Raw genomic sequence first — 143,282 nt, forward strand, 5'->3', positions numbered from 1 at the left:
CAGAGAATCTTCCCTACCCAAGATATCAAACCCTCATCTCCCGTGACTCCTGCATTGGCAGATGAATTCTTTACCATTGTACCACCTCATCTCATGAGCCAATTCTTATAATAAATCTCAATAAATATTGGTGCCTTTTCTTTGGAGAACCCTGACTAATACATTCCCATGGCATCACTGTTGTTTATCCATCTGGCAGGGCTTCTCTACCTGCTTCTTACAACAGAGGAGATAAACAGGGTACTTAGTTTCCCAGCCTCCTTTGCATCGAGGCATGGCAATGTGATCTGCTCTGACCAATGGGATAAAAGGGAAGTTCACTAGGGACTTCTGGGAAAATTTTCATCCCCAATAAAAAGATAGAGAGGCAGAAGAGTGGTTTCCATGCCCACTCCCTTCTATCTTTGGAGCAGGTTGTGTGACAGCATAGTACCTGGAGCTGTGGCAGCCCTTTGTGACCTTAAGTTAACAAAGCAGAGAAAGAAAAGCCAACCCAGTGAGCAAGGCAGAGAAGGGAAATGGAGACAGCCTGAGTCTTTAGTGACTATGTTGAATTTCTGAGCCGATTCTAAAACCATTTACCTTTTTACCTGTTGATATTTGAGATCATGTAATAGTATGATCTTCACAGGTGGCTCAGTGGTAAAGAATCCTCCTGCCAATGCAAGAGATGGGGGTTTGATCCCTGGTCCAGGAAGATTTCCTGGAGAAAAGAATCACAACCCACTCTGGTATTCTCGCCTGTGAAATCCCATGGACAGAGGAGCCTGGTGGGCTACAGTTCAAGGGATTGCGAAGAGTCAGACACGACTGAGCATGCAGACATATACATACAATAGTATGATGTTTCAATTCATTTGTTCAGTTGTGTCTGAATCTTTGCGACTCCATGGACTGCAGCACGCCAGGCCTCCCTGTCCATCACCAACTCCCGGAGTTTACTCAAACTCATGTCCACTGAGTTGGTGATGCCATCCAACCATTTCATCCTCTGTCATCCGCTTCTCCTCCTGCCTTCAATCTTTCCCAGCATCAGGGTCTTTTCCAATGAGTCAGTTCTTCACATCAGGTGGCCAAAGTATTGGAGTTTTGGCTTCAGCATCAGTCTTTCCAATGAATATTCAGGACTGATTTCCTTTAGGATGCACTGCTTGGATCTCCTTGCAGTCCAAGGGACTCTCAAGAATCTTCTCCAACACCACAGTTCAAAAGCATCAATTCTCTGGGGCTCAGCTTTCTTTATAGTCTAACTCTCACATCCATACGTGACTACTGGAAAAACCACAGCTTTGACTAGATGGACCTTTGTTGGCAGAGTAATGTCTCTGCTTTTTATATGCTATCTAGGTTGGTCATAACTTTTCTTCCAAGGAGTAAGTGTCTTTTACTTTCATGGCTGCAGTCACCATTTGCAGTGATTTTGGAGCCCCCCAAAATAAAGTCTGTCACTGTTTCCACTGTTTCCCCATCTATTTGCCCTGAAGTGATGGGATTGGATGCCATGATATTAGTTTTCTGCATGTTGAGTTTTAAGCCAACTTTTTCACTTTCTTCTTTCACTTTCATCAAGAGGTTCTTTAGTTCCTCTTTGCTTTCTGCCATAAGGGTGGTGTCATCTGCATATCTGAGGTTATTAATATTTCTCCTGGCAATCTAGATTCCAGCTTGTGCTTCATCCAGCCCAGCGTTTCTCACCATGTACTCTGCATATAAGTTAAATAAGCAGGGTGACAATATATAGCCTTGACGTACTCCTTTCCCTATTTGGAACCAGTCTGTTGTTCCACATCCAGCTCTAACTGTTGCTTTCTGATCTGCATACAGATTTCTCAAGAGGCAGGTCAGGTGGTCTGGTATTCCCATCTCTTTCAGAATTTTCCAGTTTGTGGTGATCCACACAGTCAAAGGCTTTGGCATAGTCAATAAAACAGAAATAGATGTTTTTCTGGAACTGTTTCTTTTTCTATGATCCAGCGGATGTTGGCAATTTGATCTGTGGTTCCTCTGCCTTTTTTAAATCCAGTTTGAACATCTGGAAGTTCACTGTTCACATACTATTGAAGCCTGGCTTGGAGAATTTTGAGCATTACTTTACTAGCACGTGAAATGAGTGCAATTGTACAGTAGTTTGAGCATTCTTTGGCATTGCCTTTCTTTGGAATTGGAATGAAAACTGACCTTTTCCAGTCCCATGGCCACTGCTGAGTTTTCCAGCATATTGGAATTTGCTGGCATATTTGAGTGCAGCACTTTCATAGCATCATCTTTTAGGTTTGAAATAGCTGATAGTATTTGAGTATTTGAATAGTATGATGTTTAAGATCATATTATTTAAGACACCAGCCAGAGTTTCCCTGCAGCCAAACACATCCCAACTTACATCACCTTCTAGTCCAAACCCTAACCCTTCTTCTTCATTTTTGGCCACACGTGGACATGTGGGATCTTAGTTCCCTGACCAGAGATAGAACCTGAGCCCCCTGTAGTGGAAGCACGGAGTCTTAACCACTGGACCGCCAGGGAAGTCCCTATGCCGTACTTTTTGAAGTCTGGTAAGCATACGGTCCCCTATCGTGACCCCTACCCTGACCCAGGGGCAGTCAGGTGACCATTTCCTGGTCCACAAGGTGACCAAGACCTGGATATCCTCTCCTTGAAGTGGGATGCCACTCCCACCCCAACCCTACCCAGGATTACCAGCCAGCACTGGAGGCATCTGTGGCTGAGACCTCCTGCCATGCAAATGAAGCCTGTCTGTGGTAGGAAATAATGGACGTTTAGACAGATGCTGAAGCAGAAGAGAGAGAGAGAAACAAAGGCACAGAGAAGCAAGCACCATGAGACCCTGGCCCAGCACGTCCTGGATGGAGCTCCCTTTTAGCAGCACCACTTGGATTTGCACTCATAGCACTGGCCCCCGCCAGCCCCCTGACTTGCCGTCACAGCTCAGGGAAACCATGCACTCTAATTAAAGACTGAGGAGCCAGCAGTGAAGGACCAGCAGTGAAGAGGCCTGCTGATGCTTTCTGAACTCATCGTTTCTTAAACCTTCCTTACCAGACATTCCTTTTTCTGCAGGATCCATTGGGTCATTTTGATGATCTGAGAGAGAGAGGGGGCATTTCAAGTGATGAGACAGCAGAGGTGTGGAGGAAATATTTGCAACATAAAAATGCATCTAGGCGACACAGGGCTTTAAGGTAGTCTCTTGAAGCCAAAAGTCAAGAATTATCTAAATCCCCCCAAACCTTCCTATCTCTTATAGGGTTCACTTCCTGAGTGAGGAGCTCTGTGTCGACGTGGGACCATTTTTACAAGATGACTTCTCTGAGTCACATTCCGTTGTTTTATCTATAAAAATTCTGCCTCGGAGACAGACCAGCTTTTTAAACACAGGGTGGTTTTATCTGCTTGGCCTGTTTATTGCTTAATGCCAAGAAGGCTTTCTGAAGATGCAGATGCCTTGAACTAACCTCTAAGCAAGAGGGACTCAGTGTGCCTCAATTGATTTTCTATTTTCTCTTTCAAAAATGGAAATGAAAGAACCGAAAGTCTGTAAATTAAATTTTCTGGTTAGAATGATGCCTTTGAACGACTGTAAATCATCCTTTTGTTTCTCAGGTTCCCACCTCCCAGCCCCAGCAAATTCCCACAAGGTATTTGGGAATCAAAGAATATTACCCCCATAAAACCAAAAGCAGGGCCACAGTGCCAGAGATGTGGAGGGACATGGGAGCCCCAGATTATGGTGGGGGTGGGAGTGGCAGCTGGGGACATTGGTAGCTTCTAGCCTTCATTAGAGCCCTGGAGAAAAAATGTCAGATTCAATATCTAAACAGCAGCTGCAGGAAAAGGTCTGGCTCTGGGGTGACTGCAATCTTTGTAACCTCTTTGATGTCCGGGAACATCATGCTTCCTGGTTTTCCAGCTGCAGATAGTGTACTGGGAACACGGGCTGTACAGGCAGCTGGGGATGATTCTGGCTGATGAGGTTGGTAAGCTTCAGACCAGGAGAGATGAATGAGTACCCAGCAACACAGTGTCTGAACTCTGCTTGGGGACAGGGACCCAGGCTGATTCAGGCTGAGTTCTTTCAGCTCTAAGAACTAGGCACTTGCTTAATCCAACCCAAGGAATACGTGGGGATCTTAAAGACACTAGTGTCTGGGGATCTGGGCACAGGGAACCATCACACCCCAGGAAAATGTGGAGTTAGAAATGATTTCTGGAGTCAAGCCGCCAGGATGCTCTCGAGACTCACTTTGGGGCTTTTGCACTTGCTGTTTCCTCCACCGGGAGCACTTGGTCACACGCCTGGTTTGTTCTTAGACATCTCCTTTCCAGAGAGGCCTCCCCCTCCTGGTGCTCTGAGCTCTCTCTTGATTCTATTTTCCTCTTTGGAACTTGTCACTCACTCTTATTTCTTGTCTGTCTCCTCCAACTAGAATATAAGAAATTTTGAATGTTTTTCCACTGCTGCTACTGCAGGGCTTGTATAGAGACTGGCCAGTATATAACTGTGAACAAATCATGAATAAATAAAACCCCAGGGCTGCCAGAGACAGTTACTCAGGGTGTGCACTGCAGAAGACTGGAGGTCAGCACTCTCAGACAAGGATGGGGTTGGGAATCCAGGGGAATGCAGCGTATAACCTGTGCCTCTGGACACCGTGGCCTTGAGCTTTGTGATGCCGGCTTGCCCGCAGCCCATCATAGCTATGCTCTCTTCACTTTCTCTCTCCTGGCCTGGACTCACTACCGTTTTCTCATGATAAGCCTCATTTTTCAGGAATTTTCTACTTTGAATACGAAAGAGAGTGAATCTGATAAACCTTGCTCTCGTCTGATAAGTCTTGCTCTAAGCCATGCCATTGATCACTCTGGCCAGCCTGGAATGGTGGCCCTTTGGTGGCCACCTCTAGCATAATCATCTCTGATTGGAAAAGGGGCAGAGTTGCTTGTGGTGGGCACTGAGACCCATGCAGATACTGCACACAACATCCCAGCCGGGAAGAACTGTTATTACATTTGTTTTACAGATAAGAACATGGGCTCAGAGCCTGATATCAGGCTCTCTGATTTCATATTTGATTCCATTGCTTTCTGGGAAAATTGCTTACTCTCTCTGAACCTCAGTTTCCTCATGTGTAAAAAAGGCTGGTTTCGAAATACTGATTTCAAAAGAGCTTTGATGATTAGATGTAGTCATGCAGGTAATGTGCCTGGAAACCCAGACTATTTAGCTTATTGTTGATAAGAATGTATGTCAGTGTTTTCCTTCCATCTGACATGGAAGTGCTTTACATTGTTGTCTACAGTGTTCCTGGGGGCAGGCAGCCTGCACACACTCTGAATACTGGGTAAAAAAAAAGTTAAAAAAAAGGTTTTTTAATTAAAACATTTTAAAAAATGGGAAAAGTTGACTTTTAGGGTTTGTATTCCCAGGACTCAGTTGTCTGGGGGCATAAGTCCTTGGATGAGAAGGGGAAACCACACTTGAACACTTGAATACACGGCTTTTCTAATCTGCAGCCATCGTGGAGGTTGTTTGGTCAGCCACGATGCTGGCCTAAAAGGTGACATTAGGGATGTTGCCTTGGGGACAGGCTGCCAGCTCCTGATTCTGAGTCAGGCAGTGTCCAGACAGAAACCAAGACTTGCGCTCAGGGAATGGATTCATTTACTCAACAAGTATGCGTGAGCATCAACTGTACATGAGACACTCTTGTGGGCTCTAGTGAACAAATAGGCCCCAAGTCTGTGCAGGGTGGGAAACATTAAACATGTAACTGTATGATATTTCAGGGGGTAGTAAGTATTGTAGAGGGCTTCCCAGCTGGCACAATTGTAAAGATTCCACCTGCTAATGCAGGAGATGCAAAAGGTGCAGGTTTAATCCCTGTGTCAGGAAGATCCCCTGGAGAAGGCAATGGCAGCCCACTCCAGTATTCTTGCCTGGGAAACCCCATGGACAGAGGAGCCTGGTGGGCTACAATTCATGGGGTCACAAAGAGTCGGACACGACTGAGTACAAATGTATGCAAGTATTGTAGAGAAAAAAACATGGAGAGGAAGGTAGGAAGACAGGAATGTGGAGACAGTGTGATTTCTGGTAGGGTGGGTGAGGAAGGCTTCAGTGGTTAAATGACATTCGAGCAGAGGATTAAAGGAGGTGAAGGAGGGAGCCATGAGAATATTGGCAGATGAGCCTTCCAGGCAGATGGTGCAACAGGTGCAAAGGTCCTGAGGTACACTTTTTACCACAAGGCAGAACCTAGGACACAACTGATGCTTCTTGCTTTACTCAGAAGAGCCCCTTAGTGTAGAACTGCCAAATATAAAATACGGGATACTCAAACTGAATTTGAATTTCAGATACACAATGACTAAGTTTTAGGATATGTCCCACACCATTTGGGCCATAATATTTTAAAATTAATCATGTATATCTAAAATTCAAATCTAACTGGGTGACCTAAATTTTTATTTGCTAAATCTGGCAGCCTTACTCAGCAGTCAGTCATCGTGTAAGCTATGGAAGTAAAAGTTGTGAGCTGGATTTAATGCAGAGGTGTGGCTGGAGGGAATAAGGGAGTCAGAGTCCGGTTGCCCAGGATTTGAATACTGGCTTTGGCCTTCATTAGCCAACTGGTCTTGATCAAGTTTTTTGATGTCTGTGTCTCCATGTCTTCATCTGTGTCATGGGAGACACAGCACTTGATTTCAGGGTTATTAGAAGATTCAAGATAATCTGTAATAGGCCTTCCCTGGCGGTCCAGTGGTTAAGACCTGGCACTCACTGCAGGGGATACAGGTTCAATCCCACCATTCGGGGAACTAAGATCCCACATGCTGCATGACACAGTCAAAAAAAAAAAAGATAATCTGTAATGTGCTCAACACCAAGCAGCAGTGTCATTAATGTTAACTCTCATTAGTCTTCACATCATGCAAAAGACGAGCTCAGATCTGTTTATCTTTCCAACTTATCTTTTCACATGAGTCAGGGCTAACCTACTTAGAGTGAGGGTATGCCTGCAGGAGAGAGGACACATATGATGCTTGTTGTGTAAAGTTAAAACCCAAAGTAGAGGAAAGAATAATTTTTCTTAAAAAAAAAAAAAAGGTCAGAAACACAGGGAGGAAGGGAAGAGAAGGAAGAAGAAAGAGAGGTAGAGAGAAGCATGGTGCAGAGCTTTGAAGATCTCCTGGGACTCTGGGAGCCAGGAGCCTGAACTGGAATCCAAGCTCTGCCCTGACTCACTGTACAACATCGGGCTCCACAGTTTTCCTCTGGGTTGTAACTGGGTTTAAATCATCAAACATGTTTTTCCATAAACAAAGAAACTTTCAGCATAAATATGTCCCACGTAACACATGGGACATACTTATACTAAAAGCTGATGCTTTCAAGTTGTGATGCTGGAGAGAAGACTCTTGAGAGTCCCTTGGGCTGAAAGGAGATCAAATCAGTCAATCCTAAAGGAAATCAACTCTGAATGTTCATTGGATATTGAAGGATTGATGCTGAAGCTGAAGTTCTAATACTTTGACTGCCTGATTCGAAGAGTTGACTCATTGGAAAATACCCTGATGCTGGGAAAGATTTAGGGCAGGAGGAGAAGGGGGAAACAGAGGATGAGATAGTTGAATGGCATCCCTGACTCAATGGACATGAGTCTGAGCAAACTCCAGGAGATAGTGAAGGACAGGGAAACCTAGAGTGCTGCAGTCCATGGTGTCGCAAAGAGTCGGACACAACAACATACTAAAAATTATTCTTTGTTTATCTGGAATTCAAATGTAACTGGGCATCCTATGTTTTTATTTGCTAAGTGTAACAACCCTACCTGCTTTCTTGCTCTACTGAATCAGAGAAGCTGTGCTTCTATTTTCTGTGTTGGCCATCTGTGGAAAGCTTCTTGACCAAAATTTTCAGCTGCTGAAAAAAGAGAGGTCTGTAAACTTTAGATCACGTGATAGCCATGGCCCCTTTTAGCTCCCTGATGCTGTATCCTGCAGGGTTCACAGCTGTGGGCAACAGAAACCATCTGGGGATAACTGGTGCAGAAAAAGTGTCCATCAGAGGATCTTGGGAGGCTTGCAGAATTCCCAGGAAGGCCGGAGAACCTTGAGGGCTTGGGGGCTCTGCAGCTGGGAACATGGCCCCAAATTGCTCTGCAGAATAATAGCTTCTGGGGTGGATGCCTCTGATTGGCTGAGACTTGATCACATGCCAATGCTCTGGCTGCAAAGCAGGCTGGGACAGTGCATCTCGGGATGTTCAGCTCCTATTTGGGGGTGGGGGGAATGGAGGGCAGGGTCTGCTTCCCAAGATGGGAAATTTCCAAACCTAAGAAAGGGTTCAGATAGAGCTGGAAGGAGGGTGATGCTTAGAAGACCAATATCCTTGCTCCTAAAGAAAGAATTCTGGGTTTTGAAGTTTCTAGGTGATTTTTGACCCAGGGTGAGGGGGAGGGTGAATTTATCAGGAAAGCAGTTGGAGAGGGAGCTGAACTCTGCCTGGGAGTGAGGAAGTGGCAGGTCCTATCTTTTCTGCCTCTTCCTGGAACAGTGGATTAAAGGAATCTGCTTAGAAATGCCCTAGCCATGGTGCTCCTTTGGCTTGGGGTTAGGGGAAGGCTGCTTTAGTCCTCCCAAACAAGCAGAGCCTTTTATAAGGCCAGAGGCAAGCAGCCTTCCGAATTTGACTGGTAGAGGGGGTTTTCTTTGGTCTCACAATTCAAAAACAAATGCAAGTCTTTGCCAACAGATGCTCATCCAGAGTGGTCACATGCAAACCTGAATTCCCAGCTTATCTTTAAAATTAGAACTACCTGGTATAATTGGAATCAAATTCCCAGAAGGTATTAGCCATGGTTCACTCTGGTTCCCACCCCTCCCCTGTTGTATCTGGGTCTGGGGTTCCTTACTAGCTGTCATCATGTCTATGTTCATGGTCCCCTTTAGTGGAATTAAGGGGAAAGCTAGTTGTAACTTCAGACATTCGGGGTCCTTGAACCAGCAGCATCGCACCCCTCTGGGTACTGGGTCAAAGTGCAGAATCTCAGGCCCCAGTGAGACCAGCTGTGTGGGAATCTGCATTTTGACAGCTCCCCAGGGATGTGTGCACAGTGGCAATGGAGAAGTGTCACTTTAGAATCAAGCAGAGGAGAAAAGATCTCCTCCCAGACCATTAAACCACTAGAAGGTGAGGAGCCTGGGCTGTGTAGATGGATGTGGTTTTGAGTGAGCTGAGTGACTTTGGGCAAGGCACTCTCAGAGTCCCGGTCTCCTTCCTGTAGTCTGAGAAGTAGAATATAACCCCTCTGTGTCAGAGGGTGACATGGGCTAAGGCAGTGCAGGGCTTAGCAGGTGCCCAGTGGAATAGAAAGCTCTGGACTAGTCGGAGCTCTTAGTCATGTCTGGGAGGGAGAAAGGGCTCCCTCTAAAGCTGAACTGAGACTAGTTAGTTCTCAAAACCCATTCAGATCGCCTCCCAATCAAGGAAGAAATCACAGTCAAGCTAGTGATAAAACCACATCTTGCCATTAGTTGTTTGGGAGACGCTGGAAATCTCACCTTGGGCATCAGCTTTTTCTGGAGGGGTATGTGTGTGTGTGTCTTTCTGATGTTCATGTTTTCCATTTGGAGCGGTGGCTACTGCCACATGTATTTAACACTGATAGAAACTGTTTAGTATCTTACTTCTCTGTTTAAAAAATTGCGCAGAGAAAAGTCCCAGCGTGAGCAGGCATGTGTCTCCATCTCCAGCGCAATGAGAGCCGTGCATGGAAAGCAACATTGAATTACAGGTGTGCTAAAATCATTTCCTCTCTAACGTAGATCTCTTTGCACACAAGGATTTTAAAGCCCATGTATGAGGAGGCTTTGGCCCCCTATTCCCTACTGGGCTCTGAGGCCCAGGTTACCAGGCCTTGGCCAGGTGGGTGGACAGAGGGGGCGGCCCCAGGTTCCGTTGGCTGTTCTGGGGCCCCAGGGAGCCCCCAGGCCTGCTGTGCTTCCTCCAGGGCAGATGGTAGCAGAGTCCTGCCCTTGAGGATGAGGTCCCGACCTCCCACTGAATGTGTGTGTCAGCGGGATTCTTTTCTTCTTTTTATTGCTTTAGAGACATATGCTGACTTGGTCAAAATCACTTCTGCAAGATGTGACTGATGATGTATGAAATGAAAACTCCTTACCCAGAGCCGGGCGGCCGGTGAGCGAGTGTGTGGACACTCAGCCGGGGCTGGCCAGACACAATAACACCCCTCAGATTTCCAGGCCATCTTTCATCCCATGTGGAGCAGACCGGGGAGATCAGGTTACAGGCCCAGGAGCCCCGAGCTGGGTGCCCCGGCTTGGGGGAACCTCAACTGGGGGTGGGTGGCTGGGGGCTGTCTGCTGGGGAAATGAGATAGGCCCCAGGGAAGTTCCTGGGCCCTGGATGGCATGGGGGAAGCGGCTGGAGGACAATGAGAGGATTGGAATGCACGAATTACCCTTTCATCTCTGCTCCACTCTCCCCTTCTGCCCTGTTCTCTCGGCTCGTCCTCTCGGCTTGTCCTCACCCCTGCTCTGGATCCGCTCCTAGTCAGGATACATTTGCTTTCAGTGCTTCGCCAAAAAGCAGACCCTCCTGAAAAGTTGTGTTGTTATTTTTAAGCTTAGGAGGCTTTCCTGTTAACATAGTTTCCTTTTCATCCAGATGGTAACTAACATCTATCAAATGCTTTCTCTGTGCCCCAGCCACCTTGTGAAGTCAGCTACATGAATTGAATTAACTTCTGAATCCTCCCAGTAACCCTAGAAGACAGGCGGTCTTAGTTCTTCCCCCTTATATAGATGTGGGGACTAAGGCACAGAGATGGCAAATCCCTGGTATGGGGCTGCAAGTGGCAGGGTGGAGGTGTGAAACCAGACTGCCAGCTCCCCTACCCAAGACTTTCTCCAAACAATCCTGAAGCCTTTGCTGGTTGCCTCGGCTTTCAAACTGGCATCTCATGTACTCCTAGTCAGATATTCTTGTTTGCGTGGCGTGCATTCGTTCATTCATTGAGCAATCCAGCAGGCATTCACTGGGGGCCTGGTGCAGTCTTAAGGACTCCTTTAAGGGAGGAAGCAGGAAAGATAAAGAGCCACCTCCCACTACTCCCAGCATGGATCACTGGAAATAGATGGCTAAATAGGAGGTGGGGGGAATTCAGAGGAAATCTGGTCTTTTCTGGGTCTCAGGTATGAAAAGCATATTGTCTCTGTTTTGGATGAGAAGAGATGGCATCCAGAGCAAGGGCGGGGTGAGGGCTCTGTGAGATGTCACAGCCTGGTGCCTGCACACTCAGCCCTGGGTCCACCGTTACCCTTTAGGTAACGGTGATGCCTACTGCTGTTCATTCAACAGATACTTACTGAGCGCTTGCCGTGTGCCAGGCTCAGTGGGATTGTCGTTGTTGTTGTTCAGAAGCTAAGTCGTATGTGACTCTGTGACCCCATGGACTGCTGCACACCAGGATTCCCTGTCCTTCACTAACTCCTGGAGTTTGCTCAGATTGATGTCCATTGAATGGGTGACGCTACCTAACCATCTCTGCCTCCCTCTTCTCCTCCTGCCTTCAGTCTTTCCCAGCATCAGGGTCGTTTCCAATAAGTCGGCCCTTCGCATCAGGTGGCCAAGGAATCAGAGCTTTGGCTTCAGCATCAGTCCTTCCAATGAATATTCAGGACTGATTTCCTTTAGGATTGACTTGTTTGATCTCCTTGCAGTCCAAAAGACTCTCAGGAGTCTTCTCCAGTACCACAGTTCAAAAGCACCAATTCTTCGGTGCTCAGCCTTTTTTATGGTCAAACTCTCACATCCGTACATGACTACTGGAAAAACCATAGCTTTGACTAGATGGACTTTTGTCGACCCAGTGATGTCTCTGCTTTTTAATATGCTGTCTAGGTTTGTCATAGCTTTCAAGGGGCAAGCGTCTTTTAATTTAATGGTTGCAGTCACCATCTGCAGAGATTTTGGAGTCCAAGAAAGCAAAATCTGTCACTGCTTCCACTTTTCCCCCATCTATTTGCCTTGCTTCAGGGCCTCAGGGCCTTTCCTTGGGGGACAGGGTAGATGCTGCCCAATCAGTTGTTTTCAGATTTAGACTCTTGGCACCAATACCTGGGGTCCCCACCCCTAGCCTCACTTGCTTGTTAGAATCCCTCACCCCAAAAAGATTTGTCAGCAGATTTAAAGCAGAGAGAGCTGCTGCAAAGGACTAGTATTTCAGCTTTTAGAAGAAAACAACCTCCTTTATCTCAGCTGGTATTGGAGGTGGCACAGCCGCTGCAGTGTCTTTGTCCCTGGAAGGCCAGCTCCAGGTTAAGCAGGGGGGACAGGCAGCCCTGGGGAGACAGAGACTGCTGGCCGCTCCTCTCTCTGCAGGGTCTGTGCTGTGCTTCCTGCTCCTCCCGGGGAAAGCCCTCTCTTTCTCATCTTTCCAGGACTCAGGTCAAAGGCATCTCCCCTGGGAGATCCCCTTCCCACCTGCCTCCACCTCTCCCTACTTGTTCACTCCTGCCACTTATCACAGGCCACTGTGAGCTGGGCCGCACATGCTCCAAGTGGACACTGGACCAGCCAGTGTTGCTCCAACTGTATTGGCTGGTCCCTGTGTTGTTTCTCACCCTCCACTGTGCCCATCTAGGACACTCCCCCAGACCCTCCCACATGCCCTGTGGGAGCATGCTGTGTCCTGCCTGAGAGAATCCATGGCCGAGCACTGCTTCCTCTCCCACCCCCAAACCACATGTAAGGTTCCTGCTTTGTCTCCCCTGGCCTGGAAGGTGGTGGAGGCCACCGTGTGAGCTCGCTGTCTCCTGTCCCCACCAGCCCAGCACTGTGCTGGCACTGGGATGGGCCTCATAACTCACAGGGCCCAGCACGAAATGAAATCAGGGCCCCTTTGTTCATGTATCATGAAGAGCTGCAATATGGCAACGGGAGAGCTTTAAGCCAAGTGTGAGACCCTTCCTACCAGGTCACATGCCCATGAAGCCCACCCTGCCTGACTCCCAGGAAGTACTCAACAAACATTTGTTGAAAAAACAAGTCGATGGACAAAAGCAGGTGGAGGGGGTTTTCATAGCACCTTACTAACAGGACAGAGGCACAGCCCGGGGCCAGGGGGCCCAGGACCTATTCCATCTCGCAGCCTGGGGCCTGCGTAACAAGGCCAGGATGCCCCTTGAATGGCTAGGACCTGCAGCCTTGTGTTTCTCTTCTCCTTACCTGGACTCTGCCTTGCCTACCTCCACCCATGTGGCCCCTCACACTGCCATCTTGTCCAAAAGCCCCCAAAGGGGGCTGCATGGCAGAACCACCTCTCCTTCAGAAAACTCAGAAGATCAGGTTCCTTTTGATCAGCCCTGGAGCTTTCTGCCTCTCTGAAGTGAGGCTTAGCCAGACCCCTCCCCTCAAAGGAAACCATTGTCCCCAAACTTAGCCCTTTACCTTTCATCCCAGACTCCCTGTGGTCACCCTTCACCTAGCCCACCATCTGGGAACCACTGATTTGTGGGTTTGCCCTGGTCACTCAGATGGTAAAGAATCTAACTGCAATGCAGGAGACCCAGGTTTGATCCCTGGGTTGGGAAGATCCCCTGGAGAAGGGAATGGCTACCCACTCCAGTATTCTTGCCTGGAGAATCCCATGGACAGAGAAGCCTGGTGGGCTACAGTCCACGGGGTCACAAAGATTCCGACACAACTCAGAGACTGACACACTCTTTGGGGCAGGAAAGGAAGGAGGTGAGATTGAACTTGACCCATGGTGCTGCCATTCTGGGTCAAGTGTGATTTTGCTCCTGGTTTTACAGGTGAAGAAACTGAGGCTCCAAAGAGCAGTAGTTCACTCAAGGTCCCACCACAGTTCTGACTTGTGTGGGGTGCCAGTATGCCGTGCTCAGTGTGAGCTGGGCCCCAAGTGGGCAACTCAGTGTCATCTGTGGAATGAATGAATGAGGGGAGAGAAGAAAGAAGGCCAGGAGCGTGTAACAAGGTCTATGGCTCAGAGGTGAACTGCATGCAAGGCCAGTGGGCCAGGCTATCTAGTCTCAGAGGTGGGGAGGAATTCTCTAGCCCACAAAATTTCAGTCACTCAACAATCATGACTGTGTAGCAACAGTGGCTTCCAGGCCCTGGATTCAAGGGCATCTGAGAGAGCACGGGCCTGGGCCCCCAGGAAGCTCCCTGGCTAGAGGGGAGACAGGACAATAAAAACAGGACAAATAACTCGAACAGTCATTCCAGACAGGGGAGGGAGGAGGAGTTAAAGAAAACAGGTGTGTGGGGATGAGGAGGGGAAGGAACCTTATCTGCGCTGGTCTGGGAGGAAGTGGCACCTGAGTGGCACCTGGAGATGGAGGGCTGGCCAGATGGCTGGGGTGGGGACAGAGACAAGTAAGGAAGAGAGTTCAGGCAGAAAGACTGGCAAGTACAAAGGCAAACTGGCAACAAGTTCAGGGAGGGATGTGCGTGTCTGGAGTAAATGGAAGGGGCAAGTAGGGTGAAGGGCTCGAGTGCCACCTCCTCCAGGAAGCCTTCCTTATCCCCGAGCTTCCTCCGATCTCCTCCAGCTTGTTCCACCGCAGCGCGAATCCCACGGGTCCCGCTCAGGCCTCCTACCCTGTCCGGACAGCGAGTCCGGAGAAGGCAGGGCCGGCTCGTATTCCCCTCTCCGCATCCCCGCGGCGCCCAGCCGGGCGCTGGGCACCCAGCGCGCACTCAGTAAATATTTGTAGAGCGCACTAGAAGGAATGAATGAACCCATTGGGCGCCGCTGGGGGGAGGGCGGGGCCGAGGGCAGGTGGGAGGCCGCGGGCGCGGGAGGGGCCCTTGGAAGCCCGTCCTCCTCCCCCTCCTCCTCCTCCTCCCAGGCCCCAGCGCGTACCACTCTAAGGCTCCTGAGGCGGCCTCTCGTGCGATCAAGGGCGCGCGGGGCTGGGTGAGCGACCTGAGGCCCCTGCTCTGAGCGCCGGAGTTAGGAAGAGGGTGGGTCCCTGCCGCTCGAGAGCAAGAGCACGAGAGGAGCCAGAGGAAGGAGCGCCCGCTCGCCAGCCGCCTCGCCGCCTCCCCGGCACTCGCTCTCCCGGCTCCTGGGTTTGCTGGCTGCTCCTCCCACCCGCGCCCGCCTCCTCGCTCGCTCTCTCGCTCGCTCGAGCCGGCTTTCCAGCCCCGCGGTGCGCCCGGGCGAGTGCGGGGCGAGGGGCCCCGGGGCCAGCGCCGAGCCGGGGGCGGGGGTCCAGGCAGAGCGCAGCGGGTCGGGGAGGGGCCATGTCCGGCGCGGGCGCAGCGGGACCCATCTGCAGCAAGTGACCGAGCGGCGTGAACGGCCGCCTGCCCCCCTCTGCCACCTGGGGCGGCGCGGGGCCCCGGTGCCGGGTGCCCGGAGCCCGGGTCGCGCGTAGAGCCGGCGCGATGCACATGCGCTCGCTGCGCGCCGCGGCGCCGCACAGCTTCGTGGCGCTCTGGGCGCCGCTGTTCCTGCTGCGCTCCGCCCTGGCCGACTTCAGCCTGGACAACGAGGTGCACTCGAGCTTCATCCACCGGCGCCTCCGCAGTCAGGAGCGCCGAGAGATGCAGCGCGAGATCCTCTCCATCTTGGGCTTGCCCCATCGCCCGCGCCCCCACCTCCAGGGCAAGCACAACTCGGCGCCCATGTTCATGCTGGACCTGTACAATGCCATGGCGGTGGAGGAGGGCGGCGGGCCCGACGGCCAGGGCTTTTCCTACCCCTACAAGGCCGTCTTCAGTACCCAAGGCCCCCCTCTGGCCAGCCTGCAAGATAGCCACTTCCTCACCGACGCCGACATGGTCATGAGCTTCGTCAATCTCGGTGAGTGGAGGCGGGAGGGAGGGGGTGCGCCTCTGGGTCAGGAGTCGCTTTGGGACAGGGAGGGGGCCGCTTCTTAACATCCAGCCCGCCCATCTCTCCACTCTTGGTCGTTAGCAAAACTGCAGCGCTTGGCCAAGGGTCTCCCACCCCCTGCCTTAGTGGACCCCTAGCCGCGCGCCCCGCAGGTGGGGCGAGCCGGGCTCAACTGGCCTGTGGGAGTTTGGGGGGAGTGAGGACCGGTCTGAAGCCCTCTCCGGGTTAAATCGGTGGCCGCACCTCTGGGGCAGGAGGCGCCGGGCGGGCCGCGGCTCAGTTCAAAGCGCGGGGCTCGGTCATGTGAGCTGTGCCCGGCCGGCTCGGCCCGCGCTACCTGGATTTAAAGGGCCCTGCTCCGCGAAGCTGCCTTCCCGCCCTTTCTGAGCCCCTCTCTGCTCTGCCCGTCCCTGGCATCTCGGGCGTTGCCTCCCATCCCGGCCCTGGCTAGCCCTACCTGTCTCCTCCCGGTGCGCCCGCCATAGCGTGCAGCGCGCCCCGGGCGCCGCGGGGGCCCCGTTCCTGACCGCTGGGCGCCCCCCTCGCTCTCAGCTCTCCTGGCTGGAGCTGGGGAAGAAACATGGCCATTGCGAGCTTTCTATTTTAAATATTTAATGATAGGTCCCGGACCAGCAGAATCCGTTTTCAGCGTTTATCACGTGTGGCGCGCAAACCATGGCTTTCGGCTAATGGGTGGCAAGGGATCTCCCAGCAGACGCCACCGGGGTAGGCTAGGGGACCCGGCTTCTGACCAGAGCCCCGACGACCCCAGGGACCCCGAGGCTGGCGCTGCGGCGGGGGCGCGGTGCTCCCCTTCCATCTGTGCACGCACACTCACCAGGCTTGCTCAAACTAACCCCCGACTGTGCGCTGTCGGGCTGATGATCAAATATTTGGTTTCTGAGATAACACGCCCCGATAGCGCTGTTTCCTGAGCCGCTTTCATTCTACATGTGTAACTTGCTGCGAAAATACGTACGAAGTCAAGACAGCAAACTCACGCCCACCGGCGCTGTGTCAACAGGGAAATAATTGTCCTAAAGCCCCTCGCGGGGCACCCGGGGCGTGGATGGAGGGCGGCGGGAAGCGCGGATCAACCTTAGCGCTTCTTGCACCAGATAAGGTCCCTGGAGTTCCCCGGACGCCATTGTCTGTCCTTAATAATAGCCCCAAATCAAATAGTGAAACGAGTTTCAACGAGAGCAAGGGGTGGGAGGTTTAGATGCCAAAATGACTTCAAGAAAGTTTAAATTATACTAGGCAGCTTGTTAGAATGAGGCAACCCCATATGTCCTGATTTAGAACAATCTCCAAGATGTATGAGGTGGAAAAAAGAAAGGTGCAGATCAGTGAGGTTACATACATGTGGTATATCATCCTTTCCCACTGGGAAAGACACCATGGACTGGAAATAGATTTCACTGGGGTTTGGGGTGGGGGGGGGGTGCGGCAGGGCAGAACTGGGTTGGGGCCTTAGGGATTGGGAGTTAAGGCCAGATTTTTTCATTGTCTGCACTTCTGTCTGTGTGACTTTTCCCCCCCTCAACGTGTATTTGTGACCTATACCAGAAACTAAAGAAAAATCCCAAATATGTACATATAAATACATCAGTTAAAGCAGAGTTCTGCAGCCATCCTGAAGCCAGGGCTTAACCAGGGCCCTTTCTCAGGCTGGGGATTTGTGGTATCTTTTCTGTTCTGTTGGGTACCAGCGACTCTCAGTGAAGGCAGCAGGTCCCGGTGGTGGCCTTCAGAGCCTGGCTGAGGTCATTCGAAAGGTATTTGTAAGCCCTGGCTTCTGTGGAGGGCTCTGCAAACCCAGAGCTTTGGAAAGGACCCTACGATTTACGGACCAGCAGCCTGGCCAGACCCGGGCTCCCGGCATGCCAAAAAAGGACCAGGTTGCCAACTGGGCACCTCTGGGAAACTTGGGGCAGGGTTGTTTGCTCCCCCATGGCAGTGGGGAGCAAGCTGGAACTTGTTTGGGAAGGCCACAGCTGGGTGGTTTTCCTTCTCTGGCTGTACACACACCTTTCAACCCGTTAGCCACATTTCTTTCATCTTGAAAGGACAAAGACCGGCTTGTCTGAGCCTCTTAATCAGTCGGGCTGGCTTTGGGCTTTGTGGGACAGTCCTGACTTTCTCAGGTCTTGCTTTCTGGAACATCACTCCAAATTAGATGGCAGAGTGGCTTTTAACAGAGTGCCCTGACCTTGTTTTCTTTCTTTCTCGGCCCCTAAAACTCGAGGTAATTAGTTGGGTGAAGACCTGGACCGCATTTGGGCAAGACGCTTCCTGTAGATGTTTCTATGGTTGCCCTTTAATTTCTGCTCCGCAGCGTATGGGAACTAACCTCCGATCTCTTCTGTTCTGTAGGGGTTCCGAGATTTTGCTCAGGAGGGGCTGGGGGTAGCAGTGGGGTTGGAGGGAGGCATGTAGGAGACTTGCTTGGAGGCTGAGAGAAAACACACGGTTTTTCCTTGGATTGCAGTTCATATTGACTTGTAACATACAAAGTTTTCTAAAGGAGTGTGTTTAGTCTCACACTTTACCTAAAAGTGAGAAAATGTCATTTATTCATATGCAGCTACCTCTTGTTATCATGCAGGGGACCCAAGGGGTCCGTTGGGGATTGTCGACAGAGACCTTGAAGGCAGACTGACCTCCACCACCCGATCCTTGCCCCAAAGCCCCCTCCTCCTTCCACCACCCTCTTCTCCATCACTACATACCCCTGCTGTCCTGAAGTGCTTGGGGGACTTCAGCCTGAATTCTGAAGGCTTTTGCAGACCTGGTACATTTCTTCTTCCCTCTGTCTGCAGCCAGACTGGTTTTTGTTCCTGCAAGTCATTCTCCTCAGAATTCAAGCTTTTTGCCAGGCTGGAGTGGGATCTAAACTAGAGAGGGAACTAGAGGAGGATTTATGACAAAACCAGGTGCTGAGAATGAGGACCTCAGACCGCACCTTGTGACAAAGACCAGCCTGTACAATAAAGCCCATGTAACGCTAGCTAAACTGCCAGGCGGAGACTCGCATCTTCCCAGCCTGGGCCTCTTAAGTTCAATGGCGAGATTTGTAAACTGGTTTGGATTAACAAGCCCCCAACTCCTCTGTGTAGACTTAATTTTGGAATTCAAAACAGGCTACCCGCTCTTAAATTGTCCCCAGGCAATGTGAGTTCTGCAAACCGAATCTGGCTATAGCTGCCCCCCACCCTCTTTCTTTGGAGAAATTCAGCAGCTCTTTCTGGAATCTTCTAAAGAAACCCGTGGCACTGGGGGTGTGTGGTACATGTCTGTCTCTGGTCCAGGTTATGAAGGAACAAAATTTGTTTCATCTTTGAAGTTAAGGTTAAAAAAAAAAAAAAGGAAGTTGGAAACCTGTCCTTGTTGGGCTCAGGGTCTAGAAGTGGCTTTTGTTAATGTAGCCGAGGCACAGGGAGGAGGCACAGGGAGAAGGCCGTTCCGTTTTACTTTTATTTTATACCATCTGGTGATCCTTTTTGTTGACAAGTGTTTGGCATTAAGATCTCTCCTTTTGCCCCTTCAGAACAGGCCCTACCACTGTAGAGTATTAGAAAAAGATTCAGTTACAGTTTAAAAATTTCCTTCAGGGAGTGCTTGCCGAGGGAGCACGGGCTGCAGGCACTCGCAGCTGTAACCTGGCTTGTGTTAAAATTTGGAAAGGGCTGTCCCGCATTCCAGCGCTCAAGCGCCGGCCTTCACTGGTGAGCAGCCAGAGGTTAATATAGATGTCACCCAGCCTTCCCTCCTTCTCTCTTTCTTTCTCTCTTTTCTGCAGAGCGCCTTCGCTATAGGAGCGCACCAACAGCTGTGTTTTCAGTAACCCTTTCAACATCAGTTCTTTTAAACCTCATTTTCCTGCTTATATAAATCAAAGATCTTCTCCCCCACCCTCCTCCCAAGGATATATGTGACCCAGATTTGAACTTTTTGGATCGTCTTTGTAGTTCCCCTCTGGAATCAGAGCAGGTTAAGGCCAAGCCCTGGATGCCAGCTCGCATGGCTGTTTGTGGGTTTGATTCCAGAGTGGTTGATTCCAGAGTTGTCACTCGGTTGCAGGGTGGCCCTTGAAGGGGGTGAGAGAGGAGACCTGGAGAAGCAGAGAGGGGTTCTCTGCGTGCACAGAGAGAGGAAACAGCTTCTGAGATGCAGCTCCTGTGAGCTCTGGGTCGGGGCCTTCCATCGCGTCGCTGCCTGTCAAGCCTCTGCCGAGATAAACACAGCTGGCCCGCGATCCCTTGACCACCGGCGTGCCTGCGATGTGAGCGAATATCACATGTCTGCTGAACTTGGAGAGAGTGATGACTTCATTCCAGGGAGAGCCTCATCTAAATTGATTGATCACCCGTATCGCTTTAATATCATCCCCCCCCCATTGGGTAAGGTCATATTTGGCCCATTGCGAGAATCAGAGTGTCCTAACACTCTCCCCGTCTCCACCCTTCCCCAGCCTGCCCGCCCATTTAACCAGCTGCACATTTTGAATGGAGAGCCCTCTGGACCAGGCGGCTGACCCCGTTCATTTTTTGGTGACTACCTCTTCATACCTTGCTGGGGGCTGTCGGCATGGCTGGTTTGTGGCGGGGGATGCTGGAGTGCTTTGCTTTAATTCGCTCTGGCAGTGTCACCGGGGTTAGGGCACAGGCAGGGATGTGTGGGACCTGTCATGTTATTGTCAGAAGGAATGCGAGGATTAGCCTTTAAAACGTGGCGGTGGGAGAACACTGCAGCTGTGTACACTTATTATAGAAGATTTAAGTCCCACTGGTAAAATCAATATCTTGAATTGCTTGACCCTCTGCTTTTAATTAGTTTCAATCAAATGCGCCGGTGTCATTTTGCCTCCTCTCGCCTTCCTGGGGTGAGGAAATACCAATATTTACATAGAAACTGTTAATTTGTGGTGCAAAGGAGAATGCATTTAGCTTTGCACACCCAAATTGCTCCGACAATGTGAAGGATACCAGATCGGCATGGCGGTGAGCGGCGATGTCACCTGAGTGAGGCACCGCCACATTAGGGATGTTTGCTGCCTGGCTCCAGGATGTGCTCACAGGTGCCTGGACCCACAAGCGCAGTGTGTGAAGGTGCAAGTCTTTCAAGAAACTAGCCGAGGCTGACTCTGCAAGCCAGACCTGCCGCGATTCATCCCCGCCCCCGTCATCTAAAATCTTTTCTCTGCCTTCCTGGTTGTTTTGAGTCTGTTCTCCCAGCCTGCTGGGTCCTTTGTACCGGGCGGCTCAAGGCACAGTACTTTATTTATTCCAGAGCTTCAGAGGCTTTTCTTTCCAATTCCTGAAACAGTTTATAGAGGAAGGGGGGTGCTTTCGCTGCAAATGATCCCATGTACAACCACAGCTATTATGTGAACCATTCAGTATTAGTTGTGTGTTCAGCTGCAGTTGAGTTCTGGGTTTTGCAGCAAATGGCATTTGACAAATATTATTTGACAAAAAATGTGACTCGATATTTCTTAATGTGGAACAGATACTTCCCAGTTAACCTTCTGTGGGGAAAAGTTGCCCAAACCTGACGTGAAATGCAATGTGGATGAATACCAGGGCTGCCTCTGTGTTTTACGCCCCCCCCAAAGTGGAGTGTTTATGATTTGGGGGGATATTAGCAGTGCATGAAGCTTGACACTTACTTATGTGAAACTCAGAGTAGCATGTGCGATGCTGTCCTTTCAACATTTGTGTCGGGAGGCATTGCTGGGAGCCGAGAAAAGCCTTAGCTGATCCGAGTGGAGTGGATTGAATTAATGACAACTCTGAGAGCACCAGTTTTAGGGTAATTGCTTTATTGTTTTGGAGCCAGGGTGCTTATAATCTGGTTCCTGTACAAACATGTTTAACGTGTGTTAATGCATTTGCAAACCAGAGCCTCTCAGCACAACCCTGCTTTTCATTAATTGATGTCGGTAGCATGGTACAGTATTTCAAAGAGCTGGCCAAGTATAAACTGTGTTTCCAATTTCCTTCCTTTCCTGTGTTTGGAATGCCAATGTTAATTTGTTCCCATGCAGGAGCAGGGGCTGCCAACTGCGGCTTTCTATAAAGGGCTTCACGGTGAAGGCTTCCAGCCCTCACTGATGCTTGGGGCTGCCTGGCCAAGTTTCCTGACACTTTGCAGCTAATTCTGGGTGATATATGGAGTGGGGGGTTGGGGGGCTTCACTGCCGTGTAGCGGAAGTTCCTGGTGACAGCAGAGGGTGTGACTTGGCGGGAGAGAACGGCTCGGCATCCACACTGATTCTCTTTAGACACGGCTTAAACCCCTGTGTCTGTTTCCACTATGGTTGCATTTTAGCTGTGTGACCTTGAGCAAGTTACTTAATGTCTCTGCGTTTGTTTCTTCATTTTAGAAAGCTGGATAGGCATCTCCTCCTCCACAGACCCTCATAAAGACAAAATCAAATCTCGTGTGGGTAGAGTCTGGTACACAGTAGGTGCACAATAAATGGTGAACCTTGTTTCTGTTTTGGTGGCCAGATCACCATTCACGTTGGTATAATAGTCCAAATTTCAGTTTTTAAGTACTTGATCTTAAAATACCAAGATTAAACCACCCATGTTGTTTTAGGGATATGAAGAAAATGGCCCTAAAGATGTACATCTTTGTGTACACCCATATACCCCTCACACATTCATTTTCTTCTTTAGAGATCAGTGAAATTTGAGCACACCAAACTTATCTGAGGATAGGTGGAGTCTAATGCTGGGGCTTCCCAGGCGGCTCAGTGGTAAAGAATCCACCTGCCAATGCAGGAGACCCTGGTTTGATCCCTGGGTTGGAAAGATCCCTGGGAGAAGGAAATGGCAACTCACTCCAGTATTCTTGCCTGTGAAATCCCATGGACAGAGGAACCTGGCGGGCTACAGTCCATGAGGTTACAAAGAGCCGGACACGACTGAGTGACTGAGCACACACGCAGAGCCTAATGCTGACTTGCTCTCGATTTTAGCATCGATGGCTATTTAAAAATTTTCTTCCTCGGGCACCTGAAACTTGAATGAGGGCTGCACAGGAACTGTCTGTACTGTCCTCGCGACGTTCCTGTAAATCGAAAATTATTCCAAAATAAAAACTTTTTTATTTCAAAAACTCACATTACTGACATATTTCTTCCCATCCCTTCCTGGAAAGCGGTCAAAGTACAAATTGTCTTTTCCTTAGAGGGAGTGACAAGCCCAGAGCATTCATTAACAGACCGGTACAACTTCCCCACTTTTTATGGGAGCAGGTGCAAGGCTGCCCCCCACCCCCGCCCCGCTGCATTCCCCCAGCTAGGGTTGGGATAACAAATCCCTGAGTGGATTCAGTGTGTTTGGAAGCCTCTGGAGATCAGTGGACGGCAAGGGTCTCCAGGGCCTGAGATGCAGGGTGGGTTTTCTCACCCAAGTTTTCCCATAAATTCTCTTCAGCTCCTTTTACACCACTTGAAAACTCTTGACTTAGCGAGTATTAAGGTTCCCCACATCTTTGAGGTCACGTGTTATTCTTTCACTTCTTTACTTCCCCAGAGTAGCTTTCAAGTTTCAATCTTCTGTTGTCTGGCTTAATTAAATTTGGCTGTGAATAAAAACTTGCAGTGTTTCCAAAATTGCAGACTTGCACGTTTTTAAACATTGAAGTTAGGCCTGTACCATCTTGTAATGCCAGCCTCTCTCCTGCTTTCACGTAGTTTGGAGGAAAAAAAGAACCCAAGCACTTAGCATGGCCATCCACCTAGAATGGTCCCTGCGCTCGTCTGCCCAGTGGTTTAACCACGCACTCAAAGGCAGGCAGGTTATTCTGTAGTTTCGATGACTTGTGTTCTGGCCTTCAATAAAGGAGTCTCCTCTTGGCTGCTTTCTCAGGCATTCTTCTAGCCTACTCTTGCCCTGCCCTGCAGAATTCTTACGGCACAGAAAGCGTTCAGACATTGGCAGTTTGTGTGCATGAAAGACGTAGAGCTGTTCTAAGGCAGTGTCTTCTGAGTGTGTGTGTGTTTTTTCATATTTATTTATTTGGCTGTGCTGGGTCTTAGTGCAGCATGTGGGATCTAATTCTCTGACCAGGGATCAAATCCAGGCCTCCTGCATTGTGAGTGCAGAGTCTTACCCACTGGACCACCAGGGAAGTCCCCCTGAGTGTTTTTTTAATACTGAATCCCTACTAATAAATCTTTGAGTACTCACCCAAAGAAGAAATAGATCATATAATTACTCCTGTTTTAGGTTTGTACTTTATAAAACAAAGACTAAAAGAGAAATCTAAGTAGGAGGCACTAAAGATAAAAAAATACAAAATTCTGATGTTCACTAATACACATTTTAACTAATGCATCATTAGTAATTAGTGCAAAGATTCCAAGTTTAATTCATTAGCCAGACAAATGTAATTTTTGCTACCATTAAAATTTTCAACATGATGGAGTTTGGTCTTTCAAAACTTGCAGTTCAGCAGTTTGGAGGCAGCGAGCTAAAGGTCTGGTCCTAAATTTTGATTATTTTGATCCTTGGTCTAGTCAGCATCAAGAGTTCACAAAGAACCCCACAAATCTTGGTAGTTTGAAATCACAGGGCCTTGTTATTCTCTTGTTATGGGTACGTTGTGGGTTGGCAGGGTGCTCTGCACTTCGGCCAGGAGGGAGGGTGCTCAGGACTCCAGGTTGATAGAGCTGCCACCCTCTTGAATGCCACCCTCTTGAATGTCACCAGTTACAGTACCAAAGGGAAAGACAGCATGGCTTGTCCATGGGCTTTTCCTCATTCCAGCTGGAAGCAACATGGGTGCTTCTGCCCACTTTTCATTGGTCAGAGCCTGTCACATGGCCAGACCTGACCCAAAGTGGCAGGAGATGACAGTCTCACCCCAAGCTTGGAAAGAGACAACTGGGAAATGGCACTCATGATGAGCACACTGTTGTAAGCGAAGGTGCTCTCACCAGATGAAATTATGGGAACGGAGCAGGTGAACTGTTGGCCGCCTTACTGTAATAAGGTCTGTATTTTTCAATCTCATCCACTTAGTTATGCAGAGATATTTTGAATCCCCATCTTCCCTGACGTTCATCAGTTCTTGAAACTTAGTTGAGAGTATGCTGTTTCCCGCCCTGTGTCCCACTGCATCCCTCTTGCCTACCCTAAATCCTTGCACCCCATTTTGGAGAACAGTGTTTCTGGAAGTGTCCCAATCACTGAAGTATTCACGTGGTTGGACAAGAATAACCGCTTCTCTCCCTTCCCTTGTAAAATGACTCGCCTCTTTAGGACCTGTCTTTCAGCAAAAGCACGCTTCAGCTGCCCTCGGGTTCACTAGCCAGAGAATCAAGGAGCCTGACGCTCATCTTGGCTCAAGAGGTTCTTGCCCTCCTGGCTGGTGTTTGTCCCAGCTATGCAGGTGACTGCCTTATCATGAGGTCCAGCTTTTCCTTCAGAGGCACCTCCTTGTCCAGGCAGGGTCTCCAGGCAGGGTCTTGCAAAGCTGAATCTAGAAACTAAATGTCAGAGACTCCTTCATTATCTAAATGCATCGCTGAAATAAATCATAGTGATAACGTGGGAGGGTTGAGATCTTTCTGTAGCACTAATGGATTTATAACAGCCTCCCTTATCTGGTTCCACTCTCTCTGGTTCTGCATAACAAGTCGTATCATTCCCATTTTAAGGAGGAAGAGGCTAAAGGGCCCCGAATTTACAGAGCTAGGAAGTGGTGAGGTTGGCCTTTGAATCCAGCTCTTGCTGAATGTAAACCTATTCACGCTTTCCTCCGGGGGCCCAGTGGAGGTGTGTGAAGGGTGGAGATGGAGCACAAGGGCAGTGGTGATGAGACCACCAGAACAGCCTCTCAGCCCTTGACCTTGCCTTTGTGGCTCTGTGCTCTGAAGAGGAAGATAAAGATAAGCAACTCACACCTTCCCCTTCACTCTCCACCCTGCTGTGGAAACTCCCCTCTGTTCTGTCTCTGTGCATTAAGAATTATTGACAGGGTCCAGGGCCCTGAGTGCCTATGTACTGGGGTTCCTATGTACACCCCACACCCCACTGATGGGAAAATTCCAGAGGCAGCTAGGGACTGATATTTTAATAGCAATACCTCAAGACACTGTATGGAAAGGAGGAGTAGTTTTTACCACATGTATGGAAATAAATATTGCATACTGATTGTAATAACATCAAATCACCATCAGTCTAAATATCCATGAGTGGGGGACTGGAGAAATAAATTTGTGATAAATTTATTTATACGTGTGTAATGAAACAGAAGGGAAATGCAAGAACTTCTTTTTTTATGTATCAACTTAGACTCAAAACAGAGTGTCAAGAGAAAGAAGGCCAGTTGTATAGGAGGATGTTTAGGGTGTAAGCATTCCTCATGGTGTCACAATAGACACACACAAGATCACCAGATAATACCGTCTATCGTTGGGCGAACACATATTATGGAAACATGGCCACAGAACTCACACCAGCTGCCTTTAGGGAGGCAGGAAAGGGATGGGATTGGGGAGAAATTTCAAATAAACTTCAACTATTCTGGTTGTTTCCATTATTTTAATAATAAGACTGGACTCCCCCTGCCAAAAAAAAAAGAAAAGTAATATTGGACTTCCCTGGTGTCCAGTGGTTAAGAATCCACCTGCCAATGCAGGGGACATGGGTTCGATCCCAGGTCTGGGAAGATTCTACATGCTGCAGGGCAACTAAGCCCATGCTCCACAACTACTGAGCCAGCACTCCAGGGCCCGCGTGCCATAACTACTGAGCCCACAAGCCACAACCATGCCTTCACACTGTAGAGTCTGTGCTCTGCAGCAGGAGAAGCTGCCACCATGAGAAGCCCATACACCTCAGCTAGAGAGTAACCCCCGCTCCCCACAACTAGAGAAAGACTGTGCCCAGCCACAAAGACCCAATATGGCCAAAAATAAGTAAATGAATAATTTTTAGAAGCAAATTTTTTTTAATGTGTTTTAATAATAAGAAACCATTGGGAAGTGCAGTGTGGTATTCTGGGTTGGATCTTGGAACAGAACAAGGACAATAATGGAAAAACTGATGCAATCTGAAAAAAATTGGGAATCTAGTTAATAGTAATCCGTCCATGTTAAATTCTTAGGTTTGACAAGTGTCCCACAGTTATGGAAGATGTGAATCTTGAGGGAAGCTGATTGAGTATACACGAGAACTTTATACTGTCTTTGCAAGTTTTCTATAAATCTAAAGTTTTTCTAAAACAAGAACTTTACGGGGGGCGGGGGGGGGGGGGGGAAGGAAGCAACCGTGATATTGACTCCTGCTAATTCTTAGTTGTTTGAAGGCAGGAGGAGAAGGGGGCAACAGAGGATGAGATGGTTGGATGGCATCACAGACTCAGTGACATGAATTTGAGCAAACTCCGGGAGAAAGTGGAGTTTCGGGGAAGGACAGGGAAGCCTGGTGTGCTGCAGTCCATGGGGCTGCAAAGAGTTGGAGACAGCTTAGCGACTGAACAGCAAGTTTTTAGTTGTGGGTACCTAGATATTAGTTACGTTTTCCTCTGCATTCGGGGCTTCCTTGGTGGTTCAGACGGTAAAGAATCTGCCTGCAATACAGGAGACATGGGTTCGATCCATGGATCAGGAAAATCCCCTGGAGAAGGGGATACTGACAACCCACTCCAGTATTCTTGCCTGGATAATTCCATGGACAGAGGAGCTTGGCGGGCTACAGTCCATGGTTTCGCAGAGTCAGGCACAACTTAGTGACTAAACCACCACCACCCTCTGCATTCTTCTCTGTGATTACATTTCTCCAAGCCCCAGTGAACCAGAAAGCTCTCCCACTGGATACAGAAAAGTCCTCGCTGGCAGCTCAGCCCTGAGGTGGCTCTTGGCGGTGTGGACCTGGGGAGCTGTCTTAGAGTGTGCTCAGGATATCACGCCCAGAAGACCAACAACTCATCAATCCACAGAGCCATTAACTCAACGGGGCCTCAGCCAGCAAATGAAAGCCCCACGTGGCAGTGTCCTGAGACCTCTAAAACTCTCTCTGCCTCCCTTCAAGAGATGCCCTGTGTAAAGCAGTCCTCTGTTTATAAGCAAGAAAGGGAGCGGGTGGGTGGGTCGTATCAGGTCTTTCAATTTTCTTCTTGGTCCTGAACTTTGTGAAATGTGCCCCCCGCGCTCCCCCCGCATCTTCCCTTCTCAGGTTCCTTTTTCTGACTGACTTGACCTAACATTTGACGAGGGAGAAGCCCTTAAAAATGGCAGTGGGGGCCTCAGAACCTTCCAGGGCTAGTAAATGTTTATAGGGTGGAGGCACTGGTTGGTCATTTCCTTTAGGAGGAAACAATAAATGAAGCTACTTGCCTTATACCTACTTACCCCTGAGCTCTTAATTGTCCTAATATACTGGTTGGGGGATGGGGAAAGGGGATCCAGAAATCTCTGGGTCTCATGTGCCCCAAACACCCTAGGAACTTGGAAGCAGCCTTTTCAGGTAGCTTTAGAGCTGAGTTTCCAGCCTCGGCACTGCTGATGTTTTCAGCTCACTCTTCTCTGTTGTGGGGGAGAGCGTCCTGTGTGCTATAGTAGAATGTTGAGAAGCATCGCTGAGCCCTACACGCGAGCTGTCAGAAGTTGTGACAAACAGCATGTTTCCAGACATCTATCAGAGGTGCCCTGCAGGGAATGGCCTCCGATTGAGAACCACTGGTTTAGGCTTGATGTCGTTGTTTCAGTCGCTAAGTCGTGTCCGGCTCTTTTGCGACCCTCTGGACTATAGCCCACCAGGCTCCTCTGTCCTTGGGATTTCCCAGGCAAGTATACTGGAGTGGGTTGCCATTTCCTCCTCTAGGAGATCTTCCTGACCCAGGGATCGAACCTTTGTCTCCTGCATTGGCAGGCAGATTCTTTACCACTGAACCAACCAGGGAAGCCCTGGTTAAGGGTACCTTTCCTCAAACTTGGAAATTGACTTGAGAACTTTTGCTTCAAACCCATCTGCCCATGGTGATGAGTTGGGGCAAGACTGATGGATCATTTTCCAGTTGAAAGGAAGACAGATTGCAATCAAAATGTGAGCCCTGTCCTGGGATCCCAGCTCTGCCTGGATTTGAAACACCCTGGAGACGAAAAGGAGGTCAGATCTCTAAAGTCTCCTGGGAGCCAAAATATTTTTACAGCACCTTCTGCCCAGTGATACTAAAAAATGATTGAATACACACTTAGAACTGGTCTCTTTGTTTCCTTCCCCAAACTTTGCTCTGGAGGAAACAGGGAAAAACTCTCTTGAAGCTTCCCTGGTGGCTCAGATGGGTAAGGAATCTGCCTTACCAGATGGAACCAGAGACCTGGGTTCCATCCCTGGGTTGGGAAGATCCCCTGCAGGAGGGCATGGCAACCCACTTCAGTATTATTGCCTGGAGAATCCCATGGACAGAGGAGCCTGACAGACTACAGTCCCTGGGGTCGCAGAGAGTCAGACATGACTGAGTGACTTTCACTATTCACTACTCTCTCTTGTTTCCCTCCAGCAGGTAACTTGCCAGGAGCAAGGGGGTGCTGGAGCACAGAAGCAGCAGTTTCTATTTCTCAAGGCAGCTCAGAGCTGTAGTAAATAAAGCAGGGAAACCCGCTAATTTTTGTGCAGGCTGTGAGCAAAAATGACTTGCTCATTTTTTAAAAAAGAGTGGTAAAAGAAGAATATTCCATGATGTGGAAATGAGATGAAATTCAGGCTCCAGTATCTATAAAGCTTAATTGGGACTCTTTTTGTTTGTGTCTTGTCTGTGGCTGTTTTCATACTCCATCCACGGAGTTGACTGGTTGCTACAGAGATGGCATGGTCTCCAAAGCCTAGAATATTTTTTATCTGGCCCGTTATAGAAGTTTACTGACTCCTGCTTTAGAACATCAATAACCCTCTTCCTGGGGAAAGGTAAATAGTAAAAAAGGAAAAACCGAGTTTTATCTGCCTCCTTTGTTTTCTGTGGACATCCAGTGACGCACAGATACGCTTTCTCTTCCAGGATGTTGGAGGGGCTCCTCTGAGTTTGAACAAACTCTTAGTTAAACAGATTTGAGCACTTTCTGGCATCTCTCATGTGGGGTGTGCATGCATATATGCTTCAGTCGTGTCCGACTCTTTGCAACCCTATAGACTGTAGCTTGCCAGGCTCCTCTGTCCATGGGATTCTCCAGGCAATAATACTGGAGTGGGTTGCCATGCCCTCCCCCAGGGGAATCTTCCTGACCGAGGAATTGAACTCTTATCTCTTACATCTCCTGTGCTGGCAGGCAGGTTCTTTACCACTAGCGCCACCTGGGAAGCCCCTCGTGTGGGGCAGGCATCATGAATTCCCATCAAGGAGATCAAGTAGACTGCACAGCTTTTCCTAAATTTACTTTATCCCAGCAGCCCCCTCCCCATCCTCTTTTTTTTTTTTTTTTTAATCTCCTAAAACATCTCAGGTGGTAGCTAAGACTGGCTCTGGGGTCGGACATGAGTTAAATCCCACCTCTGCTACTTGTTAGCTCTGTGACCTTGGGCAGGTTACTAGACTCTAGGTCCCCATTTCCTCCTCTGAATTCGTGTTGGCGCCTGCCTCCTGGGCTGCTGGGAGGATCTGTCCCCTCCAAGGTTGGGGGGGCGGTGGCGGTGGACAGCTGAGCACAGTGCCCACAGGGCAGCAGGCGCCCCATATATAACATTAGCAGCTGGTAGTGATGCTGTTACTTGCCCGGCCAAAACTTGGACCGCTCTGGAGCTGGCCGGCCCATGCAGGTCCTCCTGCTCCTCTGCCTGGCATGTGGGGCGGTGGGATGCACCGCTGCCTCCTTCTGAGGGTGGGAGCTGTGTAGATACATATCCCACCTGCTGAGCGCTGTGGGACCCAGGGTCAGGTGGTCCTCCCCTTGGCTGGATGCCCTGTGGTGAAGTGCAAAGCTGGTCTCTGTTGACTGAGCACGAGGCAAACCAGGAATCTGCCCTTCTTATTACGGATCCTGTTACACTAGAAAGTTGCTTCTTGCTGATGGTAATCTGTTTATCGATGCGGAGTTTGAAGGAAACACCCGATGGTCAGGACTAGCTGGATGGTAAGCCCTCCAGCTTACAACACAAACATGACTATGGACTGGCCTATTTTTAAAAATGAATAATAAGGCTTTTATAGTAAAATTATACCTTTTTTTCTGAACTCTGTCCATGTCGGACTTAGTGGCATTTCCTGTGTGTGTGTGCTAAGTTGCTTTAGTCGTGTTTGACTCTTTGTAACCCCATGGATTGTAGCCCGCCAGGCTCCTTTGTCCGTGGAATTCTCCAGGCAGGAATACTGGAGTGGGTTCCCGTTTTCTCCTCCAGGGGATCTTCCCAACCCAGTGATCAAACCCACATCTCTTATGCGTCCTACATTGGCAGGCGAGTTCTTTACTACTGGCTCCACCTGGGAAGCCCAGCATTTCCTTGTCTCACCTCGTTTTTGGAGGTGATTGACATTTCTCCACCTGAAGTGAGGACCTACCCATATACCGGTCACTCATCAAATAGCACGATTTCCACATTTATTCTTATGTGTGAGGAAACCGGAGCTTGGGGGTGACAAGTCACTTGCTCAGCTTTGGGGACAGCAGGTCTGCCTGGCTTGGAGTCCCAGGGAAAGGTGTGTGACCTCATGCGATTGACTGAAGCACTCAGATGCTCCAGGCCCCAGCTTCTGTCTTAGTTGCCTTGGGCTCCCAGAACAGAACAGCGCTGCCTGGGGAGCTGAAGCATCACATTCTTATTTCTCACAGTTTTGGAGGTCCAAGATCAGGGTGCCTGCTTGTCTGGGTTCTCTTCTGTCTCTGGCTTATAGACGGCTGCCCTCTGGCTGTATCCTCCCAAGATGGAGAGAGAGCTCAGGCCTCTTCCTTTTTCTATAAGGGCTGTTGTGAGGATCTGGGAAGAGAGCTGAGCACGGTGCCCACATGGCAGTAGGTGCCCCACACATAACATTAGCGGCTGGTAGTGATGCCACTTGCCTGTCTTCCCAGCCCTTCATGACCTCGGCTAAACCTCATCATGTCCCAAAGACCCCACCTCCTAATACTCTTCTGTTGAAGGTTGGGGCTCCACATATGAATTTAGGGGGGCCCAGAGCTTCCTGTATGGTGCTAGTGGTAAAGAATCTTCCCGCCAATGCAGGAAATACAGGAGACCCAGGTTCAATCCCTGGGTTGGGAAGATCCTCTGGAGGAGGAAACAGCAACCCACTCCAGTATTCTTGCCTGGAAGATTCCATGGACAGAGGAGCCCTGGTGAGCTACATACAGTCCATGGGGTCACAAAGAGTTGGACACAACTGAACATGTATGCACGCAAGCCAATTTAGTTCATAGCAGTTTATCTCGTACATGGGTGGCTGAGGGCCCAGGGCAGCCAGGATTAAATGGGATGAAAGCAATGATCTCTCAGTAAATGGGGGCTGCTCCTGGGACTGCCTTTGGAGCCCAGACTGGCTGCAGAGTCTCTTCATGGTCCTTCTGTGATGGCCTGTTGTCCTGATTTGTCCTCATTGCGGATGCCTCTCAGTTCCTCTCCAGGTCCAACTTAGTCCTCACACTGAAGACTCTGCATTTTCCTAAGTGGGCTTCCCTGGTGGCTCTGTGATAAAGAATCCGCCTACCAGTGCAGGAGATGTGGGTTCAGTCCCTGGGTTGGGAAGATCCCCTGGAGGAGGAAATGGCAACCCACTCTAGTATTCTTGCTTGAAAACTCCCATGGACTTAGGAGCCTGGTGGGCTACAGTCCATGGATCCCAAAGAGTTGGACAGGACTGACCGACTGAGTACATTCACCTAAGTAGTTTTACACTTGAAAAACTATATTTATATTATTTATTCATCTCCCATTATAGATTTTGACGAGGCCTAGATGTTTTGGAAGTGTGATGCTGCATTTGCCCTTTTGTATGGGCTAGGCTAAAGGTAGTGGGTCAGACAGAAATTGGGCAGAGTGAAAATTACCCTTGGAATTCCTTAGGAAGATGCCACTTTGGAGACAGACACACTCTGTATGTTAAGTCCCTACTGCTGGATTTTCTTCCAGCATTGGGATAGATTGTGCTTCTTCCATGACACATGCGATGACACAAGTAGCTTTAGTGTAGTGCCGTATTGTACCAACACACTTATTTGTAAACACTAGCACCACTCGCACCACTTTCATGAATAGGAAGTACTGCAAGATATATGCCTCCCAAACGCTACTCCTTGCTTCTGTGGACAGGAATGATGTCTCTTTTAGGACTTGTTCTAAGTCACAATACACCTGCCTAACAGTGGCTTCGGCTCCAAAAGCATATTAGTATCTCCCATAACAGCAAGTCTTCAGTGACATGATTCCAAGTTTGGGGTAGCAGCTCAGTGATATCATCCAGGAATCCATAAACTTTCCTCCTTGCCTTCACCATCCTCAGATACCTTATGGCTAACCTCACAGTTACAAGATGGCTGCTGCAGCCCCAGACATCACATCTTCATATACTCCCACATTCAAGGCAAGAGAAAGGGGAAGGGCCCAAAGAGCTCTCCTTGCTTGCCTGTCTCCTGGCTTTCCCTAGAAGGTGTCTCTTTAAGTCCCCTGGCCCAAACTGGTTCACAAGGCCTGATCTTGCTGCAAGGAAGGATGGAAAGGTATGAAAGTGGCTTCTGGCCCACACAGTAAGAGGGAAAGTGTGGGGATGGAAAGTGTGTTGGAAGTGGTCATTGGGTAACCACATTCAAATATTAATAATCTAAGTTGTTTGTCTCTCCCTCTTTGTTTTTTCTATGTGATGTATAGTTAGATTTACACAGGTTATTTGCACATGATTTGACTCAACTCTGCACTATGCCCCAAAAAATTGGAACCCTAAACTGGTTGCTTCCCAAGTGGTGCAGTGGTCAGAAATCTGCCTGCCAATGCAGGAGACTCAAGAGATAGGGATTCAGTCCCTGGGTCAGGAAGATCCCCTGGAGAAAGAAATGGCAGCCACTCCAGTATTTTTGCCTCAAAAATTCCATGGACAGAGGAACCTGGCAGGCTACAGTCCAGAGGGTCGCAAAGAGTCAGACACGACTGAGCACATGCTCAATATATTGCTTCCATATTTAACAAATTAGTTGCAAAGTCTCCATATAATACTGTGCCACAGTGAATATATACAGAAAGTGGATTGCATGTTGGCATTAATTCAACCAGACCCTCTGTAGCCTCTGGAGAGACTTCAGTTTCTCTTTAAACTCAAACCTGTAAGTAGGTGCACATCTCACCCTGATTTTGAAGACTCCGTGGGATTCTGGCCAACAGTCAGTTGTTTGCTGAAAACTACTTTATCACCATCTCCTTAGACTTGTAGCAAAGATCTTAAAAGTGATCTGAGATGGTCAGCATCATGTCCCCTTGAAGGAAGCAGAGGCCAGGTAGGGTTTGGACTGAGTTCTGCTTGTGGGATAGGAGGCTCCTATCTCCCTCTGGGAAGAGGATGAGCAGATCAAGAGACTTAAGACACTTTAAGAATCTGTGTCATTGTTTATGAGCCGAGGGTAGAGAGCTGCTCGGACCCAAGGCCTGCCCATCCTGGTCGAAACCCTGTTTGTATCCTGAAAGCCTGTAAGAACTTTTTCCCATAAGTGGGTTCCGGGCACATGGGTTACTTCTGCTTGTTTCCAAGAGAGATGGACACGAGAGGCTTCTGGTTGGAAGAGATGATCAGGGGGAAAGGATGTAGAGGTATTTTCAGAAATTGTTTCTGGGCAGAGTGTGTGTTTGCTGTGAATAACATTATATGTAACAGAATTCTTTGGTTGCAGACAAAAAATGTATCTTCAAACTAGTTTAAGGAGAGTAAAAAGAAAATCAATGCATGCCTAAGACTTGGGATGACTAATGCTGAAGGTGAAGCACCAATACTTTGACAATCTGATGCAAAAAGCTGACTCACTAGAAAAGACCTTGATGCTGGAAAAGATTGAGGGCAGGACGAGAAGGGGGAGACAGAGGATGAGATGGTTGGATAACATCACTGAGGCAATGAACATGAGTTTGATCAAGCTCCAGGAGACAGTGAAGGACACGGCAACCCACTCCAGTCCCATGGGAAGCACACCAGGGAAGCCTGGTGTGCTGCAGTCCATGGGGCTGCAAAGAGTCAGACTTCATGGCTGAACAACAACAAGACTTTGGAAAGGACATAACAGCAACAGGTCCTTAGAGAGCCCAAGGGTTTATTCACTCTATGTCTATCATCTCTGCCTCACTATGTTCCTCTGGCACCCTGCCTATTGGGAGAAAGATGCCACCCACACCAACTTGTATTTATGGCTCTCTGGCTAGTCACATATTTGCCTTACCAGCTTCCCTAGTGGGTTGGAATGGCCATGAGATGCTGGTCTAACCAGTGAGATATAAGAGGAAATCTGCTGGGAGTAGAAGGGGTGGGAGGTGGTTTTGAAAAATATTTTGCTTCCTGGTGAGTGACAGATAAACAAAGAGAACACTCTATCCTTTTCTTACCTTGAATGTGGTCCTGTGAAGATGGGATGTTTGGAGCAGTGGCAGCCATCTTGTGACCCTTAGGCAACAAGCCTAAGGACTAAATGTCAACATGCAGACAATGGCAGGGCAAAAAGATAGAAGAAACTTGAGTTCCTGAGGACTCAATTGAGCTACTGCACCCAACTAAAGTTCCTGGTTAGGGACTCTTAGACAGCTTGAATTACATGTTCACTCATGAATCAGTCGGGTCTAGGAGGTAGACCATGCTACATAAATAAGGTTTCTGAGAGTTATCCTTTGTGGCTAGACTGGGGAGTTGGAGGCCTGTATACTATCCAATTATTGCTAAGTTAGTCATAATAATAGTAATAATCTTAGTAGGTAACATTTGTCAAGGGTGCTAAGCACCCGTTATCCTCTTGGCCTTTATTGCTTATTTAATTCCCATATGAGCCATTTCAGGTGGTCCCCCCTATGTTGGAGACTAGAAAACTGAGCACAGAGAAGCATCAGCTGGCCCAGAAAGTGTATTTGAATTTGGGAATCCAGTTACTTAATCTTGATCCCGAGCTGCACCTCAGGCTTCAAGGAGGGGTTTAGAACAAGTGAATAAAGCTTTGCTGTCATAGGGTCATAGGTCAGGGCAGTAGATGCCACACAAGCTTTTCCCAATTGTTTACTTTAGGTAAAATCTTCCATTTCTTTGATTATTGATGCTTCTGAAACCAAGAAGTCTTAAAACTGATAAAGGTGGGGGCTTCCATGGTGGTCCAGTGGCTGAGACTCCATGCTTCCAATGCAGGGTTAGGAACCTAGATTCAATCCCTGGTCAGGAAACTAGATTCCACATGCTGGAACGAAGAGTTCAAATGCCGTAACTAAAGATTCTAAGCTGCAACTGAGACCTGGCATAGCCAAATAAAAAAAAACAATAAAAATGTTAGTATCTTTTCCCCAAAGAGTTGGTATTAAATTAATCACACCTCCTAAAATAGGGGAACTATGGTGACAAATACTTCTTGAGTAGAACTGGAGATGGATATAGCCAGCTGATAGATATTATTAACAAAATTTTGTTGAAGTGTAACGTGTACAGAAGTGCACAAATCTAGAGGAGTTAGGAATTTTCACAAAGTGAGACACTTTCAGACACTCAGGTATCTGAGTACTAGTGCCCAGATGCAAGAAACAGAACGTGACTAGCTGCCAGGAGCCCTGTGGCACCCTCACTCACGGGCAGCTGGCTGTCCCATCCTCTAATGCCATAGACCAGTTTTGCCTGTTTTAAATCTTTATCCATTTGATTGCACAGTAGTCAATCAGTCTTGTCTGACTTTTTGTGATCCCATAGACTGTAGCCCGCCAGGCTCCCGTGTCCATGGGACTGGAGTGGGTTGCCATTCCCTTCTCCAGGGGGATCTTCCTGACCCAGGGATCGAACCCATATCTCCTGCATTGCAGGCAGATTCTTTACCCTCTGAGCCACCAGGGAAGCCCTTTCGTACTTCTTAAATCCTACTAATCATTTCCAATGAGTTGGAAAGATGACCCCTATTCAGACCTGATTCATGTAAACTGGACAGTCACATTGGAAATCTGTTTGCAGTTACAGTCACCAGAGGACTTACACTGTAATTTCAGAACCATTGTTTGGTTTGATCTCTGATTCTCCCTCCCTTACCAGAAATAGTTTCAAGGGACAGCAATGCAGTTTTCAGGATGTTTTGATAGTTCAGCTTGGGAAGGCAAGTTCAGTTTGTTAAAATGTGAGCATGAAATGAATGAGGGTCTTTTTTTTTTTTTTTTAAGATTTTTTAAAAATGTGAACCATTTTTAAAGTCGTTATTGAATTTGTTACAATATCATTTCTGTTTTTTATGTTTTGGTTTTCTGGCCATGAGGCATGTGGGAGCTTAGCTCCCTAACCAGGGATTGAACCCATAATCCTTACACGGGAAGGCGAAGTCTTAACCACTGGATCACCAGGGAAGTCCTCTGAATGAGGGTTTTGGTTTGCTGGTTTCTGCCAGACTCCACCTGCCGGGCCCTGGACTGGCTTCTGCGCGTCTCTTGATTATCCTATTTGCAGAAATGGAAGCTGATGCCTCTGTAATGAGAGTTTTGCTCCAAGTATGTGGGGTTTTAGAGAAGACTCTTATTTTGAAAGGGAGATGGGCGCTCAGCATGAAGGAAACGCGGAACAATCTCTTCCTTAGCTGCACCTGCGCTGCTCGGGCCTAATGAGTTTAGGTTGATGGAACCCAGACCTCAGGAAGGATTATAAATTCTCATTTGATTTGATTTGCCTCTAAAATACCTTAAACCAGCTGTGCCTGCCCAGCTGACCCAGGAGTCTCTGCCTGCTTTGGGGGAAGTCTGGGCAGGCACCCTCCTGTCCTGGGGGAGGGGGGGCGCGGGCTCCCGTGGTGCCTCTCCCGCCCCAGCCACTCCTGGGGCCTGCTCTAGTCTGGCATGTGTCCCTGCTATGTCCCATGATTGCTGGCCTCTGTCTCCTCGAATTCTCACTACGGCCCCATAACTGGGGGCCTCTTTGTGTCCCCATCTTATCGAAGGGGAAGCTAAGCCTCACGAAGATGGGTTCGCAGGTCCCAAGTCACTGCTGGCAGAACCCAAGTCAACCCAAGCTGTCAGGCCCCATCTCAGCCCAAACTCGGCTGCTTCTCCAGCTGAGCAAGGCCGCGAGGGGCTTTTCTACCCCACTAAGGGAGCCCAGCTTCCCTGATGGCTTAGTGGTAAAGAGTCTGCCTGGCAGTGCAGGAGACGCAGGAGACACGGGTTCGATCCCTGGGTCGGAAAGATACCCTGGAGAAGGAAACAGTAACCCACTCCACTATTCTTGTCTGGAAAATCGCATAGACAGAGGATTGGCAGCATGAGTGTCTCCTGAGAGCCTGTTAGAAATGCAGGTTCTTGGGCCCCACCCCAGATCTCCCATCTTAGAAAGACTGGGAGTCGGTCCAGTGGTCTGTGTTTTAACAAGCTCCCCGGCGATTCTGGAACACACTGAAGCTTGAGGATCCGTGGTCTGTTTTAATCCTATGCCAACCTAGTGAAGTCAGGGTTTGTCTCCTCATCCTCGCATTTGACAGACAAAGAGTAACTTGCCCAAGGGCCCCATGGGTGATGGAGCCTGAATTCAAACCCCATCCTGGCTCCATGTTCAAGCCTCATATGCCCTGTGCCCTCTCCCAGGTCTTACTCTAGAAATTAAAAGCTAGAAGACAGTTAACAAACAGGTCAACAGGCCAATCAATCACGAATGCAGAGCATGAATTCCTAGGAAGGAAATGAACAGGATGGGAGGGGAGGAGGTGTTCAGGGAGGGTAAATGGCCCACACAGTGGAGGGGAGGGGATCTTGGTGCCGTGCCCCTGCCCCCGCGCCCTGAACTTGGTGGGTCTGATGATTATCCAGCCTGAAGTCACTCACCAAGGGACAAGCTCCCAGGTGGCCCTGTGACTGGGGCAGGCGTCATCGTGCCAGTTTTTATAGACAGAACTGAGAGCCTGGGACCCATCTGTGTGCACTCCAGGCCTCTCCCACAGCTCTGGAATTAAGTTCCCCTGTGCTGCTACTGCTGCTAAGTCACTTTAGTCATGTCTGACTCTGTGCGACCTCATAGATGGCAGCCCACCAGGCTCCCCTGTCCCTGGGATTCTCCAGGCAAGAACACTGGAGTGGGTTGCCATTTCCTTCTCCAATGCATGAAAATGAAGAGTGTGTCTATGGGATTCTCCAGGCAAGAATACTGGAGTGGGTTGCCGTGCCCTTCTCCAGGGGATCTTCCTGACCCAGTAATGGAACCCTCATCTCTTGCATCTTCTGCATTGCAGGCAGATTCTTTACTGCTGAGCCACAGGGGAAGCCAAGCCCTCCCTCAGTTCAGTTCAGTTCAGTCGCTTAGTCCTGCCGACCCTTTGCGACCCCATCCATGCAATTTCTCACCCTGGGAACTTTCTGAGGAGCAACCTCTGGTGTATCTCTGAGAACATGTATTTGACCCTTATTAGCGATAAGCTCTATATCATCATGTCACCATCAGAAGCCAGCCCACTGATGCTGCAGAGCCATGCTGTCCAATTGAAAGTTCCACCATGGTTGAATTTTTCTGTAAGTTCCACCATCATTGAGCTTTTCTGTATCTGCTGTCCAGTATGGGTGCCCCTGGGCACATGGGGCTGTTTCAATTTAAACCAATTACTCTGAAAGAAATATAAACACTGCCACACCAGCCACATTGCAAGCGCCCAGTATATACATGTAGTTGGTGGCTACCATACTGGACAGTGAAGGTGTAAAATTAAAGTTTCGGTTGAACCACATATAGGTCAAAATCGATAGAAAGTTCCCAACTCTTTATGGTATAACCTAATAGAAGTGAAGATTTCCCTGGTGGCTCAGAGGGTAAAGACTGCCTGCAGTGGGGGAGACCTGGGTTCAGTCCCCTGGTTAGGAAGATCCCCCGGAGAAGGAAATGGCAACTCACTCCAGTATTCTTGCCTGGAGAATTCCATGGACAGAGGAGCCTGGCGGGCTACAGTCCATGGGGTTGCAAAGAGGTGGACATGACTGAGTGATTGACACATACATACACACAACAGAAGTGAAATGGGACTTCAGAACAATTAAATCCATTCCTTTGTTACAGAGGGAAGAACTGAGGCCCACTGAGCCTGAGGTTCCACCTAGACAGATGAGAGCCCAGTTGGGACTGAAACCAAGATTTCATGAGGCTTATGTGTCTGTTAGCTCCAGGATTCTCAACTCTATCTGGTTGACAGTCGGGGCTGGACCATCCCCTGTAGTTCAGAGGATGTTTAGCAATGTCCCTGGCCACTACCTGTCCCTGGCCACTACCTACCAGATGCCAGTAGCACACACTCCCTAAATTGTTACAGGGGATGAGTAGGGGGAAGAATGCAGGAAGAATGCCCAATAATGGGCAGGCATTCATTGCCCAATAGCCCTCAAGGAGGGTAAGGGCAGGACAAAATTGCCCCAGGCTGAGAATCTCTAGTTTAGTCGAAATAGTAACTAGTTTCCATTCTTTCCCTTCATTTTCATTAGCCAAGGATGGAGAGGGAGTGGGGACCTAGAGATCCCTGGGGGTGGGTTCCCCCCTGGGGAGATGGGGTACTCATGGGGGAAGGCTGTCTGCCTTAGTTTATGGTAGAAAAGTTGATAGAAGCTTATAGCCCTTTTTTTCTCTGCAGCTCTAGCAGCGTCTGGGGCTTTTTAGGCAAACAACTGGCTTCAGCCCTAGAGATAATTAAACCCATCTTTTCTCCTTCTCCCCACCCCATCCCCTAAACCCTTTGGTCCATTCAATTCACAATGATAACATTGTTCGAGCAACACTGCACACATGTTGACACCGGAGTGTTTAATCTTGCGGTACAGTAATTCCCTGCCCCACCCCCACCCCACATCTGTGCGGCTGCCACGCTTATGACAAAAAGCCTGGCCGCCAGTGGGCTCGCCTCCGCGCCCCCCGTCCTGGGATGCAGCCCCTGACATCTAACAAGGAGGCAGTGTCTCTGAAGACCCTCTCGGAGCGCCCGGCGCTGGGGCTCCAGGTGGTCCTATTGGCAGCCAAAGCATTTGGTGGAAAGTTCGAGAGTTGAAGAGGCGGTTCAGGGGAGACAATGCTGCTTGTGTGCCCTCTGCCAGGCGGGGCCCACCCCCTGATTTGGGGGGCTGGGGAAGGATGATGGGGAGACGAGGAAATGCTACCCTACCTTCAAGCTGTCAGCCTCCCTTGGGGTGACTCTGGCACGAGCGAAATTTACAAAGAGGGACCTGAGCAGGATGCAGTCTTCACTCTGAATTTAGCTTTTAAGGAGATCACTGTTGTGATCATGTCATGTGTGTTGAGAGCTTGAAGTATACTTTAGGGAGGTCTTTTTTCTTAATTTTAATTTTTTGGTCATACTGTGCAGCATGAAGGATCTCAGTTCCCCAACCAAAGATCGAACCTGCGCCCCCTGCAATGGAAGCATGGATTCTTAACCACTGGACTGCCAGGGGAGTCCTAGGGGTGTCTTTTTTTTTTATCGTCTCCCCGGCTAAGAGGTTGGCAGTGGTTCCTGGCATGAGGGAAGAGAGTGTGGCTGAGTGGCGAAGTATTCAGACCAGCTGTGTGGCTATAGACAAGCAACTTTACCACTCTGAGCCTCAGTGACCTCATCTGTAAAATGGACACAATGCATGTGCTTACTTCTGAGCAGGGGTTTTATAAGAATTTGAGGAAATGTGTATGTGTAACATGTGATGTTGCATTCAGGCCAATGGGAGGGCTTTGAGACTGGTGACCATCTACCTCCCATCATTAAGATGGCTACTATCAGAACAGATCATTAGAAAATAAGTGTTGGTGAGAGAACGTGGAAAAATTAGGACACTTGCGTGCTGTTGGTGCCTGCGAGAGTGCTCAATCACTGAGTCGTGTCCTACTCTGTGACGTGTAGACTGTAGCCCACTAGGCTGCTCCATCCATGGGATTCCTCAGGCAAGAATACTGGAGTGGGTTGCCATTTCCTCCTCTGGGGGGAATCTTCCTGACCCATGGATGGAACCGATGTCTCCTACATCTCCCGTGTTGCAGATGGATTCTTTACTGCTGAGCCACGGGGGAAGCCCTGCATTTTTACCACAATTAAAAATAAAAATTAAAAAATGATGGCTCTTACCTAGGTTGGGGTTTGAGTGGGTGTCAGAGTTACAATCCAAGTGAGCTTTTATCAGTTTCTCTCCTCTAGCTCTCTCCTCTAGTCTCTCTCCTCTCTCTCAACAGGGCTCTCTCCCTCATATTGGGCAGTCAAGAAGTTCTTGTAGAATGAGTACACTGGGGGGTAAGGAGACATTGAAATATTTTCGTGGCAGGGTTTATCATTTTAGACTTTTACACGATATTGCTTTTCACTGTGTTTAGGACCGTCTCCTCTCTTCTTCTGTAAGAGCAGCAGAGTGTATTAACGCTCATGTTATTAAGAGAGCATTTTCCTGTAATGTCGTTGCTATGCCTGTTCACTTCTCTAGAACTCCCGATTTATGGTATGCCTCTGGCAGCTTTTTCAAGCTCCTTAATCTTGCCATGTAAATCTTGGAATGAATGAAGAGCCATCATCGAATTTCACATCCTTGAAGCTGCAGGGCCGTAGATGACTAGGTGACAGCAGCCTTGGTAACATCAGCTCCAGTGAATTCTGGCGTGTGCCAGAATCTTCCGAATGGATCATATCCCCCTAGGACAGGAAGGAGATGGGGTTGAAAGCTCCAGAGTGAAATCGGCTTGGCGGGTGGGGATACTGGGCCAGGGGATCCTCAGCAGTCAGGGGTCTTTGAAAACTCAGCTCTAGTTTCTGGTTATATTGTGGACTTTGGTTGGTTCTGCTGGTTCTCAGAGCCTCTTGAAAGGGATTCAAGGGTCTGCCCCTGGCCCGTAACTGGAGCTGTGTGGTCCAGACTGAGCTCCTGAGCGAGGAACAGACTTCTGATGCTGGACTTACAGTTTTTACTTGGAAAGTGTTCCTTTGCTTGTACAGTTCTGGGTCCCCTCTCATAGATTAGCAGCATCTTAGGGAACAGTGAAAGGATCGCATAGTCTGGAAAGTTAACTAAGCTTTTTCTAAAAACCATAAAGTTTTTGGAAGGAGCAGCTGGGCCATTAACATGATTACTACTGTTTATCAAGTTTTCCTAGCCCTGGCCAGGAGAGCTGCTCGAGGAGGGAGTGGAGACAGCCTTGTATGGGCGGACCGTCCCCCCTCCCCGCTCCACGATGCAAATGTCTCTCGTGTGCAGCTGGCCACAGTCTTGCTCTTTTTGCCTTTTCTGCATGGCTGTCTTGACCATGACCATTGCCTGGTGTCTCTGAGCAGCTGATGACCAAATCCTGTGAATGGTCACCCTGCCCCTGTTATCTGAGTCTGGCCACAGGCTGGTTGTCTTATCTTGCCTGTCTCTAGTCTTGCTTCTTCCCCTGGATTGAGTTCTTCTCATAGCCGTGTTCTCCATCTCTCATGCCGTAGTGGTCCGAGGCCACTACATCTTTCTCTTGTGTGTGCCTTTCTCCCACAAAATGTGATCCATAAATGCAATTCAATAGTCCCCAGTTGAACTCTCAAAACTCCAGTCAACTTTCCCGCTTGGATTTCCTGCAGGTCACCTCGAGTTTAACCTGTCTGCCTCCACATGTGCTTTCTTCCTTCCTGCTTCATCTGTGGGGTTCTTCCTCCCGGTTACATCCACTGCTGGCATCACTGCACTCCAGGCAGTCCAGGCTAACACGCGGGGACCCTTCTCCATGCCCCTTTCTTCAAAATGCTTACCTTTGACCAATCTTTGATTTCTGTGCATTCCCAGCCCTGCTTCAAGGTGTTTACCCCATAGAACTGTGTTCACCAAAAAGCAAGAATGTCCATCATGGCCCCAGTTGTGATGGTCCCAAGGTGGAAACTACCCAGATGCCTATCGAAAAGTCAGCTGTGGCCTGTCCATTCAGTGACATCCAGTACAGCAGCTGAATGAGTGACTTGCTGCTCCACGTAGCCACAAAGAGGGTGGGGGGGCACACATGGTTGATCGAAGGACATGGACTCTGGTGGGGAAACCCCAAGTGGGAAAAGTGAGTCTGTGTTGTCGGGTGTTTGCATGGCGGTCACCTTTGGGGACAAGTGAGGGTCTGGTATTAGGGAGGGGCCCTGCAGGGGTGTCTTTGGCGCTAGTCATGAATGTGCTGTGTTGTGCTCTGGGGGCGTTTGCGTTGAGAAAATTCAAAGAACTTCATGAACACTTAGGGTCTGTGTGCTTTACTGCATGTATGCTATTTTAAAAAATTGTTGACTAAGACTAGCCGAGAATTACATGAAGATTAATATATTGAATCCAGTAGACTAATGGAGCCCTACTAGGCATCAGGCTGTGCGGGACAGTGGAGGTTCAGGATCGAGACAGTCACTGCCCCTGGCCCCAGAGCTGGTCAGGGGGTCAGCTTGTACTTGTACATTATCTGCGTCTGAAGAAAGCAGCTTTCACAGTGGATGGCCACCTGGACACCCCCACTGTTACCTGGACATGTTTCTTGCCCATCCATTTCCAGCTGTGTATATAATTGGTCAGGTTTTGCAGGCAAGGAGATCCAACCAGTCCATTCTGAAGGAGATCAGCCCTGGGATTTCTTTGGAAGGAATGATGCTAAAGCTGAAACTCCAGTACTTTGGCCACCTCGTGTGAAGAGTTGACTCATTGGAAAAGACTCTGATGCTGGGAGGGATTGGGGGCAGGAGGAGAAGGGGACGACAGAGGATGAGATGGCTGGATGGCATCACTGACTCGATGGACATGAGTCTGAGTGAACTTCGGGAGTTGGTGATGGACAGGGAGGCCTGGCGTGCTGCAATTCATGGGGTCGCAAAGAGTCGGACACAACTGAGCGACTGATCTGATCTGATCTGATCTGTGGGTGGCTCAGATGGTAAAGAATCTGCCTGCAATGCAGGAGACCCTGGTTAGATCCCTGGGTCAGGAAGATCCTCTGGAGGAGAAAATGGCAACCCACTCCAGTATTCTTGCCTGGAGAATCCCATGGACAGAGGAGTCTGGAGGCTATAGCCCATGCGGTCGCGAAGAGTCGGACATGACTGAGTGGCTAACACTATACTATATATAATTGGGCTCTGTTGTTTTGCTCAGAACTGCCTTGGTTGCAAAGGACAGCCACCTGACTCTAATTAATTTACCAGAGTCTTATTGGAAGGATCTCCATGGGACTCACAAATTAGAAGGACTGAAACCTTGAACTTCAGGAAGTGTGGGGACCACTAGGCCAGGGGATTGAACCTGGAAGGCATACCCCTCAATTCTGAGCTCTGTCCTCCCCATCCAGAATCTTCTTTCTCACAGATCAGCTTTCTCTGTGAGGCAGTGTCAATGAGTGTCTGCCCAGGACATTGCATCCTTAGGGTTCAAGGCAGAGAAAACAAACAGGACTCTTTCCCACCAGGTACCAGTAAATAAAAGAAATCCTGTGTTTGGCCCAGTGAAGGGCTCATTCTCTCCCATCCCCCAACTCTGGAGAAGGGGGTCATGGGACAAGATGGCGGCTCCCTTGGGACCATGTGGCTTGATTGGAAGAACCATGAAGAGGCTCTCCAAGAGAAAGAGATGGTATGGATGTGGCACCTTCCGGTGACATCACAGTGAGCTGTGTCCTGGCACGAAATGATCCTCTAGGGAGCAGGAGAAATACTGTATCTTCTATATTTTTTCTCATATGTATAAGGACGTCTACACATTCTATCCCTTCTTCAGCAGATCTTCCTGACCCAGGAATCAAACCAGGGTTTCCTGCATTGCAGGTGGATTCTTTACCTACTGAACTATGAGGGAAGCCCCATAAGGATGTATAGTATCTGTTTATCTTTGTGTATTATTATGTATTGATGATGCGTGGTGTGCTTGGTCGCTCAGTTGTGTCTGACTCTTTGTGACCCCAGGGACTGTAGCCTGCCAGGCTCCTCTGTCCATGGGATTCTTCAGGCAAGAGTACTGGAGCAGGTTGCCATTTTCTCCTCCAGGGGATCTTCCCGACCCAGGGATCAAACCCAGGTCTATTCTATTCTGAATACTTGCACTTAGGAACCCTGTAAATGTTGCTGCCCTCTGCAAGTCAGCAATGTGAACTGCATTTGTTTATCGTAATCCACGTGTGCAGAGGACACTAATTTAGCAAGGGGCACACTTGTATGTTTTGTGTGACTATAATGGGAGGATGCTGAGAGGAGGCACCCCAGATGCTGAGAGGTGGCACCCCAGGTACTAAGAGGAGGAACCCCAGGTGCTGAGAGGAGGCACCCCAGATGCTGAGAGGTGGCACCCCAGGTACTGAGAGGAGGCACCCCAGATGCTGAGAGGTGGCACCCCAGGTACTGAGAGGAGGAACCCCAGGTACTGAGAGGAGGAACCCCAGATGCTGAGAGGAGGAACCCCAGATGCTGAGAGGTGGCACCCCAGATACTGAGAGGAGGAACCCCAGATGCTGAGAGGAGGAACCCCAGATGCTGAGAGGTGACACCCCAGATGCTGAGAGGAGGCACCCCAGATGCTGAGAGGTGGCACCCCAGGTGCTGAGAGGAGGAACCCCAGACGTGGAGAGGAGGCAAGACACTCCTGACTGATGCTTGGGGATCAGGTTTGACCTGAATGTGGGGCAGAGGTCTTGGCTGACGTGGCAGAAGGTCAAGAGAGGAGACACCCAGCTGAGGGGCCTCCTGTTGTTCTACCCTTTATTGACACCCTCCAGCTCAGAATTTCCCCTCCCAGGGCCAATTTTGGGGTAATTATTTCAGGCTTTTATCAAAGAAGGACAGTAGAATTAATTGGCTTTGGGGACCGTCATGAGGCTGGTTACTGTCAGGATGGTTTTTCCATAATCCACTTTCTTTGGACTTATCTTTCTCAGGGATTTGGATCCTTTTAATCCTTTGAAGGTGAAAGTTTTATGTTCATGGGTGTGAGCTCTCTCAGTCAGTGGTGTTTTGGAATACAAGGGGCTGTGGGAGGGAAAAAACTGGATTCCTAGGTTCTGGGTCTCCTTAGGTAGCTTATCTTAATGAACTCAGGGACATATCAACTCTGGACATTTATTTTAACTCAAGTCTTGGGTCATCAACTACAGTGATTTAACAACAGAGTGTAAAGACACAATTTTCTCCCTAAAAGTTTCTCCCTCCCTAATAGTTTAGTGGTGACTGTTAAACTGTCTTGATCCCTGAGGTTGAAATTGTGTAGATTTCACACTGTGGAGTGGTTTCTATATAAAATGGAAAGCTTGAGAAGGTAAGATTTGGGATTTGGTTTGAACTTTGAATTAGTCACTGCTCTTCTTTTAAGAAATGACTATTCTGACTTTGATACATCACCAGATTCTCTGGGTTTCAGGAAGAACAGAATAATGTCATGGTTCATGCCTCTCATTGTCTTAAAATAATTAATGAAAGAAATTCACTTAGAAAGTCATTCCAAGGATCCTAAAGAAGTTTAGTTGGACAATTTATTCAAAAGAAGTCTTATAACCCTGATATCTTACCTGTCTTAGCAGTTAAAATACGTTTTATTTTGCACATAAAAAAAGTTGTATATACACCTGCTGCAGCAAACCGTATTTGTGATTATATGTCTAAGTTTTCTTTCTTCATTGCCTGTGATTTAAGTGATTGTACCTGTGTTAATATCATGCTTATTCAAACATTTCTTTTCCATTTGATCTATTGTAATTTTTTTCAAATAATGCTATCGTAGCTGAACTATGTAAATACTTGCATGCACAGTTTATTTCTCTTATGTGATTGTTTCTCTTGAGAGGCTCTGTAACTATGACAAATGCAGTTATTTTCCATTTGGCTGGCTCTGCCCTAAACGCCACCTCCTGTGATCTTCCCTATGAGAAAAGGCCAGTGTTAACCCTGGAGGAAGGGGCACACACACTGGTCAAGTAACTTGGCTAAGACCTCAACTGGCACAACTTACTTAGTCTCAGGCCGCCTGGCTCCTGGAAGTATAAAGGTTAAGAGTGTGGGTTTCAGAGTTCAGCCACTCACCTAACTTGTGATCTTGGGCAAGTTACCTGGCCTCCTTGAGCCTCAGTTTCCTCATCTGTAAAATGGGGCTAGATCCTGCCTCCATGTTCTATCACGTGATGGCCAAGAGTGCTCAGTGTGAGACCCATCACAGAGCACACAATGGGCAAACATACATTTTTGTACTTCTGGGTTCCTTAGCTGTCTTCATTTGTAAACTGGGGGTCCACACCCCCACTCTCGGCTTGGCCTGGCCCGGAACAGGCAGTCATCACCAGGGGTTGCCAGTTATGGGCAGGTCTCTAGCAAGCATAGGCATGATGCTTGGACTCTGAGCTGGAGAGTGAAACCCAGTCACTAATGAGCTCTTGGTACCCATGTGTGTTTCCTTCCCTTCCCAGTGGAACATGACAAAGAGTTCTTCCACCCGCGCTACCACCACCGGGAGTTCCGGTTTGATCTCTCCAAGATCCCAGAAGGGGAGGCCGTGACTGCAGCTGAGTTCCGCATTTACAAGGACTACATCCGGGAACACTTCCACAATGAGACATTCCGGATCAGTGTCTACCAGGTGTTGCAAGAGCACCTGGGCAGGTGGGTACCATCCTGGGGCCTGGGCGGGGTCCTGAGCTCCTCCTGAGAGGAGGCAGCGGCAGAGGATGAGGCACGGTCTGTCGTGGCTACTTCCCATGTTATTGTTATTCAGTCACTCAGTCGTGTCTGACTCTTTGCGACTCCATGGCCTGCAGCACGTCAGGCTTCTCTGTCCTTTACTATCTCTTGGAGATTGCTCAGACTCATATCCGTTGAGTCCATGATGCCATCCAACCATCTTGTCCTTTCTTGCCCCCTTCTCCTCCTGCCCTTGATCTTTCCCACCATCAAGGTCTTTTCTAATGCTTCAACTCTTCACATCAGGTGGCCAAAGTATTAGAGCTTCAGCATCAGTTCTTCCAAGGGATATTCAGGATTGATTTCCTTTTGGATTGACTGAGGGAGCACCAACCACATGCCAGGCTGTTTATCTTTTTTAGAGAAAGTGTATGGTGTAGGTTGGGCATCCCTGGTGGCTCAGTGGTAAAGAATCCATCTGCCAATGCAGGAGTAGTGGGTTCAGTCCCTGGGTCAGGAAGATCCCCTGGAGAAGGAAATGGCAACCCACTCCCGTGTTCTTACCTGGGAAATCCCATGGACAGGGGAGTCTGGTGGGCTAGAGTCCATGGGATTACAAAGAATCAGACACAACTTAGTGTCTAAACAACAACAATGGTGTATGTCACCATTTCTTAAAACTATCACCATCAGCAGGTTGGGTTAGGAATAGGGACAGCCAGGGGAGCCTGTGGTTGTGTGGCCCCCTATGGATATTTATGGGTCGTCTGTCTGGGTCAGTGTGTCTTTAGGGGGATGAAGAAGAGGAAGAAGCATTTTTGACAGTCTGCCTATCTCCCACGCATCACTGAAACCCAACACGTGATGTAAGGCCACCAATGAAAGTGGCTGTTTGTAATGAAATGTTTAGGGGATAAAAATCCACAAATGAAAAATAAACAGGCAGAGAACTCTTAGCCTTCCAAGAATCTTGAGGTCAGGAACCGGAAGCTTCTGTTGAAAGACTTTAATTTCTTGAGACCTTTTAGTTTTGTTTCAAAGTCCTCCAAGGGGTGAGAAGGTTAAGAGAATGAGCTGGAACATTTCCCTAACAGGGACATTCTGAAGTCCGGAGGTGGACGCGACCTAGGTCGTGCTACCCAGTGGCTGAGTGTTCGGACATCTTGGGATGTCAGACCTTCCCCTCCCTACCACTCATCGTAATTAATGGAAGGAAGACAGTGTGGGTGCCTCCTTTCTGCTGGACTGTCCTGGCCTCTTCAGTGGGAAAGGAAACCTGTTAGCACATTTGGCTTGGCAAGCCCTGTCACTTGGGGGGTCATCTTAAATACTAGAAAACCAAGTTTTTCTTGAGTGTTTCCAGTGTTTTGCCTTAGTTAACTGTCTCTGCCCGCAGTTTCTTGAGTTCTTTCAAATCAGCAAGTATATTTGTGCATTTAAATATTTTTACAAATGGTGTCTCATCATGCAGTGTCTCCTGCACCTACATCTGTTGCTAAACCTTGATGATCTTGACAGTGAAACTTGTCGATCCTTTCACATTGCTACCCAGGGGTATCCTTGTTCTTCTCATCACCATGCATCTCCCATCGTGCGGGCTGTGCTGGAGGGTATTTAGCCAATTGTCTGTGTGCACACGCTGAGCTCTCAATTTTTATGAATTATAAACAGCATGGGCTGTGTGGCCAACACTTGTCTATCAGTCAGATACAGTTCTAGAAACAGAATTGTGGGGTCAAGGGCCCACACGTCAGTAACTCTGATAGATTTGGCTGAACTGTTCTCTTTGGAGGTTCTGTCAGTTTATACTCCCACCAGCCACATAGAGGAAGCCTGTGGCCCTTATGGGCTCCCGAACATGGTCTTATCAAACCGTTCTGATCTTTGTTACTCTGTCTGATGGGTGACAAATGGCAGCTCAGTGTGGACTATATCTGCATTTTAGGGTCCCCACTTGTCTGCACTTTCCTATACCGTCCCCCTGCTGGAGAGGATGACAGACCCTTCCGGCGGGGAGAGACTGTGGGTATGGTTCTGGGCAGGCAGCGATAGCCTTGTCATTCACCTCGAAATCTTGCTGAAGGCCCTCAGAAGCCCCAGTTAACCCTGGAAGGCTGGACCCTGACTCCCAGACCCAATTACAACAAGAAGCATTGAGTTCTTTCCCCAAGGGTGACATATGTCTGCTCTATGCTCTCACAAAGCTCCTGGGGCTCTTGAACAAGAGCATATGTTTGACTGTTTTTTTTAGTGAAGGCTGATGTACTGGGGGCCAGGCAGGTACCCAGAGGCTATTGGTTAATGGCACTTGATCAGTCCACTTGTACAAACTTCGAGCCCAGCTCATGCTCTGGGCTTTCTGGCAGGCTCCCCAAACCTGCCTCAGAAACCTCCATCAAGAGGTTTAACCTCAGGAATGTGGCTGCCCCAACTGGGTTTGGCTGAGCAGGACAGAGATGGTTGATTGGTGTTGCCTGGGTGGCTCTTCCTCCAAGATCTCCAGGCAGGAATGTGCTCCCCCTCCCTGGCCGGGTCGTTGGGGTCAGCTGGGATGCTGCTGATGTGGGTGGAGCTCGTTTCAGGACTGGAGCGTCCTCAGGCACTGCCCCTGATGTGAGGAGCACCCCAACTAGCACCCCAAGCACCTGCGGGGCTTTCTCCCTCCCGTCCATGTGCTGGGAAGAGCAGCAGAGACTCAGTGATGGCAAGAGGGGGCTGGTGGGCACGAGCTTCCCCCACAGGACACAGAGGCCACTGCATTTGGAGAGATCCATGGGAGTCCAGCCATTCACTTATTCAACCACCTCTGTTAAACCACTGGGATAAACCAGCCCAGCTCATGGGGGCAGGGACCTTGTCTCAAAGCTGGGCAATTTTTTATTTTCAATTTTTTTTTTTGATGTGGGTGATTTTTTTTTTTAAGTCTTTATTGAACTTGTTACAATATTGCTTCTGTTTTATGCTTTGTTTTGTTTTGGCTATGAGTCATGTGGGATCTTAACTCCCAGAGCAGGGACTGAACTGTCACCCTCTGCGTTGTAAGGCGAAGTCTTAGCCACTGGACCACCAGGGAAGTTCCCATCGGGCATTTTTAAATGCCCTCCCAAAGCGCCACACATGGGGTGGCTGGGAACAATAGAAATGTGCTCTCTCACAGAGCTGGGGGCTGGAAGTCTGAAATCCGGGTGGCAGCAGGGCTGTGCTCCCTCTAACATCTGCAGGAACGGATCCTTCCTTTCTCTTCCAGCTTCTGGAAGAGACTGGCCCTTGACTGCATCCCTGGCTCTCAGCTGCACTGCTCTGGTCTCTGCCTCTGTTGTCACATGGCTGTGCGTGCTCTCTGCATGCCTCTCCTCCTCTGATAAAGAGACCAGTCATCTTGGCTTAGGGGCTGCCCTGCTCCAGCACGACTTCATTACTTACCTAATTACATTTGTAAAGACCCTAATTCCAAAGAAGGTCCCAATCAGAGGTCCCCGCGGTAGGACTGGAGTGTATGTTTGTAGGAGATGCAGTTCCATCCATAATAGGGTGAAGAAGATGGGCAATCAACAACTTAGCAAATAAGTAGATCCACTGGCCTGATAAGGCGATTGGTGTTCCTAGACGGCTTGTTGAGCTGGGGATGTTTGAATGACTAGAAGGATCTGAAATGGGGTGAGGAGACGGTGTCTCAGGGAACTGTAGGGGCCACTGTCTTGAGGTAGAGACAAGCAAGCGTGGGTTGTTGGAAGGACACAAGGGAGGCAGTGATGCCAGGGTGGGACGGGCCGCCAGGTCCTCGCTTAGATGAAACACCAGCCTCTGGCTTCCGCAGTGGTTGCCAGCAGCTCCTCGTCTTTCTGCCTGTGTCAGCCTGCGGTCTTCGTGGGCACCTGGTTCCGTCGTAGTTTGAAGTGGCCACCTCCTCACCCCTGCCTGAGATCCGTGGGGTGAATCCAGAGGCCCAGGAAAGAGAGAAGGCCTGAGTCACTGTGGTTGGAAGAGGAATGGGCAGGACAGCTGTCAGTGGCTCTGTGGCTAGCGTGGCAGGTTGTCTTGATGAGCAGCTTAGCCATAGGCCATCTCTGGGGGTGCTCAGCCCAGCTCTGCGTTCCTGCCTCAGGGGCCTTTGGGCTTTGCTGGGAAACCGAGTTCCCCATCAACAGGCGTTTGAGCACCTGCTGTGTGTTGGGTAGTGGTGGATGTGACCGGACCCCAGTCCCTGCCCCTCGAGGAGGTGACATTCAGACAGAGGAGGTGACATAGGATGATACGGCAGGTGCAAAGCATAATGTAGAGCAGGGAGTGGACAGAGGCAGCCAGTGGGCAGGAGAGGCTACTTGCCTTAGACTTCCAAACTTCTTATCCATAGTACTTGAAAGAAAGAAGCAAGGCCCTCATTCTCCAAAAGTTAAAAGGTTAAACAATTTTTTCAAAAAATTATTCTTTTTTTCTGGGTGGGTTTTGTTTTTGAATCCAGAATCAAAACGATCCTATGACATAAATTCCTCAGCTAGGACAGTCCAGCTCTTTAAAGTGTAGATTTGGGGACTTCCCTGGCAGTCCAGTGGTTAAGACTGTGCTTCCACACAGTCTGTGCTTCCACACCCACTGTGCAGCGTGGGTTCCAGCCCTGATTGGGGAACTAAGATCCTGCATGCTGCAAGGCATGGCCAAACAAAGAAAAAAAAACAACCAGAGTATAGATTCAAATCCCGACACTCTGTACCAGTGTGGCCTTGGGAAGTAGTAACCCCTCAGAGGCTCAGCCTCCTCCTCTGTACAGTGGGGATAATAACTGAACCTACCTCCCAGGCTTGTGGTGAGGATAAAGGGAGTTGACAAATTTACTTTGAATATAGTAAGTGCTCAGTGAAGGTTTGGCAGATATTAGAAGCATCACCATGACTCTCAGCATCGTCACCATCCTCACCACCATCACCATCCTCACCACCATCACCATCCTCACCACCATCACCACTACCATCCTCACCTTCATCGCTGGGAATGCAGAGACCTGCTTCGGAAAATGAAGGACTCTGGGTTTTGGGGGTGGGACTGCCTTTACCATCTATGCTAAATCCCTTAATTCTGCAGTATCTGATGGGGATATAGGCCTGAGCTTGCTTGGAAGTGGAGCCCTAGTTTGCATTTCCCCAACCTGGGTCATGCATCCTCTTCAAGCTGAAGGCCTTTGGCTGATCTGACCCTGAGAGAAGCCCTGTTCCCACCCCCGCCGCCTCGCCGTGTAGCTGTCTGCTCCCTCTGCTAAGGGAGTTGTGGCCTCCCCGACACCGACCGCCCAGCTGTGCGGAGCCTGGAGCTGGGACATCTGGCGAGGCTCTGCCTGAGCTCCAGGAAAGCCCTCGGGGTGCTGGGGATTAGCCGGCTTTGGGTTGGCCTCAGCGTCTCTCCCCCTGTGGCAGCCACTTTCCACAGAGTCCTCTTGATCTCTTGGAATCCAGATTAAATTCCGATAATGAGCCGAGCTGGAGGCCTTCCATGGCCCTCGGGCTCAGCTTGCAGCTGGAGAAGCGTGTTGGGGCCGCCCTTGGCCTGCTGTGGGGGAAGTGGGGGCTGAGAAGCAGGTCTGGGGAAGGTGGCCTTGGCTTCAGTGGCCTTGCTGGGGAAGAGGTGTGGCGGGAGGTGCTAAGGGATTAGAGTCTTGCCCTCCTTTTCTGAACGCTGGACCAGGGGCTGGGCAGTGGGGCTCGGCTTTCAGGAGCTGGTGCCACTTCTGTCTCTTTTGGCTCTAGCTTTGGTTCCAACCCAGGGTGAAGGTGTTGGTCCCGAAAGCTCATGGGTTTCATTTGTGGAACTTGGACATTTTCCAGCCTCCCCCTTCCCCTCCCCTCTCCTTGTGGGTCCACGCTTTGTCCCTGCAGATCTGCCCCACCTGTAGGAGATGCAGCTGGTCAGTGAGACACCCTGGCGGCAGCCGGCCAGCAGAACCCCCTCGTGGGGACTCCGTCACTGCCAAAGTCAAGATGAAGCTGGCAGCAGGATAAAAAATGTCCCTCTGTGTGTCTCAGGGACTTTGGCTGCCGGGAGGGTGACCTCAGAGGGACACGGTGAAAATGCAGGTTCCAAGTCAGATGGCTGGAGTGCAGCCTGAGCTTCTGTGTGTCTGACAAGCTCCCGGGGAAGCGATGCACAGAACTGGGAGGGGAACTGCTGGGGGAGAGGACGTCCCACTATGGGGAGCAGGGGGCAGGGGGTGTTGTGGGCACAGCACTGCAGTCTCCATGCCCTGGGGCAGCCCTAGGGCAGTGGGTCATCAGACCCTTCCCAAGTCTGTCGTGTCAGGACTTGGTAATGAGACTGCTCGTTATCTTCTTATCTGACTTCAGTCACTGTGAGCAGTGGACAGAGGGACATGGTCGCGTTGCAGGGCACTTCACGTTCATTGAGGACCTTGGAGATGACCCTGCAGAGACTTGATATCCCCATTTCCCAGGTGTAGCGACTGGCTTAGAGAGGGGAGGTTATTTACCTGAGACCCCACAGTTCCAACAGGGCAGAGCTGGGACTCAGCCTCAGGTCTCTTGGATTCCAGGGCTTGAGTTCTTGGTCACAGCAGCACCTTGGAGGAAAGAGGCTCAAACAGGGTGACTCCCAGTTCCCGGCTGTGGTCCTGACCCTTGGCTGTTCATTAGAATCACCTGCATAACCAGGCCTCCCAGGCGGCTCAATGGTAAAGAATCCGCCTGCCAATGCAGGAGACGCAGGTTCAATCCCTGGGTGAGGAAGATCCCCTGGAGGAGGAAATGGCAACTCAATCCAGTATTTTTGCCTGGAAAATTCCATGAACAGAGGAGCCCTGTCCAAGGGGTCGCAAAGTATGTACATACTTAGTACACGACTGAGGTTTGGGGTACGGCTGGGCATCAGGATTTTTTAAACTCCCAGGTGATTCACTGTGTAGCCCAAACTGAGAACAGTTGTCTGAGCTCTCTCTTCTCCCTCCTCTGTGGGCCATCACACATGCCCAGGAGAGCAAGGGGGAGAGATTTCCTCTAGCCCAGGCCCCTGGACTCCTCTTGGCTCGGTCTCTCAGAGAAGACTGTCTCCTTCCCAGAGGACTGAGCCCGAGTGTGGACCAGGCCCTGACTGACTGACTGCTCCGTGGCACAGGGGCAGGGGCAGGCTGAATGGAGAGGTCCTGCTGGGCGCTGCTTGTAGAGGTTTCCGGGAGCTCCTGAAGTATTCTTGCTCCCACAGAGGGCCTACGTGCCTGGTTCTGCGTCTCCTGGCTTTCACCTCGCACCACAGTACCTCCGCCCCAGGGTGTGAGCTCTGGTTTTGAGCTGTTTTCTTGGGAGTTGCTGGTTCAGCTTCCCAGAGGGCAAAGAGGGAGCACTGGCTGTCCAGGCATGGCTGAAATGTCCTAGAAAGTCAGGGGACAGCAGCCTGGTCCAGGGCACCCAGGCACTCCTGGCCACCTTCCTCCAGGGCCTCCTCCGAATCCCAGCTCAGAGCAGCTTCAGCAGGACTCAGGGGCCCTTGGGGTCTACTCACGTGCCCAGAGGGATTGCACTGGAAAAAAACCCTGCATCCAGCAGTTCCCCCACTGAGTGGAACAAGCTGTGTCGGGCTCAAGCTGTGCTGGTCAAGTCGCAGCTGGCCTGCCTTGCTCTGCAGCCCGGGACCACTTGTCTGTTGGCCCGCTGTCCTGTGGACCAGGGCCAGTGTGGGCCTTGGTGCCTTTTAAAGCCTTTGTGCCTTCCATTTCCTTTTGTAACTCATCCCCAAACTGGCTTCACAGGGCAAGACACAAGTCAGTGGTGGCAAATTCTCTGCATCGAGTGCTTCCAAGTTGCCCTCTCTAAGTCTTCACGACATCCTCAGGATGTCTTATTTTCCCATTTTGTGGATGGGGTCACTGGGGCACAGAGAGGTCAGATGACCTTCCCGAGGCCACACACTAAAGGTGGAATTCAAAACCAGGCATCAAGTAAAATTTCAAATGCTGGGTCCACCGCCGTCCCCCAACCCCCTCCACCCCCCTCAGAATTCTGATGTAACAAGTCTGAGTATGCCCAGAGTGGACTTGTTCCTTGTTCTTTCCTGCTTCTTTGAGGATCTGAGGGACCTTGTGGGAGTCCTATCATCCATTCAGTGCAGGTGGAGACTCCTGCCCTGCCTCCTCTCCCAGGACAATGCTTTACTGGTGTCGGATTCCCCAGAATGAGCAGGTGGCAGCTGAGACACCTTTCTGGGAGAGAAGATTCTAAATAGAGATGCTGAGGAGCCTTTATAAGGAGTTGCTTCTCTGCCCTGTTCCTGTCACTGCATGGATTGAATGCTTAATGAATGCAAAGGTCAAGGTGATCAAGTGTCCCATGAGGCAGCCCCTTGCAGACCCACCTCATAGAAAGGGCCACTTCTTTACATCTTGTTCGTTTGGCTGATGTCTTCCGAATTCGCGATGTAATCTGCACGCTCCGGTTTGGGTAACACCTCTGCGAACTGAGGGAAGAGGTGTCTGTCTTTGCCCGACGGTGACGATGACAAAGCTGACTGCTCAGGGCACGCAGTGTGCTGTCACTGTCCTTCCCAAGCCCCCGAGGGGGGTACCACCATTCACCCCATTTTGCAGGCAAGGGAACTGAGGCACAGTAGCAGGTTAGGGGTTAAGGAAAGGACGTTTGTATCTGTCCCCAATCATATCTGTTTTTCCTCCTTGGCTGGTGGATACACACATCCCCTTTCTCTTCATGGCAATCCTAGGAATTGGGTAATGGGAGGGAAACATTTTCTGCACAAGGGAACTGAGGTTGAGAAGACAGAAGAGCTGCCCTGCTTGTCTCAGAAATGCTGTGTGGACAGTCAGTAAAGACCAAGGGCTTGGGATCCACATGGACTCGAGTGGCTCGTGAGCCCCCATGAGCCTCATCAGCGAAGATCTGAGTGGGAGTGTGGAGACCATCATGGTGACCCAGAAGCAGAGCCAGGGACGAACTCTCCATGAGGACAGGCGTCTGGTGCGCTTTGCTCACTGTTCCATCTTGTGTGCCTGGAACCTGGCATACAGTAGGTGCTCAGCGAGACACATAAGCATGAATGGAGCTAGAGGGATCTAGCCTCCTAGCCGTGGGCTTCCTGAATGGACTGACGGTAGCAGCGTCTTTCACGAGGAGTCTTAGCACCAGACATAGCGGCTGGCACAAGGCTATGTGAAACAGGTACCTGCTGGTGCCCCTCTCTCACTTCCCGAGCATCCAGCCTTGGGCCCGTCCATCCTCGCAAACCTTCCAATGTGTTCTCTCTTCCAGAACTGAAACCCGAGAACACCTCTCTTGCAATCTTTCTTCAGCATCTGAGCCCAATTTCCAAAAAGTGAAAATTGCCCATAATTATAATACTTTTCGATCCCAGGGAAGTTTCCCTCTGATGATTATAATTATATTATTTTGAGTTTGTGTGCCAGTGGGTACCCAAGGGTGGGTTGGTTCTTGTTTGCAAGTAGGGGACATGTCAGCCTGTATGCCCTGGCCCCGGGTTCCCTATGCTGGAATGAATTTTGGAAGAATGGGCTTCAGTATTGGGGGCTGGCTGTATAACTTGATCCCGGTGCTTTAATTCCAAAAGCACTTCATACTTGGACCTCTGCTCGTCCATAGGAGTCTGTTTTTCCAAATGTATTAACATCTGTGTTTCATATCAGGGCCTGTAATTGCTTTAGCCTTTTTGGCAGGAGACAGAGAGAATTAATATTTTTCAATTTGGTCATGAGCAGTCATCTGTAGCTGGGAAGAAAAGTGCCTGTTCAGATGTGAACTCAGTAAGGATGGGAAATGCAGGCTCACCAGGAAGGGGATGTTTTAAAGGAGTCAACCATGACTAAGGAAGCCCTTGGTTATTTCAAGTTCAGGGTGGAAGTTGGCACTTGGGTAAATGCTCAGCATGCTTCCAAACATTGGCTCCTCCTTTGTCTTCCAATTGCCAGCCTGCAACAGCACCATTTTCTTCTTTTCCCTCGATAGTGCCCAGGTCTTTGGGCATTTGGGGGCAATTGGAGGAGTGGATCTTCCCTGGTGGTCCAGTGGTTAAGACTTTGCCCTCCACTGCAGGGGTATGGTTCGATCCCTGGTCAGGGAGCTAAGATCCCCCATATGTACGCATGTGTGCTAAGTTGCTTCAGTCATGTGTGACTCTTTGTGACCCGGGGGACTGTAGCCTGACAGGCTCCTTTGTCCTGAATTTCCCAGTCAAGAATACTGGAGTGGGTTGCCATGTCCTCCTTCAGGGGATCTTCCCCATCCAAGGACTGATCCTGTGTCTTCTTGTCTCTCCTGCACTGGCAGATGGATTCTTTACCATTGAGCCACCTGGGAAGCCCAATGACATTCATGAGTTTGGTGCATTTGCTATATTTAAGGAACCAATGTTGACGCATTATTATTATGAACTGAAGTCAATAATTGACCCAGGTTTTCTTGTTTTTTCCTCAGTGTCCTTCTTCCGCTCTACGACATCACATGACATTTGGTCGTCACGTCTCCTTGGGCACCTCTTGCCTGTGGGTTTCTTATACCTTGCTTTTTCCTGGTGACAATGACAATCAACCAGCTTTAGACAGAGCACTTAGTCATAATCCTCTGCTACTGTTGCTGATCTGTCTCAACCTGACCTCTTTCAAAATCCAACTCGACACCCACATCCTCCAAATCTGCACTCAGGTGGTCAAGATCGCCAGGTCCTCAGCCTGTGGCCTCTGGGGCCTTCGACCATTGCACCCCTGGTGCCTGACACACATCCTGTGGTTCCTCTTCTTGAGTGAAAACTAGATGGTGAGAGCCTTTAAGGGGGTAGGACTTTAAATTTTGGGGGCTCTTCCTCAGAGCCTAGTTAGGGACTTTTAAAGATGACACTTGGGTCCGAAAGCAGATGTTTCATTTCCCCTTAACGCTGTGGGTGAGGGATTTGGGCTCAACCTTTGGCTCCAGGGTTGGGTCCACAGGCCAGGGGAATAGGGGTGCGGGGTGGTTTGTGAGTCAGGTTTTCAGGTGGGACAAGCATTCGAAGGAGCAGCTCCCAGAGAAGCCAGTCCTTGTCGAAGGAAGAAGATTGGAGTGTCTCCTTGGAGAGCGTCTTCCAGCAGAGCCCCTGGAGAACGTCTCCCAGCATTACACATGCAGGGTGGGCTTCCCTCACAGCTCAGCTGGTAAAGAATCTACCTGCCATGCAGGAGACCCCGGTGCAATTCCTGGGTTGGGAAGATCTCCTGGAGAAGGGAAAGGCTACCCACTCCAGTATTCTTGGGCTTCCCCTTGTAGCTCAGCTGGTAAAGAATCTGTCTGCAATGTGGGAGACCTGGGTTCGATCCCTGGGTTGGGAAGATACCCTGGAGAAGGGAAAGGCTACCCACTGCAGTATTCTGGCCTGGAGAATTTCATAGACTGTACAGTCCATGGGGTCACAAAGAGTCGGACATGACTGAGTGACTTTCACATGTGCAGGGCTCGCGGCACATCCCTCCTTCTTCCTAGGAGAAGAATCCATGAGGTCTGTAGTCTTGATTCCTGTAAGAGGGACCACCCACCAGCTTCCCCTTCATCCCTGGGTCTTCTCTCCAAGGTCCCACGCCCACAGGCGCCCCCTATAGATCATCACGGGGATGGAGTCCCTGGCTGCCCAGGATGGGCACTCCTGCTGTGTTGACCTCGCCAGCTGTGACCTGGGACAAGGCCTCCTCCCTGTGATGGCTGGCTGGAGCCACAGTCTAGATGCTTCTGCTCGGCACCGCCCTCTCCTGCCCCGGGGCTTTCTCTGACCCCCGGATGCAGGCAACCCACTGCAGAGTCAAGCCCCCGGAGCATCCTTCCATCGCAGGTGGGCAACGGCAAGTGGATGTTGACTCCAGCCTCCTCATGCCCCAGGAAGTACCACGCAGAGCTGTGTTCAGACAGCGTCCGGGGGCGCCTGGCGGATGTGAGCCCCAGATGCCCACAGCTTCATGTTTTGACCTCTTTCCATCCCTGCCTTACTTCCCACCCCCTTCCTGGTGGTTCCTGGGGTCACTTCTCAGACAAACCACTTGCATTCAAGCCTTTGACTCAGGATCTTCTCCTGAAAGAAGAAAGTGAAGTCACTCAGTCGTGTCTGACTCTTTGTGACCCCACAGATTATAGCCTACCAGGCTCCTCTGTCCATGGGATTTTCCAGACAAGCATACTGGAGTGGGTTGCCATTTCCTTCTCCAGGGGATCTTCCTGACCCAGGGATCGAACCCGGATCTCCCCCATTGCAGGCAGACACTTTACCGTTTATCTTCTCCTAGGGGAGGGACAAAATATAACAGAGGACAATTGTGCCCACCTGGTAGGGCTGGCAGGGGTACAGTGGCATAAGGCACATGTGATGCTTGGCACAGGGGTGTGTCCTCAGCCTGCCCGCTCCCTGTCATCTCTCAGCACCCCTCCCTGCTCTGCATCGCGATCTGGTCTTTGTTTTTGAAAACCTGGACTGTGGTCCTCACAACACTTGCTCTGTCTGCAAACTCCATTGCTGAGTTCATTTCCTTTTTCCCAGCTTCACTTAATTTTTTTTGCGTCTGGGTTTGGAATCTTAAAACAGCCTGTGGTTCTTTTTTTGGGGGGGGAAAAATAGGTAGGAAAGATGACCCAACATGAGTGTGTTTGTTTATTCCTTGAGTGTGTGCGTGAAGGAGGCTGAATTTACCTTGTGCTATTTCGGGCTGGAGCTGGAGGCTGGAGGAAATGGAGCAACTGGGGAAAGTCTCGAAAGATGAGTCTCCCATGCTCGGCGTCTCGCCCACCCGCCCCCGGGATGCCAGACGCAGGCAGCTGCCTGGCGCGTGGGATTTCCCGTCTCAGAGCTCCACAACGTGCCCCACAAGGCCTGGTTGTTCTGGGAGCACCCAGGGGCCTTTATGTCTCACCTCTGAGCTCTGAAATACCCAGCATGGCTCACTTCTCAGTGTTTGGTTTCTGTAGGGACCATACCCAGGGTGAACAGAATTCCAGACCACCAGTTTTCTGGGAATTCTGTGGCCCAAACCCTGGAATCTTAAGTAAGCAGGAACAAGAGTTGGGTCCCAAAGTAAACTGGAGGTTGACTTTCTTCCTAGTCGAGGTCCCCTGCCCGTCTATGTCCTCTGGGTTTCTCCTGACAACATGCAGATCAAGGAGCTAATCTTGACCGAGGGCTGAGGACACAGAAGTGGAGGAGGTGAGGCCTAAGCGGCCAGGCAGCCTCCAACTGGGATGGGCTGGGGGTGATTTGGCCACCCTGTGACTACCCAGGCAGGCCCTGTGCAAGGTGGAGGACGTGGAGGTGCCTGGGCACGGACCAGCCTGTGTTACCAGGCAGCCTGGTGCCCCTGAGCTGGAAGAAGACTCCCAGTGGGTATGGAGTGGATGGTGGCCCGAGGCCCAGGGAGGTGGAGGTAAATCCGTCTCTGGAGGCACCTGTGTGGGTGTGTGCTCAGTTGCTCAGTCGTGTCTGACTCTTTGCGACCCCACGGACTGTAACCCACCAGGCTCCTCTGTCCATGGAATTTCCAACACAAGAATACTGGAGTGAGTTGCCATTTCCTCCTTCAGGGGATCTTCCCGACCCAGGAATCAAACCCATGTCTCCTTCACTGCAGGCAGATTCTTTACCGCTTTGCCACCAGAGAAGCCCAGAGGCACTTGAATCGTTAGAAAGAACACTCACTCTTCCTTTTTTTGAGTAACATAAAACTACAGAAAGTGACACCAGAAAACCTCCTTGCCTGAAACGAAACTCCAGTTAGCAGCACCTTCATTCAAAGGTCTTTGAAACCTACTGTGTGCTGTGTTGGTTGCTAGATCCTGGGACTCCAACAGAGGTAAGCAAAGCAGGACTGGTTCCTGCCGCTGAGGAGCTTACAGTGTGTTGGGGTGAGAGGAAAACCTGAGAACCATACAAGCACATTTCAGCTCCAACCTGAGTGCCGCAAAGGAGAGGCCGTGAGGCTGGAAGAGGGTGCGCCCATCAGGCAGGGGCTTCCCTGGGGGGTTGCAGGGTGTCCAGGTGTGACAGGGGAAAAAGGACAGGGAACAGTGTTCCAGGCAGTGGGAACAGCATGGACCATGGCCTGGAGTGGGCGGAATCTGGCCCAGATGAAAGCTTGAAAGGAGGCTGGGGTGGCTGGAGCCCTGGGGGGCAGACAGAAGAACAGTGGGGTGGCAAGAGGTGTTGGAGAGGGAGGGGGACCAGACCCCCCCAGAGCCTATAGGAAGGGTGATAAAATGCCCCCCTGTGCCCACCTGGAGTTAACAGTGCCTCCTTTTTCTCCCCAGTGTTTCCCAGTTTGGACCAGCAGTTACAGCCTCTCCTTTTTTTATGAAACACTGGGGAATTTGGCTTTCTTATTCTAAGAGCTAATAAAGGGCTTAGAGCAGGGCGGTGATCTGTTCAGAATGGAGGTTCTGAAGGCCCAGCAGGGCTGCTGGGGACGGAAGCAGGGAGGGGCCAGAAGGGTGGAAAGAAGATGCTGAGCTTCCTCTAGGTGGCTGCTCTCCCTCCACCCCAGGAGCTCTGTGAGCTGCCCTGAACCTCACTCTCCTTCCTGTGAAAGGGACAACAGGACTTGCCTCTTAGGTATCATGGGGTTCAATGGGCCATTTCCGTGCCAGGCCTGTTCTAAGACTGCTGCCTCTCAGAGGGGCAGAACGATGTGGTTGTGAGTGAGCCCTGCTGTATCCTGGAGCCTTGAGCCTTCAGCTCCATGCAGGCATCTCAACTGAACTCAGTTAATGCATCCTTAGAATAGTGCTCATTGCTATCTCCACTTTACAAACAGAAGAGCCTTCCCAAGATCACTCTGCTGTGATTTGATTTCAACTTTCCTAGGACCCAAAGTCTTACTTCACAATTCTACATCCCTGACCTCCTCAGAGTATGATCTACCCTGGGGAGAATCTTGAGCTCCACTTAGACCTCCTGGCTGTTTTCTCCAGCTGGTAGCTGCATCCCATTTTTAGTTCCAGTCCTCATCGCTCTCCACTGCCGGCCCCCATGATCTGCATGTGTACATAAGTTCAGAGCCTCTGTAATCACTCTTCATGGCCAGAGGAGACAGTGCTTTGCAGCAGGATCTCTCAGTTCAGTCACTCAGTCATGTCCAACTCTTTGCCACCCCATGGACTGTAGTGTGCCAGGCTTCCCTGTCCATCACCAAATCCCAGAGCTTTTTCAAACTCATGTTCATTGAGTTGATGATGCCATCCAACCATCTCATCCTCTGTCATCCCCTTCTCCTCCCACCTTCAATCTTTCCCAGCATCAGGGTCTTTTCCAATGACTCAGTTCTTCCCATCAGGTCGCCAAAGTATTGGAGTTTCAGCTTCAGCATCAGTCCTTCCAATGAATGTTCAGGACTGGTTTCCTTAAGGATGGACTGGTTTGATCTCCTTGCAGTCCAAGGGACTCTCAAGAGTCTCCTCCAACACCACAGTTCAAAACCATCAATTCTTCAGTGCTCAGTTTTCTTTATAGTCCAAAGAACTATATATAGTTTCTTTGTAGTCCAAAGAACTATATATAGTTTCTTTATAGTCCAGGATCTCTCAGAACCTCTCAAGAGCTGATGTGCATCGTGAAATCTCTTAGTGCCTTCTGGTGCTTGTTCTTGGTGCTTTCTGGTCTTATTTGAATACAGAACTTTGTGGTCTTCAACCTGTTCATTTTCCTCTCTTAATACTTTATTTGTGAGAGACTGTTTCTGAGAGTTTGGCAAACTGCAACCCTTCCTCTTGCACACGGGGCAACGGAGACCCAGACCTTAATGGCTGCTGATCTGTGTCCTGACTTTGATAACATAGGCCTCTTGGGCTCTGGGAAGGAGTGTCCTTGACCCTCCTGTGAATGCCCTGGTAGGTGGATGGGGAAGGGAAGAGAGGAGGGAGACAGAGACAGATAGACAGACAGTCCTGGGGGTGGCGAAGCTGTGGGCTGGTGACTCGTGCTCTGGCTGTGGGAGGATATTGTGCTTTAGTGTGTGTATTTTTCCACCTTTCTCCCCCAGATGACTTAATTTTAGGCTTCCTGGATAGGCGCAGCCTTAAGAAAAAAAAATGTTTAAAAAAAGCCTTAGACCTCCCTGACTTCATCTTCCCATCCTGGGGTCACCAGGGACTGTCTGGGTGACTTGGAAGAGAGATGGGGCATTCCCTGAAGCCCAGTGGGGTGCTGGGATCTGGGCTGGGTCCTCCCCTGCCCAGAGGGGCACTCCCAGGACCGAGAGCCTCAGGGCAGCCACGCCCCACTTCCTCTGTGGGCTCCTTTGATCTCCTTTCCGCGCTTCCCTGCAGGGCTGATGTTTGCCGGCAGACTCCAGGTGCATGGTGGCGGGGCTGCTGCCTTCCCAGCCTGACTCATCCTTAGCAGCGCCATCGCCTGCTCCCCCTCTGTGACATCGAATTAGTCTGGGAAAGCTCTGGCCTCTCCATCGCTTACTGCCTTCTGAGGAGTGTTCACGAGGCCCAGAAACCGTTTACAACATGTAGGGTTTTAAAAGTAAAATGTCCAGCCCTGCAGTTTCCCAAAGAGCCATAGGGTGAGGGTGAGGGTCAGAGCAGGGCTGAGGGAGAGTCTGTGTGCTGTGCTTAGTGCTCAGCCATGTCTGACTCTTTGTGAACCCTATGGACTGTAGCCTGCCAGGCTCCTCTGTCCTTGGGGTTCTCCAGACAAGAATACTGGAGTGGGGATCTTCCCAACCCAAGGATCAAAGCTGAGTTTCCTGCATCGGCAGGTGGATTCTTTACCACTGAGCCACCTGGGAAGCCCTATGGAGAGTCTACCCAAAGCCAATTATTTCCATTCCCTGCTTAAAACTTGCCAGCCGCCCAGCTCTCCCAGCATCGGAACCTTCCCGTGGCTGGAGGCTGCCCTGCAGGTTCGTGCCACCACCCGCCCCTGTGCTCACCGAGCTCCCACAGCCCCTCCACGGTTGCCTCTCTCATGAGATTTTGCACATTCTGTTCCCTCTGTTGGAACACGCTTCCTTCCCTGAGCTTCATCAGCCCTGCTCACCTTTCTGGCCTCCCTCAGGAGACACTTTTCAAGGAATGACCTCCCTGGACAGCCTCACCCCTCGAATCTGATGCTTTCCTTTGTCTTGCTCACCCTGAGGGTCCTTCCTCAGGGTTTACTTGTCCTCAGGTGAGATGCACTCACAGCCCCTGGACCATAGCTCTCGCTCCTCCCTGCAGAGCCCAGGGGCCAGAGGAATCCTCAGGCTTCCCATCCTGCCAGTTTCAGGCTTGTGTTCCCAGGAGCTAAGTGTGTGCAAAGTGTTAATGATTTCTCCGAGGCCCTGGGTGGAGTGGTTGGCATCTTGCATCCTGCGTGGGGCTCTACTGCTCCAGGAATGGGTTGTGGGCAAAGGCCCTCCTTGAGATCACAGTCTCTAAATAGTCTCTAAGGAACCACAGGGCAGGAAAAAAAAAAAAAGGCAGGGAAGGGGCGGAAAGAAAAGGACTTTCCACCTTCCCACGCTGGAGATTTTAAAATATCCACTTTTCTGTCATAGTAGGACTTTCCAGAGGGAGGTGGGTTGAGATGCTGGAAACTGGGTCAGGTGATGGCATGGGCTTCCTCCTGCTTCCCGCTGTGGGTTAGATTTCAGGTACTCTCCTGGGTGTCCCTGGGAGGGGGAGCCTGCAAGCCACAGCAGTACTCTGACCCCAGTGAAAAGTGAAAGTGTTAGGTACGCAGTTGTTTCAGACTCTTTACCACCCCAGGGACCATAGCCCACGAGGCTCCTCTGTCCATGGAATTCTCCAGGCAAGAATACTGGAGTGGATTGCCATTCTCTTCTCCAGGGGATCTTCCTGACCCGGGAATCGAACTCAGATCTCCTGTATGACAATCAGACTCTTTGCCATCTGAGCCATCAGGGAAGCCCACTCTGTCCCCAGGCCGGTGGTTAAATATTGACACCCCTCCCCGCCACAGAGTTGGGATCACTGGTGGTTTGTGTCTCACACAGAGCAAGGATTTGGGGGAGCCTGGGTTTCGGGAGGGGAGAAATCTGCTTTTGGGGTCTTCTGGTGTTTCTTTCATTGGAAGGTTAAATTAGTTCACCAGCCCGGCTGCCCCTATGAGCCTGGAGGAGTGGGCAGAACTGTCCCCACACCAAAGAGGAGGTGAAGCCAGGCCAGCCACCGTGCCGGGGTTTGCTCCACTGACCCAGTAAAACATGGAAATACGCAAACTCGTACTGTCTCACTTCTTTAAGAAACAGATGGTGCTTGGTGACTTGAGCCAACGTTGATGTGTGTGTAGCGGAGAGAAACACCCTTCAGAAGGAACTGTTGCTGCAGCTCCGGAGTATTTGTGTTTAGGTTCCCCACGTGTAGGTGTGCCAGCTTAGAAAAACTTGTTAGCATCATGACACTGTGCTCTATATTTTGAACTTAGGTTGGCTTTATTCACTTTTTAAAATATGGCTTCACTGAGATATAATTCACATACCATCATCCAGTCAACCTCGTAAAACGTATTATTCATTAGTTTTTAGTATATTCAGAGTTGTGCTGTTTAAGGGGCTTCCCTGGTGGTTCAGTAGTAAAGAATTCGCCTGCCAATGCAGGAGACACAGGTGATGCTAGTTCGATCCCTGGGTCAGGAAGATTCCCTGGAGTAGGAAATGGCAACCCACTCCAGTGTTCTTGCCTGGAGAATTCTTGGACAGAGGAACCTGGGGGGCTACAGCCCATGAGGTTGCAAAGAGCTGGACAGGACTTAGTGACTAAACAACAACAGCAGTGGCTAATGATGTTGACCCTCTGTCTGTGTGTTCCCTGGCCATTTGTGTATCTTTAAAGAAATGTCTATTCAAATTGGCCTTCTCCACCTTTGGAATCATGCTAGCTTTACAATATAGCTTCTCAATTTGCCTCTTGTGTTTTCTTGACCAGTTTTTATAAGAAGCAATTTTCTCTTAATAATTTGGTGAATTTGGTAAAAATACAGTATCAAAGCATCTGGGTGTGGATTGGGGAAGGTGTTTTACTCCTATCTCAATTCACTAGTACATATTTAGTAACTTGACTCAAATTTTCTATTTCTTTTTTCTTAACCAATGTTAGCATATTGTATTTTCCCAAAAATTTGCAAATTACACATCCTGTTTATGACACCTTCTTACTTAATACCATATATCCCCGTTGTCAACAAGTACATGCTTTGATGGAGCTGTGAAGCAGTGGGGTGTGCTCTCTGTTTTCACTCGTCTGTCCCTCTCAGTAGATTAAGGTTAGTTGTCCGTTTTTCTGTTCTGAACAGTGTGACTGTTGTTTGGGTTCTACCTCTGTGGTGAACAAGCCACCCACAACGCGGTGGCTAGAACAACAATGTTTAATTGCCCAGGAATTTGGGCAGGGCTCAGCCGGGCAGTTTTTCTACTATTGGTAGCGTCTGTTGTAGTCCCCAGTGAAGCTGGGAGCTCGGCTGGGGCCGGAACACCCTAGATGCACCTCCCATGAGGGCTGATTTGGTTTCTGTCTCTTTCTCCCCTCATAGACCCTCCTCCTCCACAGCTGCTGCCCTGTTCCCCTTCCGTGCCTTCTCTGCAGTAGAGGAGTCAGGGTTGCCAGTCCAGTGGGGAGCAGAGCAGATCCAAGAAGCCTGTTGCATTCTTGCCCTGGACATGGCAGGGCCTCCTTCCCACTGGTCCGCAGCGAGTCAGATGGTCACTGCAGATGTGAGAGGTGCGAGCAGACTTCCTGATTTATGAGAGCGCTGCTTGTGGGGAGGGGGAGGAGGAATTGTTGATGTCATGTTTGCAGACAATGCATGACTGTGAACATCCTGATACACTTTGATGAATGTTGGTGTCAAAGGTGATCGTTGTTTGAGTGGACATGTGGTCTATTGTTCTGGGGATCTTAGGAAATCACATAAGGACTGGGACCAGGATAAAGTCCCCATCCTAGAATTTCTTGCTGTCTAGCAGGGACTGTGCACCAACACTGGCATGACTTGGAGTAACTATAGAAATGCTCCAAGAGCCTTGGGAGTTTATCCTTAGAGTAGTCTTCCCTCAGCTCCCTCACCTGCTGCAGGAGAGGACATTCTGGCCATTTTACAGAGAAGGAAACTGAGGCTGTGCAATCAGCTGGCTTGCCCTACTTGCTTTCTTCCTTCCCTGCTGCCTGGACTTCATCCCACACCCCTTCTCTAATATTTTCTCTGCTCCCCACAATGTTGTGACAATAACATGCATCTTGCAGGACTGAACACGCTTCTGATCTCTTGCCCCTTGGTGAGAGGGTGCGTTAAGGAGGTGATGGGGCTCAAGTGCCCAAGTCCTCAGGTCACGCTTCCAGCACTGTGTCCTGGTTCTCTCACTTTCAAGGTTTATCAATGTGGACTTTTGTCCTCCCCTCTCTAAACCTCACTCTGCTGCTGCTGCTAAGTCGCTTCAGTCGTGTCTGACTCTGTGCGACCTCACAGACGGAAGCCCACCAGGCTTCCCTGTCCCTGGGATTCTCCAGGCAAGAACACTGGAGTGGGCTGCCATTTCCTGCTCCAATGCATGAAAGTGAAAAGTGAAAGGGAAGTTGCTCAGTCATGTCCGACTCTTAGCGACCCCATGGACTGCAGCCTACCAGACTCCTCTGTCCATGGGATTTTCCAGGCAAGAGTACTGGAGTGGGGTGCCGTTACCTTCTCCGAAACCTCACTCTACTTGTGTATAAAATGGGAACAGTAACCTGATTGTTGGAGATCAGGGAGCTGGTACACAGAAAGCACCTAGATTCTCAGCAGTGGCAAAGGGGAGAGAGGGCATTTAGGTTCCCTGAAGCCCAGGTGGCATTAGTGGCAAAGAATCTGCCAGTTGAGGAGCTGTGAAAGACATGGATTCAGCCCTTGTGTTGGGAAGATCTCTTGGAGAAGGGCATGGCAACCCACTCCAGTATTCTTGCTTGGAGAATTCCATGGACAGAGGAGCCTGATGGGCTACCATCTACAGGGTCGCAAAGTGTTGGACATGACTGAAGTGACTTGGCACACACGGGGTCCCCACCCTGACGTGTCCAGCTTCTGCTGTCACCTGGGCTGAGTCAGGAAGGTTGGTGTGTTCGTGGTGAATACACATATCATAAAGGGCTTGTTCGTTCCTCCTGGTGTAAGAACCATTGATTTCTAATGAGATGCTCCAGGTGGTGTCGAGAAATTCGCACTTTCCCAGCCGTCTGTCTGGACATGGCTGCTGAGTAATTTCCCGCCTGTCCCGTTCATGGGACCAACCTGGGGCTGAGCCCTACGTCTTAAAGCGGAGCCTGTGTGAGCATCCCACTCCCCCACCTCGACAGGGCTGTCCTGTCCCAATGCCTTCCATGAAGGCTTGGCTCTTCTCAGCAAGGCTGGAACACACTGCGAACCAGGACTCAGGGGAGGGAGACTGCACTCACATGCACGTTGATTCACAATGAGTCAATGCTCGCCTGTAACATCTGGCCCTCGGTGTCCCGGCTGTAATAAAAGAATGTTTAGTATCGTTTGGCAAAGCGTTCTCTCTCCAAAGGCCTGATTCTGTTCCCTGAGTTACTATTCATTGTTTTACTGTCCATCAGGGCCTATCCGGATATCTGGTCACATTTTCCTGCAAATAACAATTTTCTGGCAGAGTCGCCACCCAGGTTGATGACTTCTGTGCTGCAGTGTGGCGGTTTCCTGCTGGGGCCCTGGGAGCCTGAGCGAGTGAGGGGATTGTTTCGGAGTGTGTTTCTTCTCTCATCTGTTAATTGTTGAGAGCAGCAAACTGGTTCGTTGACAGTCTTGGTAACTCTCCATAGCTAGGAAAGCCATCAAGGCAAATTGGAGATGAAGAGAGTGGATATTCTCATTTGGGATCTGTGTGAACATCCTTCTCCAAGTCAGTTTTTTGAAGCTACATCTGAAAGGGCCCCGGGAAAAAAGAGAAGTAAATGGGTCACGGAAGATTGTCTCCTTATCTTAATTCAGTTTGGCCGTGAAAGTTGAACAGCATCCTCAAAATGTTCTGTGGCTCTAAAAGGTCTTGCTTGCTCCTCTGATCTCTCTGTATTACAGAGGCAGTGAGTGTCCTACAGTCACAAGAGACTGTGGTTTGGTTGGCTAAGAGACAAGGCACCGTCTTGTATTGTGGCTCCGCTTGTTGTCCGTAAGCTCAGAAGTCTTATCTCAATCACATGCATGGTGGTGGTGGTTCAGTTGCTCAGTCATGTCTGACTCTTTGCGACCCCGTGGATGGTAGCCTGCCAGGCTCCTGTGTCCATGGCATTTCCCAGGCAAGAATACTGGAGTGGGTTGCCATTTCATTCTCCGGGGAATCTTCCTGACCCAGGGATTGAACCTGGGTCTCCTCCATTGCAGGCAGATTCTTTACCGACTGAGCCATGTAATTTCCCAGGAAAATTAGATTCCCCCCAGCATGAAAAAGATTGTCAATACCTTGGAGCAGGAACTGGTTGGATGTTGTTCATCACTGTACCCACTGCCTGGTACAGTATAGGAGCTAAAATATACTAACTGGCTGTCAAAGGACTCAAAATTTTTGTTTCGAATTCTTATCATTAAAAGTTCCAAAAGAGACATTATGATATCTTATATACTAGAATTGTGAGAAGGCAATGGCAACCCACTCCAGTACTCTTGCCTGGAGAATCCCATGGATGGAGGAGCCTGGTAGGCTGCAGTCCATGGGGTCGCTGAGGGTCGGACACAACTTCACTTTCACTTTCACTTTTCACTTTCATGCACTGGAGAAGGAAATGGCAACCCACTCCAGTGTTCTTGCCTGGAGAATCCCAGGGATGGAGGAGTCTGGTGGGCTGCCGTCTACAGGGTCACACAGAGTCGGACACGACTGAAGTGACTTAGCAGCAGCAGCATATACTAGAATTCTACTATCTAGGAGTGTAAAAATCCATTCATCCATCCATCCATCTTTCTTCCATTCATCCATCATTCACCATCCATCCATCCTTCCATCCATCTTCCATCCATCCATCCATCCATCCATCCATCTTCATCCATTCACCCTCCATCCTTACAAGGTTATTTGTGGTTTTAACCATTTTCTATTACAAATCTGAGAAAGAGAATTAAAGTACTCCCTCTACTAATGATGTTTGCTGGGGGTCCACTTCCTAATGCTTGGTGGCCTCATGAAGAAATTATATAGTATGGGAATAAGGAGCATCTCTGCACTGGTGCTCAGATGCCAGGCTGAAGCCCCAGTCTAGCATCTTCCTGGCTAAGTGACCTTGGGCAAGTCATGGTTTTATCGTGGATCCATCAGAGATGGTAATACCCCCACAATTTAGTGTTGTAAGAACTGAATGAGACAATGTGTGTAGAGCTCTTGGGACAGTGCCTGGCAAGTGGTGAATAAGTGAACAAGGGTGAACTTCTGTTCCCTGAGACTTCTAGCCTCATGGAGATGGTGGGATTCCTGCCTTCCTGTGCTCTGTCCCACTAGTATCCCCTCAACATTGTTGTTGTTGTTCATTCAGTCAGTCGTGTCTGACTCTCTGCAACCCCATGGACTGCAGCACACCAGGCTTCCCTGTCTTTCACCATCTCCCGGAGCTTGCTCAAACCCATGTCCATTGAGTCAGTGATGCCATCCAACCATCTCATCCTTTGTCACCCCCAACAAATCTGAAGGGCACGTCTGTCTCGTAGCAGCTCCTTGTCTCCTGTGTGTATCTCTTTACCCCCGTTCTGCACTCTGTCTCCCATCAGGGGTCTCCATGGCTGGATCTTGGTCTGATGAACGCACTTTGTTGGGGGACGGGCTGGCGGACCTCCTGCCAGCTCCCCCACTCACAAAGTTCTGCCATGCACCAGTGGCTGACTGGCTGACGGGGGTGACCGAGCCACGACCTGCTGACCTGGAGCCTGTGTCTCTCTCCTCTCTTGCAGGGAGTCCGACCTGTTCCTGCTCGACAGCCGCACCCTCTGGGCCTCAGAGGAGGGCTGGCTCGTTTTTGATATCACAGCCACCAGCAACCACTGGGTGGTCAACCCGCGGCACAACCTGGGCCTGCAGTTGTCGGTGGAGACTCTGGACGGTAAGTCCCCAGCCAGCACCCCAGCTCATGCTGATGCAGCCCGCAACTGTAGACTCTGGGGGGAGCTCAACTCATGTCTATTAGGACCAGGTTTCCTCTGCTCCCTTCCCCATCAGCACTTCCTATCGAGCATTCTAATCCAAATGAAAGCAGTCTCTACCCCTTTTTCATATGGCATTTATACTGTTGGCCAGAGCTGGGTTGGGTAAGGCCTCATTGCTCCAAGTGTGGTTCCAAAGCAGCACAGGTGGCCCCCGCCGTTAGAAATGCAGACTCTCTGGCCCATCCCAGGCCTGCCCTATCTGAACCTGCACTTCAGCTGAGCCCCTAGTGATGCTCGCACATGCAACATCTGAGCCGTGCTGACGCAGGCCCCTCAAACTCAGGACACAGGACATCCTGGGGTGTCTTGGGCTTTGTAGGATGTTTCATGGTTTCCCTGGCCTCTCCCCACTTGAAGCCAATCGCCTCTCCCACTTGTGACACCAAAAATGTCTCTAGACATTGTCAGATGTCCGCTGCAGGGCAAAATCACCCCAGTGAAGGACATTGCACTGGTGTGAGGCATGAACCCCCTTCCAAGAGACTGAATGTAGTGTTGACTCCCGAATACTTGGAGAAGCTACTGTTTGTCCCCACCCCCCCACCCCCAGCATCTCTCCCACATGCCACGGCCATGTTTTCTGAGAAGGGCAGACAAGAAGGCAAGTGGAGCAGTAGGGTGGGCCTGGCTGTGCCAGTTTCTCCTTCCGCAAAGTCTATTTCTTATGAAGTGGGGGTGGTTTTAGGATGTGCAACATCTTTCTTATACCAGTTTTTAAAAATTTATATTTTAGCGTGTTATGTTGTGTTAGTAACTCAGCTGTGTCCAACTCTTTTGTGACCCCCATGGACTGTAGCCCACCAGGCTCCTCTGTCCATGGGATTCTCCAGGCAAGAATGCTGGAGTGGGTTGCCATTTCCTTCTCCAGAGGATCTTCCCAACCCAGGAATCGAACCTGGGTCTCCTGCATTGCAGGCGGATTCTTTACTGTCTGAGACACTAGGGAAGCCCATATTGTAGTATAGGTATTAACAATACATGTTCTAGGCTCCAAATTTAAGTTCCAGATGTGTGCAACACTGAATAGTTTCCCTCTGACGTCCTTCCTCCAGCTGCTGCGTTCCACGCCCCAGAGGCAGCTACGTCTGAGTTATTGGGTACTTCCCTTGTGACTCAGCTGCAATGCGGGAGACCTGGGTTCGATCCCTGGGTTGGGAAGATCCCCTGGAGAAGGGAAAGGCTACCCACTCCAGTATTCTGGCCTGGAGAATTCCGTGGACTGTATAGTCCATGGGGTCGCAAGGAGTTGGACACGACTGAGTTACTTTCTCTTCAAGGATGCCTTCTGGGCATCTAAGCTATTAAATGTATAGAGTCTGCTTTTTCCTCCCCCCACAAATACTGGCATAGTCTACACAGTGTCCTTCACCTTGCTTTTTTCACCTGACAATGTATCTCGGAGGCTGGTCTTTTTCCGCCGTTAAAGTGCTTCCCGTTCTGTAAAGGCTCTTGTGTGTATGTGTGCATGTGGAGTGAATGCAGCCCTACTGCTCTCTCACTGTGTGACTGGACAATTTCCCTCATGTCCCAGAGCCTCCGTTCCTCATCTCCAACACTCAGGTAATGAGAGGGCCTGAGCCATTGGGTTGTTCTGAGGTTGAGTGAGTTAATACAGAAGACTTTAAAAAATCATGTCCGGTACTAGTTTGCATTCCCACCAACAGTGTAAGAGGGTTCCCTTTTCTCCACACCCTCTCCAGCATTTACTGCTTGTAGACTTTTGGATCGCAGCCATTCTGACTGGCATGAAATGGTACCTCATTGTGGTTTTGATTTGCATTTCTCTGATAATGAGTGATGTTGAGCATCTTTTCATGTGTTTGTTAGCCATCTGTATGTCTTCTTTGGAGAAATGTATATTTAGTTCTTTGGCCCATTTTTTGATTGGGTCATTTATTTTTCTGGAATTGAGCTGCAGGAGTTGCTTGTACATTTTTGAGATTAGTTGTTTGTAAATTGCTTCATTTGCTATTATTTTCTCCCATTCTGAAGGCTGTCTTTTCACCTTGCTTATAGTTTCCTTTGTTGTGCAGAAGCTTTTAATTTTAATTAGGTCCCATGCAAACTAGTACAGCCACTATGGAGAACAGTGTAGATATTCCTTAAAAAACTGGAAATAGAACTGCCTTATGACCCAGAAATCCCACTGCTGGGCATACATACCAAGGAAACCAGAAATGAAAGAGACACGTGTAGCCCAATGTTCATCGCAGCACTGTTTATAATAGCCAGGACATGGAAGCAACCTAGATGTCCATCAGCAGATGAATGGATAAGAAAGCAGTGGTACATATACACAATGGAGTATTACTCAGCCATTAAAAAGAAAACATTTGAATCAGTTCTAATGAGGTGGATGAAACTGGAGCCTATTATACAGAGTGAAGTAAGCCAGAAAGAAAAACACCAATACAGTATAATAATGCTGATATATGGAATTTAGAAAGATGGTAATGATAACCTTGTATGTGAGACAGGAAAAGAGACACAGATGTATAGAACAGTCTTTTGGACTCTGTGGGAGAGGAAGAGGGTGGGGAGATTTGGGAGAATGGCATTGAAACATGTATAATATCATATATAAAACAAATCACCAGTCCAGGTTTGATGCACGATACTGGATGCTTGGGGCTGGTGCACTGGGACGACCCAGAGGGATGTACGGGGAGGGAGGAGGGAGGAGGGTTCAGGATGGGGAACACATGTACATCCGTGGCAGATTCATGTTGATGTATGGCAAAACCAATACAATATTGTAAAGTAATTAACCTCCAATTAAAATAAATAAATTTATATTAAAAAAAGAAAATACCAGAAAAAATTAAAAAATAAAAGTCATATCCTGAGGCACACAGGAATCCCCTGGGCTTCTTGTGAAAATGCAGATTCTGATTCAGCAGGTCTGGGGCAAAGAGGAGGCTGTGGTCCAAACACCCCCCCAAGTGATGCAGAAGCTGCTGGTCCCCAGAGTGTGCTTTGAGTAGCAAGGGCTGAGAAGAGGACTCGGCTCGTAATACACATGTCCTAGAAGTTGTTACTACCACCAAAAGTGACTCATCCAGTCCCCCTGTGATGAATGTCTAGAGTTTCCCGTCTTTCACTCTTACCAACAGGGCTGCAGTGCGTACGTCCTTGGACCCTTGAGTGAGTGTGACTCTAGGCACAGTTCCCAAAAGTGACATTGTCTGTTTGTAGTTTTGATCAGTATTGTCAGTTTGCCCTCCTGAGAGGTCATTCCATTTGTACGAGGGCACCGGTGCCCCTTCTTTGTTGGAAGGAAGATGCTCAGTCGTTCAGTCGTATCCAACTCGGTGTGGCCCCATGGACTGTAGCCTGCCAGGCTCCTCTGCCCTTGGAATTTTCCAGGCAAGAATACTGGTGTGGTGTTTCCTCCTCCAGGGGATCTTCCTGACCCAGGGATCAAACATGCATCTCCCGCAGTGGCAGGCGTATTCTTCATCAGCTTTCAAACTTACCTGTCTTGGCTAATCCGATAGATGACACGTGGGATCTCATAGTTTTGCCTTGCTCTTCTCTCCTCTGAGCGAGGCTGAGCCCTTCCTCTGAATTTGCCATTTCCTCCTTGTCTGTCTCCTCTGTCCATTGCTTGCAGAGGGTGTTGGGCTTTTTCTGCTTTACATTTTAGGGACATTTGGTCCTTTGTGATTGAGCTGTAAATATTGTTCCAGTTTTTAGTTTTTCTTTTACTGTGGTTAATGCTGGGTTTTGCCAAGTAGATTTAGACAGCATAGATACATTTTATAATTTTTTCTCCAGACTTATCTGTCTATGGCCACATGCTATATGAGAATGGTCACAGAGTTTAGGGCCACATTTGTCTTCTTTCCAGTCTAGTCTTCTTCCTACTGACGGTTTCCCCAAGCTTCCCTCCCACCCCAAACTTTCCTTCCCCTTTCCGTGCCCCTAACACTTTATAGTGGGGTCCTAGGAGGTACTATAGTTTCCTGTTGTTCTATACCTGATTTTCAAGCTATGCATGGTGGACCAAATTCAGCCTCCAAGCTGTTTTGGGGTGCCTGTGAGCTAAGAATAGTTTTCAAATTTTTAAATGGCTGAGAAAAATTTTTAAAAGACTATTTTGTGACATAAAATTATATGGGATCTACATTTTGGTGTCCATAAATAAAGTTTTCGTATTCCACAGTCATACTAACTGGTTTATGCCATCACCCGAGCCTGCTTTTGTGCTGTAACAACAGAGTTGAGTAGTTGTGACAGTGACGCTATGGCCCAGAAATCTGGAAATATTATTTGCAGAAATGCTGTTTATAGAAGGAGTTTGCCACTACCAGAATTTCTTAAACTGTGTTCTGTGAGGAATCATGATCAGTTATGTGCAAGAAAGGCTAGGCTGGATGAACTAAGCAGGTTTCACTGCAGGACTTATCAGAGCCTTTATTTTGCCAATGTCCATTGTGAATCTCCTGATAGGGTCAACTGCATAGCCGAATTCCAAACTTATTTGGCAATAGGTTCATTCAGTTCTTCTTTGTTCTTAAAAGTCCCTGTGGAACATATTGGGTATGGGGCACAAATGAGGCTGAGGGAGACTTGATTGCTTTCTTCAGAGTGACCTTTTCCCTGAACTTGTGGATATGGGTTTGACCTGCTAACTTGACCTCAGTGGGTCTGGTGCTCCTCTGTCCTGCCTACCCTTCTGGCTCAGGATGGCTTAGGTTTGGTTTTTCTCTTAAGTGACACTCAACCCAGTGTCAAGCCTGCCAACCCCTTTCTCCCCCACACCCAGGGTCTTTGTCCCCCACCTTTTGCTGAGGCTTGGCATTTATTGAGGTGTCGTAGCCCGATGGTTAGAGCCTGGGCTCAGGAGCTGGCTAACTCCCCAGGTTTGAGTCCCAGCTCTGCTGTTTCTAGCCACATGACCCAGGGTGAGTCACTTAATGTCCCTAATCTGGAAAATGGGGTTAATAATAGCTTCCACCTCTCAGGGTGGTTGTGAAGGATTAGATGAGCTCATGCCAGTGAAAAGCTTAATTGCTTAACATGTGGTAGCTGCTAAGCACAAAGTAAGTGCTTTCTGCCATTGTCTCCTATAATCCTCACCATTACCACTTGGGTGGATGCTATTATTAACATCTCCATGGGACAGGCGAGGGAACTGAGGCCCCTGAGGGGTGTTGAGTCTCTATATTCCATCAGCTGCCTCCATGCAGGAGGAGTATAGCCTAGTGGCCGCAGGATGCTGTCTAGAGTTAGGGTAAGGGTCCGATGCTGGGCCCCTGACTTGGTGCCTCACCTCCTCCCCTCCTAATGGGGCCCTGGGGCCGGGCATGGATGCTGCCGCCCTGGGACCTGACTTGTCCAGGTGCTGTGCACGCTGAGGCAGCAAGTTTGGTCTGGTTGCCCGAGTCAGGGAAGGCCCACCCACCCACACCATCTGGGAGGGGCAGAATATTCAGTGGGCAGCTGGGCATGTGAGTTTTTGGATCTTTGACGGGGGGATGAGATACGAAGCGAGAGGGCCCAGCATTTCTGAGACCACAGGCTCCTGGCTGGGAAACTTTTCCTCCACGGGGTTCCTTCTGCATCAGAATCCTCAGGGTGGCAGGCACATTGAACATACAGATTCCCAGGCTCCACCTCCAGACCCTCTGATGGCGAGTCCCCGAAGATGGGCCCAGGAATCTGCCTTTTCTCACAAGCTCCTCAGTAACTTGGAATCTGGCCCAGTGATAAGATTCTGGTGAAGTCATGCCCCGTGTTTTGGGGTACGCTGTTTATAAGATGGTGCTCAGGCTGGCCACATCTAAACGTGAGTTCCAACCTTTTCATGTTGGATGCCTACACAGGTGAAAGATCAGCGGGGCCTGCTGGGGAGTCCATGAATGCTGGGGTGATGCCATGTGATGGGCAGATTAGTGGGCAGATACTGTGGCCAGCCCTGCATGGCCTGTGGAAACAGCCTGGTCCCTGCCCTGGGACCACTAGCTGTAATATGAACTCAGTGAGGGTCGCTGCCTTGGACAGCACCTGGAGGGGACGAGTTCCAGGGCGTGGCACCCGTGCCCAACTCCCAGTGCCCCATCTGGGAGGAGAGGGGATGGGGCCCTGGGCTAGGCGTGCAGCGTCTTACGGTGAGCTCACTTTCATCCTTGTGAAGTACAGGGGTTACAGACCTCCTTTCCTGATGTTTGGTGCGAGGTGAGGTGAGCCCGGGTCTCCAAATGCCGCCTGAGACCACCCAGGAAGCGTGTATCTGTTTCCTCTTCGTCCAGCTGCAGCCCTCCTGTCGGAGAGTGTGCACAGCTGGGGCCTCCGCCAGCCAGCAAGCCCCTGTGGGAGAAGCCCATAAACCCCTCGGGCACCTGGGGCTCATCAGGAACCAAGTGGGGAGCCTCATCTCGTCTCCGAGGATGGGATGCTGCAGGAAGGAGGGCTGGTGTCTGCTGTCCCTCCTTGCACAGATGAGGACAGGAAGCCCCTCCCCCGCCCCAGCCACAAAGGCTGGGCAGGTCCCCCACCCTCCAGGGGTGGTGAGAGAGGGGAGAAGAGGCCCCCTGAGCAGAGGAGACCCTGACACTAGTGTGGAGGGCCTGCCAGCTGGCAAGGGGGCTATCCGGAGGTGCTGCTGAGAGCTGAACCCTCACAGCCTGCCTGGACCAGGGAGTCTCATGCAGGAACAGAGGGGGTTTAGGCCTGCGGCTACTACATTCACTCCAGGGCCCAGGAGCCTGGTGCTCCACAGGGAGGCCTCATGTGATTTTGGGATTCAGTCCAACCTCCTGATGCCATCCATCCATGTCCCTTGTTCCTTGGGCATGATTATGGCTAGGAGGAAGAAAAGAGTGAATTCATGTAAAATGCTGAGCCCTGGGCCAGCACCCTGTCCGCGGAGTGACGTCACCAGCAGCCACACCTGGGGGCAGTGTGTCATTAACAAGCTCCTGCTGGGTGCACAGCCGGCCATCCAGACAGAACCCAGGACCCTAAAGCGTCTTGGTTTCTGCCTGGCTGTTCTCTCCAAATCCCCTTTCCTGAGAAGAGAGTTTGAAAAAGGACTCAGAAGACAGTGGGTTTCCCACAGGACTAACTAGAGGAGCCAGTGTCACTGAAGTGGCCAGGGGTCCTCCCTCCATGCAAAAATATTAAAAATTATGTTTATAACCATCTGGGTATAACGATGAATATAATCCTAGCTGGATTAAAAATGAAAACACTGTGTCCAGCCCTAAAAACCCCATGTTTTGTGTTCTGATTTTAAGAGACGTTAGGATGTTTTCCTGGGCCCCTAAAAATACCGTGGGCCTGACCACAGGGCCTGATGGTCAAGTCAGCCCGGGGCCTGCATGCCAGCCTGGGAGTGATGATGAACCCTCTGAGCCCCAGCACCTGGTGGTCAGAACCAGCTTCCTACCATCAAGGGCCTTTTGGCCTATGTTGAAAGCACATTTATTCACTCAACAAACATCTGTGTAGAGCTCTGATGGGCCAGGGGGCTATTGCAGACTCTGCTCCAGCTTGAACAAGACAAGGCTTCTTCCATCCTGAGGACAGCTCGGGGGGGTTCCTGCACATGGCATTCCTGATACTGCCTCCCATCGCCAAGCAACGGCGAAGTGAATACTGATTTGGGCTGGAGACTTTTACATCTTTGCAGACACAGAAGCACCTACTTTTTTGTTCCCAAGACATCTGTTCCAACCTCTTGTCCTAACTTACAGGATCCTCCTTCTTTCCCTTGTCTGCTTAAGAAATCACTGATGGCTCGGGAGGGCAGCACTGTTCGGCCCTGGCTCCCTGACCCAAGAATATAATCTGAGGGTCTCAGTTCCCCTCTCATACTCTCTCATAGGGGACCTCCAGCTTCCTGACTGCCCCAGAGCTCCAAGAACAGAAGGGCCCCTTCTTCTCCCACCCACCCACCTCTGCCTTCTGGAGGCAGACTCGGGCTCGTGCTGGACTTCTATGTACATAGAGGGCCTCGGGTTTCTCTCCAGGGCCGCAAGAGTACATATCCCTATTCTTGATCATCCCAGATGGGATCAAATGGGATTGCAAGGCACTTAAAGGATTGAGGGCATATGCTGTGCAAGTGTGGCGCCGGCCGCAGCAGCTGGGGACAGCCCCAGGAGTGAGCCAATCGCCCACGGAGGCCGAGGAGACTAAGCCCCGTCAAGCTGAGGTTGGCGAGCAGTCCACCCGAGGCACAGCTGGCTCCCAGGTGCCTTTGTCCTTGCGATTGCTTCACATCCTGTTTGTTCAGAAGCCAGAGCGAGAGAACCAAGGAAGAGGCCTTGATGACTGAGAGGCTGGGGTGGGTCCTTCCAGGGCTGGTGGACAATGGCAGCTGGGGTGGCCTTGGGAAACTGGGGTAAGGAGATGTCACAAACATTAACTGTGTTCTCACTGGTCACTTAGGCCTTGGTCCATCAAGAGGAGTGGCTGGAATTAATGTGTTTTGCACAATGAAGGAGGAGCATTCTTAATGCTCTGGGACTCTGAAGGGCACCCAATAGCTATAGGCCTGGAAAACAAAGAAGCCACAAGAAAACCAAAATGCCACTACTCTCTGCAGTTGAGCTGTGCTCCCTCCTCTCCTGGGTGGCCCATCTTGTGCTTCTTGTCTGCTCCTGGGCTCTTCTGGGCTGGGCGTGCCATTTCTGCTCAGGCCACTGGGACCTGCCAGCCATGGCCTGATGCACTGGCTCATCCCTGGTCCTCAAATCACTTCCCAGAGTCCAACATCCACACCCTTGCCCACCTGGCCCGCCTCTTGTAAGGATCTCCCCTTCGAGCCTCCATGGATCCCTCCAACTTCTGGAGGCCCCAGAAGTGGTCTGTGTCCGTGCCTGGGCAACCTCTCCTTTCTGCTTTTCCAGCCACTTGCGCTCGGCAAAGGCTCAGTGGTCAAGTTTGTAGCCTCCAGTCATCTTTCTCCATCTGTAAATGGAATAGCTAGTAGTCAGTGAGCTTCCCTGTTGGCTCAGACAGTAAAGAATCAGCCTGCAATGCGGGAGACCCAGGTTCAATCCCTGGATTGGTAAGATCCCCTGGTATGGCAACCCACTCCAGTATTCTTGCCTGGAGAATCCCCATGGACAGAGGAGCCTGGCAGGCTACGGTCCATGAGATTGAAAAGAGTCGGACACAACTGAGCGACTGAGCACAGCGCATGGCACAGTAGTCAGTAGTCCTGCCTCAGGAGCCGTACACAGAATGGGCTGCACACGGTGCCTGGCATGAAGCACATACTCAATAATCTGCTGTGAACCAGCAATGGGTAGAGCCCACTCTTCCAGGAACCCTTTCCTTGGCAGATAATAGACAGTAAAGGCATCTTATCTCATGGGGACATTTTATGGTTTTCTTTACAAGTCTAGAATTATATGGATCTGGGTCATTTAGTCCAGAGATCAGCAAACTCTTTCTGTAAAGTGCCAGATGATAAATGTTTTGGTTTTGTGGGTCAGACACTCTCTGTGAGGTTCCTCAACTTGGTCATTAGAGTGGCAGTAAATATATGCACTAAAGCAGACGGTAAATGTGTGCATGGATGTGCAAGGCTTTGTTCCAACAAAACTGTATTTGCAAAAAGATGCAGAGGGCTGGATTTGGCCCATGGACTTTAGTTGGCCATCCCTGGTTAGTGTTAGCAGTGGACCCAGCCCTGCCAGGGAAGCAGAGCCGCTCTGTAGCCTCCCTGGCCTCTCCAGATGGCAGGCGGGATGATACCAGCTCTGATGGACTCTGAGAGTGTGCAAAGAGTGTGGGGAATGGGCAACACGAAGGATTGCACCTCTGCTTCACATCACAGAAATGAAAATGTAGGTCCACACAAAACCTGTCCGGAAACATCTCATGACGCTTGTGCTCGCCCATGCTGGAAACAGCCTACGTGTCCTTCAGCTGCTGATGTGTCACCAGCCTTCGTGCATCCACACTGTGGACCGTGAAGCTCATGGCACCGTGAGAGCATCTCAGAGACACGTGGGTTGAAATAAGCTGACACAGAAACTAGGCGTGCCTGTGTATGAAATGTCTAGAAAGTGCAAACCTGTAAGGATGCAAAAAGGTCAGTCATCGCTAGAGTCTGGGAGTCGGGGAAGGGAGTGACAAGAAAGCAGGCTTTCTCCTCCTTGGCACTGTTGGCATTTTCTGTGTGCTTTTTGGGGTGGGGATATCCTCTGTGCTGTTGGATGTTTAGCAGCATCTCTGGCCTCCACCCACTCCATGCCAGCAGCATCCTTTGCCCCAAATTGTAAGAACTGCCACTGTCCCCTGGACGGGGCAGGCTCAACCCTGGTTGGACGCCCTGAGATTAAGCAGCACAAGGGGATTCTTTGGGGTGTGGGCAGTGCCCTGTATCCTGATAGAAGTGATGCTGAGATGAACCCATACACACATTAAAACAGATCTGTTTACCAAAAGAAGGACAATTTTTGTTGTTCAGTCACTCAGTCACGTCCGACTCTTTGCAACCCCATGGACTGTAGTACATCAGCCTTCCCTGTCCTTTAGGATCTCCCAGCATTTGCTCAAACTCATGTCCATTGAGTCGGTGATGCCATCCAACTATCTCACCCTCTGTTGCCCCCTTCTCCTCCTGCCCTCAACCTTTCCCAGCATCAGGGTCTTTTCCAATGAGTTGGCTCTTCACATCAGGTGGCCAAAATGTTGGAGCCTATACATTAATTTGAAAACAAAAATTTAAGGAAGGTCAAAAGGGAGAAACAGAATACCCCATAGACAGGCAAGCCATGAATTCTTCTAAGGATGAAGAAATCAGCAATTGGCAGAGTTGTTACCTACCTGTTGGGTGGGTGGGAGGCCTCCCCACTGTGGTTGTTATAGTCTGTGGCGGGGTCAGTCACCATCACATGCCGGGAAAGGCTTTCTATCTTGACTAAAGGAGCATGTCTTGGCAGATAAAACACAGATGGTTGTTCAATGTGAATGGCCTGGTTTAATGTGAATTTCAGATAAACAGCAAATCACTACATAATATAAGTATGTCCCATGTATTGCAAACATTATTCATTTATCTGAAATTCAAATTTAACTGAGCATCTTGTACTTTTATTTGCAAAATGTGATAACCCCCATCCTTGGGCAAATCTTCAGGTTTTTTTTTTTTTTTTAAACCTATTAACTCTTGTCTAAGGCTTCCTAGGTGGCTCAGTAGTAAAGAATTCACCTGTCGATGCAACAAACATAGATTTGATCCCTGGGTCGGGAAGATCCTCTGGAGGAGGAAGTGGCAACCCAGTCCAGTATTCTTGCCTGAAAAATCCCATGGGCAGAAGAGCCTGGCAGGCTACAGTCTCTGGGGTCCAAAGAGTTGGGCACCCCTGTGTGACTGAGCACGAGCACTAACACTTGTCTAGAATATAAATTCTTTTCATCTTTCCCAAAGATACAGACCTATGTTAAAATCAGACGTGTCTCTTTTGCCTAGATGAATGTCACCCAGCTCAATCCCTCTGCCTGATACGTTTGGCTTGGCTCTCTATTCAGTGTGGTTTGCCCTGGACATTTAGAGACAAATAAAACAAATCCTTGCAAGTGCTAAGTGAAGCCCATATATTGTAACATCATAAAATGAAAAGGAATTCCTCTCCCAGCCAACCCACGCGTCCTCTCCCCCAATATAACCTTTCTCTGCCCTTTGTGGGGATATTAAAACAAAAATAAACTTTATGTATGTACATATCCACGTATGTTGGTATATGCTTTAACTTTCTTTACTCCCTTGTGGAATCACACCGTATCATGTTCTGCCTGTCACTTGGCAGCCCTTCCTTCTGTCGGCCTCATGAGAGCCTAGACCTGTCTTGTTCCTGTCGGAACACCCCTCCACCCCCAGGCACAGAGCCGTGCTGGGCTCGGGACATGTGGGCACCAGGGATATTTGTAAATAGATGAATGGATTGTTTAGGTGGCTGGTTGGCACTCCATGCTGTGCCCCCTCATCCAATTGTCCTGCTTTAACAAAGCATCACATCGTCTCTGGGTTTCACATCAAAAAACTTGACCACAGTGACTTCCCTCTGGCATGACTGTGTTGCCTGACTTACTTTTGGGAGGGTATACATAACTGCTGGCTCTCAACCTGGGACATTTTGCCTCCCAGGGTTCATGTGGCCAGGTCTGCAAACATGTCGGGGACGCATTTTGGGAACAGCCAAGTATGCTGCTAACACAGCCTACCATGCCCACGACAGTGCCCCAGAGAACCATCAGTCCAAATGCCCAGTGCTGGATAGAGAGGCGGCTGTATTTGTGATCACCTTCTTTGTGAACATGCTTTTTTCCCCCAAAGTATGATTCCAACTTTATCAAATATGTGCATGGGTAAGAAGAGAAAAGACTAGAAGGAAAAGCTCAAACTATTTATGGAATTACGGACTTAGCAAACTTTGCGGTATGAATTTTGGAAAAATCCGTTTAACTGGACTAGGGTTTTTTCACACACTGTAAAATGCAGTAAAAAGGTAAAAGTTTCAACGTATAAATGCTGGGTGGGCTCAGTACGACGTGCTTAAGTATGACACCACCACAGGTGGCATACTGGTCAGGATCTAGCTGCCTGCACAGACAGGCAGTCTGAGGGCTGGTGACCAGTCCTGCCTCTGATCTCTCCTGCCTGTGGGCCAGAGTTTTGGTGAAACGTGCTTTGGGTCCCGTCTGAGAGCTCTAGCCTGTGTGGGAACAGTGGGTGCAGAGGACCATCCCTGCCCTGAGTTGTTGATTATTTGTAGGAGGACAATGTGTGTTCAGGGCTCAGAGAGGCTGCCCTGAGCACTATGGGGGTCCAGGGGAGGGCATGGTGGATGGGGGCTTGTTTCTGGACCCCCACTTGGCTTCCCCTCTCCCCACTCTATCTGCTCCCCACACACCAGCCCTAGTGGGCCTCTTGCCACAGAACTCTGGCCCTGCCACATCCTCTGGGGCTGCTAACACAGCCTACACCTAGAACATGATCCCAAGCCCCCACTGAGACCTCATGTGACTCACCGCTGACCAGTGCCCGCTCGTCCCTGAGCGCATCTCCCTCTCTGCTCAGCTTGTGGGGGCTGCCACCTTGCTTGGTGCTATGCCCAGCATCAGCACAGCACAGTGCCTGGCACACAGTGGGGGCTCCATGAATCGTTGTTGATTGAACCACTAAATGAATAAGCACGTTGTTTGTTCAAACCTTGGACGGAAGGGGACAAGGCAAAGGAATTTGCAGATGCAGGACCCCTCAGCAGCCACAAGAGATGAGATCAACATGCATTTCATTGACAAGGAAAGATGTCCACAGTACGTTGCCCCCAAACCAGTTTTTTTGTGAAATAGCAAGGACAGCATATCACTAGGTAGTGTTTTCATAACCTCCCACCCTAACAGGAAGAAAAGCTATGACAAACCTAGACAGCATATTAAGAAGCAGAGACACCACTTTAACGACAAAGATCCATATAGTCAAATGTTCCATTTTTCTAGTAATCATGTCCCAGTATGAGAGTTGGACCATAAAGAAGGCTGAGTGCTGAAGAATTGATGCTTTTGAACCACAGTGCTGGAGAAGACTCTTGAGAGTCACTTAAACAAGAAAGAGATCAAAACAGTCACTCCTAAAGGAAATCAACCCTGAATATTCATTGGAAAGCCAGATACTGAAGCTCTAATACTTTGGCTACCTGAGGTGAAGAGCTGACTCATTGGAAAAGACCCTGATGCTGGGAAAGATTGAAGGCAAAACCAGAAAGGCGTGACAGAGAATAAGATGGTTAGGCAGCATCACTGACTCAGTAGATGTGAATCTGAGCAAACTCCAAAAGATAGTGAAGGACAGGGGAGTCTGGCATGCTGCAGACCATGGGGTCACAAAGAGTCAGACATTGACTTACCGACTGAACAACAACAACCCCAAGAGGAAGCCAGGGGATGGACCCAGTTCGGAGTCCTTCATTCCTCATTCTTCCCAATTGCCAGGGTCACATAGTTGATGTTTCAAGGAACACCAGGGAGAAGACGAGTCTGGGAGAGAGCTGTCTCCTCCCCCACCCCTGGGTGGCTCTTTGAGGTGTGGCCCTGAGTGAAGGGGGCCTCTAAGCTCACGTCAGCCTCCACCCTGTGTTAGGGAACCTTGACCTCTTTTTAGCGCACAGGGCAGCTCAGGAGGGAGACTGGGGTATTTGCAGCTCTGGGACATGCTGATGTCACAGCTGAGAACTTGACCTTTGGCTCCAACGGAACAGGGTTCAAATCCTGGCTCCACCACTGACCTGTCGCAAGGCCTTCATAGTGTAACCTTTCTTCTCTTTATAAAGTGACATCATGATATCTGTTCTGTGGGACCATGTAGAGGGTTGGATGGACTGAGTGCTCCATCCGCTGTTGGCATGGAAGGCATTTATGTGTTCATTTAATAAATGGTCATTAAATCCATGAGTGCCAGGCACTGTGATAGACATCCTTATACTATTTATTAACAAAAACTGTCTCCCAGCATTCAGTGGATGGATCATTCCTACCCCTGTTTTTTTTTTATTAATGAATTAATTTATGTATTATTTATTTTTGACCAGCTGCGTGCAGGCTTTCTCTAGTTGTGGCAGGTGGGGGCTACTGTTCGTTTTGGTGCTGGGGCTTCTCACTGCAGTGGCTTTTCTTGTTGCAGAGCACGGGCTATACAGCAAGGTGGCTTCGGTAGTTGTGACGTGGGCTTAGTTGCTCTGAGGGGTGTGAGATATTCCCGAACCAAGGATCAAACCAGTTTCCCCTGCATTGGCAGGCGGGTTCTTTACCACTTTTTTTTTTCTTTTTTTGTACTTTAAAAAACTAACGTATAACTCACAAAACGTGGAATTCACCATCTAGTGGTTTTTAGTACACTCACCTTCTCGTACAGTCATCCGCTGTCTGGTGGTCTTCCCCAGAAGTGACTTCCTGTCCATTAGCACTCACCCCATGCCCTTCCTTCCCCAGGCTCCTGGAAACCATAAATTTACTTTCTGTTTCTATGGATTTACCTCTTCTGGACATTTCATATGAATGAAACCATATAATACGTGATGTTTAGTGACTGGTTTCTTTCATGTAGCATAACGTTTTCAAAGTTCATCCATGCTGTAACATGGATCCGTACTTCTTTTTTTTTTTTTTTTATGGAGAATACTATTCCTTTGTATGGATACACCACATTTTATTTATCCATTCATTAGCTAATGGACATTTGGGTTGTTTCCGCATTCTGGCTGTTATGAATAATGCTGCTGTGAACCCTTGTGAACCTGTCTTTAGTTCTCTTGGGCGTATACTTAGGGGTGGAATTGCTGGGTTGTATGAGAACTCTGTGTATAACTTTTTGAGGAACTGCCAAACTATTTTTCAAAATACCTGCAACATTTTTATAACCCCAACAGCAGCATAGGAAGGTTCTACTCTCTCCACATCCTCACCAATATTCGTTTTTTGTCTGCCTTTATTTTAGCCATCTTAGTGGGAGCAAAGTGACATTTCACTGTAGTTTTCCATACTCCTGCTTTTGAAGCTGAATGTCTTTTGTGGTGACACAGCTTTTACCTTTTAAGCCTTAATCTTTTCTCATATTTGGTGACAGAAGGGGAATAATCCATAGCCACCCTCAGTGCCTGTGCTCCACCAGGCCCAAGATAACTTGCTACCCCATTCTCTAGTTCCCAAGCCTCTAAGTGAAGGGGGTAAGAAAAACCCTAAGATGGCAACTCGGACTAAACAAAGAGGTTTATTCATTTGGGTGATTGGGGCAAGAATCCGGCCAGCTTTAGAACTGGTTTGATCCAGTGATATACGAGAAATCACGTGTCTGTTGTTCTGTCTGCTCTTCCTTCCACCAGCTCAGCCCCATTTGATGATGCAGTCCACCTATGGTGGCCAGATGGTGGCTGTTTCTGGGCTCTCCTTCCTCCCTCAATGCTGTCCAGGGAAAGAGAAGGTTGCTCTGAACCCTACACTTGGAAACTTCCATTCATTGGCTCAATTGAGTCACTTGAACCAATCACTATAGTTGGAGGGTTGGTTGCTGAGTATTAGAATACAGGCCCCGCCCGCTATGGCCGGGCTGGAGTCAGTTTAAGGCACAGCTGCCTAAATAAAAATTGAGTTGAGTAGCAAGAAATGGGGTGCGGGGGAGAGGGCATGGATGAGACAATTGGCATTGCCCCTGTTTCACAGATGAGGAAAGAGAGGCCCCAGCATGCAGCTTCCTCATGGGCTGGTCACCAGCAGATGTAGGTTTCAGCCACCTGGAGACCCTCTTTCCTCTGTCTTCCTATTTCTCAGCTGAGGCTGTGGGACCCTGGACCTGGCTGTACTGCCAGTGGCCAAAGCGAGCCAGACACCCTCCCTCAGAGGTGCAGTGACTGCATTTAGTGGATCTGAAACAGCATCAGGTTTTCAGGGAGGCATTTTTATTTTGCCCTAACAGCCTTCCAGGGGGAGGAGGGTGGTGCACAGTTCCTAGGGGCTCGACTTTAATGGTTTCTTTTATAGAATCATTCAAATTATAGATGAGTGAACTCGAGGAAACCCTGCTAAAGAATGCAGGAAAGCTGGCGTTAAGAGGGACTAAGGTGAAGTAGTGGTGGGTGGGGGAGCTGTTTTGAACATTTGCTGTAATACAGCTAAAGCAAATGCCCCTGATGCTGAGCTGGTCCTTGGGCATCTGGGTTTGTGGACATCTGGCCTGTCTGGAGAGCTCCAGGGAAAGTTGATTCCAGAGTGACTGGGCCCAGTGCCTTCGCTGGCCTCCAACCCCTTTCACCAAACGTGCAGGGACCATATCTGTCATGATTAAGCAGCCTGCCCTGGTTTCAAATTCAGCTCCCTCACTTCCAAGCTCGTTGTCCTTGGGCAAGTTTTCAGCCTCTCTGAGCTGTTTTGTCTTCTTGCTTTATCTTCCTTTGGAATACTTATCACCACTGGGCATGGTAGTGGTTATTGACCAGGGGAAACTTCTGCAGAAATTAACACTTGTGACTGGCAATTTGTTATGTAAGTGAATACTGAGATGTCTCTGATCAGTTAACATTGGAGTAACAACACGTTTTAATACGTCTCAATAATGAGTTAAGTATGTATTGACCAATGTCTTCATTGTTGCTGCAGCTGGTAGCCTGTTCTTAGCCTCCATCACACCGGACCCACCCTCAGAGCACAGAACACCCTGACTGCCTCAGCCGCCTTCTCACCCAGTATCCGGGGTTGCCAATTCTCTTGGCATCCCTCTTCCTCTTGTTCTGGCTTCCTTCAGATCCTTTGCCAGCGAGCAGTGCTTGTGCACAGCCTCTGTTGCATTCCCCAGACCTCTCAGATGGAGACAGGGCCCCTGGGCTCAGCCCTCACGTCGCTTGTCTGATCTGGACCACTGTCCTGAGCTAGCATCTAATCTAATGAGCACTTCCGGTGTGCAGAGGTCTGCTGGGAGCATCTGTGTGTCGAATGTCAGAGGCTGAATGTGAACCCAGGAAGGTAGGCCCAGGGCCAGAGCCTGTCCTGCCTCCAAGGCTGTCTCTCCTGCTGGTGAAGTTGATTCCAGATGTGGCTGGGCCCAGGTGAAGAGGGATGGGGAGTCAGACTAGGACTCAGAGGTTCCACTGCCTGCCCACCTCCCCCTCCCTCTTCCCTTGGGCGTCAGGTGGGGGTTTCAGTTGGGAGCCGCTGAGTCACACTGTGTCACACCCCTCCTGGCTCCGTTTGTCTCCGCGCACACATCACCACGGGCTCCCTGCCCTGCATGATTCCTGCCTGCCTTCCCCACCAGTGTGCACGCCCAGAGGCCAGGGAGTTCTCTCTGTGACTCCCACTGTGTTCCAAGTTCCTAGGACAACCCAGTGTAGAGTCAGAGCTGAGGCCATGCTGGTGATGGAGGAGTGGCAAGTACACGGATGGACATTGTGAGGTTCGCTAACGTGACATCTGTTCAGCCCTTCCCACTAACCACCTGTTCTGTGCATTTGACTGCTTCCCATATAGGACAGAGCATCAACCCCAAGTTGGCGGGCCTGATCGGGCGGCAGGGGCCCCAGAACAAGCAGCCCTTCATGGTGGCCTTCTTCAAGGCCACCGAAGTCCACCTCCGCAGCACCCGCTCCACGGGGGGCAAGCAGCGCAGCCAGAATCGCTCCAAGACGCCCAAGAACCAGGAAGCCCTGCGGGTGGCCAACGTCGCAGGTACACCGGGGTGGGGGGTTTACTCCACGGACCCCCAGGAGCCCACAGGGAGCCCCCTGCAGGACTCCAGCCGGGGGTGGCTCAACATCCATGCATGTGCTCCACAGATGGTTCTGGAACCCATGCAGCAGGAAGCACCACCCACAGAATCCCTTCCTGCCCAGAGCTCCCCATCTTCATTGTGTAAATTGTCTTATAAATTCATTTCGAAATGCAAGTAGCGGAACATGAGTATCACAGGATGCCAAATCATGTGAAATTTCTAAACAAACAAAACAAGAGCTACAAATAAATAAAGGAGAACTTTGAAAACATACATAGAGGGAAGACTTCACCCCATTGTCCTGAGGAAGGCAGGGAGAAAAAGCGAAGGGCAGTTGCTGTATCTTTCATTTTATTTCAAGTGAAATGCATTTGAAACTCATGGCAAACTTTAACACTTGTTGAACATGGGTGGTAAGATTTTCTTATAGAGCCTTCCCAGCTCTGGGTTCATCATGAGCTGGAAAAGGCCTGGGGTTGGTGGGAGCAAGTGTGGAAAGGAGCGTGGGGGTGTTTAGAAGGGTGAGGGGGTGTGGCAGAGCAGCCCCCACTCTCAGATCCACATATATTGTCAATAGCTTCTTCTGCCTTACCTGGAAGGTCATTTCCAGAATTTTGAAATTGCTGTTCATTTTCCTTTTCAGGGAAAAGCAAAAATACAGTTACTGTGATTGGTGATGTTTTTTAAGAGCAGGGCGCCCTGCCAGATGGACTCCAGTGAGTCTGTGTGGTTCCAGAGTTTGTGTGCAGAGATTTTGTAAGAATTCTTTTCTGGCAGGTGCATCCACTCTTTTTTAGGCTGCTCAAGTGAAATCTGATCCCCCAAATTAAAAAAGCAACAAAATCTCTTCATTTGTATTTTAAGCATGCTCTATGCCGGGTTCTCGGGGGTTGGGGTTCAACAGCGAAAGCCCAGCCATGGCCCACAGTTCATGCAAGGTGGGCAGAAGGGGGCTGTCACTCACAGGCACGCTGATCACAGCCCTGGGAGCCAGGAGATGGTGATGAGGGACCCTTTAGGGGATGGTTCAGAGGAGACTTCTTCAGGGGCAAGCTGGTGCCCCCAAGGTGAGGCTGGGTGGGCTGGAGACCAGCACTCCAGACAGTGGGACGCACAAGTGGAGGGAGTTTTCATGGCAGCTTTGGCGGGCAGTGGAGGGCAAGCCACGTGGCTGGGACAGGGAGGGTGCGGCTGGGGAGTGAGCAGAGTCAAGTGTCCTCTTGGGAGCCACATCGTGAGTTTGAATTTCATCCAAAGCAAATTTGGAGGCCTTTGCAGGGTTTCAAGCTGTGATGTGGGGTGGGGTTGATAAGCAGCTCATTCTGGCTGCTCTGAGAATGGTGGGGAGCAGGGTGGGGCGCTTGGGGAGGGTCAGCGTAGGGAGACTTGTTAGAGGCTTTTCCATGTCAGGCAGGCAGGAAGTGCTGGCAAATGTCAGCCGTGCAAAATCTCCCATGTGTCAGAGGTCTGTCAGGTGTAATGGTCTGACCAACGCAATGAAAGGGGAGGGACTGCCCTTAAAGTCTTAGAATTGCACACCCAGCTTCCCCACCACATCCTTACCAAACCGCCATCGTCCCCACTTACATAACCCCCAGGACGGGGCCCTCACTACCGCACATGACAACTCTTCTACCTTGGCTAGGATCTGCTTTCTTGCTCTAGATTTCTACTTCCTGGTCCTGTTTGAAGTTCACTTAAATCCTGCCTGGAAGTTTAATTAAAAAAAAAAAAAAATACCAAAGCCTGGGCCCCACCACAGTCTTAAAAAACCAGAATCTCGGAGGGTGTGTTTGCCTGCACATTCCCATTGAAAGTGCTTTACCTCCTCCCATAACAGCTTCCCAGATGGTACAGTGGTAAGGAATCTGCCTGCCAATGCAGGAGACATGGGTTCAATCCCTGGGTCGGGAAGATCCCCTGGAGGAGGCAATGACAACCCCTTCCAGTATTCTTGCCTGGAAAATTCCCATGGACAGAGGAGCATGGTGGGCTTGCGTCCATGGGATCACAAAGAGTCAGACACGACTGAGCGCCTGAGCACACACACACCTCCCATGATGGGCTAAGAACCCTGCTGCAGGGGCACACGAGTAGAAGCCTCTCCCCCATGGGAGCCCTGTGTGTGCTGGAGGGACTGGACATATTCTGCCGACATGCCTTGCCCCGCAAAGGCCTTCAACTGCTCTTCAGACTGTGTGGTTTGGGATGAGAAGCTGGGATCCTCACTTCCCTTCCACTTCCTTCTCCCACCCCCATTTGGACCCAACTCCCCTGGTCATTAGCCATCTTCACCAGATGACCCATGGGGGTGGGAGCTGAGTCCAGGCAGCTGCTCAGGCGGGGCTTGTGGAGGTGGATGAAGCAGCTCCTGCTTGCCTGCCCGCTTCGGCTGGGGGCGGGTGGGGCAGGGCAGGAGGGCAGGCCAGCTGGGAGTCCACTTTTTGAGCATCTCTTCTTCCTTTTCCTTGTCTTTCTGTTAAGAAGAGGTCAGAGTGAAATAGTTCTGACCACTTCCTCCCAGAGCAGCTGTGTTCCAGGGGAGGCTGGAGGAGCCAGGTGTCTGAGGTCCCTGAGGGCAGAGTCAGGGCCCAGCCCATACTGGCGTGCCCACAGCTAGCTTCAGGAGCTGCTCTTGGCCTTGGCCTGTGGGGCCTTGGGCTTCAACATTAAGCCAAATATCATTGCCTTGTTTTCAGGGTTGGGGAAACTGCACTGAGGCCCCTACTCGTAATTGATTAGACATTGCTAATCAATTAAGGCACTTTCTTCTCAGTGAGCCTGCACGTACCTTCAGATTCTTCTTTACTCAGGGCACCAAACAGCCAGCAATGTTAGTTCTCAACACACAGCTTCTTTGCCACACCCCTGGCCCAGGCTAAAGTGCTCAGACCTTTGTCTTGTTCAGGCTCCTTCACACAGCATCACAGCTGAGGTTGCTCCTGTCTCTCCCATCTCCCTTCCGCCTGTCTACAGGGAAGGAGGGGAAGAAGCCTTGTGGAGTTGCTGCCTGGGGTTACAGGCGTGGTCACAGCGATGGAGGCTTTCCTGGACTTCCGCTGTGTCTGTGCCTTCCAGATGGCACAGTGTGAATGATCCAGGAGGTTGCTCGGTTCCCCTCTGAGGGGTCCCTTGGCCTTGATCTTTGCATATGAATGACCACCGGGCCCTCAGCAGCCCTGCTACCCTCATAGCTGGCGTTCTCGCTCTCTTTCAGCCCTCAGGTTAGGTCCTGAGGTGAGGAAGAGGGGCCCAGGACTCCCATTCCTGCTCCATCCTCCCTAACCTCCCTCACCCCCAGCAGTGGAGCTCAGTGCAGACCTTTCCCCTCCTCGCTGCCAACCGCCGACCCCAGCATCGCCGCCTCATTCCCATCCTTCTGCCCACCACCACTCCTGTCCTGGTTATTGCTGACTTCTAACCCTCCTCTCCATCCCACCCTGTCCTTATCCTGGAATCTCCTACCTGGCCCACCATCTCACTTCCTTTGGTTCTTACACAAGCACCACTTCCTCTGAAGGCTCTTGGTTAGACAGCACAGAGCCCCCAGCACATTGTTCCTGTCCTCTCCTCCCTTAGTTCCTCCTCGATGCTCGTCTAGATGGAACGTAATTGGTGTTTACTCATTTGGTCATCGTCTGCCTCCCTTGCTGGAAGATAAGCCCCTCGATGCTTCATTCACACTTGTAGCTCCAGTGCCCAAACCAGTATCTGCAAACCCATAGATGCTCTGTAACAGTTTGTGGGAATGAACAAACGAATGAATGAATGAATGAATGACATACTGGGCACCAAGGTAATGAGGGCCTGAGACACCCAAAGCCCGGTGCTCCCTGCCGCCCTCATTGGGATCATCTCACTGGTTCTGAGTGTTTCCTAGGGGCCAGGATCCCTCCCTCCTAGAAACTTATAGGCCATTCTGTCATAATCAATTGTCATTTCCTCACTGGTTTGTACATTTTTGAAAATGTCTTCTCTCAACCCTAGATATAAAGATGTGTGTAAAATTAGGAATGTTCACAAAAGCCAATAGAAAGCCCATGGGAAATTTTAGATGGAAGAGAGAGAGATTGTGGTTAAGAAAAAAAAAAAAATGAATCCCTCTTGCTCCTGGGTACAGGGAAGATTGTGCAGTGGCAGCAGAGTATGTGTTTGTGTCAGAGAGAAAGGGAGACAGAGAAAGAGATAGACACAAGGAGAGAGACAGAGAAACAGATATTCCTGCATGTTTACAAGCGCTCAGTTACAAACCCCAAATTCCTACCAACTCTACATACTTCTGGAAAACCCCAGCGCATAATTTTCGTTCCGCAGAGGAACCTCAGTGTTGTGTTTTTCTGAAAGGTCAATGGGACTTGACTTTTTGCCCTCTCGTGTCTTCTCGGTGGTGGGAGCTTTGTCCCAGGCCCTGTCTGTGCCTTCTCCTGCCTCCCTCCATGGGGCTGAGCATCTCGAGGTGTGAGCCTGAGTGGAAGCAGCACACCCCCCTACCCCACCCCCATTCAGGCATGACGGGATGCAGATGGACATGGATTCCCACGTGGAATCTGGGCAGACATCAGCAACCAAACCAGAGAAAACAGCGTGCACAGGAGGATCCAGGGATAGCTGTGAACTAAGACTGTGTGAGAGATGGGGGCTTTGGTACCACCCCTATAGAGGCCATTTTCAGGGGGCAGAAATGAGTTTTGAGGCTACAGATGCCTGAATGACCTTTGTGTCCAGCTCCCAAAGTTTGCTTGGGGTCACGCCACTGCCTTAGACTGCTGCTGCTGCTGCTGCTAAGTCGCTTCAGTAGTGTCCGACTCTGTGCGACCCCATAGACAGCAGCCCATCAGGTTCCCCTGTCCTTGGGATTCTCCAGGCAAGAACACTGGAGTGGGTTGCCATTTCCTTCTCCAATGCATGAAAGTGAAAAGTGAAAGTGAAGTCACTCAGTCATGTCTGACTCTTAGCAACCCCATGGACCGCAGCCTACCAGGCTCCTCCGTCTGTGAGATTTTCCAGGCAAGAGTACTGGAGTGGGTGCCATTGCCTTAGACTGAGGAAGCATTAATGCGTGTGTTTCCTCTTCCTCCCCATGGTACTTCGCCTCTGCTCCCCATCACTGCAGAAAACAGCAGCAGCGACCAGAGGCAGGCATGTAAGAAGCATGAGCTATACGTCAGCTTCCGGGACCTGGGCTGGCAGGTAAGGGGGAGGGTGGCTGGGTCTGCCCCGGTGTCGGGAACCTCTGGTATGGGCTTCCCTGTGCTCCCCACCATGGCGGTGGGACTGGGTCCCCTATGTGCAGTGAGCCGTGGTTCTCATCTCTTGAGATTCCAGCTGTTTAATCGTTAAGTCGTGTCCAACTCTTTTGAACCCCATGGAATTGTAGCCCTTCAGGCTCCTCTGTCCATGGGATTTCCCATGCAAGAATACTGGAGTGGGTTGCCATTTCCTCCTCCAGGGGATCTTCCTGACCAGGGATCGAACCTACGTCTCCTGCATTGACAGGTTGATTCTTTACCACTGAGCCACCTGGGAAGCCTCATGTTCTAACTAGAGGCTGCAGGGATGCCTCATGAAACCCAGGAGCAGAAACCTGGTTTCTGCTAGAGACTCAGGCTAGAACCAGAAGCCCAAACACTGTGGACTGTGAACCTCATTCTCCGCGTGAACCCCATTGGCACCCTGCACTGGCTGCTTCCCTCAGATATGGACAAGTCCATGTGCTGGAATCCAGCCACCTGGAGGGCGGGCCCCCACCCTCTGTGGTGTCTGTCTGCCTTCTGCCCCTCCTTCCCCCATCTGTGCTTCAGATTCCCAGGGAAGGGGCTGATTGGCCCAGCTTAGGCTAGGTGCTTGTTCCTGAACCAATCAGGTATTGTAGGGCTGGGATCATGTCCTAGGACCATGGCTGGCCCCCTCTGGAACCATTAGCTGAAGCAGGGCAAAGGGCAAGGGATGAATCCTAGAAAAACAGTATCTCAACTGTTGATGAGTTTCTATGACCTCCTGGGCCTTTTCTAGGCATTGGAGATGCAGCTTTGGGCATAGCAAGGTGCCTGCCTTCATGAAGCCCAAATATCCCTGGAAAGGGTGTTGTCATGAAATTACCAGGGCCATGGTTTTGTTCTCCCCTCACAGAGCTTGTATTTCCGTGGGAGGGTCCAGATTCTTCCCAGAGGATAGTACAGTGTTCCCAGATACGCCCTCAGGGCTCTTGTGCACACAGACAGCTTGGAGCCCTCCTGGGATTCTGTCCTCACTCTTAGGATACCATCCACAGTCTAAGGGGTTGCTCACGTCCTAGTGTGGAATGGAGCCCCCAGGTGCACTGAGTCCCTGAGGGGTGTAGTCATTGCTAGAGCGCCATTTCTGTGCTGACCTGACCACAAAGCATCCTTTGTTGAGTCACACAGTGTATCAGGCACTGTGCTGCGTGAAGCGAGGTCTGAAGGCTTTGTTAACAGACGGCCCATGCTACCACATAGCAGGGGTAAGACTGATACCCTCGGTCACCTCTGTCTGTGCCACCTTCCAGTGAAGAGCCAGTGTCCATTCTGGGCTCAGCCCAGCCCCCTGGTTTTTCCCTCATTTATACTGTCTGTTGGGACAAGGGCTTCACAGCTGGCTCAATGGGTAGGTAAAGAATCTGCCTGCAGTGCAGGAGATGCAGGAGACGCGGGTTCGATCCCCAGGTTGGGAAGGTCCCCTAGAGGAGGGCATGGAAACCTACTCCAGTATTCTTGTCTGGAGAGTCCCACAGACAGAGGAGCCTGTAGGGCTACAGTCCATAGTGTCTCAGAGTCTGAAGCGATTGAGCACTCACGCACTAGACCAAGAAAGGCTGCCTCCTGTTTCTTCTGCCTCTGCAGAAGCCCCAGCCGCCCAGAAGGAGGTGGGCTATGCCTTTGACCTCTGGGAGCTTCGGAATCTGGCCCACAGGAGGAGGGTTTCGGCCTGGAGGGTGGGACCCTGCCGTTCCTACTTTGTTCTGACCACGCCCCTCACCTGACCATGCCTCCTCATGCTCTCTGATCTCTCCCCGCAGGACTGGATCATCGCACCCGAAGGCTATGCCGCCTACTACTGTGAGGGGGAGTGCGCCTTCCCTCTGAATTCCTACATGAACGCCACCAACCATGCCATCGTGCAGACGCTGGTGAGTGTGGCCTGCGTGCCGTCCGGGGTGTGGCCCGCCGCTGCAGCAGGGCCACCAGATCCGGCCTCATGTCCCTCCAAGCTGGGGCCACAGCAGGTCTCTAACATGTTATGAGTTTCTGGAGCCCTGGGCCCTATTGCTTTCCTGGGCCCTTCCTCCATAAAAAGTATGTTTAACAGGATATAAGTATAATCATTGTGTATGATCTTCAACCCTGAAGTGCATTTATTTCTCCTAGTTTTAAAAGCAGCTAGAATAGTTCCTAAAAGTATCATAAATAAACAACACTGTGCCTAAGGGCAGTTGCCCTGGCCTTGCCTCAGTCTGGGTTGTTCCTGGTAGTCAGCATCTACCTCTTTAGGCTTCCCCCATCCCCTGCTCCACAATGTCTGGGCTTCCTACAGGTGAGGCAGCCTTGAGAGTTGGTCCCCTCCTAGAGTTCACATCTTTGCCTCCTAGCCTTGATTTCATGGCTCAGCCATTCAAGGGTGTTTATTGAGGCAGAATCATCTAATATAGCCTAGACTTGGACCATCCGATATGGTACCCACTTTTATATGTGGCTCTTGAATACTTGAATGTGGCCAATCTCAACTGAGATGTTTTGCAACTATAAAATACACACTGAGTTTTGAAGCCTTAGTATAAAAAAATATAAAATATCTCATTCATGACTTATGTTAAGTATATATTGAAGTGATAATAGCTTTGAAATGCAGGGTTAAATTATATTATTTAAATTTATTTCACCTGTTTCTTTTTCATTTTGTAGCGTATAGCTACTAGAACATTTTAAATTACACTTGTGATTTGCATTTGTTTTTCTTGGACAGGACAGGCCTGGTCCAGAGGCCAGCAATCTTTTTCTGAAAACAGCCAGATAGTAAATATTTTTAACTTTAAGAGTCATAAGTTTCTGTTGCAGCTATTCACCTCTTCTGTTATAATGCAGAAGCAGCCACAAACGCTGTGTGATGAATGGGTGTGGCTGTGTGCCAACAAAACTTTATTTATAAAAACATGTGGCAGAGCAGGGTTTGACCTGCAGGCCAACCCTTGTCTGGCCCAGGGGTTCTCAACTTGGGGCAGTTTTGCCTCCCAGGGAATATTTGACAATGTCTGGCTTCCTCGGTGGCTCAGCGGTAAATAATCCACCTGCAACGCAAGAGCTGCGGAAGACATGGGTTTGATCCTTGGGTCAGGAAAATCCCCTGCAGGAGGGCACAGCAACCCACTCCAGTATTCATGCCTGGAGAATCCCATGAACAGAAGAGCCTGGTGGACTACAGTCCAAGGGTCGCAAAGAGTCAGAGGCGACTGAAGCGACTTGACATGCACGTCCAGAGACATTTTTAGTTGTCACAGTTGAGGGGTGGGGGTGGAATGCCTCTGACTTCTAGAAGTGGAGCCCAGGGATGCTGTCAAACATCCTGGAATGTCAAAGAGGACAGCCTCATGAGGGAGAATGACCCGGCCCCCAGTATCTTCCTAGCTGTATGCCATGTGACCCTGTATGCTCTGGTTCTCTCATCTGTAAATCCAGGATAACCCTGGAACTGAGTTAGTTAGCCATCAAGTGCTTAGAACTGGGAGTGCCCAGTGAGTGTGACCAGTGGGGATTCTGTCCAAGCAGTACCTGTTCCGTACAGGAATACGGAGGCCAGGGAGGAGTGACTCTCCAGGTCTCACCACCACCACCGTTTTCGGGTGTGTTTCAGGTGCACTTCATCAACCCGGAAACAGTGCCCAAGCCTTGCTGTGCTCCGACTCAGCTCAATGCCATCTCTGTGCTGTACTTCGATGACAGCTCCAACGTCATCCTGAAGAAGTACCGAAACATGGTTGTCCGGGCTTGTGGCTGCCACTAGCTCTTCCCGGAAGTCACACGCTTTCGAGTCACGTTTTTCTGGATCCTGGGTCTCTCACCGTCCAGCACCTCCCACCTCTTGGGCGAGGAGCCAGCAGACCACCTGCATTTTGTGAGGCCTTCCCATTCCCTCTCCCCAACTATAATGCTGTAGGAGTGTTAAGGAATTTGAGAGGCAGATGGCTTTTGATCCGATTTTCATCAGCATCCTACGGACAAGATCCTACAAGCTGCTGCAGGCAAAACCTAACAGGAAAAATATATATATATCAAGAAAAATTGCTGGGCCCCGATCACTGGCTGTGAAGTCTCAGCCGTGCACCAACTCGTTCCCAGGGGTAATTACGACACCCTTCAGCCCGGCCACCAGCAGTGGGAGGAAGGGGGTGTGGCCAGGGGTGGGCATGCTCTTGTTTGTGTGAGAGGAAGATGAATGCAGAAGTCCCTGTAATAAATGTCACAATAAAACGAATGAATGAAAATGGTTAGGATGGTACAGATATATTTTCCTAAACAATTTATCCCCATTTCTTGGTTTACTCTGATTTCATAAACAGAAGCTGTAGCTGGCAGAGGGAGTGGAGGCCCCCTTTCTGTGCCATTCCAGTTTCATTCTGAGGCTTGCCCAGGCCCACTGTTTATGTAGGCTCACCCCAATGCCAAGATTTGTCCAGTGAAGGAGAGGGAAAATTTATCCTTGGAGTTGGGAGTGTGTTGACCTTGAAGGATAAATAGGTTCCATCGTTCAGCCAGGTGCCTGGTGGCAGAAATTAAGATAAGTGTGTGAAGTACTGGCAGACACTTGGAATTGGTTTTCCAACTCTCCCCCCAGTAGGAAGTCAGTGAGAGGTGGCAGTTGGAGGAAAAAAGCAGTCAGGACAAAACTTGCAGCTCAATCCTGAGTTAGGGCCACCATAGCTCTATTTTAAGAAGCACACTAGCTCTTAACGGGTGGATGGGTAGGAGGGTCATCCATCCCCCAAGCAGACTCCTCTATTGGCCGTTGATAGCAGCATCCTAGAGTCTGGGCTCTGATGAGGGCCTCTGTAGTCACCGATTTTCATTCGCAGACCCCTACGGGAGGACCCTGCAAAAGAATCAGCCCCTGGAAGCAAGGGAAAGGTGACACAGTGGGAGGTCTGCTGGGAGCAGGATGTGCAGATATGCATCTCAAATGGAAGGCTGAGGAAGCTGTCTTGAGAGTGTCCTGACTGGAAGGTACCGTTTCTGACATGGCCCTCGGCACATGCCTCTCTCACCTTAGCCAGAAGGTCCCCAGCCTCCAGCTGCACCATGGGCCCTGGAGACCACCAGGCTGTCTGTGAACAAAAAACAGGGTTATCCAGGTGACGCCTGCAGCCCCTTGGATCTGGTCTAGTGAAGAACTGTCTCTCCATGTTGATTAAGTTAGTTCCTGGAAACACGGGGCCCTGTTTTAATTTTCTTTTATTTTTTCTTCTTCAGTAGCTTGGGCTGCAGCCTTAACTCTGCCTGGTCAGTGGGGAAGAGTCGCTGTTTTTGTTACATTTTGTTTTGTCTGTTGACAGATCTGGGGATTTGGCGAGATTCCCTCTTGCTGCAAGCTTTCACACCACGTACACCCCTAGCATCATTTGTACACTGAAACCTGTAAATAGCTGTTACAAAACAAAGAAATTATTTATGTCATCTGAAGCTCATTTTAGACCCTCTCCAATCCCTTGTTCAGGACAACAAGCTTGCTTTCCTCCAACCTGTTTATTTTCTTATTTAAGACTATTTATTAAATGGTCAGACTGATGTACCTTCAGCCATTGCATAGAGCAGTCCTCAGAGAAAATGCTGTATATAGACAAAATAAAAAGGGTTTTGACTTTGCAATAAAAGGAGACATTTGGTTCTGGTTTTGGGCCTGTGTATGTCTGTGTTGTTTTTTCTCTCGATGCCTGGATATTGGAGTTCTCTTGGTCTGCTGAGAACTCTTTGCCTTAGCCTCCACCATTAACACGCTGTTTATCATCCAGGCCTGGGGGAGAAAGGGACGCTCATCAGTATTCGGTACAGCTGTGCGGGGCTCCGGGCAGGAGAGATGGAACCAAACAACAAATGTGAATTTGGTAGGCTTGACTACAAAGATCCTTGATTGAATTACAGTGCAGCTGTCAGCAGCTGTTTCAAAGAGGCAGGGGGTAAATTAGCTGTGTTTACTGCTAACATAGTTGAAAGATTTAGTCATCCCAATAAAACAGAGGCAAAGAAAGAAAAAGAAATAGTAATGGGGGTGGGGGAGTGTACACCCAAAACTTTAAAGCGGCGCAGGCCCCAGAGCCCAGCACTGTCCAGTGCAAATTATTTCAGCGGTTTGGGGGCTGCTGTTGGCTCCCGGCTTGAGCCATGGATGGCCCCCAGCGGGCCTGGCGAAGGCAGCCAGGGGCCTGCTGAGCACGCAGCAGCCCGCAGCCATGCGGTGTGGAGCAGCCGCTCGGGTCCCTTTCCTCTTTGAAGTGCATGCTGAGGTCACCTGATGGATGTTAGAATCTGGGCCCATTCCCTGGCCCGGCTGCCTGCTCTTTCCCTGTTGCCTCAAATGAAGCAGCCGCTCCTAACAAGTTCCAGCCCCTGGTTTCCAAACCTTCTTGTCATTGTCCCGATGCGTGATCCAGCTTTTGTTCTGCTTCCAGGCTGGAGACCAGAGCCGCACACCAGAGGGCCAGATGCGGCCTGCAGACGTGTCTTATTCCTCCTGCGTGCATGGTGTTTATACATTTTTAAAAAGTGAATTCGTTGCCAACACGTTTTTGAAAATCAGAAGGCTGGGGTGAAAAAAAATCTCAAATTCTGGCTTCTGAGCAGTTGGCAGATCTGGCCTCTCCCAGGCCCTGTTCTTGCGTGGCGGCTCCGGCTGGAGCCCAAGCTCAGTATAGCCGCAGTCTTCACTGCTCCCTGTTGTCTAGCTCAGGAAGGTGCAAACATCAGCTGCTGTTTTTAAAAGTGTAGGTTATCTGTTGATGTGTGCCCATGTCTCTATTAAGAGTAGGAAAGTAAAAGCTGGACTGAGGGCTTCTCTGATGGTCCAGTGGTTAAGAATCCGCCTGCCAATGCTGAGGACATCGATTTGATCCCCGGTCCAAGAAGATTCCATATGTCATGGGGCAACTAAGCCTGTGCCCCACAACCCAGGAACTGCAACTACTGAGACTTTGGGCCACAACTACTGAAGCCCGTGCACCCTGGAGCCCCTGCTTTGCAAATGAAGCCACCTCAGTGAGAAGCCCTTGCACTGCAACTGGAGAGTAGCTGTCACTTGCTGCAACTAGAGAAAGCCCATGCAGCAAGTAAGACTCAGTGGAGCCAAAATTAAATAAATAAGTAATTTTTTAAAAAGCTGGACTGAATGAGCCACACTTCACGGGGAAGAGGACAAGCCTTTGCTCCTCTCTGGCTCACTTTCCCCATAGACTGCCAGTTGGATCCCTACAGGCAGGTGTGTCTGGCTGAAGTGCCGCAGGTGACATCATCTTTGGCTTGCACCTTACTCCCTCCTGGTTCCCACCTCTCTTGCTCTTTGTCACCTTGAAGCCTCATCTCCTCGTGCCACTCACTGAGCACCTGTGTCAGGGACCATGGCTCCCACCACTTGGCGTGATATTGTCAGTGTCCATTCTAAGAGGGCACAAAGAGGTGAAGGTGTTTACTCAACGTCACCAGATAATAATTGCTTGGACCCAACACCTAGGCTTGACCCTATGTTTATCTTACAGCCTCCTAGGTCTGTTTGTGAAATGTGGGGAAGCCTGGCCCCCAGCCCTAACTCTCCAAATGACCTTCCCCAGTTCCCTGCATCTGTCTCTGAATGCACGCTGAGTTCCTGGACCACAAGCTCAGGTTTTGGGTCTCCTTTCCACTTCCAAGTGGCTTGAGGGACTTCATCTGTGAATATGATGATGAACCTTTAGCTTCCCTGCTGGCTGGGCCCAATAGCCCCACCTGCTATACAGTATAGCTTACCTGACCTGATTTCTGCTTTGTTACCTAATGATGACAATATGTGGACCTCGCTGGGAGGCTGGGAGGGTTAGCAGTGGTTATGGGGCCATGTGCTCAGAAAATTCTCACTTGTACATGTTGAGTCCTTCCCTCTCTTCATGTCTTTTGGAGAAGTTGAATGTATCCGTTTCCCAAGGCTGCCATCACAAAGGATGATAGAGATGTGTCCTCACCGTTGTGAAATGTGTTCTCACTGTTCTGAAAGGTTGTAAGTGTCAGCCAGGTGTCAGCAGGGCCGCACTCCCTGAGATGCTTCAGGGAAGGCACCTGCTGTGTTTCTTGCCACTTCGGTGGCTGCTGACATCCTTGGCTCGTGGCTGCACCTCTCCAGTCTCTGCCACTGTCTTCACATGGCTTCTCCAAGTTTCTGCGTCCTTCCTTCCTTTGTGTGTCTCTTAGAAGGACACTTGTCACTGGGTTTAGGATTCACCCACATAATCCAGGATGATCTCACCTTGAGATCCTTAGTTACGTCTGCAAAGACCTTTCTTCCAAGTCAGGTCACATTCCAATATCCTAGGGATTGGGATGCAGATGTGTCTTTTGAGGGGACCACCATTCAGCCCTCATCATGAAGCTGCCTGTCCCTCTCCTGAGACCTTGACCTGCTTTCCTGCTGCAGAATTTGGGCATCCTGGCCGACCTCCGTGGTCCTCACTGTGCCCCCAGCTGCCGTGAGTGCTGCTGTGCGAGCCCTGCAGCTCCTTCCTTGCCCCACGACTGGAAGGGTGTTGTCGGAGCCCAGCCCAGCTTCCCCCACCCATTCCAAGCCTTCACCCAGGCATGCTGGACCCAGATGCAGCACAGGGGAAAGGCTGGTCAGCTGTGGAGTGGAGGGAAGACTATAAACAAAAATGTCCACACCACAGTTCCCTTTGCAGGCACAAAGGTGTCTCTGAGGGCAGCACAGGCATCCTTTTTGGCCAGAAGCCTTCATTCGCTCACTCACTAGTTCCTTGTGTGTCCTCTGGAGTTACAGGAGCAAAGCACAGCCTCTGCTTAGGGAAGCATGTGTCCTCCGGGGCCACAGGAAACCAATAGTGTCTGGCACCACAGCGTGGCCACCTGGGCTTCTTCCTCCAAACAAAATAACACAGGTTTTCCATTATGACTGTGTTGGTATCAAGATGAATATAAATCAGGCTGCATCATATTTTTATCTTCTCCTTAAAAAATATTAAAGTATTTTTTGTAGGCACCTAAGAGTACTGTGGGTAGCGAGCATAGTGTCTGGTGTGCCTCCCATTCAGTGGTAATAATGAGCAGCGGCTTCCTGGTTGCTCAGTGGTAAAGAGTCTGCCTGCAATGCAGGAGATGCATGTTCGATCCCTGAGTCGGGAAGATCCCCTGGAGAAGGAAATGGCAAACCACTGCAGTATTCTTGCCTGGGAAATCCTATGGACAGAGGAGCCTGGTGGACTACAGTCCCTGGGGTCACAAAGAGTCAGACAGGACTCAGCAACTAAAAACAACAATGATGAGCAAGGGAAGGGAGGGTGGTGTCGGCGGCCAGGCTCTCAGAAAGGGTGGTCAGGGAAAGGCGATGGGGTCACCAGGGGAAAGAGCATTTTTGCCTGAAGAATTAGCGTGTGCAAATGTCCTGAGGAAGGACTTGTTTGCCAGGCTAGAGGAACAGCCAGGAAGCCAGAGCAGAGTGAGTCAGGCAGCAATGAAGGCAGCAAGATAAAGGCTTTGAAAACCGCAAACGGGCCTTGCGACAGGGTCATGGAACATGCTGAGAGCAAGAGAGGACGCGATAGGAAGACCAGGACAGGGGCTTGGATGAAGCAATACGGGAGGGCTTCCAAGAGAAAGTGGCATTTTAATCTTTCCTGCCCCAGGTGATCCTCTTCTGCTCCTCATATGCAGAGGTGGAAGTGGGGTGAGCACTCAGACCTCTCTATCTTACTTTTGAGATGGAAGTAGCATCTGGTCAAGGTGACACACAGAGGCAGCTGAGAACAGGCTCTCTCACCACCCCTGGGAGAAGACCTTGGCTGCCTTCTTACCAATGTTTATTTGAGAAGGGGTGAATTCTCATTACACAGAGGGCGTGTGTTCTGGGCAGAGGGGCCTGGAGTCAGCACCAGCTCAAAGTCCAGCTCCCTTATTTAATCAGCTGCAGGGTCTTCCCCCTCGGGCAACCTCCCCTGCCCTCTCCCAGGACCCAGGCCTTCTCGGAGCCCCAGGTTGGAGGCCATCCATCTTTTCCAGGGATGTTCACAGTGACCTCTTCCAGACACGGTGTCCTCTGCCTGTGGATCGGGTCCTCCTGGCTCACGTCCCTCCAGGATTCTGGCACCGGCCTCTCTTGGGCTTAGATTTGAGGAAATAAAAATAGAAGGGGAAAAACACAGAGCTCTCCAAAGTCTCTGGAGTCATGACAGCTGTTTGGACAGAGGCGAAGTGCACCTGGGCCAGGCGGGCAGTGCCTTATTCCCTGGCGCTGGGTCCTTCCAACCCGCCCCATCTTGGCCACGGCTCTCTGGTGGCAGAGGAGGTAGCCGAGTGGAGCCAGGTCTCAAGCCCCCCACTCCATGGAATGCAGGCCCGGGGCTGGTCCTGCCTCAGGGCTGCGAGAATGGCAGCGTGGCCACAGTCATGTCCTAGCAGCGGTGGCCAGTGCTGTAAGACTGTATCAGCTGCCCCCAGGGAGGGCATGTGGCCTGGGTGGCAGCCCGGGGCTCTGAGTGCTTCCATGTTGCTCAGGGTCCCCAGGCTTCCGTAGCTGGCCCCATGTCCAGTGGACAGAACGAGAACTTAGGAGTACTGCCCAGGGTCTGATTCACCCTCTGCCACTGTCATTGTTCAACGAAGACGTTTGGGACATCTGTGCATCTGTTGACAACTCTCTCCAGCCCTCCTCCTCCCCTCTTCCAGGGACCCTGTGGTTACGTTGGGGCTCACCCACACAACCTAGGAAATCTCCCCATCTCAACATCCTCTATCCTTTGCAAGGAGGGACATAATAAAAGATAAATATTTGGATTTGGTCTCTGGTTCCTGGCACACAGCTTGTAAGAGGCTTGGAATTTCCTGAGTGATGGGAAGAATAGGAAGTTTAGGTTTTTCATAACTGGCTCCTTTCAGCCCTACCTGAGTTTATGCAAATGAGCTAGTTAGACTGAGCAGAGGAAAGGACCCTGTGATTGGGGGGTTGGAACTCTCAGCCCCGGCCCTGACCTGGAGGAGGGGCTGGAGAGCTTTCAGGTGAGTGAGTGCATGGGGGTGCTGGAAAGGTGGCAACTCAGGAGGCCTGGGGGCCGCGTGCTCCTTCCCCGCCATCTCCTTGTCCTGAGCATCTCTTTCCCATGGTTGACCCTGAGCTGTATCCTTTATAATAAATTGGTAATAGTAAGTAAAGCACCTTGCTGAGTTCTGTAGCCCAGTGGTCCCGAAACTTTTTGGCGCTAGGGGCCAGCTTTGTGGAAGACAGGTTTTCCATGGACTGAGGTGTGTTATGGTTTCAGGATGATTCAACCACCTTACATTTATTGTGACTTTATTTCTAATCTAATGCTGCCATTGACCTGACAGGAGGTACCAGTCTGTGGGCCGGAGACTGGGGACCCCTGCAAAAGCTATTCCAGCAAATTATTGAACCCAAAGAGGGGCTGTGGGAACCCCTGATTTATAGAAGTGCAGGTGACAACCTGGGGTTTCCGATTGGTGCCTGAATCTTTAAACTCTGGGGTCTGTGCTCTCTCTGGGGAGATAGTGTTGGAATTGAATTGAATTGTTGATATCCAGAGATTTGGACAATAAAGAAGCCTGAGCGCTGAAGAATTGATGCTTTTGAATTGTGGTGCTGGAGAAGACTCGAGAGACAATTGGACAGCAAGAAGATCAAATCAGTCAATCCTAAAGGAAATCAACCCTGAATATTCATTGGAAGGACTGATGCTGAAACTGAAGCTCCAATACTTTGGCCACCTGATGCGAAGAGCCAGCTCATTGGAAAAGACTGATGCTGGGAAAGATTGAGGGCAGGAGGAGAGGGAGATAATAGAGGATGAGATGGTTGGATGGCATCACTGGCTCAATGGACATGAGTTTGAGCAAACTCCGGGAGATGCTGAAGGACAGGGAAGCCTGGCATGCTGCAGTCCATGGAGTCACAAAAAGTTGGACACGACAGTGACTGAACAACAAGAGGTTTGGAGAACTGGTTGATGTGGAGAGAAACCGCTCCAGCCCTCCATACATTTGGTGTCAGAAGTATTGTGAGGGAAAGTAGTTGATACAAACCAACTTATGTCACACCTTCTACAAGGTGATACATTTGCGTCTTCCAGGGCTTAGGGCCTGGCCATCTTTGGGGGGGTATCATCAGCCTCCTGTAACCCCTGCTAGCTGCCCCTCCCCTCACACACTCCACTTCAGGTGCCCCACACCACTTGCCAGTCTCCACATGCCAAGTGTGCACTCCTGCCTCGGGGTCTTTGCACTGGCTGTGCCTGCTCCCCACCACCCACCCCCGACCCCACCCTGCCACCCAGCCATGAAAGCTGTTCCTCCAGACAGCTGCAGGCAGTTGCCTAAGCTCCTTCAGGTCTTTGTCCCAAATCAGCTTGCCTGCTAGCCTCCTCTGATGCCTGTGGGTGACTTACAGTCTCTGCCCTGGCCCTCCCTGTCTTTTTTCCTGCTTGCTTTCTCTCTGTAAAGCTCATCACCACCTGACGAACTGAATGCTTCCCTTATTTATGTGGCTGTTGTCCATCTTGGTCTCTAGGTTGCTGCGGTGTCCTCCATGCCCAACCCAAGGTTTGACACACAGCAGAGCTTCCTTGACGTGGTTTGGTGAATAAATGTCTTTAATGTTGTTAACAGGCTGCGAATCAGGAGACTTGGGTTCTGTTCCTGGTAGGAGAGGGCTTTAACCCTAGCCCCTGGGGCCTGGCAGTTCAGATCAAGATTAGATTGGGGGCTGTCTGTCAGCTCCACCTGATCGTCCTCTTTGGCATTTGGGTCACAATTTGGGATCATCTGTGAGATGTTTTCTCAGGAGTGCCCAGGAGCATGTGTTAATGGAGCATTGAAAGTGACTCTCTGATTTTCAAGTTTCTTCCTCTCTTCCTGCTCTGGGAAAGGAAGGGACTGGGGGAGATTAAGAAGGATGACTCTGACCTCAGATCCGTCTTCTTCCAAACTCACGTCATTATTTAATGCCATGAGCTGACTAACAGACTAAATAATTTCCAAGAAAAGCTTGTGCGTGTGTGTGGGGTGGGAGTGAGGGACAGTGGGGGGTGAAGGTGGGGTTGAGATGTTGTCACAACTTGCTCAGAGGCCCATGTCCTTGTCCTTGATGCTTGCGTGTGCATGTCCAACTTATTGAAGTTATAGAAATGCTGAATAAAAATGGTTTGGATAGCTAAAGCCAACAGAGAAACTACATATCTGAGCTCTGACCCTTCTAACTGAATCCAGATCTGATCAACTTTAGGATGTTTTAGCAGAAATCATCTTAGGCCTTTTGTCCAGCCCTGAGTTTGGAAGCAATGACTTTGCCCCTCCACCTGGCAACCCACTTGGCCTGTGGGTAGGGGGTGGGGCCATCCAGGGGCAGATGGAGAGTTGCTCTAAGCAAATGTCTTTCCCAAGTGTCTTTGGGTAGAATGACTTTCCAGCTCAGCGGAGCCTCTCCAGCCCTTCACACAAGCACTGGTCTTTGTTCCATTCTTGTTCTGCGTGTTAATGAAGGCAAGGATGACAGATGACCCGGGCCTCCATCCCAGCCTGTCCTTCTGAGTGGTCCCTAAAATAATACCATTAGTGGGGCCAAGCGGAGGCTCCTTATCTTGAGGGGCCTGGTGATAACCCTGAGTGGGGCTTCTCAGATGCCCAGGGCCGAGACAGGGTAGCGGCCGTGACCTTGATGGGGTCTTTGCTTCCTGGGGGCCCAGTGACATTCCAGGGGTATAAATAGTCTGGCGGGCTGGAGGCCTGCGTGTGCAGGCATGACATTGGCAGAGTCTGTCGTGCCTGGTCTGTGACACCCACAGAAAGTCACGTGTGTATAGAGACCTGCCACAGCTCCTGCCCAGATATCCTCAACCAGACAGGGCCTGTGAGTGCCAGGGACACAGGATGGACTCACCCAGGTGGCATTTCTTCCCAGCCTTTGCTCAGCTGTGACCTCCCGTCCCTACTATTGGTTGTAGGGTGCTCACCATCAATGTCATTCCTTAAGCCTTTCTCTGGCTGCCTATGACTCATCCTCAGAATGCTCCTTTGGTTAACAGTGATTATTCCTGATCCCAGATTTGAAAATAAAGAACTGCGTACGGGAAAAGGTGAAACATCACCCACCTATTCCATGCTCTCCTCTCCCTGGATATAAACACTGCACACACTTCCGTGCCTCTGTTCTGTGGACAGATGCCTGACCAGTTCTTTCAACATCCAGCCCTTACAAGGACTGCTTCAGCTTCAGCTCTGCCTCTGCACCAGACACTGTTCTGGAAACAGAGCACAGAGCAGGAGGAAGACAGACAGCCTCCTCTTCTCCCGCGCTCAATAGGCGAGGAGGCAAAGCAGAGACAACACAATCAACCAATGGAAACAGACAAGCGAGTGACAACCCACCAGCCAGAGAAAGCACCCCCCAGAGAGATAATGACGGGGTCCATAGAGAATTCATGGGGCTGTGATGGTGACATTTCAGTTGAGATGGGATAATTGGGGGGGGGGGTCACTCTCAGCCTGGTCCCCACAACCCTTGGACAAGGGGAACATGATCAAGATTACGCTCATGTAGTTATTTTCAGTTTTCTACTGAAGTATGATAGCTATGCAGGATAGTCACAATATGAACCAAAAGTGAGTCTCTGCACCCAAAATCAATCAAGCCATAGGATCATGATCCTTAGAGGTGCCCTTCACATCATCACCCCACCTCGCAGAGTAATCATTGCCTGAAACGCTCACTCCATGGGTTGGTTTTGCCAGTTTTGGAAAGTTATTCAAACAAAATAGTATAATACTTGTTCCACAACACTGGCCTCTTTTTCTCAACATTATGACCCATCTTGCTGTGCTTAGTAGCAGTTTGTTTCATTTTCGTGGCTATATAATATTGAATTGTGTGACCAGCCATCCTGCTGTTGATGGGAATTTGGTAGTTTCCAGTTTCTGTTTAATTAGAAAATGCTGCTGTGAACGCTCTTAACTCTGGTGGGTCTCCCACTAGGAACAGACTAGCAGAGCTGGGTCACAGGATCTGTGAATCCTCTGCTCTGGCTGATTCTGCCAGGTGACTGAAGCTACGTTCTCCCCACCAATGGGTAAGAATCCCATTTTTTGGACACTCTCACCAATATTTGATATATCTTTTTTTTTCCTTTTACGTATGCTGATGAGCTATTCTATTGAATTTTGAATTTGGTATTTTGAATTAATTTTGAATGGATTTAAAATTAATTTGAACTAATATTTAATTCAAAATTAATTTTAATTAATTTTTTGAGAGGGATTCACAATCACACAAAAGTATCTAATGTCCTGCTCACTGACTGCTCTAAAGGAGCAAATGCAATCATTCAGGCTAGAGTTCACTTTGCTCAGTGGGTCCCATCCATCCCATTGGGAAGCCTGGCGGGTCTGTTGTGAACACTGGTTCCACCAGGACAGCTGTGGGAAGGAGAGTGATGTATTTATTGACTTAGGATTTATAGATGGACTGCTTCCCAAAAAAAGGTTTGCTGGGAAGCTTAACAAAAAACTTCCATGCACGAAAAATAGGAAGATTTAAAATAAAATTGGAGTAAGAAGGTTTTTTTAATATTAAAAAAAAAGGTAGTGACATTAACAGAGGCAGACACCCGGCATGGGCTGACACAAACGTTTGAGGGGCCGCCTTGTGGGATCTGATAGATGCCGACCCCAAGGAGGGCAGGGCAGAGAGACAGAAAACCTGGGCTCTTGCAGGGGTGACCAACCAGCCCAGCGTGCCTGGGAGAGACAGCTTTCCCTGGAGTGTGGATACTTCTGGGCTAAAACTACAAACGTCCCAAATTGGGTTGCATAGCCATCCTAGCCTTTGGTGACGTCACTTGAGCTGCGGAATCCAGCTGTGCTTGAAAGTAGACCACCCCGCCACCACCCCCTGTTTTGCAGATGTATACAAAATCAATTCCTTTTCTTCCTTTTCTTATCCATAGAAAACTCTCCTTTTATTATTTATTAAATTTAGCTTCTGTTAGTGCAGAGGTAAATAAAGAGCTAAACTATAATACCAGATTTATAATAAAGATCAGCTGTGACCTACCCACCTCTTCAGCACTGGCTCTTACCTGCAGTGGGGATACAGATGAATTGAATACTCATCACGTTGAATTTTATTGTTATGGGGACATGGGCACCTTAAATCTGGACATTAGTGCCTTCTAGAAGAAACTACTCTTTCTTTTCACTCTTTCAGCTCTTTATTCTCATATATGAAAGTGTCAGTCACTCAGTCGTGTCTGACTCTTTGCGACCCCATGGACTGTAGCCCGCCAAGGCTCCTCTGCCCATGGAATTCTCAGGCAAGAAAACTGGAGTGGGTTGCCGTTCCCTTCTCCAGGGGATCTTCCCAACCCAGAGATCAAACCCAGGTCTCCTACATTACAAGCAGATTCTTTACCATCTGAGTCATATCTTTATTTAAAACTTATTTTTACCTTTTTAACACAGTTTATGGACGGAGCAAAGAAAAATGTATGTTCAGTTCCCTGGGTTCACCAGGAATAGGGTGACAAAATCATTCTGCTTTGGCCAGGACTTTCTTGGTTTTAAAACTGGAAGTCCTACATCCCAGGAAATCCCTGAATCCTGGAAAAACTGTCTTTCTCCGGCTGCAGCTTTGAAGTCTTATTCACCCTGTCAATTGTCTGAATTCACCTAAGTTTGATGTTCCCTGAACGGCCACTGAAAGTGCTCTGGCTTGTCCAGACGGTGGTCTTCACGGCCTCAGAGGATGACGCAGACTGAATCACTCATATCACAGACAGTCACAAGTGTCTGGAGAAGTCCCTGTATTTCTGGAAACCCCAAAGATAAACGGCAGGCATGACTATCATTACTGAAATTGCTGGCTGTGGCGGAGACGTGCAGGTCCAGTGGCCTCCCGGAGGCTCAGCCCCCGCCTGCAAAACCTCTGTAATTACGAGAGAGCATTTTAAATTGTTCCAGTCCAAACAAGACCTGGAAATGCAGAGAGCAGGCTGGTCATTAGGGCTGGAGAGGAACAGTCTCCATGGAAGAGCTTGGAAGGGCTTACTCACAACCTAGCAGAGCTGGAAGTGATGTTCTCACTGTCTCTAGGGCAACAGCCTGTGTAAGACGGAAGGGGAGTCAGCAGGTCTTCCTCTGCACCCCAGTCTCATCCCTGGGCACTGACACAGGGAAGGTGCCTTTTTGTCTGGTCACTACTACTCTGTAAGTTGCTTCTTCCCTGGTGGCTCAGCAATAAAGAATCCACCTGCCATGCAGGAGACGCAGGAGATATGGGTTCAATCCCTAGGTGGGGAAGATCCCCTGGAGAGGGGCATGGCAACCCACTCCAGTATTCTTGCCTGGAGAGTTCCATGGACAGAAGAGCCTAGCAGGCTACAGGGTCATAAGGAGTCTGACATGACTGAAGTGACTGACCACACACGTCTGCACCCTCTACTCTACCAAGTACATATGCATTTGGATAAACTAGCATTTAAAATTAAAAAGTAAATATTTGTATGAGTTGAGCTTAGCTTTAGAGTACGTTAACTCCCATGAAGAGCAAGGAAAGTGCAACACCAGGCAGTTGGTAGAGGGCAGGCAGAAGGGTGACTGGTGGGGAGCATGGACCAAAATGTGTGCCTTGATGGTGGATACGCCTCCGATTAAGTCCCACCGCCACCCACTTATTGGCTGTGTTATCTGGCTTCCCTGAGCCTCAGTTTCCTTATCTGCAAAATGGATATAATTATTAGCATCTATCTCATAGAGCTGGAGTGAAAATTAAAAAGAAAAATAAATATCATGAGCTTAGCACATTGGAGTATGGAACATCATAAGTACATGATGACTGGTGTTATTATTGCTGTTATTACAGTTATCAGGCTTATCATTCTTCGAGGACCCACCTGCTCAAGGTGGAAATTATCCCCACCCTGGTGTAGACTGCCACCACCTGAGACAGGAGGTACAGGAAAGAGCAGGTCTTTAGCCAACCTTCAGCCAAGTGAGACCACAGTTAATTGGAATCCTGGTTCCCCCAGCACTGACACGTTGACATCCAGTAACAAATGAGGACCAAGCAAGGACTTGCCCCACAGGTCCTGTGGGAGGGAAGAGGCTGGCCAGTGTGGAGGCATGTCTACCTGCCTCCATCCCCTCAAGGTGATGCTCCAGGCTTTGTAACAGCACAGGTGCTATAAGATGGTCCAATCAGGCTTCCTGGGTCCTGACCACAGAGGAGAACCAGACCAGAGTATCACAGCAAGATTCCAACATCAAGGGGACATGGAGAAAATTTCTGACTATTTGAGCTTTTTTTTTTTCACCCAGGGTCCTTCTCCGAGAAGCACTGTGGCACATCCCTGCATTCCTTCATTTGTCTAACAGACAGCATGCTGGACTCCCAGTCTCAAAGGAACCAAAAGAGCCGACAGTCTTCTGGGGGAGGCTCACAAGTCCAAGGTTATCACATCACCATCTGAGAGAGGAACCCCTTAGTTCTTGTTGAAGTAAGGGAGAGATCAATGGGGGATTGAGAGAAAGAATGAATGAATGAATGAGCTAAAATGCTGGTTGTCGGTGGGGTAAGTGCAGGTTTGGTGGAAGCCCACAGGGCTTTAGTGCCAGAACTGTCACAACTGCCAAGACTTCCCAAGCCGGGTCAGTCCCTCCCTCTCCCCTTCCTGTGCCTCCTGCTTTGCCAGTTCCTCTGCTTCTATCTATTCTTCCATTTCTATTTCACAGAAGCCCCGGAATAGGCTGAGCACTTTATAGAGCAGGAAAGAAGAAGGAAAACATTGAGCAAGCGAAATTTAAAAATCTTCCTTAGTGGTGGTGGTTCTGGGGTGCTTAGGTAAAAGAAGGAGCATTCAAACATTTACTGATTTGTGTCTCTGTCATAAATACCTGCAAAATATTTTGAGGCATTGCTTAATGTCCCTTTTGCCTTTTCTTCCTGCCTGGAATGTGGGTGTGATGTCTGGAGGTACAGCAGCCATTTTGTAGCTATGAAAGTAGCTACAAACATGCTGATGAGAGGAGAAATGGGAAAAGATAGGAAGAGAATCCGAGGGTCAGAGATGGACACACACAAAAACTGAGGGAAGAGAGAGGGGTAAGAGGGAGAAAGAGAGAGGACGAGAAGAGATGCCCCCAACTGAGTCTCCGCAACATAATTGAATGTTGACTCCTCTGGGGAGCCCTGTATCTGGGCACCAGTCTCCTCAGCCAGCAGTCATCTGCAGCCTGAACCAAGGCAAGAAAGCTGTGCACCTCCTGATAAGGTCAGCAAGCTGTCCCTTCCCTGGGGAGAGTTTGGAGGGTCCGTATCATGTGTCCCACCAGACTCCTGATGACCAGTTTCTGCTGCAGATCACAGAATGAAGTCTGCAGCAGGAAGGATTCCTCCTAGTTGGTGTATTTATTCAGGGCTTCTCCCTGGAGGACTTGGCAGCAGATGTGTTTTCCTAAAGATGAAGAATAAACAGGGAGAATCCAGCAGGGGAGTGGCGCAGGTCTGGCACTCAGGCAGCCAGGACTGTGTGTGTGCATGTGAATGTGAGTGTGTGAGCACATGCATGTGAGTGCTGTGCTGTGATCATCATCATAACAGCCACTGTCCAGCACTTTGGAATTTAAAAAGCACCTTTTAAGTATAATTAAATATTTCCTGGAGTAGGAAATGGCAAACCACTCCACCATTCTTGCCTGGAGAATCCCATGGACAGAGGACCATGACGGGCTACAGTCCATGGGGTCGCAAAGAGTCAGACACGACTGAGTCACTAATGCTTTTAAACATAACATCCATACAACTCACCCACTTAAAGCACACAAGTCAATATTTTGAGTATATTCACAGAGTTTTGCAATCATCACCACAATCCTAGCAATTTGTTGAGCTATGGTTTGCGCCCAGGCCCTTTGGATCCACAGCCTGTGATCCTAACCCCTGCAGGACATGCTCCCTCGGGCTCCTTTACTGGCAATGGTGACCCCCTGACCAAGAAGCCTGAGTTCTCAGTGCCATCTTGGACCTGCCGACATCACTGCTGCTCACGCCTCTGGTCCAGGCTCCATGCCTGCAGATGGAGGTGGCTCTGTGGGGCTTGGGTTTTTATCAGCGTGCTGTACACTTCCTCAGCCCCCACCCACTCTGGCCTGGGCTCCCACCACTTTGATGTGGTTCCTGTTTCCCGTCCTGCATCTGCCCTGCACATGGAGGGCCAGGCATCAGAGCCTACCCCCTACTCCCATCCCAACCCATATCCCCTTGGCTACTTCTCCAAAGCTGTTCACAATCCCAGCATCTTCCAGATTCTGTCCTCCCGCCTGGGGCTCTGCATTTGAAGAGGCTTGGGAGTCAGGGCTTGCAGGCAGCACCTGGGGAGACACAGGAAATCCTGGCACCTGCCTGCTCTTGAAGAAGAATTGAGCTGGTCTTCACTTTGGTTGCAGCCAAAAGTTGCAAGTCGGCAAAGAGCCATTTGAATGTGCCTCTTGCACTTCCCCCAGCCCAACGTCTACAGGGACAGCATTCACCCAGTGGGACAGCCAGCACCACACTCAGGCTGTGTGTTGCTAAATATTTTGAAAAACATTTAAAAGTGGAGGTGGTGTGCTGGTGCAGGGCATGAGTCTCTAGGGACAATACAGGGCCACGCCATGCACCCACAGACCCCAGCCACCAGCCACAGGCCGTGGTGGAGGAGTTAGAGCTCTGTGGCCATCGACCAGGGAGCGCCTCCATGTGGCTGCCTTCTGGGTGTGGGTGCCTGGGTTTGACTCCAGTTCCTACTCTCAGGGCTGTGTGGCCATAGCTGGTGACAGAACCCCAAGTCTTCAATTTTGCATCTAAATCTGCTCATGGGTAGTACTCTCCTCTCAGGGGTGCTTGAAAGATTAAGTTAAACAGTATATTCTGTTAGCACTCAGCATAGAGTCAGCACTCAAAAACCATAGTATTACGTACCAATTTAAAATAAACAGGGGTATCTGTGCTGATGTGTGACGTCCTTTTTTGTTGTGGTTTTAGATTTGTTTTGTTTTGATGTGGGCCATTTTTTAGTCTTTATTGAATTTGTTACAAGACTACTTCTGCTTTATATATATATATATATATATATATATATATATATATACACATATACATATATATTTGCCATGAGGCATGTGAGATCTTAGCTCCCTGACCAGGAATTGAAATGATGAAAGTACCTACTCACAGGTTTGCTGTGAATCAAGTGCAATGATGAATATAAAGGCAGAGAGTAAATAATAAATAAACCTCCCTGGCTTTACAGTCAGAAAGAGCTGGATTGGCTCCCAGACCAGCCAATTCCCTACACCAAGTCAGCCCACCTGTCCGAACCTCAGTTTCCTTATCTAAAAAAATGTGAATGATGGAGAAGGACATGGCAACCCACTCCAGCATTCTTGCCTGGAAAATCCCACAGACAGAGCAGCTTGGTAGGCTATAGTCCGAGGGATGGTGAAGAGTCAGACACGACTTATCAACTAAACAAGAGCATGCTGTCTATTCAAAGGTAAACCATATTCAAAGGTAGTATATTATGATTACTTTGTCTTTTCCAGTGTATCTTGTTTTTCCTGGACTGAAATGATTTTTCAATGTTTTATGTTGGTTGAATTTTCTATATACATAACAGTAATTCGAATCCAAACACTTATTTATTTAAGTCTCTTTTCAAAATCTTCAGGGACATTGGGTGTTTTGTTAAGCTTGTCTTCTTGAAGAAATTACTCCTGAAGACTTCTCTGACAAGATGGGTTCAGTGTTCTCTTGGCCTGGGTCCCCTGTGTCCTCAGGATTCTTTCTGATTCTGTCTTGTATTGAATCTTCTGAATCTTGGACCCCATGTATGTATTTATTTGATTCAAACGTTCTCTACCTCATTTTGGGGAGAGGACATTCTCCAGTAGTTTTCAAACAGGCATTTGGGAGAAGAAAAGAAAAAAGTGAGAGAGAAGATAGCATCTTATCTGAGAATGAACATAAATCAGACGGCGCTGCACGACCCAGTGCCTGATGCTATTGGTTCAGGGCCACTGTCACTGGCCATCAGTCCTCAGCTTCCTGGGATGGCTCAGCTGAGGCCCACAGAGTCCCCATCACTCGGGTTCCTGGGATGGCACAGCCCAGGGCCATCGAGGCTCAACCTTCCCTCCCTGGGTTAAAATGATTAAAGCTGAGCGCCACTCTGTTAGGGTATCATGCCATCACTGTGTTTACTTATGTTAAGAATAACCTTAAAGGGTTAAAGCATATGGGCCATTAATCGTGTGGACTTTTAAAAATATATACTTGCTTTTAAAAATCATTTGTCATGCCACAAAGAGAAAAGATTACTTTTATAATGAAATAAAATTAAACCAAAAGGATATAAAAGTTAACAGAAATAAATGAGCATTTGTGTCATTTGATCTGTGTGCAATTTCTTCCAAGCCTCCTTTATGACAGGCAGGGGAGCCCAGTGGCTATGGCCTCATGGCCTGCATTCAAATCCCAACCCTAATGCTTACTACTGAGTGATCTTGGGCAAGTTTACACCATGAGATTTTCCATTTGTCAAGTGAACTTAAGACTTTATCTAGCATGGTATTAGCACAGGACCCAGAAATTTCACTCCTAAATTTCATACCCAAGAGAATTGAAAGCAGGTGTTCAAACAAAAACTTGTACATGAGTATTCATAGAAGCATTATTCACAAGAGCCAAAAAGGGGAAACTACCCAAACATTCATCAACTGATGAATGGATGAACAAAATGTGCTATATCCATACTGCTGCTGCGAAGTCGCTTCAGTCGTGTCCAACTCTGTGCAACCCCATAGACGGCAGCCCACCAGGCTCCCCCGTCCCTGGGATTCCCCAGGCAATAACACTGGAGGGGGTTGCCATTTCCTTCTCCAATGGATGAAAGTGAAAAGTGAAAGTGAAGTCGCTCAGTCGTGTCCGACCCTCGGTGACCCCATAGACTACAGGCTTCCAGTCTCCTCCATCCATGGGATTTTCCAGGCAAGAGTACTGGAGTGGGGTGCCATTGCCTACTGCACTATATCCATACCATGGAATATTATTCAGTGATGAGAATGAGTGAAGCATTGACACCTGCTACAACGTGGATGAATTTTGGAGCCAAGATGCCAATTGAAAGAACCTAGACACAAAAAGTCACATATTGTATGACTCCATTTATAGAAATTGTCCAAAACTGGCAAATCCACACAGGCAGAAAGCAGACTAGTGGTTGTCAAGCCTGGGGGATGGGGAATAAGGAATGACTTCTTTATGAGTATGAGGTCTCTTTTTGGAGAGATGAAGATGTCTGGCCTTAGACAGTGGTGATGGCTGCACAAAATTGTGAATGCATGAAAAGCCACTGAACTGCATACTTTAAAATGGTTAAAGTTCTGAATTTTGTTAAGTGAACTCTACCCAATAAAAAACAAAAATGAACAATATTTACCCCCAAAGAGCTGGGACTGGGATGAAATAGCAGCCAGGAAGCATTTGCATAGTGCCTGGAATAGAACCAGAACTAGATGAACTTAGCTCCCTGGAAGGAAATGATAAGACTTGCACAGTTCCAGAATCTTCTACTCTCACCATCCAGCCTGAATATCCCACTCAAGCAAACTGATGATCTGTCCTGGGTCTGGGAAGCTGAACAAAACCCTCTCCATGAACCACTCCCATTCCGTTTACATGGCACCTGAGGACCCAAAGGAATGAAGGCCAAACAGGGCAACTGCTGACTCATAGGAAAACACCCTGATGTTGGGAAAGATTGAAGGCAGGAGGAGAAGGGGGCAACAGAGGACAAGATGATTGGATGGCATCACCAAATCAATGCATATGAGTTTGTGCAAGCTCCAGGAGATGGTGAAGGACAGGGAAGCCTGGTGAGCTGCAGTCCAAGGGGTCACAATAAGTTGGACACAACTTAAGGACTGAACAACAGCAACTACAATAGAAGGGAATAACTTGGAATAGCAGTGCGTCCTCCTTCATGAAGACCAACTCAGGAAAAACAGAAGTCTTCTGTGTGGCACTTCCCCCCATCTAATAATGAACATTTTAAAAGTACATCCCATAGAAAATACTTACTCTAACATGCTAGGCTATATGTTCAATAGTGTTTTGAACAACAGCATAGTCACGCCAGTTTGGCAACCAGAATGACTGAGGTCAAATCCTGCCTCTGAGGCAGAGGCTATGGAGACTCAGGCAAGTGGCTTGACCTCTCTGTGCCTCAGAGTCCTCTTCTATCCCTACCTGATTGGATGGTGGTGATGATTACATGCAAAGTCCTCAGGCCCATGTCTGGTATGACAGGAAGACTCTATAAACATTTGCTCTTATTAGTCATATTATTATATGAGAGCTATTCATGAGAAAACAGTCCCCACGTTTTGGCCAACAAAATGTTAATTTCTGGGTAATCGTTAGTAATGCAATAGAGAGATGAATTTCCAGTCCTTCAGTCTGAGATTTGATTTCATGAAATAAGTAAGATGGGTCTTCATTAGGACCTAGAGTGTTTCTCAGCCTGAACATGACTGACATTTGGAGTGACTCCTTTCTTGCCGTGGGGGCTGAGTTGGGCCTGGGAGGATGGTAAACATCACTTTGGCCTCCATCCACCACATCCTCACCCCCATCTGTGACCCCAAAACGTCTCCAGACATTGTCACGTCCCCTGGGAGCTAAGTCACCCTTGGTTGAGAGTCACTGCTATTGAAGGCAAAATAAGAACAAAGTGGTATTTATCACATTTTATCATGTTTTTCTCTGCTTCTAGAGAAGACTTCAGATCAGATCAGATCAATCTCTCAGTCATGTCCGACTCTTTGCTACCCCATGAATGGCAGCACGCCAGGCCTCTCTGTCCATCACCAACTCCCAGAGTTCACTGAGACTCACGTCCATCATGTCAGTGATGCCATCCAGCCATCTCAGCCTCTGTCGTCCCCTTCTCCTCCTGCCCCCAATCCCTCCCAGCATCAGAGTCTTTTCCAATGAGTCAACTCTTCGCATGAGGTGGCCAAAGTACTGGAGTTTCAGCTTCAGCATCATTCCTTCCAAAGAAATCCCAGGGCTGATCTCCTTCACAATGGACTGTTTGGATCTCCTTGCAGTCCAAGGGACTCTCAAGAGTCTTCTCCAACACCACAGTTCAAAAGCATCAATTCTTCGGCGCTCAGCCTTCTTCACAGTCCAACTCTCACATCCATACATGACCACAGGAAAAACCATAGCCTTGACTAGACAGACCTTTGTTGGCAAAGTAATGTCTCTGCTTTTGAATATGCTATCTAGGTTGGTCATAACTTTCCTTCCAAGGAGTAAGCGTCTTTTAATTTCATGGCTGCAGTCACCATCTTGAGAAATGCTATATTGGGGTGAGTTTGCAAAAATCACATGTTATAACAGGTGACTTCTTAGCCCAGTAGAGGCTTAACCCTTGAACCAAGGGTTAAAAAAAAATCTATCATCTGGTCCCTGGCATGTAACCAGATATATGACTTGAGATACGTATTTATCACCTGTTTTGTCACCTATCACCTGGAGACAATAGCACATGTCAAGTGTGTTCTCTAGATTTGCAACCATCTGCTGAGCAAGAGTTCCCCAGGCTCAGTCACTCCATGATTTTTACTTGTACCCATAAAATAACCAAATTATCATTCGGCATTTTATATAAATCAACTGTAACCCTGCTTTCTTTTTCCTCACTTAAATACCCACTTTAGCCTTGACTTTAGCAATTCCAGGGCATCCCAGGTGGCGCTAGTGGTAAAGAACCCACCTGCCAATGCATGAGATTCAGGTTTGATCCCTGAGTTAGGAAGATCCCCTGGAAGAGGGCACGGCGATCCACTTCATTATTCTTGCCTGAAGAATCCCATGGACAGAGGAGCCTGGTGGGCTACAGTGCATATGGTCGCACAGAGTCGGACACAACTGAAGTGACTTAACACACACACATAAGCAATTTTAAGTCATGTGTTTGATGTGCTTGTTATATTTTCTCCAATACAATTAAAAGTAAACACAAAAAATCTGAAAGGTCTGTGCCCTACCTAAAATGTTCTCACCAGCAGGGGTGTTCAGAACAGCGTTCGTTGAATATGGATATAAACTTGAACAGGTGAAAATTCTTTGCAATATAAAGGTCTTATTTTTAATGGAAAATAGAACTTAATTCAAACCGATATTTGATGAAAAAACTAACTTGGAACATTTGAAATGAGACCAGTTGCTTTCTTTGCTGCTCGGTGGCCATTCCTTGCTCCCACTAGGGAATGGATCTCTGATGGGGTGTCTGTCTAGGACCTCAGTGATTTCCCTTCCCTGGCCTTCACACCCCAGGAGCTGTCCAATGGACAAGAAACTCAGTCCATGCAGAGGAGCTGAGCCAGCTTTGAAGCCCTCTCTGATGGTCCCTGATCCTCTCCAGAAAACCTCTCATTTGTCTGGGCAGTCACAGCAAATTTATGAATCTGAGAAATTAAAGGGTCTCCGTGCAAGGTCCGTCGTGGTCAGAGGGAGAAAGGAGCTCAAGAAGCAGGCTTGCTTGTGCAGGAAGTCAACTCTGTGTGTACTGAGCCTCTCCTGTGTGAGCCTTCACCCCCATGCTATGGGATTTTTCTAAACATTTTCTAAATCCTAACCTCTAACTCCCTAGAAGCACTGAATGCTGTTGCAAAAAAAAAAAAAAAAAAACCAAAACAGTTATTTGGAGCGTCCCTGCCAGTGACCTGAACCTGCTCTCCTGATTCCACTGCCCGCCCTGTCTCCAACCAGGGTCAAAGAACTTTTTAAATGAAAATCAAATCTCATTATGCTCCCATTGAAATTCTTCTAGTGGAGCCCCCACTATACTTGACACAGCAGCCAGGCTCTTGGTGTCCAGAGCCTTCCACATTACTGTCCCTGCTTCTCCAGCATCTTCTCCCTCCACTCTGCTCCCTTCCTTGCTTCCAGCACCTTCCAGCATCTTGCTGTAGCTTGAACATCCCCAAGCCCTGTCCTGCCTCAGGGCCTTTGCACGGGCTTCAGTAGCAGATGGAACATTCTGCCCCTGAGTGTTTGCCTGGCTACTCCACCTACACGCATTAAGGGCTCAACTCCAGCATCACCTCCTCAGTCCCTGACCACCAATCTTGGTCCTTTTAGGGCATATCTCATTCCGTTTGTTCTCTTATTAGTATCATCATGACCTAGAGGGTTTTTTAAAATTAATTTTTATTGGAGTATAGTTGATTTGTATTGTGTTAGTTTCTGCAGTACAGCAAAATTAGTGACACATAAACATATATATATATATAAATATATATCTCCACTCTCTTTTAGATTCTATTCTCATATAGGTCATTACAGAGCATTGAGTAGAGTTCCTATTGTACAATAGGTTCTTACTAGTTATCTGTTTCATATATGGGCTTCCCTGGTGGCTCAGTGGTAAACAGCCTGCCTGTTAATACAGGAGACATGGGTTCAGTCCCTGGGTCAGGAAGATCCTCTGGAGAAGGAAATGGCAATCCATTCCAATATTCTTGCCTGTGAAATTCTATGGACAGAGGAGCCTTGAGGGCTACAGTCCATGGGGTTGCAAAGAGTCAGACACGACTCAGCGACTAAAACAAACAAGCACATATATGTCAATCCCAATCTCCCAATTTATCTCTCCTGCCCCTAGAAGTTTTAAAATTATTATTATTTCTAAATCTTCTTGTTTCTTTACCTATTAAAATAGATTTGCTCAGAATGTAAGATCCACAAAGGTAGGAACCTGGTTCTGTTCCCCACTAGAACGCGCATGCCCAGCCCAGGCTCTCTGAGTATTTTCAGAATGAACGAATGAAGTCCATTTTGCAGATGAAGAAACTGATCCCCGACTCTTCCCAAAGCTCTGAAGGAGTTTGTTCTGCATGGCCTGGGGGCCCCCCTTTCCCAGGCGGTCCCTGGGATCTTCCACTGGAAGATTCCTGTCCCCTCATCAGACCAGCTCCCGCACCCTCAGTCTGTCTCTGATTACTGGCTGCTGCCACCCACCCGCAGACTAACAAACGTGGAACAGCTGTGCCGCAGGAAATCGCCTCCAACTCAACCCTGATGCAGCAGGAATGTCTTTACTTAACGTAAATAGGCTTTTAACATTCATTTTATTCTCTTTGTGCAAAATACCTATCATTAATTCTGACTTGCGAGATCAAACGGTTAACAACGTGTTGATCCTAGCTTACTTTCAAGTGATGTATTGTATCATTTCAGAGAGTTATGGGAGGCTGATACTTTCTTTGACAAACACACCCCAGTGCATGAGAGGGGGCGAACCAGCATCCCATCCCTGGGAAGGAAGCAATTAACAGCTCCACTCCACGGGTTCCAAGCACTATTGCGTCATGCCGCCACGTTTTATCGAACACTGGCTTTTTCTTTTGCATTCTGGTTTTTTTTTTTTTTTTTCCCAACCAAAGGAAACGAGCTTCTCTAATCCATCACCCCGAGCAGCATCAGAGGTAGAGTGGAAAATAAAACGACTTCTTTGAGCATCACGGAGGCTATTTTCCTCCCTCCATGTTGCCTGGCATGGCCCTACAGGGCTGTTTCGTGATGGACTTTTCTTTCTTCCTTCCAAGGAGGACCTAGTGGCTCTTTAGCTCTTTGAACCCCAAATGCCAATAGGTCCAAGACAAGAACCCGTATCCAATGTCTCCAGAGTCCAAACAAGTATATAAGTCAGTGACGTTGTCTGGGTATAGGACACTAGGGAGCGGTGGGGACTGGGTAAGCTGCAGAACCCATGCCCAGCCCGAAGGGGCTGCCACTACTCGGGGACACATAAGAGCTATTTTTCAAGAGCCCCTGGAAATCTGGATGTGCATGTATATGTGTGTGAAAACTTAAAACTACCACACAAGCCAAACAAAACGAGAGGGCCAGTGGCCATTAGTTTACAAGTCCTGCTCTCTAACCAAGCTTCTTAGCGGGGAGCATGTTTGCTCTCCAGATAAAGTCAGCAGTGAAGGATTTGGAAAAGCCCCTGAAGAAATGAGGCACGTCGTCTGGGAAAGTTAATTTTATTAAAATTTTGCTTCAGGGGACATTTCTGGAATTACTGATAGACCATTAAAAACATTGTTTTTATGCAAAAACAGACTGAGAAATGTTATAGATGCTGCTAAGTCACTTCAGTTGTGTCCGACTCTGTGTGACCCCATGAACGGCAGCCCACCAGGCTCCCCTGTCCTTGGGATTCTCCAGGCAAGAACACTATAGAGAAGAATACAAAAAAACAACTCACTAAAAATCAGACTTCAGAGCTTCCCTGGTGGCTCAGTGGCAAAGAATCTGCCTGCCAATGCAGGAGACAATGGGTTCGATTCCTGGTCCTGGAAGATCCCACATGCCAAGGAGCACCTAAGCCTGTGTGCTACGACTAACTGAGCACAACTACTGTGCTCTAGAGCCCAGGAACGGTAACTACTGAGCCCATGCACTACAACTACTGAAGCCCTCACGCCCTAGAGCCTGTGCTTGGCAACAAGATAAGCCACTGCAGTGAGAAGCCCCCCATCACAGCTAGAGAGCCGCCCTCACTCACTGCAATTAGAAAAAGTCTGAGCACAGCAACGAAGACCCAGCACAGCTAAAAATAAATAAATAAAATTCTTTTGTAAAAAACTCAGATTTCAAAGCAATTTTGCTTTTGCAGCAGGTGGATACGGAAAGACCTTCCAAGTCCCCAGCTTACATGCTGTTTTCTTCTACCAGTGAACTACTGAAGTTGCTCAGTCATGTCCAACTCTTTGCGACCCCATGGACTGTAGCCTACCAGACTCTTCCATCCATGGAATTTTCCAGGCAAGAGTACTGGAGTGGGTTGCCATTTTCTTCTCCACCCAAGAACATTTTGATGGCAGCACTGAGAAACTCAGGAGACTTGGTTTGCTCATCTGACAACTGGGTATAATAATTGATCTTGCCTTTTGGTGTCATTTGAGGAATCAATGATAAAGTGTATGAAGTTTCTGGCCTCTCAACCTGTCATCCTACCTTCTAGCTGTCCCTCTAGTGTGGCCAAGTCCCTGCATTGTTCCCACATCAGCCACAGAACATGAGGAAAGTGGGAGACAGTACTCAGAACTTGTCTTGAATTCAATCTTCTGTCTCCAGGAGATTTTTGTGAATTTTAAATGGCCCCAGAACACACAGGGGCCTGATCTGCATCTCATGATCTTTGCAGCTGGTTTTCTGTATTCCTGGACATTCTCTCCTATTTCCCACCCCTGCAGTTTTCTCTTTCTCTTGGCTGTAGATCCATGTATTAGACACAACTCCCTCAGTTACTCCCAGTGCATGGCGTGGGCTGACACACAGTAGGAACTCATCGAAATCTGGTGGAAAATAAAGCGTACCAAATGAGTTTCCGAATCAGGCCATCTGCTTTCGTGAAAATCATTTCTGGCAGAATTTTGATGAGATTCAAGTATGTTGAGTGATTTACAGAGCTGTTAAACATACACTCAGTCCATCTTGATCTTTTTTTTTTTTTTTTTTGCTTAAGGGTGGGGGTGGAGAAGTGACATCCTTCAGGGAAAATAAGTCTTGGAGCTGGAATTTGCAACCTGGGGCCTGCCAGGGCCCAGAAAATGGCCACCACTGTAACACGAACCCAGACTGTCAATGTGAGTATGATAGTTTTAACGTTCCCCAAATCTTGCAAAACGTGTGTCCAATTAACCACTACTGAAGGGCCTTATTTATAAAATAATACTTTTGTGGTCAGGTTGCACTTTTTCCATTCATTTCTGGTACACGGGCTCGAGTTGCAGATTCTGCCTATGATTAATAGACACAAACATCGGATTTCTGCTGGCCTCCGCAGCGCTAGGTGGGGTCTGGCCAGAGCAGCTTTCCGTGTGGAACTCAAGAAAGAGACTTCTCCTCTTCTTTTGGCCTCTCCTGCAGAACCTGGGGCCGAGGGAGGATCAAAGAAGTGCTGAACGGGAGGGGATGCGAACTGTAAGAGGAAAAGTCATTTTTCTTGGATAGGAGTGGGGTCCCACTGCCGTGCGATCCAGGCAGGCCCCTGACACATCCCGTCGGCTAATTGGAGGGGGAAGTCTGCAGAATTTTGTGGTATGTGGGAAATAGCTCCCTGGCCCGCTCAAGGGTTTGGTTTCCTTTCATAAAGCCAGTTTTATTCCTGTTAATGCTGTGTGCACTGTTGAATTACTTTAATGGAAGCAAAGTTCAGTTGGTGAGGATTTAGAATTTGGAGCTGGCAAGATAGTCTGGGACAGTTTGGTTCAGGGGTGGACAAGCTTTTTCTGCAAAGTACCAGATAATAAGCATTTCCAGCTTTGCAGGCCAGCCCATCTTGCATTTACTCAACCTGCTTTTGCAGCCCTGGAAAATATGTAAATAAATGGGTAATGCTGTTCCAATAAAACTTTATTTACAAAAGCGGGTGATAGGGTGGAGTTGGCCCACAAGCCCTAGTTTGCCAAGCCTGGTTTAGCCCAACAGGAACTGAGATGCACAAATTGAAGCAAGCTGACCTCTTCACCCAGGGACTAAGTAAATTCTCTATCAGTCAGTTCATTTCAGTTGCTCAGTAGTGTCCAACTCTTTGCGATCCCATGGACTGCAGCACACCGGGCTTGCCTGTCTATCACCAACTCCCAGAGCTTGCTCAAACTCATGTCCATTGAGTTGGTGATGCCGTCCAACCATCTCATTCATCCTCTGGCATCCCCTTCTCCTCCTGTCTTCAATCTTTCCCAGCATCAGGATATTTTCTAATGATTCAGTTCTCTGTATCAGGTGGCCAAAGTATTGGAGCTTCAGCTTGAGCATCAGTCCTTCCAATTAATATTCAGGGTTGATTTCCTTTAGGATTGACTGGTTGGATCTCCTTGCAGTCCAAGGGACTCTCAAGAGTCTTCTCCAACACCACAGTTCAAAAACATCAATTCTTCGGCACTCAGCTTTCTTTATAGTTCAACTCTCACATCCATGCATGACTACTGGAAAAACCATAGCTTTGACTAGATGGACCTTTGTTGGCAAAATAATGTCTCTGCTTTTTAATATGCTGTCTAGGTTGTTATAGCTTTTCTCCCAAGGAGCAAGTATCTTTTAATTTCATGGCTGCAGTCACCATCTGCAGTGATTTTGGAGCCCCTCTCTGTCTATAATGAATGTGAATTTGAGTCTACTGTCTATGATGTGCAAGGATGATAACTCTGGTTGAAGTTAATTTCTCTTTTAAGCCCCGTGTTCCAGGGAGCAGAAACCTAACTTGAGGGGTTTGGGCTCCTCCTTTCCCTGGAGCAGAGCTGAGGGGGCCCATCTAGCCCCAAGTGAGTGAGTAGGATCTGATCCTGCTTGTCCTGGGCACTTGCTGAGCCTGCCCCCTTCCCCTCCGCCCTGGGCTCCGCTCTCAATGGCCACACCTGTGCAGTCTGCATCTTGAGAGCAAAGCCTCTCCAGGGTCCTGGGTCCCTGGGCCACATCAGCAGAGCAGCCCGAGGGCCCACAGCAAGCTTTCTTTGGATGCTGTGGGGTTTGGAGCTAAAGGAACTCTGTGAAGCTCCCATGCACACCAAACAGAGGTTGCTGAGGCAGCTTCCCCTTGTGTGTCTCAGGATGCCAGGAGCTGGCTGTTCCCTGAATCCTCTTCTACAAATGACTGGCATAGGTTTTTCTGTGTTCTCATATCCTCAAAGTAAAAGGAGGTTCTATCACTCACCTCTACCTAATATTGGGAGTCCTAGGGAAGGGGAGGGGACAGCCCTCTGTGTTAGTCAGCTATTGGTGCAACAATGCTGTGTAACACACAATCCCTAAACTCAGTGGGTTGCAGCACAAAGATGGGTTGAATATAGCTCAGCTGACCTTGGCTGGGCTCTGTTGGGGTCTGCTTCAGTCTGGGGGTCTGCTGGGCTGGGTTGCAGATCTCAAACTGGGCTCACTCAGCTCCATGTATGTTTGCTCTGAGGCTCAAACTGAAGGGGCAGCAGCTGATCCTGAGGTTAGTCTTCTCCAGGTGGGTCACTGGAGCGTAAGTGCTAGCCAAAGCCTGCACACACTTTGGAGGCCACTGCTTGTGTCACACCCACAAATGTTCATTGGCCAAAGCAAATTCCATGGCCAGGTCCATGGTCAACCAAGTCAGGAGGGATACTCTGCCCCTAGAGTGCAGGAGAGAGGAGTGATTGATGCTGAGCGATACTCCAAATGATCGCAACCATCACTCATATCTGTTAGAAATGTTTTTATCAGCAAAGAATAGAACACACCTCAATGTAGCTTAAATAAAAGATTTAGTAACCCCATCAGTTGTATGGAGATAGAAGCTTCCAAGATTGGTTTGATTCCTTTTCTTCAGCAACAGCCTCAGCCTGGCCTCCATCTGGCCTGCAATCCCCATGCTTGGTGTTGTCTCATGGTGGCAAAATGGCTGCGAGCTTCCAAGTCAAGCATCCTAGCATGATGGCATTCCGAGCAGGAGAACAAGGCAAGCTCTTTTCCCGTGCACCTTGCTTTTATCAGGAAGTTTCACCTTTGCTCTCAGTTCCAAGCAGCCCTGACTCCCCTGCCCCCTGAGGCCCTTTGTCGCAGGTTTACAGTTACAAAGTCTGTGAGTAAAGAACCATTTGAGATGAGAGAGGAGACCAGGAATTGTATCAGCATTTGTTTGTGATAGAGCATTGTGGATGCCAACATCCCAGAGATGCCAACGCCCCAGAACCGGTGAGGGTGGTATGCTCCATGACAAGCTTACAAATGTTAAGACACAGGATTATGCTGGCTTCTCTGGGAGGCTCACTCTAATCCCATGAGCCCTTAAAAGCAGAGAACTTTCTCTGGCCAGAGTCAGAGGTGTGGCAGGTAGGAAGCCAAAGATTTGAAGCAAGAAAGGAACTTGACCCGCTGCTGCTGGAGGGGCCACCTAGAAAGCACAAGAAGGAACATGAGCAGCCTTGAGGAGAAAACCCCTGCCCCCTACTGTCAGCCACGTAGGAGTGGGGACTGCAGCCTGACAGCCACCAGGAGCTGAATCTGGGCAACAACCTGATGAGCCAGAAGCAGATTCTCCCCCGGAGCCTCTAGGACAACGCTCAGCACCACCCAGCTGACGCCTGGATTTCGGCCTTTGAGACCTGAGTGGAGGACCAGCGCCTGCCTGACACCTGACCTGCTGAAGAACAGCAGCTTATCAGCAGGAACTGATGTTGTTGTCACCATTCAGTTGGTGTGAATTTGTTTGGGGAACAATAGAGAAAATACACAGATGGCATTTCTCTGTCCCACGTCCAGGGCGGCCAAGCAGACTGTCCAGGTGTGACCCTCGGCCTCCATGAGGAGGACACAGCACATTCTCTCTAGGGAGTAGCCCTTGTCCAGCAACTCTATCTACTCCATGGCCCAGCATTTTATAGGATGTGATCTCTGCCCCCTAACTTGGAACTGCCTGGGATGACAGTGTTGTGCTCCTTCCTGGGCCCACCACACACCTGTCAGTCTGACTCTCAGGGTGGGGCCAGGTGCCAGCCTCCAGCTCCCCAGACTCTAGTTGAGCCCTGAGTTGGGTGGTGTTGGCAGGGTCTCCATTCCAGCTGAGCCAAATCCCCTTGGGGCAAGGCCCCTCAGCAGACAGGCATGTACCCCTCTGTGTCCCTATGCCAGGGGACCCCACAACTTTCAACTGCAAACCCTACTTTCCCCAGCTGCTGGGTTTGGCCCAGCAAGTGACTGACCTGGGAGTTTATCCTAGCATAGATTAGGTGGGGAGACAGAAGTGAGCAGGGTCCTGCGGTGGGCACGTGGAGGTCCATCCTGCTGGGCCCCCACCTCAGGAGAGTGTCAGACATGCCTTAGGGTTATCTGGAGAAAAAGACCAGTTGCTTATCCACCTGTCCCTGTCTATCATTGCCTGAGAATCGCTCCCAGAGGTCACCTGGCACATCTGAGGAGTACCTGCAGGTGCTGCATCGGGACATGTTGGGTTCACGTGCTCAGGAGGCATGACGGCCAAGAGTATGTAGGTGAGGCCATGGCAGCAGTTGCCATAGTCACCATTCACCTCTCCATCATCTCCCTTTGGACAGAAAACAGATGTCCTTCCAGGTAAATAAGTATTGCTATTGTTAAGTCACTTCAGTCATGTCCGACTCTCTGTGACCCCATAGACAGCAGCCCACCAGGCTCCCCCGTCCCTGGGATTCTCCAGGCAAGAACATTGGAGTGGGTTGCCATTTCCTTCTCCAATGCATGAAAGTGCAAGTGAAGTCGCTCAGTCGTGTCTGACTCTTAGCGACCCCATGGACTGCAGCCTACCAGGCTTCCCCATCCATGGGATTTTCCAGGCAAGAGTACTGGAGTGGGGTACCATTGCCTTCTCCGAAATGAATATAGTTAACATCACTTTCATGACTGCAGAGTATTGCCTCAGAAAGTCTGCAATCCCATGCTATTTAACATTTGACTGACTCCATTTTCTCTCTGTGATAAAGAGATTTGCAATAATAGCTTTTTTGGAGGGCCACACCTTACAGATTTCTGAAAATTACTCATCAGTTCAAAAAGCAACGTTCTCTCTCTACCCAACCCCACGCATGTGGGTGAGGGTGCAGGCACACCCCCTGCCCTGCTCCTTCTGGCTCCCGACTGAATCGTGATGAGAAGCAGTGAAGCTGCTGCAGGTGGGAGCGGACACCTCTGCTCCAGCAAAAGTGGCAGGTGAACACTCACGAGGCTGCAGGAGCTCCAGGCAGGGGGGCAGCATGTCTACAAGAAGCTCAAGTAGATTTCCCAAAGCACAACGTCATGCTTTTTTTTTTTTTCTGGTGGGAGTAAAATGGACACCATAAAACTCACCCCATAAAACTCAGGTCTTGGAAGACCTGTGACCCTTGGGGGATGAGCAAAAGAGTGTTTGAGGGAAGTGCAGACATCTTTGGAGTCACAGGCTTGTAGGACCCTTGTTCTTCGAATCAAGAGGCCTTTGACACGATGGGGGTATGGGAGACGTTGGGGGTGTGAAGCTGACTCTCTTTTACATGTATGCAAAAACATATTCTGTATGTGCTCCATCTTGAACCTTCCTGTGCAAAGTACTGGTCTGGTTGTCCCTCTCTCTTCCTGCCCTCCCTCTTTCTACCCCTCTGCACAGCTCAGAGGAGCTGGCTCCCCATATTGCTCCAGAAGATTAGTAGACTGAGCTCCCCAGAAGTTCATCTGCATGAGCTCTTGTTACCAATGGGCGCCTAGCAGGCTGAGCCTGCCTTCCTTCCATTAGTCTTGAACTTCTGTGATGTCAGATTCACTGGTGATCCTGGGCATCCCAAGTCCAGGGTAGAAGGAGTTCTGTTGGCACTTTTATTCATTCAATCCACAGATTATTGTGTTTCTTAATATTTTATTTATTTGTTTGTTCACACTGGGTCTTAGTTGCAGCATGTGGGATCTAGTTCCCTGACCAGGAATTGAACCCAGGCCCCCTGCATTGGAAGCATGGAGTCTTAGCCACTGAACCACCAGGGAAGTCCCACAGACTATTACTGATGGAGTATCTGCTGTGTGCTGACCTCTGGCAAGCTGGGGGCTCAGAGTGAAGCAGAGACAAACTCTGAATCGCAGTGGTGACTCCCCAGAAGATGAGACAGAGAGCCAACAGAATAAGCAAATAGGCAAAGAAGGAAATTTGCAGGGTAGTAAGGGCCACGCAGCAGGCAAATAGAGCATTGAGGGAAGGAGTAACCAGGAGGGGGATGGTCAGTTGGGGAAGGAAGCTTCCTTTGAGGAGCTGGGGAAACCACAGCCCTTCAGGTGCTGGGCGCATTCAGCATATCTGAGGACGGAGAAGACCAGTAAGGCTGTAAGATTTTGGGTGAAAAGAAAAACGACATGAGGCCAAACAGTGGGCAAAAGACAGGTAGATGGGAAGTCTTGAACTACAGGTGAGGAACCTATGGAAATGGGAAACCTAGGGACTTTCCTGGCAGTCCAGTGGACCATAAAGAAGTCTGAGCACCAAAGAATTGATGCCTTTGAACTGTGGTGCTGGAGAAGACTCTTGAGAGTCCCTTGGACTGCAAGGAGATCAAACTGGTCAATCCTAAAGGAAATCACCCCTGAATATTCATTGGAAGGACTGGTGCTGAAGCTGAAGCTCCAATCAGCCACCTGATTCAAACAGCCAACTCACTGAAAAAGACCCTGATGCTTGGGAAAGATTGAAAGCTAAAGGAGAAGAGAGCAGCAGAGGGTGAGACGGTTAGACAGCATCACAAACTTACTGGACATCAATCTGAGCAAACTCTAGGAGATAGTGAGGGACAGGGAAGCCTGGCGTGCTGCAGTCCATGCCTACAAAGAGTCAGACATGACTTAGCAACTGAACAGTAACAACAACCAGTGGTTAAGACTTCACCTTCCAAGGCAGGAGTGGGTCGAGCCCCAGGGACTGGAGCCCTGTTTGGGGAGCTAAGATCCCATATGCCTTGAGCCAAAATACCAAAACATAACACAGAATCAATATTTTAACAAATTCAATAAAGACCAAAAATGTGCTGTGTGCTATGCTTAGTCACTCAGTCATGTCTGACTCTTTGTGATCTCATGGACTGTAGCCCACCAGGCTCCTCTGTCCGTGGAATTCTCCAGGCAAGAATACTGGAGTGGGTAGTCATTCCCTTCTCCAGGGGATCTTCCCAACCCAGGGATCAAACCCAAGTCTCTCGCATGGTAGGCAAATTCTTTACCATCTGAGCCAACAGGGAAGCCCAACATACTGGGCAGCCTATCCCTTCTCCAGGGGAACCTCCAGACCCAAGAATCGAACTGGGGTCTCCTGCATTGCAGGCAGATTCTTTACCAGTTGAGCTACCTGGGAAGCCCAAAGCCTAAAAGTGGTCCACATCAAAAAATAAATAAATAAAATAAAATAAAGAATATGGGAAGCCTAGGCCTCCCATAGGATGCCTGCCCTCATCCTCTCTCTTGGATGGTGCGTGGCTGGCTGAAGCCCCAGGGATCATGGAAGCCCAGGATAAGAAAGTCCTGATCATGACTTGGATTGAGAGATGAGCAAGAAGTAAACTTTTCCTGTGTGTATATTTTCAATGGCTACTATTGCAAACTACCCAGAACTCAAGGGCCCCAAACAGCACAAATGTATTATTTTCCTGGAGATCATAAGTTTGAATATCGTGGTGTTGGTTGCCTCCTGGAGGCTCTAGAGAAGAATCTGCTGTCTTTCCAGCTTCTAGAGATGCCTACATTCATGGCTCTTGCCTCCACCTGCAAAGCCAGGGATGTGGCATCTTCAAATCTCTCTCATTTCTTTCCGAGTCACATCTTCTTGATTCTGACCCACATGCCTCCCTCTTATAAGGAAATCCACCCAGATAATCCAGGCTAATCCCCATCTCAAGGTCCTTAATCACATCTGTAAGATTCCTTTTGCTGTGTATTATTACTCACAGGTTCTAGAAATTAGGACATGGTGATCTTTGAGGGGCCTTCATTTAGCCTGCCACCCCGAGTTAAGCCACTGAGGACTGGGGATAATTTGTTACAGCATTGCACAGGGGTTACTCTTACTATTGCCCTCGGGGGTAAGGTTGACTACCAGTACTGAACATCTCCATCGTCTAATCATGCCATGTTCAGACCTGAACACAAATCAAAGAAAAGTGAAATCAACTTTCTTGGAAGGACAGAGATTCCTCTTTAAATAGTTTTATTTATTGATGATGTTTGGCTGTAGTGGGTCTTTGTTGCTATGTGGGCTTTCCTCTCACTGTAGTGAGTGGGAGCTACCTTCCAGTTGCTGTGAATGGGCTTCTCGTTGCCGTGGCTTCTCTGTTTGCAGAGCACGGGCTCTAGGGCACCCAGGCTTTAGTAGCTGTGGCACGTGGGCTCGGTAGTTGCGGTTCTCGGGCTCTAGAGCACAGACTCAATAGTTGTGGTGCATGAGCTTCATTGCTCGAAGGCATGTGGGATCTTCCCTGCTGCTGCTGCTGCTAAGTCGCTTCAGTCGTGTCCAACTCTGTGCGACCCCATGGACTGCAGCCCACCAGGCTCCTCCGTCCATGGGATTTTCCAGGCAAGATTACTGGAGTGGGGTGCCATTGCCTTCTCTGGGGATCTTCCCTGACCAGGAATCAAATCCCTTGTCTCCTGCATTGGCAGGCAGATTCTTTACCCCTGAGCCACCAGGGAAGCCCCAGAGATTCTTCTTTGAGTGGAATAAGGATGTCCACTAGGAGTTGCTCTGTAGAAAATTCCAGTTGCCAACATCTGATGCTAATGGTAAAAGGAGATAAGACTAAAATTCAGGGGAAATGACCACCTATTCCTACTCAGTTACCAAAAGGCTCAGAGCAATTTACTTTTCCTCAAAGAGCCTCATTTACATCCTCTATAAAATAAAGGGCTTCCCCAGGTTCAGAGTCAGAATTCTAACACAGCACTCAGGCTTCCTCCGGACCATAACCAATCAATCGCAGCAGAACACGCCATCTCATTTAATTCAGTTCAGCTGGAACACTTGCTCAGTGCAGCGCTCCAGGCAGCCACTGCCATCGAAGGGGTAAGCCCACAAGATGAGACCCAGCTGAATTCGAAGGCCTAGACAGCCTTGGAGCTCTATTTTATTTTTTGCGTTCTATGAAGCTCTGATTATACGAACAATCTAATTTTAGCAGGATAGAGTGCAACCATGCTGTGAAATCTCAGAACGTTTCTTCCAACGATTACAGTGACTCAGCCTCTAGACCCACCTAAAGAAAGCCCCAGGCATCTTTACCTGGGAGGCAGCCCTCCCAGCCTCTTCTAGCCCAGCTTCTTAATTACACGTTTCAATTTTCCCTTCCTCTTGTTTGGGGTAGGGAAAGGGCTATTCGCTTTAGAACCATGGAATACAAATAATATTTCTTTTGGAGAAGTGTCTCATTCCCAAGGCCATTTTTCTGGGTTCCAGGAGTTCACGGACATCACAGGGTGTTGTTCAGCTGTATTTCTTAAACCCACAGAGCCCACTGAATATTCATTCACACCCATGGGCTCACACTTGTGTTCTCACTTATTTCAAGCCTTCCCTCTCCTCCCTCACAGCCACTTTACCTATTTATACATTTGTTTCTCTCTTTTTTTGAGATTTTTTTTTTGTAGACCATTTTTAAAGTCTTTATTGAATTTGTTACAATATTGCTTCTGTTTTATGGTTTTGTTTTTTGGCCACGAGCCATGTGGGATCTTAGCTCCCCAGGATCGAATCTGTACCACCTGAACTGGAAGGAAAAGTCTCAACCACTGGACCACCAGGGAAGTCTCTCATTTCTCCTTTTTAATAATCCCAGTTAAACAGACTCCTGGGACACGGAATGAGCTTCTATTCCCTGGTAGGACTACTGATCTCTGAAAACTGGTCTTTTCTCTTTCATCTCTACATGTGTGTCATATAAACATTTTTTGCCCAAGTTTTTCTGCACTTGCTATAATCATTGATTGTTTTATGAAGTGCTGATATTTGAATGTCTGATTTCTTTAAATGTTATATTTTTAAAAAACAGGATCTGACAATCATCAAATCCTACTTACCTAACTGGTATTTAAGAAGTTAATAAATCAAATTACATGATAGTGGTTATTACAGGCAGAGGCACTGGGGGCAGGCTGTCAGCTGAGTGACCTTCAGTTCAGTTCAGTCACTCAGTCATGTCCAACTCTGCGACCCCATGAATCGCAGCATGCCAGGCCTCCCTGTCCATCACCAATTCCTGGAGTTCACCCAAATTCATGTGTATCGAGTTGGTGATGCCATCCAGCCATCTCATCCTCTGTCGTCCCCTTCTCCTCCTGCCCCCAATCCCTCCCAGCATCAGGGTCTTTTCCAATGAGTCAACTCTTCGCATCCTATGGCCAAAGTATTGGAGTTTCAGCCTCAGCATCAGTCCTTCCAATGAACACCCAGGACTGGTCTCCTTTAGGATGGACTGGTTGGATCTCCTTGCTGTCCAAGGGACTCTCAAGAGTCTTCTCCAACACCACAGTTCAAAAGCATCAATTCTTCGGGACTCAGCTTTCTTCACTGTCCAACTCTCACATCCATACATGACCACAGGAAAAACCACAGCCTTGACAAGACGGACCTTTGTTGGCAAAGTAATATCTCTGCTTTTGAATATGCTATCTAGGTTGGTCATAACTTTCCTCCCAAGGAGTAAGCGTCTTTTAATTTCATGGCTGCAATCACCATCTGCAGTGATTTTGGAGCCCAAAAAGATAAAGTCTGACACTGTTTCCACTGTTTCCCCATCTATTTCCCATGAAGTGATGGGACCAGATGCCATGATCTTCGTTTTCTGAATGTTGAGCTTTAAGCCAACTTTTTCACTCTCCTCTTTCACTTTCATCAAGAGGCTTTTTAGTTCCTCTTCACTTTTTGCCATAAGGGTGATGTCATCTGCATCTCTGAGGTTATTGATATTTCTCCTGGCAATCTGGATTCCAGCTTGTGCTTCTTCCAGCCCAGCATTTCTTATGATGTACTCTGCATAGAAGTTAAATAAGCAGGGTGACAATATACAGCCTTGACGAACTCCTTTTCCTATTTGGAACCAGTCTGTTGTTCCATGTCGAGTTCTAACTGTTGTTTCCTGACCTGCATATAGGTTTCTCAAGAGGCAGGTCAGGTGGTCTGGTATTCCCATCTCTTTCAGAATTTCCCACAGTTTATTGTGATCCACACAGTCAAAGGCTTTGGCATAGTCAATAAAGTAGAAATAGATGTTTTTCTGAAACTCTCTTGCTTTTTCGATGATCCAGCGGATGTGGGCAATTTGATCTCTGGTTCCTCTGCCTTTTCTAAAACCACCTTGAACATCTGGAAGTTCATGGTTCACGTATTGCTGAAGCCTGGTTTGGAGAATTTTGAACATCACTTTACTAGCGTGTGAGATGAGTGCAATTGTGCAGTAGGTTGAGCATTCTTTGGCATTGCCTTTCTTTGGGATTGGAATGAAAACTGACCTTTTCCAGTCCTGTGGCCACTGCTAAGTTTTCCAAATTTGCTGGCATATTGAGTGCAGCACTTTCACAGCATCGTCTTTCAGGATTTGAAATAGCTCAACTGGAATTCCATCACCTCCACTAGCTTTGTTTGTAGTGATGCTTTCTAAGGCCCACTTGACTTCACATTCCAGGATGTCTGGCTCTAGGTGAGTGATCACACCATCGTGATGATCTTGGTCGTGAAGATCTTTTTTGTACAGTTCTTCTGTGAGCTGCCGTCTATGGGGTCGCACAGAGTCGGACACGACTGAAGCGACTTAGCAGCAGCAGTAGCAGTCTGTGTATTCTTGCCACCTCTTCTTAATATCTTCTGCTTCTGTTAAGTCCATACCGTTTCTGTCCTTTATCGAGCCCATCTTTGCATGAAATGTTTCCTTGGTATCTCTAATTTTCTTGAAGAGATCTCTAGTCTTTCCAATTCTGTTGTTTTCCTCTATTTCTTTGCATTGATCACTGAGGAAGGCTTTCTTATTTCTCCTTGCTATTCTTTGGAACTCTGCATTCAAATGGAAATATCTTTCCTTTTCTCCTTTGCTTTTTGCTTCCCTTCTTTTCACAGCTATTTGTAAGGCCTCCTCAGATAGCCATTTTGCTTTTTTTGCATTTTTTTTCCATGGAGATGGTCTTGATCCCTGCCTTCTGTACAATGTCATGAACCTCCATCCATCAGATGTCCATCAGATAGGCACTCTGTCTATCAGATCTAGTCCCTTAAATCTATTTCTCACTTCCACTGTATAATCATAAGGGATTTGATTTAGGTCATACCTGAATGGTCTAGTGGTTTCCCCTACTTTCTTCAATTTAAGTCTGAATTTGACAATACGGAGTTCATGATCTGAGCCACAGTCAGCTCCTGATCTTGTTTTTGCTGATTGTATAGAGCTTCTCCATCTTTGGCTGCAAAGAATATAATCAATCTGATTTCGGTGTTGACCATCTGGTGATGTCCATGTATAGAGTCTTCTCTTGTGTTGTTGGAAGAGGGTGTTTGCTGTGACCAGTGCACTCTCTTGGCAAAACTCTATTAGCCTTTGCCCTGCTCCATTCAGTATTCCAAGGCCAAATTTGCCTGTTACTCCAGGTGTTTCTTGACTTCCTACTTTTGCATTCCAGTCCCCTATAATGAAAAGAACATCTTTTTTGGGTGTTAGTTCTAAAAGGTCTTGTAGGTCTTCATAGAACCATTCAACTTCAGCTTCTTCAGTGTTACTGGATGGGGCATAGGCTTGGGTCACCATGATATTGAATGGTTTGCCTTGGAAACGAACAGAGATCATTCTGTCGTTTTTGAGATTGCATCCAAGTACTGCATTTCAGACTCTTTTGTGGACCATGATGGCTACTCCATTTCTTCTGAGGGATTCCTGCCCACAGTAGTAGATATAATGGTCATCTGAGTTAAATTCACCCATTCCCGTCCATTTCAGTTTGCTGATTCCTAGAATGTCGACGTTCACTCTTGCTATCTCTTGTTTGACCACTTCCAGTTTGCCTTGATTCATGGACCTAACATTCCAGGTTCCTATGCAATATTGCTCTTTACAGCATTGAACCTTGCTTCTATTACCAGTCACATCCACAACTGGGTATTGTTTTTGCTTTGGCTCCATCCCTTCATTCTTTCTGGAGTTATTTCTCCTCTCATCTCCTGTAGCATATTGGGCACCTACCGACCTGGGGAGTTCCTCTTTCAGTATCCTATCATTTTGCCTTTTCATACTGTTCATGGGGTTCTCAGGAAAGAATACTGAAGTGGTTTGCCATTCCCTTCTCCAATGGACCACATTCTGTTAGACCTCTCCACCATGACCTGTCCATCTTGGGTGGCCCCACGGGCATGGCTTTTTTTCATTGAGTTAGACAAGGCTGTGGTCTGTGTGATCAGATTGGCTAGTTTTCTGTGATTATGGTTTCCGTATGTCTGCCCTCTGATGCCCTCTCGCAACACCTCCCGTCTCACTTGGGTTTCTCTTACCTCGGGCGTGGGGTGTCTCTTCACAGCTGCTCCAGCAAAGCGCAGCCGCTGCTCCTTACCTTGGATGAGGTCGCCCCCTCCTGACCTTGAATGTGGAGTAGCTCGTCTCGGCCACTGACCCCTGGGTAAGTTATTTAATCTACCTGAGCCTCAATTTCATCCAAAAATGAGAATAATAATAGTATCTATTTTTCGCAAAATCTGCTAATTATCTCTCACTATGCTTCTCCCCTTCTCCCTTAGCAAGAAAAACCCTGATTATTACCTGGTCCTACAACCAGCTGGAATAAACACTATCTATTGCAGCTTTTCTTACACCAAAGTCACATGACTGAATTAGGCTAAAAGGGACACAAACTGATATGTTGTGCAACTTCCAGAAAGTGTGCTTAGGGAGGGAGCGTGCCCTTCTTTGTTGCTTCTTCCTCCTTGCTGGCTGGAATTTTACGTAATGGCTGGATCACCAGCAGCCCTCCTGGACCGTCGGGGTGATCTTAGAAATGGAGGTCACACATGGTAGAACAAGAAGGAAGGAGTGAGGAGTCTACCAATCCCAGCTTTGCCTTGCTGACTTCTGAATTTTTAAATTTTCTTGAAACCACTGATAGTTTGAATTTTCTCTCACTTATATTGGACTTGACCCTAAATGGATACATTTACCTCAAAAGCTTATTGTGGAGATTAAACAGATTAAGAGTTGGGTGAACAGCTTTAAACGCTTAGTACATGGTCTGGGACAAAGTTAGTATTCAATATACAGTAGTTACTGTTCTCATTATTGTTTCAAGGAAAAGTAGGGTCACATGCGAGTGCTACATCTCTCACAAGAGAATTCCAAGCTGATTTGCATGTCGGATATGAGTGTGCATTGCTCTGAATGTGCCATCATCCCTGACCCATGCGGACCTAGACCCCATATTCTATACTTCATGATCCTACTAGATTTGCCAGATAAAATAAAGAATTCTCAGATTTGAACTTTAGATCAACAACAAATAATGTTACAGTGTGAATATGTTCCAAATGTCACATGTTGTTGTTGTTCAGTCCCTAAGTCACACGAGACATATTTGTACTAAAACATTATTCCCTGTTAATCTAAAATTCACATTTAACTGGGATTCTTGCATTTTTATTTACTAAATCTGACAACCCTAGAACCCACCTCATCTCGGTAGCTGGTTGTGTTCAGTCGCTCAGTCGTGTCCGACTCTTTGCACCCCCATGGACTGCAGCACACCAGGCTTCCCTGTCCTTCACCATCTCCCAGAGCTTGCTCAAACTCATGTCCGTTCAGTTGGTGATGCCATCCAACCATCTCATCCTCTGTCGTCCCCTTCTCCTCCTGCCTTTAATCTTTCCCAGAATCAGGGTCTTTTCTAACAAGTCAGCTCTTAGCATCAGGTGGCCAAAGTATTAGAGCTTCAGCTTCAGCATCAGTCCTTCCAATGAATATTCAGGGTTGATTTCCTTTAAGATTGACTGGTTTGATGTCCTTGCAGCCCAAGGGACTTTCAGGGGTCTTCTCCAACACGACAGTTCAAAAGCTGGAGTAAGGATGGTTAGAGATCAGGATCCTGATCCTGTGCGGGAAGTGTGCTGGGAGAGTTTTGGGGATGAACACGTATCTGGGAGATGTTGGGTTGTGATGCAGCCACAACAAAGTCCCCACTGGCCGCCCAGGGAGCTCTGGAGTTGGATGCCCTGTAGAATGGTCACGGACATGGACAATGGGTTTGGACATTTATTCTTTGTCTTTGGCCAGTCATTGGATGCAGGTGACTACAGAAGGGGCCTGACCTTGAGGGTTGTGGCTGTCAGGGGCTGAAAGTGGTTCCTGGAGAGGGGATCAGCCAAGAATTATCAGTCATCGGCACCCCAACAACCCTAAGAGGAAACTCTCAGTGGCACACACTGGTATTCCCTACAGGCTTAGACAATGATCTCAGCAGAGGCTGTTGGTGGCCTGGCCACCAGGATCCTGGAGTCCCTCTGCCTGAGACAGCTATGCCCATCAGGGACACACAGAACTGTTGGTGATGACCAAGCAAGCAGATCATTTCAGGGAGTTGAAAAAAGAAGCCTTCAAAAGAGGAGGAGTCTGTGACCAACTCACAGTGGTGACCCCTTAGGAGAGGGATATGACAAGCCCATTTCTAAGTGCGAACTCCTGTAACCAGGACCCTAGAGTCATCTGGAATCCTGAAGAAGCTTCTCAGGCTGTATGCCAGCTCTTACAACAGTTTTCTCCCTTTCTCACTGCAAGAGTATCCTGAAAACAGATCCCTATCATCTCGAGTGACCTCTGTACGCTAAAAGGACTCAGCATTGTAACCCTAACAACTGGGCCCCCCTGATGGCCCCGTCTCAGAACAGAGTCTCATATGAGGAAGCACAGTCCAGGGACCAAAAGTTATTTAAAAGGAATTGACATTCATCGGCATCTAAAAAAGAACATAAAAAAGGGTCCAGGTTACAACCCACAGCCTCATTTCTCAGATTCTCACGTCTTCGCTCCCAACCTCCCAGCCCCTTCTGCTGCTCTGGAGCCAGCCTCTCACCTGCATCCAGACATGTCAAACCCTTGCTGTGCTTAGTCGCTCAGTTGTGTCTGACTCTTTGCGACCCCATGGGCTATAGCCTGCCAGGCTCCTCTTCCGTGGGAATTCTCCAGGCAAGAATACTGGAGTGATTTGCCATTTCCTCCTCCAGGGTATCTTCCCAATCCAGGGATCGAACCAGGTCTCCCACAATGCAGATGAATTCTTTACCATCTGTGTCAAATGCTTGCATCTCCCCATTCCTTCTCTTTGGTGGCTCTTCATTATGTGGATTGATGGCTTTTCTGGGTAAGTGATAGCCACTTTGGTCCCAGGTTTTGATCCCTTCACTTGCCCCATTCTTCAAATTTTCATTCCCAAACATCTGGCAAATACATCATTTTGAATTAATTTG

At 49.1% G+C, this 143,282-nt stretch overlaps 1 protein-coding gene across 1 annotated transcript; it reads left to right on the forward strand.

Annotated features, from left to right (window-relative positions):
* Positions 1-14,908: 14,908 nt before the first annotated feature.
* Positions 14,909-101,889, forward strand: BMP7 (bone morphogenetic protein 7). The gene is made up of 7 exons (XM_019972149.2): positions 14,909-15,875; positions 48,417-48,609; positions 72,520-72,668; positions 90,751-90,948; positions 96,105-96,181; positions 98,028-98,138; positions 99,857-101,889. The coding sequence occupies exons 1-7, from the start codon at positions 15,458-15,460 to the stop codon at positions 100,004-100,006; spliced, it is 1,296 nt and encodes a 431-aa protein (XP_019827708.2). The 5' UTR covers positions 14,909-15,457; the 3' UTR covers positions 100,007-101,889.
* Positions 101,890-143,282: the final 41,393 nt, after the last annotated feature.

This window comes from Bos indicus, chromosome 13 (genome assembly GCF_029378745.1).
Source record: "Bos indicus isolate NIAB-ARS_2022 breed Sahiwal x Tharparkar chromosome 13, NIAB-ARS_B.indTharparkar_mat_pri_1.0, whole genome shotgun sequence".
In the NCBI taxonomy this organism is placed as follows: domain Eukaryota; kingdom Metazoa; phylum Chordata; class Mammalia; order Artiodactyla; family Bovidae; genus Bos; species Bos indicus.

Excerpts from the sequence above, each read along its gene's own strand:
- BMP7 (XM_019972149.2), top strand. The coding sequence starts at position 15,458 with ATGCACATGCGCTCGCTGCGCGCCGCGGCGCCGCACAGCTTCGTGGCG. Across the intron at positions 90,949-96,104 it reads GCGGGTGGCCAACGTCGCAG|AAAACAGCAGCAGCGACCAG; the intron begins GTACACCGGGGT and ends CCATCACTGCAG. Across the intron at positions 96,182-98,027 it reads TCCGGGACCTGGGCTGGCAG|GACTGGATCATCGCACCCGA; the intron begins GTAAGGGGGAGG and ends CTCTCCCCGCAG.